Here is a 105,546-nt window from a genome sequence, read left to right as displayed (position 1 = left end):
ATGTTTGTACACCTTAGAATCTTGGTTTAGTTGTTGAGAGATAGCCATCATGCTTGTAACTCATAAACAGAAATGAGATTCATCTGGCATTTATTGTTTTCAGAAAACATGCTGGCTCTTAGTGATTACAGCATCCTTTTCCAAGTGCTCCCCTGTTCAAAGACCTTTCTTTTCTTTTTCTTTTTTTCAAAACCAGAAAAGAAAAAAAAGAGGGGGGGAAACATAATACAAACTTCAATTTCAAAAATACAGACATCAAATTCATTTTCTAACATGAGTCTATTACCTAAATTGCCTACATTGAAATTAAAATATGCATCATTACTCTAAACTTCTCTTTACTATATATAAAAACAAGTTAGAAAATTTATATTCTAAATAATATTAGAAATTCCCACAAACCCCCACACACGCCCGTGTGTGATCTCAGACTTTTATTTCTTCCATCTTGTTGTTACTTCGACTTAGTAATTGTCCAATTAATTCTTTTATTCTTTACTTACTTACCCCTGTGCATTTTACCCATTCTTTATTATTATTTCAATTCCGGAACAATGCTTTTTCATGTATTCCTTCACTCCATCCCATTCTTTGATTATTTTCTGATTTGTATGGCCTCTAATAATTGCCGTCAATTTTGCTATTTCTACAAACTCGCAGAGTTTCTTTTGCCATTCTAACACTAATGGTATTTTCTCCCCCTTCCAGTTCTTTGCAATCAGTATTCTGGCCGCTGCAGTCGTGTAAAGGAATAAATTTCTCTTATCTCTGGGGATGTCATTAGCTATTAATCCTAACAAAAAAGCCTCTGGTTTTCTGGTAAACAAAGTCTTAAATAATTTTTTTCAGCTCCTCGTATACCTCATTCCAGAATAGTTTTATAATTTTGCATCCCCACTATGTTCAAGGACCTTTCCTGGTATCAATGTCAAGCTTGACTGATCGGTAGTTACCTGGGTCTTTCTTCCACTTTTTGCCTGCCTGCAGGGACCTCACCTGCTCTGCAAGAATTCTCAATTACAAAGGCTCTGTGATTATATCTGCAAGCTCTTTTCGCACCCTTGGGTGCAGCTCATCAGGCTCCCTTACCACCTCTTTTCCTTTTTAAGGCTGCAGCTCCCTCCTTTATTTATTCTGTTATTACCAGGTTGGGCACTGCCTTCCTTTTGGGTGAAGACTGAGGCAAAGTAGGTGTTGAGCAGTTCTGCCTTCTGTTATCCAATAGGATTTCTCAGTCTTCTCCATACAGAGGATCCGCGCCAGATGACTTGCTTGTTCTTCCTCTTGCTTCAAACACATCCAAAGAAACATTTTTATCTTATTTTTAACCTCTTTTGTAAGCCAGAGTATTTCATTGCACACTGGCAACATTTCCCCATTAAAGTTCCTAAATCGTACTCCTGTGTGTGTGTGGAGGGTGGTCTTTAGGGACTTATTCTGAAAATATTGTGGCTGGACATGCTGAACCTGCACTCATCACCCCTTTGAGATGCAGCTTTTACGACTAATATCAGCCCATTTTTCAAATTTCCGCAATCACCTTCCCACACTTCTTATTCACTCTCCTACTGCTCAACACTACTCCTCTTTTCAATACAGTAGTACTGCAAAGAACTCAAATGTATAGTGCAGACTGAAGTATGTAGAAGGAACATGCCTATTTGCACAACTTTGTGTTCTACACATTTTCTGCAAACAGCTGTGGCTGTGGACCTCCAATAAGCATTGGTGGAAGAAAGGAGCCGCACACCAAGTTGGAAAGCTCTCTGTATATTAAGTGCTTTTTTGTAGTAAAAAAAAAAAACGTACAAAGTCCTGATACGAAATATACAAAAAAACTCAGCCAAGGAAAACAGTTGCCTTTCTACAAATATCAGTAGCATTGCATAGAGCAGCCTCCATGGGGATAAGGATAAGGGGTCCAACCAGGTATGATGCTTTAGAAACATTGCTAGGAAACTATGCATAAATACATAGTTAAAGGATGGGGTGACATCACATACATGTCCATAGTGCCATGCCGCTGCAAGAAATATTCCCACACCACAGTACCCCCGGAACATTTGGGAAATCCCTGGGCACAAAAGCAGAGTGCTTCAGTCCTCCTCCCAGCCAGCCATTCTTTCCCCTCATACACAACAACCCTAAGCAAAACATTGTGCAACTAGGGAGCTGTTATTGCTTCAGCAAAGCCTCCAGGTGCAAGGCCTGCATCTGAATCACCAGGGACCGTTTTAAACCCATTGAGAATTGGCAGAGTACTAGTGTCAGAAGACTTCCAGACTTCCAAAAATGTTGGGCCTTACTCTTTGGATGGGGAGGAAGCAGGGTAATGACATGTTTCAACTGCAGGAGGCACTAACTGGCCTCTAGAGGGCATTCTATAGCTGAAGTGTTTACAGGATGAGTAGAATCCTCACAGGGAGAAGCAGGGAAGGTGTGAAAGTCAGCAGCTTAGTAATGCCGAATGGAAGAAAGGAACCCTGAGCCGTTTTGAAAAGGCCACGGGGCAGGCTATACCCTGAGTAGCCAACAGGGGACAGGGCAAGTATGCATATAGCCCCCATGCAGGCAGGTAGGAAGAGATGCTAAGCATCAGACAATGGGAATGGGGGAGTGCTGGTGTGTGGCAACATACACACCCCCAGGGCAGGAGGGAAATGCAGTCGCTGCAATAAATAAAGGTACAAAATAACCAATGTGACTGCTCCTGAAACTTCCCACCACCATATCCTGCCATGTCCAAGTGCAATTGGTCAAAGTGCCACTGAGGTCACCATGAGAAAGTCCAACCAGACAGTCTTTCCATAATGATCTAGCCATCGTCTTCTGCCTCAGAATCTTTCCCATCTGGCTCCTCACGGAGAGAGGACCTGGGACCGGTAACACCCTCTTCTTGGCCACTCAGGACCTCTTCCACAACTTCACCTGTATCAGCAAAGTAGGATACATCAAGATACTTCTGATCCTAGCCTACCAACCAGAACTGCCCTTTCCTTCCCGTTTCTGATTTTCCATTGTTCCTCAATCCCATTCCCTGGCTTCTGAGGTAAGCTATTCCCTTCTGGATCAATATCTCCCTCCTCCCTGCCCCGAGCCCTGACTTACCAGGACTATTTTACATTTAGCACGCTTTGATGTCCAGAAGCTGGCACAATTTGTGTGGGGGGGGGGACACATCCCTATTCCACCACTACTTACCTCGCCCACCCTCCTCCTCATCCATGATCTCATGAACATCTGTTGCATCCTCTTCTTCACCATCATCATCTACAATCACCACAAAGTCATCACCATTCTCTGTCTCACTAAACATCAAGGGAAGGAGGGAATGTGTCAGCATTTATCCATCATTTTCAGCTGGCCTCCCAGCCACAAATTACAAATCCCTCTCTTCATATGTCAGCATCCCTGTGACTTCATGCACAGTTTCTGCTGCCACAAAACTTGACAGAGTTCACATCCACACACAACAGCAGCTTTCTATTCTTGCCCACAGTATCTCTCCTACCACAACCCGATAGATCCAATAGCCCAGACTGCATGTCACAGTAAAACATACTGTAGTTAAATGGTTTGTCATTCATGAGCCATGTAACCAACCTCTTCTACCTTACTCCTCTGTACTAGCACAGAAGTGAAACAAACTACAATCCCTGGCTTAGCACTATGTCCAAACATGACATCATGGTTTGTTTCACTCAAACAAAGTATAAGCAGTTTGGAGTAAAATAAACTCATGATACCTGGTTCTGATGTAACACAAGCCAGGGATCATGACTTGTTTCTGTCTTATGCTAGCAAGGAAGAGTAAAGGAGGTAGGACTGGTGCATTCACAGGAAACCCTTATCAGTACTTTATTTTTCTGTGGGGGAAAAATCTGTTTCATATGTTCATTAGTAATTATAAATCGATGCAAAAAAAATTAGGCCACCTTGGCAGTTTCCAAGTTTTCATTTTTGTTTACTAAACAGAATAAACACTACGGTGGTACCTCATGTTGCAAACCGTCCCCCTTATGAATTCTTTGGGTTACGTGCTCCACTAACCCGGAAGTAGATGCCCCTTGTTGAGATGCGAGCGGAAATCACGATCTGGCAGCGCGGCAGCAAAGGGAGGCGCCATTAGCGGAAGCAAGCCTCATGTTATGAGCACTTTATGAATGGACCTCCGGAACAGATTTAAGTTCATAACTGGAGGTACCACTGTAAATTAGATCCTGTGTAGAGTCCTCAATCTACGTGTGCATCTGCATTTTATTCTGATGGTTCAGACAGTGGCTGTTTTTCATATACTGTATATTCCGGCGTATAAGACGACCCCCAACTTTTCCAGTTAAAATGTAGAGTTTGGGATATACTTGCCATATAAGACTACCCCTCTTCCAACGCACAACAAATAAAAATTTGAAAAGCATCAAATTTGATCTCAATATGGTACCGGTAATTTTAATTCAAATGCTTATGACATGCAGGTACAGTGGTACCTCGGTATAAGTACACAATTGGTTCCGGAAATCTGTACTTAACCTGAATCGTACTTAACCTGAAGCAAACTTTCCCATTGAAAGTAATGGAAAGTGGATTAATCCGTTCCAGACGGGTCTGCAGAGTACTTAAACTGAAAGTACTCAAACTGAAGCGTACTTAAACCGAGGTATGACTGTACTTAGCAGGAAAACTGTCACTTATAAACATAAGGCTGTTTGTCATCAAACATGTGCCATGCTGTTTGTTTTCTAAGGGGGAGCAGCGATCACAGTTACAACAGTGAGGAATTTTTAGCCTTTGTATATAGTAGGAGAGAGAGTGCTAGTAAGGGAAGGGAGGAGGGAGGAGGGAGGATTAGATAGAGTGTGGAATGTTGAGGTGGGCAGGGCTTGTTGCCTTCACTTCTTTTTTCAATGGTCATTTGCTTTTAAAACAGTCCTCTCCTGTCAAGTACTGTATCTGTAAACCGGGGAGCCGAGTGACTGGGTGGGGGAGAGAGAGAAAGAGAGACTATGGAAAGGGGAAAAGATTATATAAATACTGTGTGAGTTGGGGTTGTACTGCTTTGCTGAGTGACCCCCTCCCCTCCTTCCTTCCCTCCCTCCCTTTTTTCCCTCCCTGTGCTGAAACTCATACTGTACAGTATTTTCTAGCCCTTTTTTGGCGGGGAAGTGGGGTTGGAAACCTGGCAGGCTCTTGCTGTGCTTATTAAGATGAGGAAGAATGGGGAGCAGGGGGGCTGTTGTTTTAAAGGACAAGGGCGGGCATTTCAACCAGCTACAAGCACTCCGTACTGCGCTAAAGGGAAGCACCTTCGCTTCAGCTCTAGAAAGCATTTTCCAGTTGTTGAGAGAGCAGAGAGAGAGGCGGAGATATCGAGGCAGGCAGAGCCAGCGAAAGGGAACCATAGAGAGGAGAGATCAAGGCAGGCAGAGTCAGCGAAAGGGAACCATGCGGGAGCCGATCATCCCGGCAAGGAGCAGCCCTCTCCTGAGCGCGCTTCTTCGTGTTCATACGGTCGCCGCATATGGCGGGGATGCGGCCGTGGCCATTTTTTAGCTCCCCCCACCGTATGCAGCAACTGCAGATTCTTGTACCCAGCATATAAGACCCAACTTTTGAAAATATTTTCCTGGGTTCAAAAGCCGTCTTATACGCCAGAATATACAGTACGTAGTAATATATTTCTTTTCCTGATACCATAGTGTTTATATGGTTTGTCATGGCCTTTGGCTAGTACAATAAACCTTGCTTACTTACTAAATTAGATCACTCAGGCATCAGACAATTTTAGATGCTAATTATCCTTATTTGCATAGGAATCTTTTCCCAATTCACCCCCCAAAAAAACACACACAATGGGAATAAGGCCAGCAGAACGACCAACCAACTCATCCTCACCTGTCTTCTTCACCATTTTCACCACCTTCCCCCATCAAGTAGTACTGCAGCGGATTAGGCCAGAGGTCCTCTTTAATTATCTATAAGAAAGCAGAAAAGAGTTTAAAGAGTGTGTATATAGAGATGCAAGGAGCAATTTAGGACAGAGTATACCATCCACCTCGGCAATACGGTCCCCTGCTGGGAAGCTGTGGTCACAGAACCAAGTGAAGAAACTGCGGCCAAAATTCTTCCGGCCATGAGCTACTGGATCTTGGCTACGCCACCAACGGATAGGTGTAGAGTGGGACACTAGTCTTCCTGGAAAGGATGGAGACACAAATGGAGAAGACGTGAACAACAGCACATCATATCTGGGGTTCTGTTCCCATAAATATTGTCCCTACTGCATACCAGATGAACCACACTGGAACTCCTTCACAATGACCTCATTCTGGAAGTAGGGGTTGCTGTTGAAGTAGAACTTGATCTTGCAGCCTGATTTTGCATGGGTGAAATCCTCAACCTGGCATATCAAAGAATGTCAGAATCATAAGGCTAGCATGAAACCTTTGACCCACGGCACTGTCCTTCAAACAGAAAGAACCCAGGTTTCCAGGCTGCAATTGGATTCCTTCCCTCCATAACTTGACTATCTATCAATGCCCCCATGCACCAGCTTTGCTGAAGTCACCTGCAGATTCGTCATATAGCTCAGGGTGTCTTCATCCCGGTCATTGATCATGGCTGAAAGTTGGGGATGGTTGAGAAACTGTAAAATTAAAGTTAAGGAAAGAAACCAACATACTGCAGTCCAAGATTCTGGTAGGAAGAGGTATATACAAATATAGTTAGTTAATAAATAGCAGGAAAATCTGAGACACTGCACTTCTCACTTCCATCATATGGAAAACTATGTTTTTTGAGGAACTCTCTTCCTCAAGGGTCTTGCCATATCAAGAAAACAAACTCCACTCAACTACTTTCCTGAGAATTTGCATACAAAAATTGCAGTTCCTAGTAAGTCTGCTAAAGCTTGTCATTTCCTGCCAAGGCAGAAGGACAACAGGAAATCCAGAAAGGCAGGAATACCTTATTCAAGCATCTGGAATGAATTTGCTTCTTGCTAGCCAAGACAAGATCCAGCACTAATAATATCCCAACAAGAGAGAACTGCTTTCCCGAGGCTCTGGGTCAGCGGTACTCCCAAAACCCAGAGCACTCTTCAACCTGCTCCTCATTGCATAGTTCGTCTGCCTAAGACCTCGGAGAAGCCTCGGCAGTCCTCTTTGGGCTGGACAGAGCAGTCACCCTATTAAGCGTAAGGCAGGTTCAAACGCGTCCATATCCCTTTCGGCACAGCCCCGATTTCTCCCGCTCCTCCCCACCCTACCCCGTACTAATAGCACAATCCTCATTTTGCTTTTAATTTTATTCAAATCCCGCTTTCTTCCCGGCGGCAGGATACGGCCGTGACCCAGAAGCCGGGGATATTTCGGATGATGAGGTTTCTCCGCTCCAAGTGCGGGCGGCGCATGTGGCCGAACTTGGCCTTGAGTTGGGCGAAGGCGCGACCGGCCTGCTGGTTCACCGCCTCCAGCTCCAACTGCACGGCTTCCAGCGCTTCCAGGTACTGCTCCGTTTTGCGCGGCGGCGGCCTCCCTCCGGGCTCTCCTTCCTCTTCCTCCTCCTCCTCGTCGTCGTCGTCGTCCTCGCCCACCGAGATGATGGAGCACTCATCCTCCGCCTCGACGGGCCTCCGCCTCTCACGGGCCTCCTTCCTCTTCCTCCTCCTCTCGCGGCCGTCGCCTACGTCGCCCGCCACGGGGCTGGCCTTGGCCTCGTCGCCGGCGGCCCCCGGGGTCCCTTCCGCGCCCGAGTCCCCGTCGGGGGAGCTCGGAAGAAGGGCGGCGGCGGCTGCTGCAGCAGCAGCTTCTAGCGCCCCCTGCTGGCCGGCCGCGTCCTCAGGCGCGGCGATTTCACGCGCCCCCTGCCGGCCGGCGCCGCCAAGGCTCCCGCCGCTCCAGGCCGTCATGTCAGCCAGAGCCTGTGCGGCCTCGGTTTCCTTCTGTGACTGGCGAGCCGGGTCCAGACGCCGCTGCTTAGCGGCCGCGGGCGGCGGGTCCCAGTGCCCGCCGTCCCCGCTCATGGCCGGCTCCGCTCCGCTCCCTTCGCGCCGCCGGATCGAAGGGCGTCGAAGAGGAGAAGCCGCGAGCCCAACCGTCGATGACAAGCGGGAGGGGGGATGCCGATGGGGGAGGGGCGCGAGAGAAACGGGCTTCTCCAACGGCCAGAGCGCGAGAAGCCTGCGCAGCTTCCCCTGGTTGGTCCCTGGCGATCAGGGTCGAGCCAGTGACGACAGAGCTTTCTCCCTCACGTGCCCGGCCCCTGAGTTGAATGGCTGGCTTGGGCACGGCAGTCACCGCCTTCCTGCCCCACGTGGGAGGCAGGCGGACATTGATAGGTCAACGAGCCTCGCCGCCACCGCCTCTGCCCGTCTTTCACTCGCCCAATCCCTGGTGAGGTCTTTTCTACGGGCCGCGTTTCGGCCATGTCCGGCGAATTACGAAACATCTCGGTTCTCCCCTCTGTCGTGGGTAGACTATGGGAGAGGCGCATGCGCACCACGGCTACTCGGGCGCGGTTGTACTCCTTTGGCGCACGTGCCGAGGGACGCGAAGGACTCTTTTGCCTGGTGGCCCGTGAGGCCGCTGGGCGGATTTCCCGCGAGAGAAGCAGCAGGAAACAAAGGGGGAGCGAAAGGCGACCTTCGCCAGCTACGTACAAGCGGAGAGCGGGAAATTCGAGATCCGGCCAGAGAGACCACCGCCTGACCGCCATTTCGTTGGCGTCTCCTATGTCCCTCCGCTTCACAGTATAAAAGCACAGCGCTGTTGGGGGGAAAAGCCCGGGCGGGAGCTCGCGGAGAACGCTGCTCTTCCTCTGCTCCTCTCCGGCAGCCCCGGGGGAGGGAGGCCCGCAAGAAGCGGGCGCGGGAGCTGCGGGGCCTGTTCTCCGCTGGGCTCGCCAAGGATTCCAGAGTGAAGCAGTCGAGTTTGCTGGTGGCAACAGATTGTTTCAGAATGTTTTGTTGTGGACCGCCCTGAGGTCTACGGATGAAGGGCAGTATACAAATTTAATTAATAAAAATATAATAATACGACGCGGGGGGTGTTGCGAAGAGTTCGGAAAGGACCTCCAGAATGCATTAAAAGGGCAAATATAACAACGCAAGCATGTGTAAAGTGATGAACGGGTGAGTATGGAGTCATGTATCCGGGCAGAGGGAAAAGTGATGAACTGCCTTTCCAATGGGGAGTACAGAAGGTAGGCAGTTTCTGGACGTTTCGATGCCTGATGCAGAAAACAAATAGCAGAAAACCTGGCAGAATGCTGCAGTTCCTTCCAGACATGGAAATAACAGGGAGCAAACAAAAGACAGGAGAGGAGGCTTGTATCCAGGAGGGAAACTGACATGAGGAGGCTGCACTGCAACTCAGTAGAGAGTACAGTGGTACCTCGGTTTATGAACACAATTGGTTCCGGAAGTCTGTTCATAAACTGAAGCGTTCATAAACTGAAGCGAACTTTCCCATTGAAAGTAATGGAAAGTGGATTAATCTGTTCCAGACGGTCCGCGGGGTACTTAAACTGAAGCGTTCATAAACTGAAGCGAACTTTCCCATTGAAAGTAATGGAAAGTGGATTAATCCATTCCAGATGGGTCCGCGGAGTACTTAAACTGAAGCGTTCATAAACTGAAGCATGGGTGTAATTGGTTCCGGAAGTCTGTTCATAAACTGAAGCGTTCATAAACTGAAGCGAACTTTCCCATTGAAAGTAATGGAAAATGAATTAATCCGTTCCAGATGGGTCTGCAGTGTTCATAAACCGAAAATTCATAAACCGAGGTGTTCATAAACCGAGGTTCCACTGTAAAAACATTTCTTTCAGGAACAGCCATAGCTCTTTGGTGGAGGACATCCATGGAAAGCACTTCTGCACAGAATCTGGAAGAACCATTGTTAGAATAAACTACAGTGATATTTGTCTGACTCGGTCTAAAGCATGGGTCACAGACAAATGCCCATGTAGTTTGGTGATCATAGATCATAGAGTGATCATAGAATTGTAAAGTTGGAAGGGAACTAGAGGATCATCTAGTCCAGTGTTTCTCAACCTTTTTTGGGCCACGGCACACTTGTTCCGTGAAAAAAATCACGAGGCACACCACTATTTAAAAAGTTAAAAAAATTAACTCTGTGCCGCCCTATATTATAATTATGACTGTAAGAAACACTTGCCAAATATTGCTTTCCGGCGGGTCAGTGCAGTGTATTGGCGGCCGCCAGGCTCGTTTGCACTGAGCTTTGGGAAAGAGGAGGAGAAATAGCACGTGACAATGCAAATCTCCCTTCTCGTCGCTGCACGTCGCGGCACACCAGCCAGCGTCTCGCGGCACACTAGTGTGCCGCGGAACAGCGGTTGAGAAACGCTGATCTAGTCCAACCCTCTGCAATGCAAGAATATGCAGCTGTCCCATATGGGGAATTGAACCTGCAACATTGGCGTTATCAGCACCACAGTCTAAGCAACCCAGGCATCTCACAGTAGTTCTCCCAGATACTGTACTGTATAGAGGTGTTCACCATCTATGCCCTTGCTAGAGGTGACAAGGATTGAATCTAAGACCATATGCATGTGCTCCACCAATGTGCTAAGGCTCTTCCCAAAAGATTTTTTTTTTACACTCAGTTGGATTTAGGACAAGAATTTGTAGAACACTTGGATTGAGTGGGAGTGACTGTAAAATGAGGCCGAAATTTCTTCCTGTTTCCTCACTGCTGTTTACTCTCTGGGTCAGTAGACGGAACACAAAAGCAGTGCATGGCATGCTCTCGGCTGCATCTATATGTACTATAATACACACTAGAATGGGAGCATTATCTCATAATTCTGAACATTCCTGGTGCAAGTGTCATTCTTTTAAGAAACAAATTACAAAATAATACAAAGGAGTGATCCCCTTTTACTCATAACGAAGTACTAATCAATGGGGCTTACTCCCAGGTAAGTAGGGTTAGGGTCATAGCATTAAATCTCCATTGACTCCAGATAAAAGGATCTTAGGCAGCGGTGAGAGTTTTTCCTGAGGAGAGCTCCTGCTGGTAGAAGTAGACAGTACCTGGCAACAGAGACAAGTATCTGTCTCAGTGCAAGAAAAATCTTTCCTGATGAGGCAACTTGCTGACGAGTATCAAGAGGCTTTGCAGGGCAAGTCGTGTTCTGATAGTGAGCATTTTTGGAATAGCCCTTCATTTTTTACCTGGACTTAGAAATAAAAATAAATGTATAATAAGGCACCTGTCGAGGATACTGAAAATATTCTATGTGGCAAAGAGTTTTCCCCTAGGAGTGCATGTACGGTGTAGGTTTACAGTGATGTTTGTATAGAAGGAATGAAGAGAGTTTGGTTGCAGCTGGAGTGCCATAATAGCAAAAGGAAGGCTTCTGTGGGAGCAGATTCCACAAGGTGGCAATGTGAGCACAGGCTATGGAAGCAGGTCTTCATTTTATAGTATGCCTGTTGAGGGTGCTGGACCTGTAGAGAAGAAGATGGAAGCAACTTTCTCTTAGAGATTACTTCTAGTGGTAAGGGAAGTATTATGTTGCAAAGAACAAGGAAAAGAGCAGGAGTGAGTTCACCACATTTAAACTGTCCTTTCTGTCTCCCCCAGAGCCCTTAGATTTTATCATGGTGCCCCCAAGGAGTTACTGAGGTGATTTGCAAAGCACTTGGGACACTCAAAAATGTCATTCTGTACATGCAAATAATATTATGTTAAACAGAGAACCTGATTATGGCCTTTTAAGCTACAACTGCGAATAAGTACTTTTTTTATGTAGATGACATTTTCAACGATTAGGGTTATCTTTGAAATCCAAATATTGATAGTAATTTCACGTGAACATTTTTACACCTTAACACATTTAATAATAATAATAATAATAATAATAATTTATTATTTATACCCCGCCCATCTGGCTGGGTTTCCCCGGCCACTCTGGGCGGCTTTCAATAGAAGTATTAAAATACAATAATTTATTAAACATTAAAAGCTTCTCTAAACAGGGCTGCCTTCAGATGTCCTCTAAAAGTCTGGTAGTTGTTTTTCTCTTTGACATCTGGTGGGAGGGCGTTCCACAGGGCGAGTGCCACTACCGAGAAGGCCCTCTGCCTGGTTCCCTGTAACTTGGCTTCTCGCAGTGAGGGAACCGCCAGAAGGCCCTTGGCACTGGACCTCAGTGTCCGAGCAGAACGATGGAGGTGGAGACGCTCCTTCAGGTATACTGGACCGAGGCCGTTTAGAGCTTTAAAGGTCAGCAGCAACATTTTGAATTGTGCTCAGATATGCACTGGGAGCCAATGCAGGTCTTTCAAGACTGGTGTTATGTGGTCTCGGCGGCCACTCCCAATCACCAGTCTAGCTGCCGCATTCTGGATTAGTTGTAGTTTCCGGGTCACCTTCAAAGGTAGCCCCACATAGAGCGCATTGCAGTAGTCCAAGCGAGAGATAACTAGAGCATGCACCACTCTGGCGAGACAGTCTGCGGGCAGGTAGGGTCTCAGCCTGCGTACCAGATGGAGCTGATAAACAGCTGCCCTGGATACAGAACTGACCTGCACCTCCATGGACAGCTGTGAGTCCAAAATGGCTCCCAGGCTGCGCACCTGGTCCTTCAGGGGCACAGTTACTCCATTCAGGACCAGGGAGTCCTCCACACCTGCCCGCCTCCTGTCCCCCACAAACAGTACTTTTGTCTTGTCAGGGTTCAACCTCAATCTGTTAGCCGCCATCCATCCTCCAACCGCCTCCAGGCACTCACCCAGGACCTTCACCACCTTCACTGGTTCCGATTTGAAAGAGAGGTAAAGCTGGGTATCATTCGCATACTGATGAACACCCAGCCCAAAGCCCCTGATGGTCTCTCCCAGCGGCTTCACGTAGATGTAAAAAAGCATAGGGGAGAGGACAGAACCCTGAGGCACCCCACAAGTGTGAGTCCAGGGGTCTGAACACTCATCCCTCCCCCACTTTCTGAACATGGCCCAGGAGGAAGGAGCGGAACCACTGTGCCCCCAGCTCCCAACCCCTCTAGACGGTCCAGAAGGATGTTATGGTCGATGGTGTCAAAAGCCACTGAGAGATCCAGCAGAACTAGGAAACAGCTCTCACCTTTGTCCCTAGCCCGTCAGAGATCATCAACCAGTGCGACCAAGGCAGTTTCAGTCCCATGATGAGGTAAAAATACTGACTTGAAGGGATCCAAATGGTCCGCTTCTTCCAGATGTGCTTGGAGTTGTTCAGCAACCACTCGCTCAACCACCTTGCCCAAGAATGGAAGATTTGAGACTGGGCAATAGTTTGCCATATTGGCCACATCTAAAGATGGTTTTTTAAGAAGTGGTTTAATAACCGCCTCTTTCAGTGGGTATGAGAAGGCTCCCTCACAGAGAGAAGCATTCACCAACCCGCGAAGCCCATCGCCCAGCTCTTACTGGCTAGCTTTTATAAGCCAGGATGGGCAAGGATCAAGGAGACAGGTGGTTGGTTTCACTCGTCCAAGCAGCCTGCCCACATCCTCGGAGGTAACAGATTGGAATTGATCCCACGCAACTGGACTAGACAGGACTCTATTACTCACTCGCCCCAGCCCTGCTCCCACAGTGGAGTCTACCTCTTCCCGAATCTGAGCGACTTTATCTGCAAAAAAACTTTGCAAAATCATTGCAGGAGATCATGTGGCCCGTGCTGGGCCCCGATGGAGCAGGTGGTTCCGCTAAATTGCAAACCACCTGCTGCTGTTTTCTGCAGATGCAATAGAGGCGGTGAAGAAAGTCTCCTTCACCGCCGCTACCGCCGCTTGGTAGGCTCGACACAGCTTTAACCCGTGTCCGGTCAGCTTCAGAATGAGTTATCCGCCACCGGCGCTCTAGCCGTCTCAGCGATTGTTTCATTGCCCTCAGATCCATGGAAAACCATGGGGCTGTCTGGGCTCCATGCAATCGGAGAGGGCGCCTTGGAGCCAAACAGTCAGTAGCCCTGGTTAACTCCACATTCCAGCGGGCCACCAGGGAATCGGCTGAAAGGCCATCAACATGGGATAAAGTATCCCCTACCACTCTCTGGAAACCATTTGGCTCCATTAAGTGGCGGGGCAGACCATCTGAATCGGCCCCACCTTCCTGCAGAGGGGAAGGGTCGGATTTGCCCACAATTTCTATGTAGAGATTTGTTTTTTCATCTAGCTAAGAAATAAGTACTAGCTACTCCATTATGCTGGATGAAGAACGTTGTCTAACAATACTTAAATATGTTAAACATAATAGACTCCTGTACCTCATTTGCATCTCAGCCCCTCACAGAAACTGGCACAGTACAACCTTGGCCTTTTAAGCTAAATGTTGGAGGAAGACAGAATTGTAGGGCAGTATAAAGAGCTTCCACTAAAAAAAACAGGGACTAGTGATAGTATTTAGTGGCGTCAGTGTTCCTTCTGAATGATAGGTGACCATTTGGTGGGTAGGTGAGTGCCTTGGCAGCTTGAGTTTGTGCCATAGCTGGATAGGAGCAGGACATCAACAGGCTTGGCTTGTGGTCTAGAGACAGGTCTCCATTCCTGCTTCACGTCTTGCAGGGAATTAGCTCACATGTTAGGTTCTTCAGGAAGAACCAGATGCACAAATACAGGATGGGGGACACCTGGCTTACTAGCAGTATATGTGAAAAGGATCTAGGGGTCTTAGTGTACCACAAGCTTAACATGAGTCAACAGGGTGATGCAGTAGCCAAAAAAGCTAATGCATCAACAGAAGCCTAGTGTCCAGGGGATGGGACTTGAACCAATGGATTCAAGTTATAAGAAAAGAGATTCCAACTAAACATTCAGAAAAACTTTCTAACAGAGCTGTTCAGCAGTGGAACAGACTTCCTCGGGAGGTTGTGGACTCTCCTTCCTTGGAGGTTTTTAAGCAGAGGTTGGGTGGCCATCTGCCATGGATGCATTGCAGGGGGTTGGACTAGTATGACCCCTGGGTCCCTTTCAACTCTACAATTCTATGATCCAGCTTTGGGAAGCAAGGATTCTCCTCCCAGGGTTGATATGTGGAAAGCCATAGAAGCAGTTGAATGACAGGCAGGTTGTGCAGCCAAAGCTTTGCCTTGTCAACTGGGACTCCTCGAGGCTGAAGCCCAGGCAGCCCTGAAATAGAAGTGTTCTGTACAGGCTCTAAATTAATTGTCAGCTATCCTGGTGGTTGGTAGTTCTCATTTACATATGCTAATTGCCCTAAAGATAAGTCATTGATATTGATCACTGCCTGAAACAAATGTTCACATTAAAACATTTTTTTGGGGGGGGGGGGTTGCCTAGGGAACACACGAATTGGGTTAAGGCAGTTTAAAACCAAGTGGGTGACTCCCAAGCCAATAGGATACCGTATAGGCCTCAGATTAGCCTTCCCCCCATAGGGACTAGAATTTCATCTCTTGTCACTGCTGTTTGCCTCAAATCCTCAGGCTCCCTTCCTGTGAAAGTGAGTTCCAGGATCCTGCAAGCTTCCACTTCAAAGCCAGATGCAAGGAATTCATTCAGCTCTGCAGTCTCCTTTTCTTCCTTTAGCACACCTTTGTCCATATAGCCTCTCCTGCTGATAATGTATTTTATAAATATTTTTTCTCTTTGCTAAAACGTTCTCAAATCTCTTACTGTCTGTTTGCATTTGCATGTTTTCTCCTTTGATGAACATACCCCCCCCCCTAGTTGCACCTTGACATCAAGCAGGTGCCTTTGCTGTACTGTTTGGGGCACCTTCCCAAAAAAATCTGTTTCAGCAGGCTGATCCAGATATGTAAAGTTGACCTGCATTTTAATATGTAATTTTAAAAAATAATGTTTTAATCTACTGGTTTTATTTATACCTTGAGGGGGTTTTTAGGTTAGAAGAAAAACCAAGTTTCCTGTGCTAAATTACATTTATGTCCTACCTTTCTTCTCAAGAATGGAAAATGACATATCCTTATAACCAATACAGCAGCTCTGAAATGCCACACAGTTAAGAACATTGTAGCTTTTCCCTGGTCACCTCAAAAGGCAGCAGTGGATGGCAGGGTCCCTACAGTTGTGGGGAAACCTGTTACATTTATAGTGCAGCACCAACACATTTTGGTAAACTGCTTGGAGGTTTCCTTACTATCAAGTTGTACAGCATATACAGATTGATTGATTGATTAATAAATAAATATTAAGAATGACTGCAGTCTCTCTAAACTCCGTGTCAACTTTTCTTTGTTTTGTGTCAAGTTTGCCAGCTTCTTATTTCAAGATAGGTGCTGTGGATGGAGCCAGGTTGACCTACAGAGAAAATCTGGTGGAGTGTGAGCAGAGCATGTTAGGATGGAGTCTAGCAGCTCTGGAGGCCAGACAAAAGCAATAGACCTTTTCTGGGACTGGCTTAACTGGCTATCTACCAGAGTATGGGTTTACTGATCGGGTTGGTAAGACAAAGTACAGGAAAGCAACTCTACCTTTCAGAGTTGGGGCTTGAATGCCAGAAGAAACATGGCTGCCTCTGTTTGAGCGAAGATATTAAGGAGATCCACGGGATGTGAGACACCCTTGTTCCCTCAGCTATAGGTTGTAGCTCTTCTGTGTACCTTCTCTTTGTGAGGTGAACATTCATCCCCATTTGTTTGTGGGGCAGTTATTTGACATTGCATCAAGCAAATGTTATTCTGCCCATCCTAGTGCATTTCCCCATCAACTTAACACAAAATGTCCAATCTTTTGGGGAGGTAGGCTTGTTGCATGATTCCCTACTCAACTGTAATTGCACAATTTGAATTTGCTGGCATGTGATCAAAAATAGCAGCAGTATGGAAGTGCCCATATAGAATAGCTTTTCTAGAGAAGACCATATTTGTACACTAGGGATAGGCAATCACAAGTCAAGGGCCAGAAGCCTTTGTAACAGTACCACCCTGATCCTATGGCCATTCTCCCCATCACACACTTAGCCACCTCTTGTGCATTTGGACCAGCAACAGAGGCTTGGCCCTGTCTCTTTATTACACCCTTCCGCCACTTGTTGCCAAGGACGAGGCACAGGGAAATAGTAGTGAGTGGCTGAGGGAAGGGCTCAGCCAAAGCCTCTCTTCCTAGGGTAGAAGGGAGACTAAGCACCCCTAGTGTTGGGCTGTGCTAGTGGTGGAGCCCCTGTTGCTGAGCCTGTTAAGAAATAATTGACAGGCAGGTTTAGATGGCTTCTGCCATGTGATCAAGACCTTTTTATTTAAAAAAAGCTTTTCAAATGTTCATTTTGGGTTTATTATTTTTTATTATTTAAGAGTTGGGGCTCAGGCCTTCCTAGAGGTAATTCTGTGTTGCATCCAGAATCATAAAGGCTAGATTGGAGGTATGGGGAAAGTATGAGAGACAGAGACATCTTCTGCCTCACTGGCCAGTACACCTGTACATGCAAATGCGTTAATATCATTTGCTCCTATATTGGGGCTCTAACACTGAAAGCAGATGCAAGTGGGGTCCCATGTGCAAAGTTGTTTATTGCATTAAATCCCATCTGGGATTACAGCTGAGAATTCCCATCAGGATTGTCAATTTGTCAACATTTCATCCTGGCCAGTTGCCAGAAGAGGAGTATGCAAAGTGACAACAAATTGTGGGGTTGGCGATTCCATTATTTCCCCACAGCTGAAGGGGACACGCTGCTTAAGCTCCCAGGCATTTTGTCTACATTTTTTGAGTGGTTCCCATCATAGAGGAAAGGCACTCTGCACAAAAGAAGACTTTCACTTTGCAGTCTTAAACTTACACTGTTGGAGAAGGCATTCTGCTCTCTCAGAAGCACCAGCTGAACACAATAAAGGTGGCAACTGTAATCCTCATGCTCTTTAACTTTCCACTGGTCAAAATGGAAGTTTCCAAGAACTGTGATCATATTTTCCAGGGGCAACTCACATGACATAATTGGGGCCACAGCACAGGGAGAGAGGAATTAAGCATTCTTCCTGTGCAGGTCCCCTGACGGAAATCACACCCACACCAGTTGTTAGAAGCAGGGGAAGGGAGGGCAAGTACCCACAACATACCTGTCTTTTCTCCCTCCATACCTAATAGTACCTTGGTAAGTGGGGGTGGGGGGCAATTTCTATCAAAGAAGTAGTGAAGTGCAGGGGAAAGTATAACACATGCAGGACTGCTTAAGCCTACAAACAATGCTGGGAAATCTGATCGTGGATCTTCCATGTCATGTTAGCCCTCAGTGGAATGTTTGTATTCACTTTTTTTTCTTTTTGCTTCTGTCTCAAAAAAAATCACCCAGGAAGTTTGCATTTCATTCCATGTTTTTTATATAGTTTTATAAAAAAACAAAAGAAAGGAAAAGGAAATGAGAAAATCCCCAGAAAAAGGAGGGAATGGAAACAAATTTGACACAAAAAGGGGGTGGTGGGGCAGGATAGAACAGAGTCCCCACCCCAAAAATCAATTTCCACCCCTCAATCCAGTCATCCCCTATCCACCCACCCCGAAGCTGCCCCCATCTGAAAGAAGTTCAGAAGCGTACATTGCAGGGGACACACATCCATCCATTTGTCCTGTGCCCCCCACCCAACCCTCCCTCTCCCACTAAAGTTTCAATTTCTTTATTCGACTTCCTTTTTAAAAACAAAAACAAATCTCAACTTCTTTCAAGTCTCTTTCCAGAAAAAGCATTCTGGAAATAATCTGTGTTCATCTCCCATATTTTTTTCAAATACAGATTTCTGCAGGGTGGCCATAATGCTGGCCAGTGATTTAAGGCCATTCAGCGGGGGCAGGGCTGGAGGATAAGATGAACAGTCTTGTCTTCAGAGGCAAAAGTCAGCATCTGGGTCCTTCGAATGGAAACAAGTGGGAGACAGCCCCAACCCCTGCATCCTTTTCTCACCTGGTTCCTGATCTCCCCACCCTCCCATCCCTGCTCCCACCTCCCAAACTGTGCTCTGCTCTTAATTCCCTCCCTGACCTCTCCCTTCACTCATCCTTCATTTTTCTCCAACGTTACTCCCAGCAGTGCTTCTTCTAGGCCTCATTTCTCAACCACCTCTTTCCTCTTGAATCCTCTTCTCCCCTCCCCACCCCATAAGGAGCACCTCAGCATTAACAATAGTCCCATTGAATTAGAATGTCCCATGTGCCCCCCCTCCGCTCCTCAAACAATATGTCTGGTAATTGAGTTTCTTGGATTTGGGGAGTATCTGCCTGAGGGGTAAAGCCAAAATGGAACCGATGGGTATCACAACTAAGGGTGAACCCAGCAATCTCAGGACTCCCAGATCCTCTAAACTTCAGGCCCCATTCATCTGTTCAGATGAAAAAAGAACCAGGAGTTCCAATCCCCACATTTCCCTTTCCCTTTAATAGATAAATAAACAAGCCAACCACTGCAACCCAGAACTGGAGTCCTCTCTCACACTCACACTACCCAGTGTACCCCTCTTCTCTCAGAGATGGTGACATTCTTCCTCCCACGCCCCCTTTTTCGAGGCTTGACTCCCTTCTTAGAGTTGGACACTAGAACAATCAGGCCTCCTTCCGAGCCAAAGGGCTATTTGCCCTCTTTCTGTCAATGACCCAAAGCACAGACAACTTGTCCACTGGAATAAATCCAGAGGTACGAGACAGCAACTCTGGGAAGGGTGAGCTTTCCATACATGATCTGGTATTGTCTCACAAGAACAGTGCAAACAGTTCTGTGATGTGACACGGCAAGGAGGAAGCAATGGGCTGTGTGATCTGAATGTGTGAGAATCAACGGGTGGTGGGAGTATTGTGGCATTATATGCCTTGCAACAGTGGCGTTTTTGCTTTCCATTTTAGCTGGGCATGTGCCATATTGACATCATTGCACATGATTCTCCTGTAGTTACCCTACACTTTCTGCAGCCTCGGGTGCTCTCCACTGTCTGCCTTGCATGTTGATGTCTCTGCCTTTTCCCACTCTTCAGGGAATGCGTTAGGATTTCTTGGTGGCTTCCTCCTCCCCCACACCCTACCCGCATCTTCCTGCTTGCATTGTTCCAGGGTGACATGGTCTGCAGGGCCTTGGATTGGTTGCTGCCATGGCAACTGAGGTGGGGTTTCCAAGGCTCCCTGGTTACAGCTTCTGACTGACAAGGAGCCAAGTCAAGGCTAGCTCCATGGCATTCCCTTAAACAGCTGTGTCTACTGCCTCCTTTCCTCCCCTGCCCCTCTATCCTTCCTGTCCCTGTGGGGCCCCCCTCAACTTAGCCTCAAACTGAGACCGTGTGGAATTGGTTTAATTGATGGAATGAATAACTGAATGGGAGAGTTAATCTTCTACATCATCAGAGCCCTGCCTCCAGCTGCAAAGCCAAATCAACCCTGCTGAGCATGAAGTGGTTTTGCTCCAGTGAGTGGGATGGCTTTGGCTTCACTCTGGAAAATCCAAATACAAAAATCTGATTCTGGCCTCTTTTCAGTGATGCCAGACACACCTTTAGAGCTGCTATATCAAACACTTTGAAATAATGGACGCAAAAGTTTCTGGTGTTGGTTCTATGGAGTTTTGCAGTGTCTGATTTAAGCAACTGGATAGAGTTTGTGGGCTATAAAAAGAGGAAAACTCCATGATGCACAGGATATTTTGTACCCCTTCTAAGACCTTGCTGGAACACTACTGGGGACCAGCTACTGTCATCGTATAGCTCTGGATTTACCCCAGGGGAGCTGAGACCAGAATCCAGCTCTGATCTCATTGTAGTGAATGAGTGGTTTTGGATATTTGCCCTGGGTTAACTGAAGCGATCATAGTCCATTGTGACACCAAGTACTCTGGGGAACCATGGCCAAAATTGCAGGGGAAGCAGAACGACCCATCTTTTGGCATCTTGTGTGATATATAAATAAGAAAGAAATGAAACTCAAATTCAGTTTGGCACAGGCAGATGCCTTCCAGCCAACCCTTGGCACTCCTCACATCACACAATAAGGCTCTCTGGGCAGTTCGGGCTCTGTCCTCCAGCAGGGAATGTGGGTGATCAAGCCCTTCTTGAGGTCCTTGTTGAGTACAAAGCAAACTATGGGGTTGACAGCAGCTTGGGCAAAGCTCATCCAAACAGCTGTGGAGAGGTAGCGGTGGGGGATGCTACAGGCTTTGACAAATACCCTCCAGTAGCAGGCCACAATGTAGGGTGACCACAGAACCAAAAAGAGCAAAGTGATGACGTAGAACATCCTGCCTAGCCTCTTCTCAGCCTTGAATTCTTCCATGCCCAGCAAGCGCCGGTTGGCAGCGTGAGCATTCTGCCGGATGCCCAACAAGGTAGGAGGCATGGGGCCGCGGCCAAAGCCAGCAATCCAGTTGGCTGCAGCTTGCCCAGTGGCTCCCGGCCCATGGAACGTCCAGTTTTGGCTGATAGCTGGGACCATCTGGACAGGCTTCATCTTGCGATGGCGGTACTCAAAGAGAAGGAGCTTGATGTAAACCACGTGGGTGGCAAAGATCAGCACAGCCAGCATGAGCATGAAGCCCAGGGTGTCATTGGCTTTGAAGTAGCGGTGCTCAAAGATGCACTGGTCCTCCTCACGGATGAACTTGTAGGTCCCAACGTCGAAGACGGGTGGGAAGGCCATGGCCACGGACAAAGTCCACACCATGCAGATGACAGCCACACATGTCCAGAAGGTCATGCGTTTAGCATAGAAGCGGTGGTGGGCCACAGCCATGTAGCGTGTGACACTGATGCAGAAGAGGAGGAAGGCAGCATGGAAACAGAAGAGGACAGCCATGAAAGCCACAATCTTGCAGCTCAACACACTGTAAGTCCAAGCAGAGCCGTGGCGGATTGAGACGAGGACAAAGGGGAAGCAGACAGCTGAGCGGATCACGTCAGCCAGGCACAGGTCCAGCAGGAAGTAGTAGGGTGCTTTGTGGAGGCCACGCTCTTTCAAGACCAGCAGCGAGAGGGACAGGTTCCCTGCCAGGCTCACACAGATGATGAGGCCCAAGAGCAGCAACTTGGCATAGGTGGAGGCTGCGTGGGGCGCTGAGCCATGGGCTTCTTCACTCTCGTTGGCACTGGCCATCTTTAGGTGGGGAAAGGAAGGGGGAAAACTGGCTCAGCGGCGACGTGCCCGGTGATGGCCCATGACCCCAGTGCTAAAGGGGGGCATTGTCTGTGGGGAAAAGGTTGGAGGAAAGGGGAGTAAGGAAGCATTAGTTCATGGTAGCAACACAAACTTTTCCCCCTTTCCCTTTTTTTCTTTTTAAATACTATGTTCTATACGAGGTCCCAAACCTGTCCCAAATACTCTGAACTACAGGTGTTTTGAAATTCAAAGGAGAGATTCCCTTGCTCCACCTCCTGCAAGGAAAGGACAAACATCTATTACTGACTCAATTATTTTTGTCGTGCTAAGGGGACAGATGTCTACACAAACTAGAGAGCCAGGTGAACTCTAGAACACCTTGTGATGTTGCAGAGGATTTGAGGGCTCGTGTTGAATTGTTACAGGAAGCGGCTTCCTGGTCTGCCTGCAGGGTTATATATATTATATTCTTGTCCTCCCCTCCTTTTGAGGAGCTTATCATACATGAGCTTCCTCTTTATTGTTACAACACTCCTATGAGGTAGATGAAACTGGGAGATAGTGACTGGTTGAGCTGGATTTTCACAGTATTCATTTCCTAACTAGCTAGTTCCTGACAATGTGGCCAAATCAAAATGCCCTCGCTCAGGCTGGAGAAACGCATCGTCTTAGACAAGAAATAATTCATCCTTTTCCATTCCCTGCTTCACTGAGCCAGCTTTGGACATGTCAGGGATAGCATCCAATTGGATGGTCTTGGGACAAGTCACTGTCTTCTCAGCCTCCATCTATAAGTTGAGAAGAATTGTGTCTTAACTCACAAGGCTCTTTTGTGAATAATTAAGATAAGAACTATGACAACTTTTTGCATAGTAATACAGTGGTACCTCTACTTACGAATAACTCTACTTATGAATGTTTCTACTTACAAATGGAGCTCCGTCCGCCATCTTGGATGCGGTTTAGATAGGATTTTTTCTACTTACGAATTTTTAGATAGGGTTTCTTCTACTTACGATATTTTTTCTCCCAATGCATTCCAATGTGATTCGACTTACAAATTTTTTCGACTTACAATTGTGTGTTCGGAACGCATTAAATTCGTAAGTAGAGGTACCACTGTACTGTTATATCAGCTGAAGTTGTTTGACTTCCCCTCTAGGGAAGTGATGGGGAACCTGTGCCCCTCCATCTGTAGCTAGTCCCAACTCCATAGCTGTCAAGTTCTCCCTTTTTTAAGGGAAATTCCCTTATGCTGAATAGGCTTCCTCGCGAGAAAAGGGAAAACTTGACAGCTATGCCCAACTCCCATCCTCCCTGACCACTGGAGCTGATGGGAGTTGGAGAGTCTCAAGTCCCATCCGCAGTCTAGAGTGAAATGGCCAACTATTCCAAAGAGCCAAACAGTCTTCAAAACACATAGCTGAGGCTCCCTCAGAAGATGGTAACCTCTCCCTCCTTGTAGGTTTTTAAGAGGTTGGATGGTCATCTGTCATGGATACTTTAGTTGAGATACCTGCATTGCAGGGGGTTGGACTAGATGACCCATGGGTCCCTTCCAACTTCACAATTATACAATTCATAAAACACGCCCAGTGTCAATCAGTCAGTCAAATATTTTTTAATATTGACCCAAAGTCATGGTCACTTCAATATTCTCTATGGGCTGGTGGTGATGCAAAATGAAAAGCCTGGGACAAAGGGGGGCGGGAGAGAAATTGCCACCAGTTCTAGCAGGTCCACACACACAGGCCATATCAAAAGGAGACCTGTGTAACTGGGATCTCTAACAGAATTCCCAGGGTTCTTTGGAAGAAGCCATGACAGTTAAACCGATATGAAAAATAACAAGTTTATAATGTTGATACAACCCCAGAATATTTGCCTTTGTGGTTTACAGATTTGGAAAACATGGCTTAATTTTGGCACAGGCAAGGGAGAGATTGTTTCTACAAAGCTGCTTGGTACATTTTGAGTCACATACAACAGTCAGAGAGTCATAGAAGGAAAGTGCTCTAAGAATGATCTAATGTTTATTGCACTTGCCTGGGAGAGAGTAATCTTTCTAAATTTAGCACTGCAAGTTAAATTTTTATATATATAAATTTTTGATGAGTTTACAATTTAGGGATGAGGACAATTTCAGCTCAAAATGACTAAAAGCAATTTTGTTAGTCAATAATAGCTGCATTCTCAGTGTACCTAAGAATTTTGCTACCTTGTTATCCTACCCAATGAGGTCTTTCATCAAAAGAAGCTCATTTTACAAAGCTAGCAATCCTATGTATACTTAGTGAAATCAGTAAGCAGATTGTGTAGATGTTGAATTACACACACACACAACATCTCAGAACTGTAGAGTTGGAAGAGACCATGAGGATCATCTAGTCCAACCCCCTGAAGTGCAGAAATCTTTCACCCAGCCATGGGCTCGAGCCCATGTCTTTGAGATTAAGAGTCTAATAATAATAATAATAATAATAATAATAATAATAATAATAATAATAATAAATTATTTGTACCCCACCCATTTGGCTGGGTGGCTTCCAACAAAATATCAAATCAAATCAAACCTTTACTGCGTTAGCATACAGCCATAGCAAAATAAAAACAATACAAAATGCCAAAGACAAGCAACAAAGCAAAATTCAAGGCGATGTTGCTGGTGTAATAACATTTAAATTACCCTAAGACAATAATGCAAAGATCTAGGTTCCAGCACCAAAAATCTAATATGCAGATATATGTAAAGCATAAAATAGTCCAAAATAGGCTCGGCACATTCAGTTAAAACCAACAAAATATTTAAAATACAATAAAACATCAAACATAATAAACTTCCCTAATCAGGGCTGCCTTCAAATGTCTTCTAAAAGCCAGATAGTTGTTTATTTCCTTGACATCTGGTGGGAAGGCATTCCACAGGGCGTTCCACAGGCCACTACCGAGAAGGCCCTCTGCCTGGTTCCCTGTAACTTGGCTTCTCGCAGCGAGGGAACCGCAGAAGGCCCTCGGTGCTGGACCTCAGTGTCTGGGCTGAACGATGGGGGTAGAGACGCTCCTTCAGGTATACTGGGCCGAGGCCGTTTAGAGCTTTAAAGGTCAGCACCAACACACTGAATTGTGCTCAGAAACAAACTGGGAGCCAATGTAGATCTTTCAAGACCAATGTTAGGTGGTCTTGAAAGGTAGGGTCTTAGCTTGCGTACCAGATGGAGCTGATAAACAGCTGTCCTGGATACAGAATTAACCTGCGCCTCCCAGGCTGCGCACCTGGTCCTTCAGGGGCACAGTTACGCCATTCAGGACCAGGGAGTCCTCCACACCAGCCTGACCCTGTCCCCCAAGAACAGTACTTCTGTCTTGTCAGGATTAACCTCAATCCATTAGCCGCCATCCATCCTCCAACTGCCTCCAGGCACTCGCACAGGGCCTTCACCACCTTCACTGGTTCTGATTTAAGAGAGAGGTAGAGCTGGGTATCATCCGCATGCTCTAGCCCCACACACATTTTCTCCTTAACCACCCTTGCTCTCCACAGCAGGCATCAGGTAAACACGGGTGGCTGTGTACTAAGTAGTGACTTACCAGAGTGTGCCTTTTAACAGTTTGGTAAACCAGTCATGCACTATTTTCCTGCCAAGTGGCCAATATAAATTTAGCATTCCGCTCCTTCCCCAGATGTCTGATCAGCTGTGCTTAAAGCACTCAAACCCAGTCCTCTGGGATTGCCAAGATGAGTAGAGATGTGTAAAGATGCTCTGAGGACTTCCCCTCCACCAACCCAGTTTTTCAGTGGGGAAAAAATGTAATTTGGGGGAACACTGGGGGGAAACTCTTTTAGTTACAGAATGTTTCTGCAACTAGCACAGTTACTTAAACTAAGTGATACAATGAGACATTGAGAAGAATCTCAAATTTGTGAAAGGGTGAAACCCCTTTACTGGCTATTAGTAAATATGTAGCTATACTTTCTTATTTCTTAATTTGCTTATCTTTAACTTTATTTGTATAAATAAATAAATTATACATGCTTTTTTAATGTGAAATATTTGTATGTTCAGTATTCTCTTGATATTGTGCTAAATATATTGTGATATTTAGATTTTTTTTTGAAAAATATGATAAACACTATATTACCTGCCACTTGCTACAGCTCAGCTGCTACCTCAGCTGCTGAACAGGTGGAAATCTGACTCGCTCACACACTCATGCAAAAATACCAGGATACAGTCAACAATCATACTGAGGTACAAATAAGCTATCTCTACACAGCAGGCGTAGACTGGTGTGACTGTTGTTTCCTCTCCTTAGTGAACCAGGGAAACTGTAGTTCTGTGGGAGAATGTTCAAGCACTTTTACTAAACTGCAACGAAGCTCTGATACTTAAAACTGTATTGCAGGATTAGCTCATAGGATTCTGAGGTGCAAAGCCCAGGAGGGGACCTGTGTCTTGAAGGATCCCAGGGAAAGGAGAAGGTGATTTCCCTTATCCCTGTCGTGCTGTGACAGGCGATACAAATAAGGGTACAGAAACCCTGTCAGTGAAATGACCTAGCAAAACTTTAGATGCATGTGTACAACTCACCTGTCACCTTGCCCCAAATCTACTCCCTATACAACATCCCTCCACATGTGCTTGGGCGGATGAGGGGTTTGGGCCTGCTCCAACAGCCATGGCCATCAGAAATTGGATTTAGTGGTGACACGCCCCTGCACAGAGAGGTTTGTCAGTCCCCATCCTACACCTGCTTTAGACAACTACATTCTTAAATGGGCTTGAACATGCTTGCACTTTTCTTAAATTATGACACTTCCATGTTTCATTCATATTCCTATGCTTTCATAGAAATTGAAGGCAACCTTTAGTTTTGTTTTCCTTTATTTTAATCCTACAAATTCTCTTGAGAAAATTCCATTTTTAGAATTGCTCCTGCTTTAAGGGTGTGTACACACAGCAGTATCTCCAAATCTGGGAGAGTTGTCTACAGGATACCTGCCGAAGTCTTCAAAGTGGGCGGAATTGAACTTACACAACAACTTCACAAGCTCATTGAAAAAATCTTGGAGAGAGAGGAGATCCCAGCAGATTTTAGGGATGCCAAAATTATCGATCTCTTTTAAAAAGGTGACAATACAGATTGCGGAAACTATCGTGGCATCTCTTTATTAGCTGCGGCCAGCAAAATTCTTGCAAGGATCTTAGCAAACCATCTAACAATATCCAAGGCTACCCTTCCTGAATCCCAAAATGCTTTTTGACCTTCTAGAGTGATAGTGGACATGATTTTCACCGCTCAACAGCTTCAAGAAAAATGCAGAGAGCAAAACCAACCCCCATATATGGTGTTTATTGACCTGACTAAGGGCTCCGACACAGTAAATTGTAATGCCCTGTCGACTTTCCTTCTGAAAATTGGCTGCCCAGATACCGGTAAATTTGTGAATATCATTCGGCTCCTCCATGATAATATTACAGCAACAATCACAGATAACGATGCCTCTCAAAGTGAACCATTTGCAGTGGAGTCAGGTGTTAAACAGGGTTGTGTTATCATCCCAACTCTATTTCTTATTTTCACTGCCACGATCCTACATTTTGTCAAAGGGAAACTTCCCACCGTAGTAGAAATCATAGACAGTTGTATCTTGGTTTTCGAACAGAATGCGTTCCGGAAGTCCGTTTGACTTCCGAAATGTTCAGAAATCAAGGCACAGCTTCCAATTGGCTGCAGGAATGTGCTGCAGCCAATTGGAAGCCGCGCCGGACATTCAGCTTCCAAGGCAAAGTTCGCAAACAAGAATACCTACTTCCGGGTTTGCGGCTTTCGAGTTCCAAGTTGTTTGTGAACTAAACTGTTTGAAAACCAAGGAAAAAACAGATGGAAAGCTCTTTAATCCGAGTAGGCTTAAAGCAAAGAGTAAGGTTACCCTAACTTCCATCATAGAGCTCCAGTATGCTGATGACAACGTAGCATGTGCACACTCTGAATATGACTTCCAAATATCTTCGCAGAAGCTTACGAAAAGCTCAACATCCAAAAAAAACCACAGTGCTGCACCAGCAAGCACAAAACAACCCCTCTGCAGTGCCACAAATCCAACTCAATGTGTAACGCTGAAAAGTGTTGATCACTTCTCCTACCTAGGCAGTTATCTTTCCACAAGGGCCGACGTTGATGCTGAAATCTAACATCGCCTGAGCTCCGTGAGTGCAGCTTGCTCCTGACTGAAGTGCAGGTGTTTAAGGACTTTCGCAGGGAAACAAAAATGCTTGTTTACAAAGCTATTGTACTACCAACCATACTGTATGCTTGTGAAACATGGACCACTTATAAACGCCATCTCCAACTCCTTAAAAGATTCTATCAACGGTATCTCCGAAAATTTTTACACATCACTTGGGAAGACAAGTGAACTAATGTCAGTGTACTGGAAGAAGCAAAGATCACCAGTGTCACAATGATTCTTCAACATCAACTTCGTTGGACTGGTCATGTTGTGCAGATGCCTGATTATCATCTTCCAAAGAAACTACTCTTCTGAATTTAAAAATTGAAAGCATAATGTTGGTGGTAAACAAAAGGGGTTTAAAGACTCTCTCAAGGCAAATCTAAAAAAAAAAGTAGCATAAAGACTGACAACTGGGAAACACTGGCCTGCGAGCGCTCCAATTGGAGAACAGCCTTTACCAAAGGTGTTGTGGACTTTGAAGACACTCAAACTCAGGGCACAAGGGAGAAACGTGCTAAGAAGAAGGCACATTTGGTAAATCCTCACCATGATCAACTCCCACCCAGAAACCTATGTCCCCACTGTGGAAGGACGTGTGGATCCAGAATTGGTCTCCACAGTCACCTACGGACTCACTGTTAAGACCATATTCATGGAAGACAATCTTACTTGGCTACGAGGGATCACCAAAGAAGAAGGCGACACACAGCAGTTTAAAGTGGATTTGATGAATCCCTGATCTGCATAGCAGTCCACACTAAACCCCAACCCCATTTAATTCTGATTTCCCCATCTGCAGATAATGTGCTAAGGAGAGGAATTCCAACATTATGGGATGGGTTTATAGGTTTGGTGATGTTTTGCTGGTGCCATCTATCACCACAGCCCTCATCACCTGAGCACAAAATAGTCATTTTGTTTTCATCAGCCTAAATGAAAGGATGTGGTGTGCCTAGTTCAACACACTGTTGATGAAGGCAAGGTCACCATAATTTATTTTTATTTAAAAAACAACTGTTTTGTTGCAGAACTGCCTTTGCACAAAACAGCTGTATTAAAAATAAAATGGCCTTTGCATGTACAAAAGGAAGAAGAGGAAAGAAATAGAAAAACACTGTATTTAAATCCTTCTCCCCCAAATCAGTCTTCCCATCCTGACTTGACCATGTGTGGAATGTACTTTTACCATCATCATCACTTTTAATTTGTATGCCGTCTTTCTATCTTACAATACCCAAGGCGGTTTACAAGCTGAAGAAACAAAGAATGTACACCTTATAACAATCTAGTCCAATACAAAAATGTGATAATAAAACATAACTTTAAAATAAACAACTTATATCTAATAAAGTAATATTCAACAATCCATTGGAATAATATAGAATAATATTAAATATCAGCATATAAAAATTAAACAAAAATCCACTCTTAACCATTATAAATATTTTCTAAATAATTATAAATAATTTCTAAACTATAATCAATAAAACAATGGCAATTCACAGCATATAAAATAATACAATACAAATTGAGAAGCAGAGACTGGAGGGTGGGCAAGGCAGGTTTTTCTCTGAGCTGCCCCACAACTTTTTGTGTTTGGAGATCAGAGGCACATGTGCCTCCCACCTGCCTGGCCCCACAGAGGCATTCCTTAGAAGGCTGTTGACTCTGGTTTAAATAGGCTATTTTTCCCACTGTGGAAAATGCTTAAAACTTTGGCGGACTTTTGTTATTGTGCTAATCCATGGACAAAACTACTATTTAAAAAAGGAAATACCTGGGCATGTGCCTATGATGGACCTCAGGTTTCTGGAACTTCTGGAGGTCAGGGAAGTAGTAATTGAGGAGAGGGGTTTATAATGCATAGCATGAATGCAGTGCAGGTGGGAAAATCAAGACAGATCTAAACTGGAAGTGCTCCTGTGTGGATGAAAGTGCCCAAAAGCACACATGGAAAAATCATTTCTGTGCAACCAACCCATGTACACGGCTAACACCCAGCCTACAAAACCCCAGTGCCATACAATGACATGCACCCCATTATATCCTTGAATTACTAACACATCCATGCATACGTGGATGTAAACCCCATTGTACTCAGTAAATGTGTAAAAGATCAAGCTGCAACACAGATTAGAATAGAGCCATGAGACCTCTTCCTCACCTGGGGCAAAGATGGAGGACTTCCTGTTTAGAAAAGAGAAGACTGTCAGGCAGACTAGCACACTGGCATACCCATCTGCTAATATCTAGTACTTTGACTGACAAAACTGTGACTTAGGATCCTAACTAGGCATCCATAAATGGAAGCTACCAACATGAGTTTGACCAAACTGCGGGAGGCAGTGGAAGACAGGAGTGCCTGGCGTGCTCTGGTCCATGGGGTCACGAAGAGTCGGACACGACTAAACGACTAAACAACAAAATGGAAGGGTTCTGCCTAGGGACTGGTGAGATTCAGTGGAGGAACCTGACAGCAGAAGGAGAGTGTGTTTCATCTCATGCTGCTTCAGGAAATCCCTCAATTCCACCCAGCGCAGGTTTTTGAAGGGCACAAGAGGGGAATCTGTGGAAGTCACTTTCCTATCACTATCACTGGTGGGAACAAAACTGCTCTAGCGTCTTGTGAAAACCTAGTTAGGCCCCAAGCCCATGTGTTTTCAAAATGCCATAAATGTGGCTTTTGGGCAATTAAGAGAAACAAACTTTCAGTCCAGTAAAAAGAGAAAGGTCTAGTTTCTACTCACTGAAGTGGAAAACCTATGATAGGGCTCTGCCACTTCAGACTATAAGTGGGGACTGCCATGACTGAATGTTCTTCCATATAACATCTGTCATGGATGCTTTAGTTGAGATTCCTGGATCGCAGGGGCTTGGACTAGAAGACTCTCAGGGTTCCTTCCAACTAGGGCTGACAAATGCCTGGTTTTTATCACCAGTTAAGCATCGCAATAAACTGATACAGTCAAACCTCGGGTCCTGAATGGCTCCGTTTTCAAACGTTTTAGCTCCCGAATGTCGAAAACCCGGAAGTAAATGCTCCGGGTTTTCAAATGTTTTTCAGAAGCTGAACGTCCAATGCAGCTTCTGTTTGAGTGCAGGGAGCTCTTGAAACCAGTTGGAAGCCACGCCTTGGTTGTCAAACGTTTCAGAAGCTGAACAGGCTTCCGGAACGGATTACATTCAACAACCGAGGTTTGACTGTACAGTGGTACCTCACAAGACGAATGCCCCGCAAGACGGATTTTTCGCAAGACGAATGCGTCTTGCGATCTGATGGTGACTCGCAAGACGAATTCATTTTGCGAAAAATTCATCTTGTGAATCGCGGTTTACCATAGGAATGCATTGAAATTTAATTAATGCGTTCCTATGGGCAAAAAAAGAAATTTCAATGCATTCCTATGGGAAACTACGATTCGCCAGATGAATTTTTCGTAAAACGAATCGTGGAACGAATTAAATTCATCTTGCGAGGCACCACTGTGTATCATAACTATATACAGTAGAGGCAAATGGGGGTAATGTTCTGGCAAATGCTACTACTTAACAATCTAGAACTGATACATTTTTACTTACCTTTAATATATTGTTAGGGACGCGGGTGGCGCTGTGGGTTAAACCACAGAGCCTAGGGCTTGTCGATCAGAAGGTCAGCGGTTCGAATCTCTGCAATGGGGCGAGCTCCCGTTGCCCGGTCCCAGCTCCTGCCAACCTAGCAGTTCGAAAGCACTTCAAAGTGCAAGTAGATAAATAGGTACTGCTACAGCGGGAAGGTAAACGGTGTTTCCGTGTGCTGCTCTGGTTCGCCAGAAGCGGCTTTGTCATGCTGGCCACATGACCTGGCAGCTGTAAGCCGGCTCCCTCGACCATAATGCGAGACGAGCGCCGCAACCCCAGAGTCGGTCACGACTGGACCTAATGGTCAGGGGTCCCTTTACCTTAATATATTGTTGCAACTGTTATTTTCTAGTACAGAGGAACAGGGGCAGCAGGAATTATGAGAGAAGTGACAACAGGCTTCATGGTTTTAACCACATCACAATTTTTACATAGCACACACACACATCATGATTTGGAATATATCACCATGTCAAATATTATGAAACCATTACCATGGTGTAGACTTTGAACTGATTTTGGACAATGTCTCGATACGTCGCCCAGCCCTACTTCCAACTCTACATTTCTAAGATTCTATTAAAAGAGTGGAAATGTTGACATAGGAAATGGCCCTCTACCTTGCCTCTTCCCTGACATGCTATTTTTCTATGCATGGAAATTGTTTTTCCTTGGAAGAACATGACATCACATGTTCCCCACCTATAGTCAGAAGTTGCATAATCCAGATACAGGCTTACCATCACCATGAGAACTAGATCAGAACCTGTCCCTTAGCTACAGACAGGCGTGGTGGTGTGAAATTGCCCTCCTACCACCAGCCTTGCTCCAACTGGGCTCGGTGGGTGCACAGGATTGGCTCCCTTGGTGCCCCTGTTGCATCCCAAGCTCAGCAATGGGGGTGCAGGAAGGGGAGCTCCAGGTACAGGACCCATTTAAGTGAAATCATGTATATTGGAAACACCATTGAAAAAGCTTGCAAATACCCCATTCTGCTCCTGCCCCACCTTGCCCCTTTTTTGTAATGTTTTGGGGTCATGTCCGGGTTTGGTGCAATGCACATGAGCATGGTTACACACAGATGAGATACGCCTAAAACAGTCGCTGCCTGTACTGCCTTTAACTGGTCCCCTTCATATATGCCCTAGGGGGCCAAACCACATTTGACACCTTTTAAAAAAAGCAAATAGTATCAACTGAAGGAATGGGAAATGGGATCAGACCAGGTGTAGGTGGGAAAATATAATGCTCCCCACAAACATGTGTTCCTGAGAATAGTCCCTCTTCCAAAGCTTGTATTTGCTTTGTTGGGAATCCCTTGCCACCACCCTAAGCACATATTAACTTTAAAAGATGAATTCTGTTTGAGACCAGCAAAGGAAGAGAAGGGTTTAATTTTTTCCCTTCTCTGGCCCATTAATTATCAGCCCCCCTCCCAGTTGGTGCTATCTGCATATCTATATATATATATATAAATGTAAACCGGGTATGTGTGTTCGTCTCCAATGTTCAAGAAAACCGCTTGACCGATAGCGTTCAAATTTTGACACAAAGAGCAAGCCCATACCATTTTCAAAGACAGATGTCACACCTGTGCAACGTAAAAAAAACCAAAACCACGTGTTTCAGAACTCACAAATCATACGAAAGTGCATGCTGGGAGCACAGAGAGATTGCAAACCAGCGCCCTCTAGTGATGGCTACACTGGTACTGCACCTAGGAAAGCTTCCCTCTCCACAGCATCTCGGCTTGGCTTTGCAGACTAGGCCGCTTTGCAGACTAGGCCGAGTGGAGGTAGGGACTTGCCTGGGTGGGGGATGGGGGGGAGGAGGGGGCAGGATAGGTCATGGGTCGGGACAGGGTGGGAGGAGTCACAGGGATGCGCCTGTGTAAACATAACACGTGTAAAACAGGGACTCTGAAGGTGAGGGGAGTCTGAAGGGGGACTCTGAGGCTCCATTTAACAGACTGAGCCACAGCAATGCATGGCAGGGCCAGCTAGTTTTTAAATAAAACAATCCAGGGACATTAGATACAAAGGACATATTTCATGTCACATGTAGTTTGTGTACCAGGATTGGTTCCTGCACAAAATGCCAGAGCATAAACTTCCTTTCCAAAACAGCCCATTGCCCAGATAGTAAATGTTGCTATGCATTTTGAGTCACAGCTATTATATAAGTAAAATATGAGATATTAAACATTAGCAAACTGTTAATAGCCGATGTAACCCTCCAGCTCAGGAGAGGCCCTGACAGAATAAATTAATACAAAAAAAAACATAGAGCAGCTTTCAGGGATGTGTAATAGTGGGAAGGTAGAAAGGTTCAGGCAGTGATTTTTCCTTGGTGAGAATAGGGGTGTTAGAAGCACGTCCTTATTTCCATTTGAAATCTACTCTGCCCAAGGAGGTGAATAAATACCAGCAATATCTGGAAGGCTGAATAGCAGGTGCTGCTGCCGCCAGCTTCATAACCAGAGTTGGACCACTGGAGAGGGAGTCAAGGTTTGTTGGGAAGAGGAAGAGCAATGGCCTCCCTGTGGATGTTTTCTGGTAGGGCTTCTGACATGCAGAAATATGCTGGCGAAACTTTTCCTGGCTCACAAAAGGGGGAAAGCTTCAGCTGCTACATTTCTGCAGATTTAGGGGCACAAGAGTTCTGCCACGAAAAGTAGTAATACTAAAATAAAGAGGGGTGCTCTGGGGACACCTGACGCTGCAGTGTCGCTGAAGATGGTCAGCTATGGTCTTTTATCAGAAATCTGGTGGGAAACTAGAGGAAGTACAATATACATTGAGGAGAGGCATGGAGTAAGTCTTGTTTTAAAAACAAAAACAAAAATTAGAAACGAGCTTAACAATAAAATATGGTGAGGCACGCACTCGGGACTTGGGGCAGATCTAGTGTGCTTCTGCCTTATCTTCAGTGAAGATAGAAAAGCAGGTCACACACAGAGCCAATGTACCCAAACCAAGCCAGTGAAAGGAGCAGCAGCAACATTGGCTATTTCCTCCATTGTTGGTCTACTGCCTGCGTTTTTTATCAGGGTCACAAACTTGACAGAGAGCAGAGAGAGCCTGTGAGAGAAGAAGGCTGAGGAAGGGGTGCTCCCTGCTTCCTCTTACTACCCTTCCTCTTCTAAGCTCGCCTACTGAGTTCCTGCCTCTCTCCACCTGCCCAGCAAGGACTGAGGTATTTGGGGAGAAGTTTCGTTGGACGTTTTTGGTGTTGTTACTGATATTAACTAATATTACTGATATCAACTTTTTGTCTCTTTATTTTCATGTGGAAATTGTTCACTTTGGTTATGTAGTTTTTAATGTGTTTCATTTATTTTTATGACTGCTTTGCTTTATTTGTAATTATGTAAATCTTTTCATATTGTAAGCCGCCTTGAGAGCATTGTTTTAACTGTGGAAAGGCGGCATACAATCGACCATAACATCCTTCTGGACCGTCTAGAGGGGTTGGGAGCTGGGGGCACAGTGGTTCCGGCTCCTTCCTCCTGGGCTGTGTCCAGAAAGTGGTGGTGGGGGATGAGTGTTCAGACCCCTGGGCTCTCACTTGTGGGGTGCCTCAGGGTTCTGTCCTCTCCCCCATGCTTTTTAACATCTACGTGAAGCCGCTGGGAGAGATCATCAGGGGCTTTGGGCTGGGTGTTCATCAGTATGCGGATGATACCCAGCTCTACCTCTCTTTTAAATCGGAACCAGTGAAGGCGGTGAAGGTCCTGTGTGAGTGCCTGGAGGTGGTTGGAGGATGGATGGCAGCTAACGGATTGAGGCTGAATCCTGACAAGACTGAAGTACTGTTTCTGGGGGACAGGGGCCGGCAGGTGTGGGGTCCTGAATGGGATAAGTGTGCCCCTGAGGGACCAGGTGCGCAGCCTGGGAGTCATTTTGGACTCACAGCTGTCCATGGAGGTACAGATTAATTATGTGTCCAGGGCGGCTGTCTACTAGCTCCATCTGGTACGCAGGCTGAGACCCTACCTGTCCGCGGACTGTCTCGCCAGAGTAGTGCATACTCTGGTTATCTCCCGCTTGGACTACTGCAATGCGCTCTACGTGGGGCTACTCTTGAAGGTGACGCAGAAACTGCAATTAATCCAGAATACGGCAGCCAGACTGGTGACTGGGAGCAGCCGCTGGGACCACATAACACCCGTCCTGAGAGATCTACATTAGCTCCCAGTACGTTTCTGAGCACAATTCAAGTGTTGGTGCTGACCTTTAAAGCCCTAAACGGCCTCGGTCCTATATACCTGAAGGAGCGTCTCCACCCCCATCGTTCTGCCCGGACACTGAGATCCAGCGCCGAGGGCCTTCTGGCGGTTCCCTCACTGCGAGAAGCAAAGCTACAGGGAACCAGGCAGAGGGCTTTCTCGGTAGTGGTTCCTGCCCTGTGGAATGCCCTCCCATCAGATGTCAAAGAGATAAACAACTACCTGACATTTAGAAAACATCTGAAAGCAGCCCTGTTTAGGGAAGTTTTAAAAGTATGACATTTTAATGTATTTTAATCTTTGTTGGAAGCCGCCCAGAGTGGCTGGGGAAACCCAGCCGGATGGGCGGGGTACAAATAATAAATTATTATTATTATTAGTAGTAGTAGTAGTAGTAAAGGTAAAGGGGCCCCTGACCATCAGGTCCAGTCGTGTCCGACTCTGCGGTTGCGGTGCTCATCTCGCTCTATAGGCCAAAGGGAGCTGGCGTTTGTCCACAGACAGCTTCCGGGTCATGTGGCCAGCATGGCAAAGCTGCTTCTGCCGAACCAGAGCAGCGCACAGAAACGCCGTTTACCTTCCCGCCAGAGCGGTCCCTATTTATCTACTTGCACTTTGGTGTGCTTTCGAACTGCTAGGTGGGCAGGAGCTGGGACCGAGCAACGGGAGCTCACCCCGTTGCAGGGATTCGAACCGCCAACCTTCTGATCAGCAAGCCCTAGACTCTGTGGTTTAACCCACAGCGCCACCTGGGTCCCATTATTATTATTATTATTATTATTATTATTATTATTATTATTATTATTATTATACAAAGAAAATGATGGTGATGATAAGCCAAGGGTCTGGTATAGAATCATAGAATTGTAGGGTTGGAAGGGACCACCAGGATCATCCAGTCCAACCCCCTGGAATGCAGGAATCATTTGCCCATCATGAGGCTTGAACCCACAGCCCTAAATCTCATGCTCCACCAACTGAGCTGTCCCAGAGAATATGTATCCACCAGCATTGTGCCCAATAGCTACTTGTACTTCTCCTGGCAGTCAGTCTGCCTCCGGTGGTAGTGGGGGCTAGGCAGAGTAGGGAGAAAGTGCTAGAGGGAGGGGAAGCTGTCAGGAAAGGGGGTTGGAGTAGTGGGGGCTGCACTTCCCTGCTTCTGTAAATTTGTTGTAAGTGTCCTTATCACTTAGAAACATTGGCTTACCCCGACACACAGAAATGCCACATCTGCATACCCTGGAGCATTCAGCCCCATAATCAGATACACCTTTGGGGGAATAGCCATAGCTCAGTTGTAGAGCACATGCGTTGTATGCAAAAGGTTCCAAGCTCAGTCCTTGGCATCTCCAGGCTGGGCTGAGAGAGGCTCTTGCCTGAAACCCTGGAGAGCTGCTGCCAGTCAGTGTAGACAAGAATGGACTAGATAAGTCACGGATCTGACTTGGTATCAGGCAGCAGCTGACCGTGTCCCTATTCTGATGAAGTCTTCTTAAATGGTAAGACACTTGTAAAATGTCTGCCTTTCCAGTGAGAAGAACACACACACCATAACATTCAATTGGTCACCTGAGTCTTTGTGGGGCACATTTTGAACTCTCATCAGAAAAAGTGAACTGGATCCATTTTTCTTGTTGGCATCAGTCTGTATTGAGACACAATGTGGTGCCTCTAGGAGTGAAGTCAAGCCACTATGTTGGCAGCACGAAAGGGACCTCTCCAGGGTGCAAGCCTGGGCAGTGTGGAGGGAGGTCCTGGGCTGCCAAGTGGGCAAGACCTCCCTCTCAGCCTTGCTGATTTGGTCCAAAGGAAAGGAAAGCAAGGCGTTTGGCACCAGCCTGGCTGCAGAAGTTGTTGGAAGGAGGCAGAGGTGCCAAATTGTGCCCAACATGGGGGGGGGCTCATCTCGCGTGTCACACACACACAATGACAACATCACACATGTGACTGATGCATGGAGAAGGCCGATCTCAGAGTCCAGCCATGTGGCATGGCATGCTGATTGGCTCTTGGCTCCTTGGCAACTGGCCCTGCAGAGGAAGTGAGCTTGAGGAACAAGGCGGAGGCAGGACGGGACTCATAGTCCCCACTCACCCCACCCCTGAGGCTGGACCAGGAGGGGCAGCAGAAACGGTGACCCATTGGGAGACCCATTGCAGGGCTGGGAAGGGGAGTCGTCCTTTTGCCACCACTCCAGGAGGCTTTGTGCGCCTCCCATTGCCATGGTGAAAAGCCCCCAGGATGCTCTGGACCATCCTGGCCACTCCATCATGAGAATGGCACCGGGCAAGCAGCAGAGGGTCCGCACAAGGGAAAGCAGCAGCATCGGTTGGGGAATAAGGCTTCCTGTTGCATCGGGAGGAGGCCAAGCATGGAGCACACCTCCATGCTCAGCCTCCTCTGACCCCTTAAGATTGGGTGGGCTCAACCCCATCCGAACAGATATTGGGGGGGGGGAGCCTGAAGACACCTCAGTCCTATAGGGTTGGCGCCTATGGAAGGAGATGTACAAGGCACCATCCAAGCATCTTATCAACTCCAGATTTGTGTAGTTTACTCCTTAGCCTTTTCTTCTCTCAAAGATCTCACAAGGCAGCATGGGTTTAGGACCAGTCTTTCTACTCCTGGTTAGGCTCCTTTCCCGGGTGGACAAGCCCCATCTGCCTCCCCTTCATAGCTGCCAAGTTCCGGCCTGAGAAATAAGGGACTGGACCGGAAGTAGCAGACCGGAGGTAGTGCTGCCGCCATTTTGGAACTGGGCGAAGCATGCTCAGAAGCTACTTATGATGCTGCTCTGCCCTGTTCCAAAATGGCCACTGCACCAGAAGTCATGCTGCAGCCATTTTGGAACTGGGCAAAGCAGCATTAAAATTCGCTTCTGAGCATGCTCCGCCCAGTTCCAAAATGGCCGCCATGCCAGAATAAACCGGGGGGAAACAAAAAAAATCATTTTTTTCGGCTGGGGACAGCTGGAAAAACGGGGGTTTCCTGGGGAATACGGGAGACTTGGCAGCTATGCTCCCCTTCCCTCTACAGAATGTGCAGAAACGATCTACTTGACTATTGGACCCACTCTTGGTCTCATTTGCATGATTCGCCAGAGCTTGTCTTCTCATGCAGGGGGAAGTTCATGACTCACTGAGGGTTTGAGACCATTGGCCACCCTCACCTGGTTTAACCAAAGCCATTTCTGGGGTGTGGTTGCTGCTACATGCTGACAGCTTCACAGAGCCATAGGTGAGAGCTGAGTGCAGAGTGGGGACCAACGGTGTATAAACTACCCCAGAAGGAGCATGACGTAGCCCCCACCAGAGGTACTACCCCTCCCCTAACACCCCTGGCTCCATTCACTTAAAAAGAAAACAAATAGATTGCATTGGGAAAGATAGTGAGGTGATTCACCTTTGCTATCCTGGGCAGTGGGAAAACCTTTCCGCACCTGTCTACAGCGATGCTACTCTGCCTCAACTACAGGCAATATTCAGGAAGTGGTACTGCTTTTGAAGGGGAGAGGGAGGTGGGGAAACTCCAGCTCAGTCTGGTACAAGTCTTTTCTTACTTCCCCAGGAGATTTGGGCTGGTGCCTTCATTATATATCTTTAGCTGTCAGGCAAAAAAGTTCCTCTTTAACCAGGCCTTTGGCTGATTGACATCCAAAACCCTTTTAAAATGGGGGGTGTTTTTATTTTTATGTTGTGGTTTTATGTTGTAACCACCCTGAGACCTGCAGGTATAGGGTGGTATACAAATTTAATAATAATAATAATAATAATAATAATAATAATAATAATAATAAATTATCTCCCTCAGCAACAGCCCTCAGGTAAAGTTACCCCTGCTACTAAGCAAGATAGCTTATAATAATAATAATAATAATTTATTATTTATACCCCGCCCATCTGGCCGGGTTCCCCCAGCCACTCTGGGCGGCTTCCAACAAAGGCTTGGCAAAGGCTTGGCAAAGGCTTTCTAGATCTTAACCGTAGGTCTGGATAGCCCATTGCTCCAACCATCTGCAGAGCCCCCAACCCACCCAGTCTGCATTAAGCCTGTCCATTTTTGTTCACATTGAAAGGCTTCTCTTCTATGTAATGAAGGATACATGCGTACATACCAGCTCTCAATATAATACATTGCAATGGGTAATAATATTGTGTGTGCCCCCACCGCAGGAATAAGCACAACCGGTGAAGCGAACCTGTGGCTCTCCAATACAACTGTGGTCCTCTACAAATCCCACCATCCCATGCCATTTGCCATGCTTGCTGGTGCTGATGGAAGATGTAGTTAAGCAACAGCTGAAAGGGTAAAAGTTCCCCACACCTGACGTACAACGTATTTATGCAATTTAGATACATAAATTTATGAAAATTGTCACTCTGACAATTCATAAATTTACACAAATGTTGCACCACAATTTAAGAAGGATGTCGACAAACTGGAATGTGTGCAGAGGAGAGCAACTAAGATAATCAAGAGTCTGGAAACCAAGTTGTATGAGAAACAGATGAGATTGCTGGGTACGTTTAGCCTGAACAAGAGGAGTCTTAGATATTTTAGCCATCTTCCAATAGCTCAAGGGCTGTCACATGGAAGATGGAACAAGTTGGTTTTCTTATGCTCTGGAGGAGGACTTGAACCAATGGCTTCAAGTTACAAGAAAGGAGATTCCAACTAAACATCAGGAAGGGATAGAGCGGTTCTACGGTGGAACTGACTCCCTTGGAAGGTGATGTACCACCCTTCATTGGAGGTTTTCAAGCAGAGGTTAGAGGGCCATCTGTTATGGATCACAGAATTGTAGAATTGAAAGGGACTCTGAGGGTCATTTAGTCCAACCCCCTGCAATGCAGGAATCTCACCTAAAGCTTCCATGACAGATGGCCATCCCACCTCTGCTTAAAAACTTCCAATGAAGGAGAGTCCATAACCTCCCAAGGGAGTCCAGTAGATTCCTCTATTGCAGGGGGTTGGACTGGATGATCCTTGGGTTCCCTTCCAGCTCTACAATTCCAGATTCTATGATTCACCAGAACATATACAAATTCACACACATGCACTTTCTAGATAAATGTACACAGAGAAAGGTACACAATATCTATGTAATATACACTTGGAAACAAAGCATGTGGGCTACCTTGTGCACATCCACTGTGGGCTTACACACTCCTGCTTGTAATAGTTGTGAGCACACACAATTGCCACATATGCATGCACAAATACATACACATGTCAATGATGCTTCTCTTTCCCTCCCCCTCAAACTCTAGCAGTGAATGTTCATATGAAGAAATTGATTTTACATGCCTTGTGCCCAACTTGTGGCCCAGAGGGATCAAAAAGATATTCTCCACATGTGATAGAGGACTCTTTCTCTGTCTCCACCTGGGTCATTCCAACTAAATTCAAGCTGTTGGGTGGTGGGGACCAACTACATTTCATATGAACACTAAAAAAAAAGCAGACCACTGGCCCATCTTGCCAAGTGCTGCCTGCTCTGACTGGCAGTCTTTCTCAGACCTGCTGCCTTAGATCCTTTAAACTGAAATGTCAAGGATCTGACAGTCTCTGATATGAATTACATGGGGTTTATGTCAGAGAGGATAGATAGTTCTGGCTTGTGGTAAAGGCTTCATTAAACTGCTGCTCAGCAACTCACTTTACATGGGGGCTATTGAGGGATGTTAAGTGGGCCAGGGAGGGACCCTCTTCCTGTAGCCACAGCAACCACTCTGTCTTCACACCTCTCATGCCTGTAGGCTGGCTCTGGGGAGCCAAGCAGTTGAAGGGCCTGGATTTTAGGCCAGTTGCTGATCCTTAGGCAATATGCCTCCCCTTTAGCTTCCAGAGCTCCAGCGGTCTATCTGAGGACTCCCTCTACACAGCTGATGCTATCAGCCTGAGGCCTGTCAAAGAAGGTGGTGCCAGTGTCAAGCCAAGCAATGGCTGCTGGAGGACTGACACCTGCTGCTTATAATGGGAATTGTGAAGGGAGTTCCTCTTTGCCATTGGTAAGTAGCACATCCTGAAACACTCATAATACAATCAATGCAATACATGCACAGATACAGCCACAGCAGATATGCTTGTGGACATACACATACACACTGTCATGGACACACACACATTTTGACAACACACATGATAGCTCACTGAGTCATACACACAATCACACGCCTGTAAAAAGTTACAGATAAGAATAAGGGAAGGGTCTCATGGCCATGTGTTTCTTAGCACAACACACTTATAGATCTTGCCAGACACACAAATTATTTCAGTGATGTTCATTATCTGATTGACCTGTGCATACCACTGTCCAATTTAATTGGCAGATATATCACTTTATTGAGAGAAACACAAAGTCACATTTACAGTCATGGGATGGTGGCAGGGGGGCAAGCAGGAAACAAAGAGTCTTGTGTCATCTAAAGACTAGCATAGTTATTCCATAGGATTTATGAGTAAACAAAGAGAAAATAATAGGAAATTAATTATGAATAAGTATACTTATAGACCTAAGCACACACTATCCACTGAATCACATCCTTTCACAAAAATATCATGATCCTGCTATGGTCATGCAAATCTTTGTGATCTGAAACACACTTTGACACAGATACCTGTACTCAGTCAGGCCCAGACAATGCACAAACACAGACTCAAACTCAAATGTTGGCAGGCAAGCATGCACAAAGACTGAACTCCTAAACCTATTTAGTAGAGGGCAAGTCCCATTGCAGTCAGTGGTATTTCTGAATAAACAGTCTCCACAATACAGCCATTCAACATCACAGATAATTATCGCCAAGCCTGCCTCTGTTATATTAGAACTCTCACACACACATTCATTCGCACACACAGTGACAAACTAGCACTTCCAATGAAACACACTTGCTACACACAATCCAATGAATACTCATTCAGGTATCACATTAAAACACACATGGATGTTCTGTCACCAATTTTCCACACACATATGTACTGACTCATTATTATTAAAATAAAGTCAACAGTGGGATTAGACACCTATTAGTTTCAGAAATGTAAACTGATTTACTTTCACACCAATTGACTCCAGTGACTCCAGCAAGTTACTATAGCCTTACAGTTGATTTACTAAGATTTTACACAAAAGTGTAAAACAAAAATCCTATCATTATTTCAGTTGCTAAACTTTTGATACATACCTGGCTCACTGCTTACTTTCAAAAGGAAGAGTGGCAGGGATAGTAAGCAAACTTGAACGTCAGTGAAATAACATTTCATTTATATCACCTTCAGCCAGGGTAACTTTATTGTCTCAAGTAATGTCCTCCTAGTTTACTAGTAACATATTCTACCTTGCAAAAACACCCATTAAAGTTACTAGATCATGTTTTTTTGAGTCTTTGAGGCCTAAATAAGTAACTTGTATAAAGGTTTGTTGTCTGATTTGTACATGTCATCAGGTGAGTCAAAGTGTCTGTTTATACATTCACACAAGCACAATTACAGGGATTAGTAAATTGGCTCCAACAGAAATTCAAACCATTCACAACATATTTTCACCTGACCAGCACTAGCACAGAGTTGAATGCAAACAAACCATAGCCATAACCTCAAATGCCATCACCTCTGGTTTTATATCTGGTTTCTACTTGGATGAGAGGGAATAAGGTTCTTTTTGTCTAATGGTCAATTCTATTTTACATTAAGTGATAGGGATTTAGAAACAAATGGTTCCAACTGAAATACTTCTGATTTACAATTAGTTTACTACTAATTTACACCAAGGTATCTGCTGTAGGGGGAGGAGAAAGGGAAGTGAGCCCCACATCAAAGTTTTCCTCCAGATTTGGGAATAATGTACTTTTTATTTACAGAACAGTCCACCCAAATGAACTAAGAGTTGCCCCTTAACTGCTTGTCAAATTGAGAGAAGGCCTGGTGAGTTGGAACAAAGAAACCCATAATCTCTGCCCATAATCTGCTCCATATTTTTGTATCTCATTGGATACAAACTGGATGCAAATTTCAATGGTGAATAAGAGTATGAAAAAGCAGGTGCTGGGTTGGAGGCTGGGTTGTTACAAAAGTGGTCTCCGTTTGACAGAAAGGGTCAAACCCTCTCCTATATGAATGCTCCCTGAATAACAAATTTGGGGGAGGGGTGCTTGAGCATTACGTCTGCTAAAGATTTTTTCTCCACCTCTTCGCCTATCTTCAAAGAGCTACATATAAGGAGGGGGGAAGCTACCATGGAATGGAGGGGGTTCAGAAGCAACAGGGCGGAGCAGACAAAAGGAACAAACAGGCAAGGAGAAGGTGGGGTGCCTGTAGCTCTTGCAAAATGGAAATAAGACTCCCACACCCAGCTTGGTCATGAGCACATGGGGTGTTAAAAGCACCCTCCCTCCACCTCCACACACACATACACAGAGGCAGAAATGAAACAGGTGGTGGCTCCATCTGAAAAGCAAGAGTAAAATTAAGAAGCAGCAGAGGTGGGGTGAGAGTGAAGTGGATGAAAGGGAGGAGGGGAGAGGGGCTTGCCATGGTGACTAATAGGCAGCCCGATGAATGAGATAAGCAGGGTATGTGTTTGTATCTGGATGGATGGATGGGGAGTTAAGCAGACAAAGCAATGCCAGGAAAGGGACTGGACTTGGGGGGGGGGGGGAGAGACGGATCACAGCCCTGCATCACCAGTGTGAAGCATGCGGTGTTGCTGGTGGTGGGGCCTGCTCACCTCACCTTCTCTGGTCTGAGAAATCACTGGCAAAGACGACACCTCAAGCAGCTGGCTGGGGGACCATGTCCCAATCCACCCTCCCCTGTCCGGGTTGCTCAGGGCTCACACCCTATCCAGAGAGGCAGGCTGGGGATGCCCGGAGCTGTTGCCTTGGAGACAGGACCAGTCTTGCTTCCTTCTGCCAGGAAGGGATGGGGATGGGGAGGCTGTCATCTCGAAGGGATGGCCCCTTCTTCCCGCTCGGTCTCTTCCGGCAGGCCCTGATCCTGGCCCCGCTATTGTCCTCTATAGCCAGGCTGGGTAGGGACGCATCTGGAAGAGAGATCGGAGCCTCTGCCGCTTCTCGCCGTGGTGATGAATGTTTAGAACGGCGGCAGCAGCTCTCGCTGGGGAGGCGGGTTGGGGGAGACGGGGAGCAGCGCCTGCCGCCCGGCGGAAGGAGGCATCCAGCTGAATGGTTCCCGATTTGCCATGTCTGGACCAAGGTTACTTCATCTCCCCCCGCCGCCCCCCGGAAATCCCAGCCGGTCTCGTTTGCTCTCCAGTCAATCAGGCAGCAGCAAAATCCAGGCTGCTAGCTTTCCCTCCCACCAGGTACCCCCTTGGATCAGTCCATTTCCACCCTGAAAGGCAAGCAGCTGGAACGCCGCGAAGAAGAAGAAGAAGAGGAAGAAGAAGAAGAAGAAGAGGAAGAAGAAGAAGAGGAAGAAGAAGAGGAAGAAGAAGAGGAAGAAGAAGAAGAAATAAAAATAATTATTATTATCCGGACGGGTCCACTCCGACCGCAGAAATCAGAATCTCTCCAGACCTTCTCCTGGACCATGGCATCAGGGCAACCTAAGGCGCTGGATCACACAACCTCCTCGCCGGCTCTGCTCCTCCAGTCCCGGCGGATCCCTGCGATCTGCTTTGACTCCGTCCATTGCGCCGGTGGGATTTCTCCAGCGAGCAGCCCAGCTCCAAACGCTCCGTGACAGCCGTGGAAATCAAGCCATCTTGCGCCCATCCGCCGGAAGGTGCCTTCGAAAGGCGGGGGTGCCTAGGCCTCGGAATCTCCCGGCCCCATGGGGAGACGGTGCGGGGGCGCAGGGGCCGCCCGGGGGAGGCAGGACGGCCGGTGGGACGGCGGAAGCGACGCGGGACGAGCCTGCCGGGAGGACAATGGGCAGCGAGAAGCGCGCGCGCGCCCGGGCGCCGTCGGGGCGGGCTGAGGAGCGCCAAGAGGCGGAGGAGGGGAGCGGGCTCGGGGATTTCCGGACAGATTCGGCCCCGGCAGCGGAGGGAGGGGTTTGGCTGGCGGGAGGGGGGGGCTCTTTCCCCACTTACTACATCAGGACCAGCTGATGGGAGAGACCAAGCGCTCCAAGGGCGGGGGAGACTCGGGGAGGCGCTGACGGGTCCGCGGGGAGCCGGAACTTGGGAAATAGGGTCGGGGTAAGCAAGCGGGCAGCTCCAGCCGGGATAGCGGACTTTTATTCCCAGCCCCTCTATTTCCAGGCTGGAGATCATCGGGGTGGGGTGGGAGGGAGCTGAGTTGCGCTCGCGCGCGCACGTACACTTGAACCCCCTTCTCTAAGGCCACCCCGTGACCCGTGAAACTTGGACTGCGCACCTTCTTGAAAACTTCTGCAATTAAAATCTTAAAATGACACCGCACCGGCACCACGCCAAGCTCACACAAGAGACACGATGGTTGTGCACCGGCGTGCAGCAGGGGGGGGGGGTCGGCCGGTGATGGTAGTAAGGCCGGTGGGTAGCTAAAGAACCACTTGGACAAAGGAGAAAGATGTGAATGAGGCGAGACACACACACACACACACACACCGTCCTTGCCACTATCGAGCCCGTCCATTCACAAGCCTCATTCCCTCTACCGGTAGGAATCGGGGCCAAGCCTACCGTTAGGCAGAGTGAGGCGACTGCCGCTACAGGCAGCAGATTCTGGGTGTCGGGAAAGTGCAGCCAATGGTTAAGTTATTTAATTTGTTAATAAATAATAGGGGATGCGGTGAAAGAGGATCGGTGCTTCACATGTGGTGGGATTGCCCTACAGCTAAAAATTGTTCAAATGTGTTTGTTTGTTTTTAATTTGGCAAAATTGCCAACCAAACCCTCTGTTTAGATCTCATTCTAGCACTCTTCTCCATTGAAAGTGGTAATAGTAATGGAATTCAATACACACAGGTACCACTATCCCAGGGGTGGCCAACTCCCAATAGACTGTGATCTACTCACAGAGTTAAAGCTGGCAGTAGTTCAGGTCAAAGTTATTGAGCTTTTTCTAGGGAGGGGGAAAGCCATGCTTTTTGGGGTGCAGGGCAAAAATGTTAGTCTATTTCTAGGGGAGCCAAACTTGTTGAGCTTCTTTGGGGGGAGCCAGTGATCTACCACAGATGTCCAGTGATCTACCAGTAGATCACGATCTACCTGTTGGCCGTGCCTGCACTAGCCAAACGCTCCTAGTCACTTATCCAAACACAATAATTAGTACTCAAACATCACGATACACACCAGATAGAAATATCCAAACAGCCAGACCTGTGTGTAGTACAGTAAACAAACAAACAGCCTTAACTAAGCCTTTCTTTTTGTGTTTTGCTGGTCTGCAGCAGCTGTTTCGCCAGAAACCATGTGGGAGGGAGGGGGAGATCTCTGACAAATAAGAAAGCATTCCTTCCTTCCTTTTTGTGAATGCTCACCTAACAAACAATTTCCTGAGAATTCAGAGTTTGATAGCAGGAGTACCGTATATATAGAATTATTAGTGATGTTACTGGCTACAGCTGGGCATTGGGAGGGGTTTTGTGTCCACAAAGGAGGGATAGTACAAAACATTTGGGACATGGCGTAATTTGAACCCTTGACCCAACATACACAAGTTATTGAAGGTAAAGCAAAATGGGATAATTTTGATGTTACATGGTTTCCATTCATTAATTATAGTAATAAATCTCTTAGTCCCCCTAGGCCACCAGCATCCCAAGCAGCTATGTGGTTACCTCCAATAATGAGAATTAACAACAGTAGATCTCTTTCCCTTTATTGACAATTTGTTTTATGCAGCCAACATGTTCTTTTCATATTTGTTATGTTTTTTATATGTACATGCACCTCTATTTAAAAAAATCAATAATTATATAGTATTTTGCCTGCTTCAGGTGCCGAAATAATTCAGCTGGCCCTGGGGATTATGCACTTTAGCCATGGGTGTGTAATGGTGGGGAGCCCTTTGCTGACCTGCCTCAGGCAGTGAGATGTCTTTGGCTGGTCCTGCTAGGAATTCTTGATTTAATAAATGTATCTACACCACTGTTCAATATAAAATATTCTCTAGGTTACTAACAAGAATAAGACAAGGTAAAATGCATTACTATTGAAATGGGCAGCATTGAATAAAATAATCTCTCAGATTTTAGTAAGATTAACAGAAATGATCTTTACCTGGTGTCAAAGGACAACAAAGCCTCCATAACATCAGGAATAGTAGAGTTAATAGGAGAATCCAGATACTACCATGTTGAATTGTCAGAAAGAATTATTAGTGTCCAATTTCTGGGGAACAACAGTGAAAGACAGCTATTGCCTTCATAGTGTGGGTTTTCTAGGAGCCTTTAGCTGACTACTGTGGGAAAGCGGAAGCTGGAGAGGCCTATGTTCTGATCCAGAAGGGCTTGCTCTGACTAGATAAGCCAGAGGTACTGGACTTCAGCTGACTGGCCCAGATTTAGTTCATTATCAGAACCAGACATGAGTTCAGCACTTATACTGTGCCGTTGGGAATTGTGGGGGGAGGAAGGTGGCATCAGTCAGGGAGCAGGATTTGGTCTTAAGAGCTGCTGTTTGCTAATGGCCTATTGCAAAGTAAGAAAATATGCTGGGCTGAAAAAAAACCAGGAGACCAGAACAGGTGTCTTCTGTACAATAAAATTGAAGGACCTCCGCTCTGATTATACAGACCTCCACTCTGATTATACACCCTAAAATTCTCCTATACTTGCTGCTTTTTCTTAAAAACAGATCGAGCAAAAAAAAATCTCACTAAAATGCTCGTTTTAAGATTTCTTCTTTAGTCTCAGTTGGAGAGTGGATGAAGCCTCAGAGTGAAATGACAGGTGCAAAAACATAATGCTATTTGACTGGGACTGACTTGGAAGTTCAAGTTCTACATCATAAAAAACTGATTAAAGCACCCTACACATGCTCAAAGGCACTCTTGTCCACATTGTTTCACTTATTCTGTAACTGACTCCTGGTGCTCAGGATTAGAACATGGAGGAAAAAGCTATTGGTGGCTATGCACTACCACCAGTATGAGGCAGAACACTTGTGAATGTCACTTGCTGGGGAACACAAGTTGCCCTGATGTCCTGCTTGTGGGTTTCTCGCTGGCTGACCACTGTGAGAAAGAGGTTTCTAAGCTACTGTATATAGGCAGCTTTTGGTCTGACCCGGCAGGGGCCTTCTTATGTTCTTATGGATGTGCATGGAAATTCTCAGGCAATAGATTGCCATGGCATTGATATCAATGAGGTTCCTTCTCCCTGTTGATAGAATGGTTTTGTCCTCCCAATTTTGGTGACAATAAATACAATTTAAAACAGCACCGTGGTACTTTCAGGCAAAGATGGCTGGGCTGATAGAACATCATTGACTTCAGGAGACATGTTCCTTTATGCTATGCTAGACTCTCAAACCTTGACTGGGCAATCTCCTCCAGTGAACTCTAGCCCTGTGAGGGAGGCTGGAAGTCTTTAGCAACAAAAAAGTCTCATGAGAGACTCATGTTGGTTAAACTGGCATAAATTCAATGCAAATCTATTATCATTCTGGAAGATACTTTCTCCAACTTGCTAATTGGGTCACTGATGCAAGGAAACAGGGCAGTGAGGGAGGCAGCAGCTACAAATCTGGAGAATTTCTCCTCTACCTGAAGAAGAATGTATGCCTTTGAGTTGACACTGAAGCTTGCATAAGGTCACAGTATGGATGGCAGTTCAGCAAACACCCATTCCAACCCAAAAAATTGCCAGAGACACATGCTGTGGTCAGGATGTTTTTATTAGTGCTTTCAATTCAGGCACAGCTCAGTTGATGTACACACACACACACACACACACACACACACCCCTGAACAAACATGGTCCATGCTTTCCTTTGCTCCCATAGCTAGTGACAAAGGGCAACAGGTACTCAACAGAAAAAAACGACTCCCAACCATCCTCCATGTTCTTGGTCTCTACAGAGATCTGCTCCCACAGCAGAAGTTTGTGGTTGAGGAATACCTGAAAGAAATAAGGCTCTGGGATGGAAAGTTGAGGGAATAATGCTGGGGTATTATCAATTAATGCAATTCTGTTTCAAGGCAATACCGTTGCCACTTCTCTTGAGTCTTCTGCAAGCTCAGAGTCAAGACCCATGCACAAGAGTTCATTTCTACCATAAGTCTTAATTCAAACAGTGCAACCATTTTCTCACTGCAGGGATTGAATCTGATTACAACAAATCAGTCCTGTAAGTACCTTTGCTAGCTTGCACACATTGAGTGCAACTCTCCACAATACGTTTTACATATGCAATGGGCAATGTACAACAATGGCAGACTGATGTGTATGACTCATTGCTCCACCATGGGAAGAAGTCAGCACAGACTGACAAATCAACCACAAGGTGACCAGGAAAGTACCCCCTTACCCTATTAGATTCTGTTGGCAGAAAGGTATAACCTGACAACAATTTTAAAACAACCCGGAAGCCACTGGCAAGCCCCATGGAAATAAATGGGTCAAGTTAGTTCAATTTCAATAAGGGCAACTAGTTTTAAATAGATTGGGGCCACAGAAATACCACTTTTTCTGCATGCTCAAAGAACTTCATGTATATAATCTCAGTAATGCTTCCAACAACCCTGTAAAATAAGGCAGTATTGCAGGCAGTGGGGGCAGTAAGAGATGACAATCTAGTGGGGTGGGGTTACTGATTTGTGTGTATTTTGTGTTTTTATCTTATATTTTTATATTGCGAACCACCCTGAGATCTATGGATGAAGGGTGGTATATGAATTTAATAACTAATTATAGTAGCTGAGGTGAGATTTAGACTTCCCAATTCACCATACACTATCATCCACCAGAGTAGCAGCTCTCACAATGCTTAGTGTGAGCCCATCTCAAAATAAGCACAACACCCAGACCCTGACACACTTCCCTGCAATCCTACTGACAGGGGACAATAAATATTATCAGTTTTTCCTAGCTCATCCAATATGGATTGATTATCTTCTTACATTTATACTCCACCTTTCTTCCACCATGGAACCCAAAAGGGCATAGATATAATTCTCAGGTAGTCACTCATCCTGCCACTGACCAGACCTAGATCCACTTAGCTTCAAGAAGGTGGTAGCTTCATGTGCCTTCAGAAACATGTTGTATGTGTGTCCCTTTATCCATCTCTATGTCACCACATTATTCTCCCTAGTGGGATGACAAAACATTCTTCTAGCAAAGGGAGCCAAAGCAACAGTAATAATATTGTCATCCTGGAAAAAAGTAAACAGTGGGGTGCCACAGGGTCCTGTCCTGAGCTGGTTGTTGTTCAACGTCCTTATAAATGACTTGGATGAAGGAATTGAAATCTGCAAATTCAAATTTGCAAATAACACCAAACTGGGAGGGGTAGCTAGTACCGGAGAAGGCAGAATCGGAATTCAAAATGACCTTAACAGATTGGAGAACTGGGCGCAAGCTAACAAAATGAATTTCATTAGGGACAAATGTAAGGTCCTGCACTTAAGCAGGAAGAATCAGATGCACAAATATAGGATGGGCTTACTAGCAGTGCATGCGAAAAGGATCTAGAGGTCTTACTGCACCACAAGCTTAACATGAGGCAACCATCTGATGCAGCAGCAAAAAAAGCTGATGCTGTTCTAGGTTGTATCAACAGAAGTATAGTGTCCAAATAAAGGGAAGTAATAGTACCACTCTATTTGCCTTGGTCAGACCACATATGGAATATTGTGTCCAATTCTGGGCACCATAATTTAAGAAGGATGTTGACAAACTGGAACATGTGCAGAGGAGGACAACCAAGATGATTAAGGGTCTGGAAACACAGCCTTATGAGGAATGGTTGAGGGAGTTGGGTATGTTTAGGCTGGACCAGAGGAAAATGAGAGGAGATATGATAGCCATTTCCCAATATCTTAAGGGCTGTCACATGGAAGAGAGAGCAAACTTGTCTTGTCCTACTCTGGAGGATAGAACTCGAACCAATGGCTTAAAGTTTAAAGAAAGGAGATTGTGACTAAACATTTGGAAAAACTTTATGACAGTAAGAGCTGTTCGACAGTGGAACAGACTCCTACAAGAGGTGGTGGACTCTCCTTCCTTGGAGGGTTTTAAGCAGAGGTTGGATGGCCATCTGTCATGGATGCTTTAGCTGAGATTCCTGCATTGCAGGGGGTTGGACTAGGTGACCCTTGGGTCCCTTTCAACTCTTAAGATTCTATGATTGATGGTTCCACTTCGGAAGCCCAAATTAACCCCTACTCACTGGATGGCCTTGGGCAAGTACTGACCTCTACCTTCAGAGGGTTGTCGTGAGGATGAAATGGGACAACATGTATGATCCCTTGAACACACAGAAGGAACTGCCTCCCTCAATAATTTGAGACTTGCTTTTCTGTGCTTGTTGTCTCTAACCTGTACATTTCAGGATTCAGAAGAGGTCAATGCCAGTTACAGCTTTTACACACATTATAGACAAAGGCACAAGGGTGCCTATTAATAACAAGTTAACCTGTTTTAATATGCACACTTTCCAGGACATTCTTGGATATGCATGGTAAAGGTTATCTGAAACTTTATACAGTTCCTGCTGGGTTGATTATTACAGTATTATTATGCTGTTCAGAGAGCAGAAACCACTGACTCTTATAAAGTGACAACTTAGTTGGTGAGGGGTTATAGGCAGCACATGGCAGAAGCAAAGTGAGGCAGCAGTTCCATGTATGAATGCTGATTCCACCCTTTTTTGCTGTTGTTAACACACTCAGACCCAGGTTCTTACTGAGGTAGTAAACCAGCATCTAAGCTGCACCTACATCAGACTGCAGGTGAGAACTTTTATAACCAAGCATTTCTTCAAACAAAATTTTTAAAAAATCTCTGCACAAGGAAACTGGCATGTAAGGAAAAATGTTATTATGTGCTAGTTTTCTATGTGCAGTTTTAGACAGAGGGGAATTCAATCATGTAAGCCCTACATCTAACTGAAGTCTAAAATGGAACAACCCAGATGCATTTCTGAGTAAGAACCTGGCCTAAAAATGGTTTTAAAAAATGAGGCAGCATAGCATAGCATGCCTTGCATTGTAACATGAGAACTAGCCTTAGTTTTCACCTAGACAGTTGCAAGATGTTTTGGTGCCTAATGCAGAAAAATTCAAAGGTACTTCCTCCCTCAGTATAAATTAACATGGGACACATTCCACTGGGAAGTTCTCCTAAAGTGATACACTTCTGTGGAGATCTCCCTGTTGGATTATATGTTATAAACTCAAATCTGTCTGCCTCCCACTGCCCCAAAACCTTCCACCTGAAGCAGCCACCTCACCTTGTCTCATTGCAAGAATGCCTCTGGCTTTACCTAATGCTTCTGCAGATGTGTTGAATGGAAGTGGCACATGCGTTTCAGCCAAAAGATGGCTCAAAAGACTGTTGTGAGACGGAACTGGTGTCTTCAGACACATTTGCATAAGCAATAGGTCCCCAGGAGGGGAAGCAGACAGGTTGGCTAAGGCAGAAGAGAAACCAGTGGTGGAAGGACCAGTGGTGCACATGCCTGTGCTGCCCAGGACAGGTGTGCTCCTGAGGAGGGTGTGGCGCGGAGGGTGCCCTCCCAGGCGCAGGATAGCTGCTCGGGTGCACCTCACGGTGGTTTACCTTTTCATTGTTTCACCAACATCACCGTGGTTGTCTCTTTGTTGCTGCTACATGGTGGACATTTGGCACGCCGCCCACCCACAACTCCCAAGCCTCCCTCAAGCTGTCAAAAAGAAAGGGGAAGGGGGGAATGCCGTCGGCAAAGCGGCACAGCTCCTCGCCTCACCCCAACGGCTCAGGGCTGGCTTGGGACTTGTGGGCGGGTGGGCAGTGCGCCAAATGCCACCTCCCTCAGTGAGGGCAGCAGGGGTGGGCCGTCCCCACCGCCTCCCCTTCCTACGTCCCTGGGAAGGACACAGACCATAACCTTGGGACAACTCAACAAAGATACACACACACACACACACACACACACACACACACACAGAGCGCACTGTAGCTGTTAGTTACATTCTGAACTTAGCTTCTGTTTGGTGAATACAGATTTTTCCACCGATGACTGTAAAATCAGGACTGGACTCCAATCTCCATTCACGAAGCACAAGCAACATTCCACCTTCAAAAAATACCTACATTCCCTAGATGAGAGTATTTGCCATTGGATGAGAAAGCACAGCCAAGTTTGGATCAGCAGAGGGAAGTGGCCTCAGAACCCACACAAACACCTCCCTCTTCCTCCACAAGGCCTCACAAACTATATCACAGCAGCTGTTGAGAGTACAACATTCAGGAGGAAGTAATGAAGCATGTTAGCAGCATGAAAGTGGGTTGTCTTTTCATGGCAGGTTCAATGCCAATTTAGCCTATTGCACATGAAGACAGTGTTTTCAATCTACTGTTTTGCTGCAGACACATACACGGATATAATAAATTATTTTCATCTTCAACCCCCAGCACTCTGGACTTGCACTGCTAGTGGTTAATAAATAAACTCTCTATCTTAGGGTTAGTTCTATGGTAGAAAAGGTCAGGATTTCCCACCGGGTACAAAAATAAATAGGGGGCCATTTGTTTAGGGCAGCTTTCCTGTAGTCCTCTATACTGGACCCTGCTGGTGGCAGAGAAGCACGGGTAAATCCACGAGCAGAAAGGAGTCCTTAAAGCAGAGATTAAATCAGCACCTGGAGGTGCTCATTAAAAACGGGCGTGGCCCTTGTGGCATGAAGGAAATGGGTCCACACCACCTTTTAGACAGGCCATCTGGAATGGTAGCGGCTGAATTCTGCAGGGGTTTGGTGGACAGAACAACGAAAAGGTTACCATCTTGTTTGGAATGGAAAGCATCTCAATGTTTGCCTTTTTGAAAAAAGGAATGCTAATTTATGGGAACTGAGGGCTCAATCCAGGTTCACCTGCAGAAACGTCAGTGAAATGAAAAAGAAGAATACAGAAGCTTTTTATTAATTTCACTGGCATTTGCACAGGAGAATGTCTTGCTGGACTGTATGCTAAGGTATTTTGAAAAATAATATTTACAATTTTCCTTCCTCCCAAGAATACAAAAATTCTAGGGTTTTTTTGAGGATAAGTTTGGACATTTTCTTGTTATTTTTAAACAGAAGTAATAAAATTGGTATACTGGTTGCCATAATCTGTCAAAAGTCCAAGCATGTATACTTTCTGGAAGAGCCATAAAAACTTTCTCTATGGTTCAGTATTAAGCAGGAGTGGGGTAATTTCAACTCAAATATTTTCTTCATATTATTGTGTTTGTTTTATTTTTAGCCCTTGAAAAAAGCAGTCTTGAAACTGAGGCAGCTAGCTTATTTCTGCTCCATTCACCATTTTCTTTTGTCACATATGGGTGGCCAAGGGCAAGGCTTAAAGGGACATTATTATTATTATTATTATTATTATTATTATTATTATTTTCAACTAAAAGGACTCAGGATGGTTCTTAACCAATGATTCCTCCAAGATCTAGCCTGCCCAGAACTCTAGTTGCCATACTATGCAGTATTATGTTCAGAGTAAGCATACACTGAATTCATTTTTAAAATGATTAAAATAAAACTTACATGGGTAAATTTAAATTAGACTTTAAAAATGTGAATGCTTGTTCCTTTTTCCAAAGAGCCTAGTTTTATCTCTTTTCAATAAGCCCCCCCCCCCAAAAAAACAAGGAACAAGTTGAAACCTGTTCATAGTGCATCTCTTAAGTATAAAGGTGCAATTGTATACTTTCTCCTGTTAAATAACGGGACTTACTCCTGCCAGGTATGTATGCTTAGCATTTCAGTCTTTGAAAGCCAAACACCATAAAGGAGAAGGCTTAAAAATTCAGATTAAAGTCTGCCAACCCCAACAAGGAAATTTATTTCCAGGGAAGAAAAATGCAATGCTCTCCTCCTGCAAATTCGTATCTGACAAAAATTAGAAATATTACACACAGTAATGTTTGACAAGCCTTTGGACAAGACAGCCTTAGTTGGTCCCTTTATCTTTCAAGTGGCAGGGTGGGCAACCCAAGAATTTTCTCACATTACTTTTGCCCTTCTTGGGAGTTTCATGCAAAGGGAAAACAATATGTTCTGGAGATGGTAGGCTCTTTGCTACTCATGGGGTGTCCAACCATACCATCTTTTAGAGCTAGCCCTGGGAATTTTCTCATGGGTGGTTGTAAATAATGCATTTTAAAAATCATCCTCAAATGATTTCACAAAACAAAAAGAAAGAAAAGTGCACTAAACTTTGGAAAATTATAAGCAGCCGCAACTAAGACATGCCATGATTTCTCAGGAGGACTTGACTTGCCCTCTCTTTCTCTCAATCAAACCATGGTTGTTCAGAAGAAAACAGGAATGGAGCCAAGCTGCAGACAATCCTCTTATGGGTCTTCCAACACCTCATAGAGAGAGATGCCAAACTATGAGAACCAGTCCAGGAGGAGGTAAAGCATAATGGCTACGAGGGGCATGCAGCTGCTGAAGACCACAGGCAGGAAGACAAAGAGGCTGAGAAACCGCAGGGAGCGTGTCAAGATCTTTTCAAGTTCACTATGAGAACCAGGATTGGCTTCAGGAGGCTTGTGGACATTAAGCCCCTCACCCAACCAAAGGCTGCCTTGCCCTATCAAGAGGCCCTGACTCTTTTTCTGTCCATGGGCACCAAGAGGGCTGGACAGCAGATCTGTGGGCCGCTGTGGAAGGGGCACTAGTGTCCGGGCTGGGACTACCAGAGGCATCACCATGGCCTCCTGAGTGGCAGGTCGTGAAGTGTTGGGTGACACCACTCTCAAGCTGACAGGAGAGTCAGAGTCCCTAGATAAGCCACGTTGGACACTTCCTTCTTCCAGGTGGTTTAGAAAGCAGCCTTCTAGTAGGACAGGTGGACTATCTCGACCTGGTCCTATCAACTCAGATGATGCCATTGTTGCATACCCTGGCGTGCATCCTTCTTCCTCACTGTCCCTGGAGTCATCGCCACGCTGCTTGGCATAGTGCAGCATAATCTCCTCTGCCAGGGAGCTGTTCAGTGCTCTCTCGGGGCCTGTCCAGTTGACTATCAGGTCACGGTCAGTCAAGACACTCTGCCGCAAGGCAATGAGAGATGGTGCAGGGCTGCTAGGATTGCCTGCACCTTCCTCAGCCCACTTCTCTCTTCCTCCAAGCTCCTCTGCTCGAAGCCGGCTCAAGTGGGACAGGTAAAGCTGCTCCAGCTCCCGGTCTATGGCATCTTCCTCCAAGCGGTAGGGCAACTCTTGGTACCTTCTCAATTGCTCATCCATGCATTCCTCCATGAAAGAGCCCTCCGTAGTGAGGTCACACTTGCTGAACTCAGGCACATCCCACTGCCCTAAGGGAAGGGTTTCGGTTCCCAGTACCAAGCCCCAGGGCACTTTCAGCTCCTCATGAGATGACGGATGGACCTTGAAAGCAAGTGCCTGTGGGGAATCGGTGAAATCTGCAATATTGTCTCTAGAAGGTTCCTTCTTTTCTGGGGAGTTGGTGGTGATTGTGAGTTCTGGAATCTGGGCAAAGTGAGGAAGAAGAAAAGATACATAGAGAAAATGGCAGAATGTGATTTTATATTCAAAGCGATAAACACAACCATTTGTGGAGCTACTGGGAAACCTTGCTAACATCAAGGTTCATCATTATGATTGCCAGGGGCTTCTCTTTTTTGCTCATACTAAATGTTAAGAAATGCCACCAGTTTATTATACTTTGCAGCGTTGATAGAACACTTTATGCAAGCAGTTGCAGACCAGAAAATGAAAAATAGCCACCTTGTCTACCCTCCATTTCAACTCCAGACCAATTGTTCCAACAGATATTAATCAAATCTCAAATAGTTCCAGGGCTAGGGACTCCACGAGTACATTTGCTTGGCAAAATGTTTCATGAACATAGGCACTACCTATGCCACCACAGCTGCTCACTCAGAGGGACACTTGCACCAGACCAGAATCCTCCTGTTCCTGGGCTCAGGTGAGTTGCAGAGTCACCTCATGCCACTCCACACATTCTCTCACATGTGCAGCTCATCACTGAGGCCAGCTACCAGGCCACCCCCATATACACCTTCTGTGGCCTACTTGCTGCTCCCTCTGTTCTGGGTTCCTTACTGCTTCTCCAACCGGGGAGCCTGGACTTTGCCAGCACTTGGGACTTGGTAGCTCCTGGATCTTGCCACATTTTCCTCCCAGTTTGTATCTAATGCAAATGGACAAGTTGTTTTTTAAGGAGGCTATCTTTCTAATTAATTAACTTGTTACTAAATTATCATTTATGTATTATCAATTTCATAAAATTTATACACTGCTTGACTGTAAAAAAAAAGCCCTCTTTGAGTTATTATTGCATTTATTTATTAATTAAATTTGCATCCTAACCTTCTTCCAGAAGGAACCCAGAGTGGCAGTAATTATGTTGTTGTTGTGGCTGTTGTTGTTATTATTAAAATTTGTATACTGCCATTCATCCAAAGATCACAGTGTGGTTCACAACATAAAAATACAAAATTAGAACACAAAATACAACAAAAGCATGAACAAACCAATAAACCCTCTCTCACAATCAAATTTAAAAGGCCATAGAATGTTTAATCAACCAAAAGCCTATATTTATAGAAAAATGTTTTTGCCTGGGACCTAAAGATATGCAGTGAAAGCGCCAGATGAGCCTCCCTGGAGAAAGCATTCTGCAAACAAGAAGCCACCACAGAAAAGGCCCATTTTTGTGTTGCCACCCTCCAGACCTCTCATGGAGGGGGCACACAAAGAAGGGCCTCAGTTGATGGGGGAGAGGCAGTCCTTGAGGTACTGTGATCCAGAGCTGCTGGAAAACCAGCCCTTTGAATTGGGCCCGGAAACTATGGAAATTAACAACCAGTGCACTTGGGCCAGGATCAGTGTAATATGCTCAAACCATCTTGCCCCAGTGAGCTACGTGACCACCAAATTCTGCACGTTTCTGTACAGTCTTCAGAGGCACCCCTACGTATAACATGTTGTAGGAATCTAAACTATCGGGATTTTTAAAGTAGTTCTCTACGTCCCAGGACACGTCATCACCCCCCATCCTTAATCTAAATATACAGAAATGTTCACGATCCGTGCGCAGGGGACAATGTATGAAGATACAGGGGGGACGGGACAACAGAGGACTCAGACAAAAGTAAATACTGGGAAATGCAACCCAGAAACTGACATTTCCTTCGTCAAGGGTGGGGGCCAATGTAGGAAGATACCGGGGGTAGGGGCCAAGACTCCCCAGGGACAACAGAGGCCTCAGACAGAAGTGCATACTGGGAAATAAAACCCAGAACCTAACAGTTCCTTCTCCAAGGGTGGGGGCCAAGGTATGGAGATACATGGGGGAGGGGCCAACACTCCCCAAGGACAACAGATGAAAGGATATCCTACCAAAACACAGGGATGAGCCGAGGTGGAGGGAGGAGGGGCAATATATGTCATGGATCGGGACAGCGTGGGGTGGGGATCACAGGAAAGACCCACAGCAACGCGTGGCCGGGTCAGCTAGTGTGTTATAAGCTGTTTTGTGGGTCATTTGATTGAAAGGTAGGATATGAAACTTTCAAACAAACAAATTATAAGATAAGATAAAATGTGAGGTAAGAAATAGGTATATAAATAAAATATTACATTATGCAAAAGGAAGGTTTGGATTCCAATGAGGACATCAAAAATTCTTAACTGGATATGTTAGCCCTGTCAAAATAGAAAGATAGCATCAACATGGCCTGAGTGGAACAGTAACTGTTACAAGGCAGGTGATAGCTTTAAGAACTAAGCACTGTATCTGGAGAAGCAGGTTCTTAGAAACATTATACAGGTAAGAGCTAGCCAAACTGCACTACTGCTACAAACCTGCTACAAACTAGCCTGTTTCCACCAGGACAAGACCACACGGTGTACTCTTCCAAATTCTTTCATCTGCCTTCAGCCACAACTTCTTTATAACATTGGTTATAAAGAAGCATACTGTATATTGAATTTAGTATTTAAGTTACAGGTAGGTAGCCGTGTTGGTCTGACATAGTAAAAAAAAATTTAAATAAAAAAATTGCTTCCAGTAGCACCTTAGAGACCAACTAAGTTTGTCATAGGTATGAGCTGAAGAAGTGTGCATGCACATGAAAGCTCATACCTATGACAAACTTAGTTGGTCTCTAAGGTGTTACTGGAAGCAATTTTTTTTAATTTTTTGTTAGTATTTAAGTACAGTGGTACCTCAGTTTTTGAATGTCTCCATTGACGAACGTTTCGGAACTCGAATGCCGTAAACCTGTAAGTAAATGCTTCAGCTTTCGAACGTGCCTCGGAAGTTGAACCAGAAATGCGGCTTTCATACTGAGTTTTCCGTATTGAGATTTCCATTTTGAGGCTTCCGGAACAGATTACATTTGAAAACCAAGGTGCCACTGTACTACTGCATTTACTGGTTTCCATTCACAACCCTGTTGCAGTGATGAATAAGTCGTGGAGCTTGTTTCTTATCTTGGCAGGTAAGTTTGGACAGAGCAAACTGTAAATGAATCTGAATAACTGGACACAATATTTAATCAAGCGGAGGGAGCGGAAAGGGGCACTCTTCCCCAGGAAGCGCCTCAAAGGCTCAGCACAATGCTAGAACAGGGAGGGGGAACCTGCAGCCATCAATATGTAGCCTGACCACAAATTCCACAATCTCTGTCCTTTAGCCAGGCTGGCTGGGACTAATGGGAACTGAAGTCCAGCAACAACATCTGGAGGGAGGGCCACAGGTCCCCCCCACCCCTGCACTTGAGCATTGGCTCTCCAAAGTGATTTGTGACTCCTTACCTGTGTCATTGAGAGTGGGGGCTGCAGAACAGGAAGGTTTAGGGATTCACTGGCCAAGCCTCTATCAGTTTTCTTTTCTGCAGAGAGGAGAGGAGAGGAGAGGAGAGGAGAGGAGAGGAGAGGAGAGGAGAGGAGAGGAGAGGAGAGGAGAGGAGAGGAGAGGAAAGGAAACATTTTTCAGTAATGTGTGCAACTCACAGCTCAGAACTGCTGGGCACCATCTGGGTACTTCTACACTTATGGGAGCATAGAATTTGCTCCTGGGCACAGAGTTCAGTTTCTTGACAATCTTATCTTTTATATTTATATATTTTTAAAACCCACAAGATTCTGGCCCTTTTGGTTCCAAAGACATACTTAAAAGTATAACAATTTACAGAGGGGTAGCTATTTTAGGGCTCATCCACACAGGAGTTTAATATGGATCTGAAGCTACGTGTGTGTGTGTGTGTGTGTGTGTGTGTGTGTGTGTGTGTGTGTGTGTGTTCCATGTGATATCTTCCTCATCCAACTGGCAAGCCCCACATTTTCCTCATTAAATTTAGATTTTCCCAACATCAGGCTAATCAGATAAGGGAAGTAAATCCAATATAAAACTGCATGTTACCCAGCTAAAGCGCATTTTGCAACCAGGTGGTGGCTTTTTGTGTGTATGTTTCACAGGGTGCCATATACTGCCACACCTCTTACTCTGATTTTGTTTCCATCAGCCAAAATGAAAGAAGGAAGGGTGGAATTTTAAATTTTTTTAACTGCTCTTATTCTTAGAACTGCTCTAGGGCAGAACAGCTCTATTAAAATGAAAACTGAAAACTGAAAACAAGCAAGAGCAGCAGCAGCTTGGAGGGCAGGGGATGAGCCACCACCCTGGCAATGATTATACAGCTTACAATGTTATGACCTATTTTCAATAATTCAGTCTACAAGCTCCTGAGAGAATGCAGGGCCTGCCCTTTTCAGGTCCCAATATTTGGTGTTTCTTCTCACAGAACTTGCCTTTCTCAAGAGCAGAGTCTTTGGTGTAATCCACCAAGTGCTGCTGCTGTGCGACCATAGCTGTCAAGTTCTCCCTTTTTTAAGGGAAATTCCCTTATGCTGAATAGGCTTCCTCGCGAGAAAAGAGAAAACTTGACAGCTATGTGTACAACCCCCACATCATTCTATGTCATCCTGCTCATACCCCACAGGTCATATTGTGGGTGCAACACACCCCAAAATTTGGTTTAACAAGTACCTGAGGCAGATCTTTTGCTGTGGTAGCAGCAAAACTTTGGACTAAGCTCCCCCTGGAAATGAGGGCAGTGCCAGCCACTTATTCTTTTAAGTCATTTTTATTCAACCTGGTTTTTTTAGAGCAGCATTGTTGGAAATTGGAAAGAAGATTCCACCTAAACATTAGGAAGAACTTCCTGACAGTAAGAGCTGTTCGGCAGTGGAATTTGCTGCCAAGGAGTGTGGTGGAGTCTCCTTCTTTGGAGGCCTTTAAGCGGAGGCTTGACAGCCATATATCTGGAATGATTTTATGGTGTTTCCTGCTTGGCAGGGGGTTGGACTGGATGGCCCTTGTGGTCTCTTCCAACTCTATGAGTCTATGAAATTACTCATGCTGGTTTGAATGTATCCTTATTGTCTGAACTTTGTATTTAATAATTTATTGTACACTGCCATGATATTTTAAAATAGTGAGCAGTTTATAAATTCTTCAAATAGATAAATTGGTTCAATGGGCCTTGCACAGATGCAATTAATGGGCTGGGCAATAATCTGATTAACAGACTGCACTAGAATCTCATTCCTATTTATTTCATGGTGTAGATTTTTTAAATTTGTACCATACCAGAAGGTCTTTGAACACAAATGCATATAAAAAAATGAAATAAAACATTTTTCATAAGTAAAACATTTAAATAGGGGACTGCTGTCCTTTTTAGTCCAATGAGAAAAATGCAATGGGCACTGCTCACAAAATGGCTGCCACAGGGGTGTGGCATAACACAACATGGCTGCCACAAAGGGCATGGCATAACGCAAAATCAGAGGAAGTAGAGTCATTACTTCTCTCCACGCGCGAGCCTAGAGATAGGAAACCTGATGTGTTTCCCAGAGGTTGTCCAGTCAGATACTATATCATAGCTACTAGCCTCCAGGCACTCAATTCAGAGTAGTCCCATCCATGCCCACAGGGCTAGTGTAGTAATAAGATGTTTGAGAGCCACAGCCAACAGTGAATGAAGGATTAAAAATTGTTCTTTAATGAGACAGAATACACAAACCAGAAATTTAAAGGATCACATGGAGTTCAGATAAAAAGCTGCTAATGTCATATATGTCTGTTTGGATGTACAGTACTGTACAATGAATATATCTCATGTATATTAAGCATTTGATTCCTTGGGAATTAGCATAGAGTAGTGGCTCCCACAAAGATCCCAAATTCAGCTCTGAGCTTTTTAAGTAGGCTCAAACTGCTAAGTATCTTAGTCTCAGCACAGGAGACTCTAGACATCTCCAGCAGTACCTCTGCATGAATTTCTCTACATGAAGTAAGAGCTGTTCAGCAGTGGAACAGACTTCCTCAGGAGGTTGTGGACTCTCCTTCCTTTTTAAGCAGAGATTGGATGGTCATCTGTTATAGATGTTTTAGTTGAGATTCCTGCATAGCAGAGGGTTGGACGTGATGACCCTCAGGGTCCCTTCAAACTCCACAATTCTATGATATTATGAATTCTTGTGATAACATCATGTGTTTTCCCACCCCTACTGGGGCAGCCAATGAATTGAAATGATGATGTCAAGACACTATCCTGTGCTTTATGGAGACCACTGACACAGGGTTGCCATTTTTGGCAGCTGCCCCATGCCAAGTATAAAATACAGTTCAGCTCTATGGAACCCTAATACTGGCACACCTTGTGGGATTTTTGTTCCAAGACAGCATATATGAAGTGTTCTATTTTATTTTATTTTATTTTATTTTATTTTGATATCCAATATCAGCAACTCTGACAATGCAAAGTGCTTTAAATATCCCAAAGTGGGTTGATAAATGCATAACCCCCACCACGGAGAAGTCAGGTTGGAGTGAGTAAAGGAGGGCGGGGAACCACACAATAACATTAAAGTAACTGAGGAGAACTGAACGTGTTTGCATGGAAAGGAAATATTTTCATATGACAGGTAATTAAGTAATTAACCTGCAGGACTGACCACTTCAGAATATTTATATGATCCGAAGAGAAACCAGAGTAATATTGGGTGGTATTAAACTCAGAGCAGAACCACTGAGATTAATGAGCATGAGTAAGTTAGGTCCATTAACTTACTCAGTCTACTCAGAGTTAAACGTAGTTGAATTATACTGATTATCCACAGCATTAAAAATAATTACAAGCAGGACAGGCTCACTGGTGGCTACAGGTAATGATGGTCAAAAGAGTAACCTCCATCAAGCCCTGCTTGGGAATGCCCCTGTGGTATCTGAATGGACAATGATTACAAACAGGATAATGAATGAGAGGGATACCTGGGTCTGGCCTGTGTGTCACCTGTGGCTTCAAGAGGATACAATATGAACTGGAGAAGCAGCAAGATAACGGTGCTTCACCTGATCACATCCATCTCCTTCTCTTATGGGCAGGGGCCTTAGCTCACATGCCTTCACTGCATAAGATCCCAGGTCAGGCATCTCCAGTTAAAAAGACATTAGATAGAAGAAAGGGAAAGGACCTGCTTCCAATCAGAGTAGACAGCACTGGGTTAGATGAACTAATAGTGTGACTCAGTACAAGGCAATTTTATATATCCTGTGGTCTAAACCACTGAGCCTCTTGGGATTACTGATCAGCAGTTTGAATCCGTGTGGTGGGGTGAGCTCCTGTTGCTCTGTCCCAGCTCCTGGCAACCTAGCAGTTCGAAAGCACACCAGTGGAAGTAGATAAATAGGTACAGCTGTGGCGGGAAGGTAAACAGTGTTTCTGTGCACTCTGGTTTCTGTCAGTGTGTCCCGTTGCACCAGAAGCAGTTTAGTCATGACCTGGAAAGTTGTCTATGGACAAATGCCAGCTCCCTCGGCCTGAAGCGAGATGAGTGCCGCACCCCACCGCACCCTTTGACTGGACTTAACCGTCCAGAGGTCCTTTACTTTTTACCTTTCCCTTTTATGCTATGGAGTTGCACACCCCATTCCCAGCACCATTTTCTGACCAGCTTTAGATTGCCAGAACAGAAACATCCAGGGAAGACCTACCTTCAGGGCAGATTGTCTGAGCTATGTCCTCTATTCGCAGCTCGTTTTCACTTGACCTGTAACAGAGAAAGAAGACAGACAAGTGAGTGCAGTTCTAAGGTACATCCATTGCTAAGTTGGCCCCAAGAACCAGTGGGAACCAACATGATACAAATAATTGCTTTTACTAGAGACCCAAAATATATTGTGATTTTTAAATGGATTGTGTAATTTATGAGTCACGCCAAAATTCAAGTGAAGTCGGTCTTCCGCTCGTGCACGCTGGGAATGGTGGACAATAACATATGCTCTGCTTCAACAGTGTTTTTTTTTACTTGTTCAATTTTTTGATTTCCCATGTGCCAATTGGATGAATGCCAACTTTTAGAGAATACCAGAATCTTTGATTTGGAATAATTAATTGTTAGATTACTTGGCAGTAATTAGAGAATGCTCTTAGGTATCTTTGCAGCCCAACTCTGGTATAGGAGAGGATAACGGTATCATCCGCATATAAGAGGGTGGGGAGATTGCTTTGGAACCCAACCTAGGGGGGTGGCCATTTACAGCAAGTAGTTGTTGATTCATGTCGTTTAAAAATAATTAAATAAATGCAGGGCAAGGATAAAGCCTTGTTTAACCCCTTTAGTGGTCATGAGACTAGGTGATAAATGGCCCTCAGGTGAGAAGTTCACCTGACACATAGTGTTAGTGTGCAACATTTTAATCAGAAAAAGTAGACGAGGTTCTATCCCAGTAGCTTTCAATTTATCCCATAACAGCCCTCTGGGAATTGAATCAAAGGCACACTTCAGATCGATAAAAGCCACGTAAAGCTTCCCCCTATCAGATTTCATATATTTTTCTGCTAGAGATGCCAATAATAAGCAGTGGTCTATGGTCGATTTCTGTTTTGTAAAGCCAATCTGTTCAGGACCGATAATTCTATTCTTTTTAATCCAGTCTAATAAGGAACGCTCTAGGTGTTTTGAATAAAGTTTGCTTATAGTAGATAGGAGACTAATAGGGCGGTAGTTGCATGGCTGCTCTGGATCGCCTTTTTGTAGATTGGTATTATTATAGAAGTCAGCCATGATTTCGGTAATGTTCCCTTTTGGGTTATAAGCGTAAAGAGAATGGCAAGTGGTGGAGCCCACCAATCAGCATACTTTTTCAGGATCTCAGCAGGGATCCCACTGGGACCAGGGGCCTTACCAGGTTTCAATTATTCAGTCAATTCCATGATTTCATCGGTATCTACAGGAGGCCAATTTGGGATACTTGGGGGGGGGGGTAGGCCATAGCTGCCAAGTTTTCCCTTTTCTCGCGAGGAAGCCTATTCAGCATAAGGGGAAATCCCTTAAAAAAAGGGATAACTTGGCAGCTATGGGTTAGGCTCATCATCATTAAGTGGAGAGGAGGATGAATCAATCCAGGATTGGGGGGAGATTGTAGGTGCAGTAGAAGGGAGGTTATGGTTTAGATGACCAGAGGTTATTTGCCAAAATGTTTTATGGTCATTCATATTTATAGCATTTATTAAGCGTGACCATTTTTCCAGATGAGATGCATTTGAAAGCCTTTTCGTCCTCCGTGTTATCTGGAAGGCTCAGAGGCATCTCTTACCAGAACAGACTCTACACCTGTGGCCAGAATGTACCTGACTCTTTGGATCACATAATTTTGGACTGCCCTCTTTTTAACATCTTCCGTGATGATCCTTCGATGTCCTCTCTGTGGCTTGGGCCCCCCGCCAATAAACAACACGTGGTGCAGTCTCTACTGAGAGATGACTCTCCTGATCTCACTAGTTATGGTACAATTTTTGACCAGGATCTTTGAAGTTAAATCTGGGGTAGTTTGGCCTGTATAATAGTGATTGCCGAGGATTCCCTCTTTATTGTATGTTTTAGAATTATAATACATATGGATGGTCTATATGGTTTTATTGTCTTATATATGCCAATAAAGGTGTTGTATTGAGAAAAATTTAACGATACAGGAGATATATTTATTAGAAGAAGTCACTGGATTGAAGTGTATGAAAAAGGTGAAGTACTTGGGAGTAAATATGACATTTGAATCTTTATAAAGACAATTATGAAAAGCTATGGAATGAAATTAAAAGGAATTTGGATATTTGGTCAAAGCTAAGATTATCTTTGATGGGCCACATATCAGTCATAAAGATGAATGTATTGCCAAAGATGTTATTTTTATTTCAAGCTCTTCCGATTATTGATAATCGGAAGTGTTTTCAAGAGTGTTTTCAAGAGTGGCAAAAGGTATTATCCAAATTTATCTAGCAGGGGGGAAAGCCTAGAATTAAATATAAACTTTTAACATATGTAACAGAATGGGGCGGATTATCTCCAGAGTGGTTTAATAGCCAGACTATGTGTCTGACTATTATCAATCACCATGTAATTATCTACTGCCTACTGCAGCTAACAGAGAGACAACCGAATCACCATTTGTCTCTCCCAGAAGTCCCATGGGTAAACCATTTCCCACAATATGTAGATTTCCATAGGGCAGCATCATCTGAACCATGTTGAATTGTAATTGCCAATCCCAATCCTGAGCAAAGAGGACACCAGGAACACATGATGACCTAATTAATCATGCAACAGCTCTAGATGTAAAACCAGTACATGGAGACACATACACACTCATCATCTACATCGAACTGGGCCCTTCCTTTCAGATAGGCCCTTCTTCTCTATCCTTGGGACACTCCAAACTCTAGAAAAACATAATAGCATCAGACCAAAAGCATGCAAATCAACTGTCTGGATGAGGCCTTGTTCAAAGGCCAATAGAAAAGGGAACCTGTCCTCAGCCCTGTGGATATGATCTATGCAGCACTCAGAACAGCATTGCATAAAATGTCCACACTGGCGATATATTTAAAGTGGGGAGACAGGTTCTTCTCCTCTCACTCTCTGCTCTTTCTTTCGCTACATTTTTATAAACTGTTTTAACTGTCGTATCAACTGCAAATGAAACTCTGAAAACCCAACTGCAGGAACCAAACGAAGTTCTTAGAAAAGTGAAAGCAGAGCCTTAATTCCAACTGGCAGATTTTAATGTCTTCTCCCATATGGTACTCTCCAGTTTCATGCAGGGGCTTGTGGTACAACATGGGAGTGATCTGAGCAAACAATTGGATGAAAAGTTGTGTCTTTAGAAGCCAGTTAAGGCCTTCAGTGTTTGTCTACCTGCAAGGTGTGGGAGGGGAAGGATCTAAGGCCTCAATTAAACAGCTGTGGCAGTTTCTGCTCATTAGATCATAAGAGTAGAAATGTGTAAGCAGCCTATGGCTTCATCTGTCTGGGGAAGCAGCAGAACAGGGCCCCAGTTCCTAGAATGTCTCCATAGACAAAGGCATAAAATTGGGGCATCTCAGGGAACAACTGCAGGTGGCAACATCCTTTCCTAGGGGCACACAGGTATAAGACCCAACTCAGTACAGCAGCAGCCTTAGGGAGAGGAGGAGGAGGAGGAGGGATATGATTTTTATCCCACCTACTGGTATCCTCCAAGGAGCTCAATGTGGCAGTACATAGTTCTCCTCTTCCCCATTTTATCCTTACAACAACCCTGTGAGATAGGCCAGGTTGAGTGGCAGTGGGGATTTGAACCCTGGACTTCCAAAATTTAGTCCAACACTCTAATGGCTACACCACACTGGCTTTCTGTCACCAAATCCCTAGAATATTTAATATCCCTGTAAAGTTTTCCAAGGGACCCAGGTGGCGCTGTGGTTAAACCACTGAGCCTAGGGCTTGCTGATCAGAAGGTTGGCGGTTCGAATCCCTGTGACGGGGTGAGCTCCTGTTGCTTGGTCCCAGCTCCTGCCAACCTAGCAGTTCGAAAGCACATCAAAATGCAAGTAGATAAATAGGAACCGCTACAGCGGGAAGGTAAATGGCGTTTCCATGTGCTGCTCTGGTTTGCCAGAAGCGGCTTTGTCATGCTGGCCACATGACCTGGAAGCTATACGCCGGCTCCCTCGGCCAATAATGCGAGATGAGCGCGCAACCCCAGAGTCGGTCACGACTGGACCTAATGGTTAGGGGTCCCTTTACCTTTAAAGTTTTCCAAACCCATTTTTGTAAAAACTGTTCTTCATCCTCACCTTGCAGAGACCCCCACTCCACCTTACAATGGGCTCTGCCTGCTTAAGCAGTAACTATTAAGGTTTCCAGGCTTCTGGTACCATCTTTTCTGTTGAACCAACAGTGACTGTGGTGTGGTTGTTTTTAATCAGATTATTAAAATAATCTATTGAGCATGATCTCACTAATTGCAAGAGAAGTTCAGTGAGCAATAACCTGCAGCAATAAGTCTTTAAAACCCACACCCACCCCTATCCGTGGAATGTACCAAGATGGCACAGTTGTTGATATCCGTCTGTCTTGAGAGACAATGGAGTGAAGTCAAACCACTGCGTCAGCAGCAACAAAGTGTCATCCCTGAGGCACAAGCCTGGGTAGCGTGTATAGAGACCCAGGGCTGCCCAGACAACAAGACCATGCTGGTGTGGTTCAAAAGAAAGCAGAGCAATACATTTGGAACCAGCTTAGCTGCAGGAGTTGCCGGGAGGAGGCGTACAAGGCATCATCCATGCATCTTAGGGACTCCACTCCAGATTTGTGGAGGCTTTGTTCCTTAGCCATTTCTTCTTCCAAAGATGTCCTGCAAGGCAGCAGAGGTTTAGGATCAGAGTTTTCCTTCTCCTAGATCAGGGGTCACCAAACTAAGGCCCGGGGGCCGTTTGTAGCCCAATAATCTTCTAAATCCGTCCCGCGGACAGTCTGGGAATCAGCATGTTTTGACATGAGTAGAATGTGTCCTTTTATTTAAAATGCATCTCTGGTTTATTTGTGGGGCCTAGGAATTCGTTCATTTTTTTTTTAAAAAAATAGTCCGGTCCCCCACAAGGTCTGAGGGACAGTGGACCGGCCCCCTGCTGAAAAAAATTACTGACCCCTGTCCTAGATGGACTACTTTCCCAGGTTGATGAGCCCCATCTGCCCCTCACTTCCCTCTATGGCACGTGCAGAAACCGCCTTCTTGACCACTGGACCACTATTGCTCTTGTCCGCTCATCACATGCAGGGCAAGTCTTTAACTCATGAGAATTTGAGACCCATTGGCTACCCTCACCTGGTATAGCCGGCCAGTCAAAGCCATTCCTGGGGTGTAGCCGCTGACATGTGCTGGCAGCTTCACCGAGCCACAGGTGAGTGCAGGGTGAGGACAAAAGTGAGCAAACTTCCTCAGGAGCACCACATGTCCCCCACCAGAAGTACTACCCCTCCCCTAACACCCCATACACGGTATGTCCATGGAAATCCTACTTCATCCGAGGGGGGGGGGGGGAGTGGAACTGAATTCATACTCACTGGACTGGCTGGCCTGCTTTCAGGAAAATAGGTCTGGTTGAGTTTTGGTGTCCCCAAACCAGTAGGTACCTATAATACCTGCTGCACCCACAAATTCTTATAAAAACACTGTTTTTCTGGGGTTTGCTAGGGGTTTTTGCATCATAGGATTCTGTGTACATTCCAATATGCCTTCCTTTGAGATCCTTCAGAGGAACAACAGTCTCTCTCTCTCTCTCTCTCCCTCCCTCCAGTGCTTATTTTACAATTGTACCTTGGTTTTCGAACAGCTTAGTTCTCAGACGTTTTGGCTCCCAAACACTGCAAACCTGGAAGTGACTGTTCTGGTTTGTGAACTACTTTTGGAAGCCAAACATCCGACGGAGCTTCCACAGCTTCCAATTGGCTGCAGGAGCTTTCTGCAGCCAATCAGAAGCTGTGCTTTGTTTTCCGAATGTTTTGGAAGTCAAACGGACTTCTGGAATGGATTCCATTCAACTTTCAAGGTACGACTTTATTTACTTGCCCTGTTTTTATACAGCTTTCGCTGCAAGTTCAAAGTGACGAACAGCAGAGCCAGACTAGAGTCTGGTGATGCAGTCCCCTTGAAATTCCACCAGAGGGCTGGAGCCTCTCTCTGATTGGCTACGAAGTCAGCTCGCCACAGAAGGGGGAGGAAAGCACTTTGGGAGGGAGAATAAAAGGGGCAGTTTCTGAGGGAGACAGTTAGATAGGGCTGGATTTGAGATGAGAGTTAGGCAGTGAGATAGGGAGTAGGTTAGGTTTTGACTGAGGGAGAACTGGCTCAGAACAGAGCCTCACAGCTTAGATAGGGAGACCATGTTGAGGGTCTGGGAAAGGTATACAGACAGGCGTGTCCTGGGAGGGCTGAGCCTGAGCCGGGAGAGGTAGAACCTGTGTGAATTCAGGCTCCCTGGGTCTCAGTCTAGCCAGGAGGGAAGAGTCCTCCTAGGTACAGAAGACTCCCAAGCCAGTAACAAGGGGGGAGGTAATCCCCTGGGTCTGTTATACTATTTTGGCATTCCCCAGGAGTGGGATTGTTAAGTGAGGAAAAGTGCCTCTTGGTCATGAAGCACGGTATTAATCTGTGAAGGAAGCTGTGCCGTAATAAAAATATTTCATGGAGCCACCTGTCATAGCTGAGTAACAGAAACTGATTTAAGCATCTTATTACATATTTTAGAAACCTGAACATCTACCTGATTTTTAGTATCTGAAGTTTAAGAAGAGCTGTGCCTATAGTATTACGTTTAAGCCTGTGACATCTTTTTACCTCGTTTCAGTAATAAGTTAAGTTCTACTTGAAAGAACACATTTCCTGACCCATTTTGTTTCACAAACTTCTCTTTGTTTAATAAACTTTTCCTGTTTGATCAACTCCTGCCTGAGACTCTAAATCATTAAGTTTCCCCTCACACAAGTCCCTCTTATGATCGTCTGTGGTAAATTGAAAAACTTCGTGTAATTGGTGTACAGTGAGGTCGGTGCACTCTCTTTAAATTGCGGCCGGTAGCGGGATCTGCTACAGTAATAATTAAAACGATTGATAGAAAAAAATCGAAACTCAGAAATACAAGATCGCTTTAGCAACAGGCATAAAGCAGTATTTCCTGGCAGCCCAAATTTCTTCTGAAGAGGAATGTCTTGACTATGGAGTCAAGCAACCCTCTCTAGGAAGTGAAGACTATGTGAATGGACAGCTAAGGCTCTTCTTCTTGCAGATAACCTTGGATAGAAGAATCTAGAGAAAAGATTTTGTACAGTGTCTTAGGGTAGGAGGAGTTTCATACGAACAAACAAAAAGCTTCACTCACACCAGTGTAGACAAATAACTGTGGCAAATCACCACATGGGGAATCAAAACCTTTCTGGAGATGACAGAGGAGAAAGGTTGAGGTCAGGAACACAGACAAGTTAAAGAACAAATGTGTCACCTGCCTGTCTGTGAGGATTTCTAGACAGCGAGAGCAGACATGTGTGAGTGACAGTGATAAGTTAGTAACTTGCGTCTTATCACCCAATGGAAAAAAATAAGTTTGACACAGATTAAATGTTTACATCCCCTTCTCTTCTCAGTCTTCTTCAAATTGGGGGACAAGATTCACAGATTTTGCAAAATACTTATATTTCAAGTAACAGATCAAACACAATCCACCAACCAAGTATGGCAGATTTCCAGGAGTTCATTAGAATTCCTGGTTTTGCAGATCACTTGGAACAGCCGGGGGGGGGCAGACCCAGCATCGGGCAAGTTACCAACAGTGGCTGATAAACTTGGTAGGTCACAACTTGTGTAGAACTCTCCAGCTGTATCACAGCTCTCTTGTTTTGGAACAGAACCCAGGAATTCAGATGCCCAAACACTGCTTGCTTTAAGCTAAAGACCATACTTTCCTCTAGGGGCTGTTATAAAGCCTGAGATAATTTTAGGTACTGACCTGTACAGATATTATTTCAGGCTGCTTTTTTCCATTCAAGAAAGAAGTATCTTCAACATAAACAATGTAATCTGTATACAGGTACCTGCAACTTTTAGATATTTGCTGCAGCAACTTAGGCCATCTTACATCAGCTTCAGAGTTCATGTAAATTGTCAAAGCAAATCCATGGATTTATGACTTGCACATTACATTCTTCATACACAAGAGGTGACACTCACAAGTAGCTCTTCTTAACATTTAAGTTTATTCCATGGAGTTTATACTATGTTGGTTACACAGAAAGTGAGATGCTAGGTTCCAAGGCAGGTTGCAAAATCAAAACACATTGTTAAAAACAGTATAAAACAACTTATAATCACAGAAGGATAGACCCTAAAAATATGCAACTCAAATGCCAAAAGTCAGGGTAAGAAGAGCATATTAGGCATTCACCCCTTGTGTAATTAAGATGCCAAACACATTTCTGTGGGGAGGGAGGACCAGAATCTAGGGGCTGCCACAGAGAATGCAGTTTCCCAGGTCAGCACCACTCCAAAACTTCTGAGGGCAGAGGAACTACCAAGAGGAGCCCCTTTGCTGATCTTTACACCTGAGAGGGTCTGTAGGGAAGGAGGCAATCTTTCAGCCATTTGGTGTCTGAGTTGTTTAGGACTTTAAAACAGTCACATGCCCACCTTGAATTGGGCTCAGAAACGAACTGGCAATCAGTGTAACTGTTATATGAGATCTAAATGGAACCCCAGCCTGTAACCTGGCTTATGCATGTTAGACCAAGTGAGGTTTCCATAACACTAATACAACCAGTTAGTTGAATCCAGCCTTATATTACCGTATACTGTATTAAAAAACATTGCAAGTTTTTGAATTTGCAGGTTTCTAACTAATTTACGGGACGCAGGTGGCGCTGTGGTCTAAACCACTGAGCCTTGGGCTTACCAATCGGAAGGTCGGCAGTTCGAATCCCCGCAACAGGGTGAGCTCCCATTGCTCAGTCCCAGCTCCTGCCAACCTAGCAGTTCGAAAAAACATCAAGTGCAAGTAGATAAATCAGTACCGCTCCGGCGGGAAGGTAAACGGCGTTTTCGTGTGCTGCTCTGGTTTCGCCAGAAGCAGCTTAGTCATGCTGGCCACATGACCCAGAAAAACTGTCTGTGGACAAATGTCGGCTCCCTCGGCCAGTAAAGCAAGAAGAGCGCCTCAACCCCAGAATCATTCACGACTGGACTTAACTGTCAAGGGTCCTTTACCTTTACCTTTAATTAATTTACAGAGTAGAAATAAATTAGATTTTATATGCCCGGACTAAGAACTCCACCAAAGTGTATCCATAATGGCCCATAATGGAAAAATGCAAAGGAGAATGAAAGTTCTACAGGTTGCCTGTCCCTTCCAACACTACCCTTCCACCCTTACTAGCTGTAGAAAAAAACAGGGCAAGTGGACAGCCCTTTTGCCTAAAGACAGAGGCACTGTAGGTGGAAAGAGGAAGGAGACAACCTCATTCTCTTAGCATGGTAGTCCAGTTTGACCCTACCTTGGGCAGGTAAACAAATTATTGTTACTCAAGGAAGAGAAGCAAGCAATGTTTTCACTGCATTCCGTAGAACCAACAAGATAGCTGGGCTTCTCTTTCTCACTTGGTATGTGGCAGCAGCAGCCTGCTCTGTACATAGAACAGATTCTGCCACTTCAGCCTCATTTACCACATTGTACCCAACTGTCTAAAACTGTGCATGTGTTTTTGGACAATACCTCCCTATCTTGGACAGCCTCTGCAATCCATGAACTCTCCTACCTGTCAAATGCCAATTTCATTAACTCTTCTGAGGAAAAAGGGGGGATAATTATTATTCTTTCTGTTTTCACCATTAACAATTAATTGAGGGGTTCATCATGGGGTGGCGAGGTTGCACTAAATGACTAAAATGACTAAAATGATTTAATTTTTTAGGCGTACTCATAGAAACAGCTTGCATCTCAAGTGAATCACAGACAGATAACGCATTGTGAATATATTTTGAAATGGTATTTAAAGAAGATTTTGTCAATATCCCTTATCCACTCCAGACACAGTCTTCTGAGTGAAGGCTCCTTTGCAGTCTCAGACATCCTGCAAAAAAACCAGATGACCCTAATCCATGCCCAGAAAACATTTAGGAGGGTTCTTAATTTGAGCTAGATCCCACTACAGTTCTATCCCAGAATGTGCTTTCAACACCAGAACTCAGGCTCAGTGCAGGTAAAGAAATAATAAAGGTAGCTGGAGTGCATCTGAACATGTGCACAGTGTTTGAAATTCCCCAGGCACCAGGCATGTGTTGCCACTGGCACTGGTCAAATTGCGACCATGAATGAAAGGTTGGTGACTAACATCTCCATTGGACTGACCTCTCCAGCTTTCTTAAGCAGGGAGGCAGAAGAGCTTAGTTATTGCATTTATATACCACCTTTTTTCTCCAAGGAGTAAATGGTTCACCCCACTCTTAAATTAATCCCTATGACAACAACAAAAGCAACAACAATAAACAGCATTACAAGCATTACAAAAAAATGGCACCTGGACATTCCATTGTGGCAACTGTAACCTAGGTTTAAGGCAGAGGTTTTCAACTTTTTTGAGTCCACGGCTCCCTTAAGCAACTACATTCTTCCTGCGACACCCCTGAGGGGCTCAGGAGCCCAGTTATGTCACCCCTTGCCTGCAGAGCTAGCAGGCCCTCACCCTTTTTTGAACAGCTTCCCCTATGGAGTGTTCCCTCAGCCTCCTCTCCTTGAGAGTCCTCTGGGCAGCTGCTGCTGCCATCCCTGGTCTCTGAGCTAACCCTCCCCACACCCCAGACAGAGGTGCCTTCCAGACAGCTACTGCAATAAACAGCTGTGCAAGGCACTGCAAGCCTTTGGGAGGCAGAGACGTGAGAGGGCATCAGAGGAGGGAGGGGAAGAGGGACAGAGGTCAATGTTGCCCGCAGCACCACCGACCATCATTAAGACACCCCAGGGTGCCATGGCACACTAGTTGAAAACCATTGGTTTAAGGTGTCATTTGGTGATTAGCTTATATATATATATACTAGCTGGCCCTGCCACATGTTGCTGTGGCTTAGCCTGTGAAATGGGTCCTCAGAGTCCCCCTTCAGACTCCCCTGTAGGCCCCACTGGGATGTTTCATTTCAGTGGGGAGATCTCCGTGGAGGGCGGGATCATGGATCAGGCAAGATATGAGCGGAGGGCACGGATTGTGGATCGGGTAGGATGGTGAAGGCCGAGACCTATGGGGGGATCTCTGGGGAGTGGGGGGATCTCTGGGGTAGGTACCTCCGTGGCAGGAGGGGTACCTTGGGGAGTGGGCTACTATTGGGGTGGCCTAGTGCCTGGCAGAGGTCTGTTCTCCGGGGTGGGCTGTGTCCCGGGGTGGTGGGGTGGATGGAGAATGGCCGTTATTTTGCCAGTGGGCAGGATTTTGGGTATATGCTTGATTTTGTTTGGTTTGGTGGATGGGTAGTGGACGGGATTTTGGCAGTATGTTGGATGCTGTTTGTTGGATGTCCACTGGAGCGGGTAATTTTTTGTATACAAATCCAGGTTTCTACCTGTCCTAGGTTTGTTTATGGACAATGTAAGTGGATAGAGACACTCTCACATGCGCTCCCGATGTTGTGGGCAAATTTGAGGATGATCGGGTAAGCGGTTGTGGAGAAAGGTACGTTGGAACAAACATGCACCCTCTACATTTATATATATATATATAGATGGTGATTAGCTTATATATCTGAGTTTCTAACACTGCATTTGCAGCATATATTTCAGTCACAACTCTAAATGTCTAGGAAGGGGGGTGGGTAGACAGGGGTGAGGAGGGTTTACTGATCAGAAAAAAATATGGCTTCCAGGCATGCTTGAGCCTCTTAGAAACTAACTGCCACACTCAGGTTAATGTGGGTCTTTGAAACCTTGAATGCTTTACTGGTGAAACAACCACATGTCTCTTGTCATTTAAGGGCTTTACCTTTCTGAAACAGTAAGACCATGGAAGAGATTCAGATGCTTACAGAGTTTGGAAGAATTCATGGATGTGCGTGCATTTCTCTCTCTGCCTGCCTTTCTGCACTGCTGTTTTGTCCCTGCCCTTTGCTTGCAATTTTAAGGCATAATCCAACAAAACCTTTTTCGATCCAAGCCCCATTGAAATGAATGGGAGCTGATCAAAAGCAGTCCCTGCTCATTTCAATGAGGCATGCACAGGAGCATTTATCATTGGTTTGTCCCCTTCAAAGATAACTGGTACAGTGGTACCTCAGTTCTTGAACATAATCTGTTCTGGAAGACCATTCGAGTTCCAAAACGTTCGAAAACCAAGGCACAAAAGGCTGTTTGCAAATTCAATTGAGAAAATGGAAAAACACACAGCGGAAGACGTTCAACTTCTGAGGCGCATTCAAAAACAGAAGCCTCAAAACGCATGTATATTTTTCCGTCCCGAGACAAACTCTTAAAAATGGTTCTGCAAGTTTTCATTATGCTTTAGTTTGCAACAGGGAGGAAATTATTAGCTGTGTCCATGACCTCACCAATAAAACCTCTTCTCCATCTACAGAGCAAATCTGAAACGTTGTTAGATTATTTGGGAGGCGGGGAGAGGAATAGAATCATAGACTTGTAGAGTTGGAAAGGACCCCAAGGGTCATCTAGTTCAACCCCCTGCAATGTAGGAATCTCAGCTAAAGCATCCATGGCAGATGCCCCTCTAACCACTGCTTAAAAACCTCCAAGAAAGGAGAGTCCATGTGAAAGATGAACACAAAAACATGAAAAGTAGATAGCTGTCTGAAGCACGAGGGGAAGGGAAAATAATCCAGCATTCAATTTAATGGTATATGTGCACTTAAGGTAAGTTACACCCCACTAGTGAAGAGGTTGCTGTGATCATTGTTAAAATGTTATCTGTCTTCAGATTCAGTCTACAACATGAGACACAGAACAGAGCATGGTTCTGTGATCCTTTCCACCCTAGTTATGAAATATCACCTGAGGTGGGGGGAGGTAATGCTTGGAGGGGGGAATCGGAGAAGGGTATCGGGGGGGGGGTGAATTAAGGCAATTCAAAGAAATATCACCTGAGAAAGCAAGTTTCAAATATAATATAATCCTGCAGGTGAAGGGTGGGTGGGGATTTCCGCTGACACCATCTGCTCACTTTATATACTACTGTATCATCAGTAGAGTCAAGAGACCACAAAGAATACATGCTTCCATCTGAGGCTGAAAATAAAACAAGTTTCCAGCTTTTTGTCTTTACTTCTTCCCTTGGCACATGCATCTTTTAATATTCATTTTTAGAATTTTGTTTAGAATATTCATATTTAGAATTTTGTTTTTTACTTTATTAGAAGAAAAATACTTTTGTAATAATAAAAAGAAAACATTATGAACCCTTGCCCTTCATCCGTCCTACTCCCAATAATCTCAACACTCTTTCCCTCCAAGCCAACAACATAAATACAAATGGGATATGCAAAACATCAATCAAGTTGCCAAAGCTTTGAAATGGTTAATAACAGAAGTTAGTCTTTCACATAGTGCTTTTAAAGTAGTCAAAGTGCTTTGCTACAAATTCTTGCAACAACAAAACTCTCCCTTCCTGTCCTGTATGCTTGGACCTGCATCCCAGAAAACCTGTATGATGCCTTTAATGTCTCCTAAATTCATTCTCGAAATCTATCTTTTCCATGAAGCATTTGGCACAACTCCTTAGTTCCCATGACCTCTTAACTCAGTCCGTAACTAAGTCAAAGCATGTAGAACTGAAACAATGGCATGTTATTTGTTTACCCCATGCTTCCACTTCCCTCCATAGCTGCCAAGTTTTCCCTTTTCTTGTGAGGAAGCCTATTCAGCATAATGGAATTTCCCTTTAAAAAAGGGAGAACTTGGCAGCTATGCTTCCCTCCCCTGGTTGTTTCCCCTATGCTGAATTTCAGGTTGTAAACTCCTCAGTGCAGGGACCCTTATGCTTTGTGAAGTGTCACATAGAATGATGGCAGTGAATAAAATGCAGAAATCAATCATTTTCTTCTTCTTCTTAAGCTCCCATGCTTTATGTGGTAACCAAGATCCTGTATTTCTAGATACCACTGTCCTTGGACAGATAATCACTTCTTCTATCCTAAGATACCACAACCTTCTCCATACTATTAGAAGTATTATTTAATTATTACCATCACTTTTTAGAAGACATAGCTCAAGGGAACACAAACATTGTGAACCTATTCCAAGGCAAGAAAAACAACTGTGCTTTCCCAGGTATAACTAGGATTAAAAAAAAATAGGCAAGTCACTTGTCATTATTCAGGGAAGATACAACAGATCAAAATGGTTAGACCTCACACATCACAATAACCCTGAAGATTTCCAAGAAACCTCTGCATTTCTGTACTGTTCCCAAAGTGCTAATAGGACAATGCGAGGGAGCAAGGAGATGGTTGAAGCCTCTTTGGCCTGAGCCAGCAGGAAAGGGGTTCCACCTCTCCCTAGTTGCAGAATTTCTTATTCAGTCTCCCCTTCTTCTCCATGGGTGTAGCCAGGGGGGAAGCTGCCCCACCCAAAATCAATAAAAATACTTAACTAACTGAGGTTCTGCCTCCCTAACAAAAGCCTGCCCCGCAACAAAAAAAAACCTGGCTACTTCCATGTTCTTCTCCCCAGCCAGTCATACCAAGTCCCTGCTACCTTGACTTGCTTGTGAGCAGACCCTTAGTCATGACCCTTAGTCACTCACAGGGAAACCTTGCTTCAAGTCAAGGGAATTGTTTTTGGCTCCTGTAGTGGAAGCATTTTGCTCCCTCTCCAGGCCCACAACTGAGGGAACTGGCTGTCACTTCAATTCTAGAGTTGTTGCTTCCCCCATTCCTTGTGGTTTCCCTATCTACTTAACCAGCCATCTTCCTCCTCCTCCTGTTATAACAGGGCCAAATGAAAAAAAAAGGATAGGACTTCTACATTTTCACATTCCTGTGATTTCAGCAGGTATAGCTTGTCATTCAAGGAACATCTGCTGAAATCTCTATTAAAGGTACAAGAACACTATTTTCTTTCAGCTTGCTACTCTATCCTGCGTCTGAAGGCTTCAGCAAAGTAGAAGTGCCTTCTGAAACACCACAGACCAAATCAATGTTACATAGTAGTAGGAAGGTTTTTTTTTGAGAAACAGAGTGTGTGAGGGGCTGCTTCCAGATTGGAGCCCTTTGGTCCAATTAAAATTTTGATTATTAGCTTTAAAGAGGAATTAAGACAAAGGCTACACATCACATTTAATGCAGTGTTATAATATCCTGCAATGGCCTTTCCCACGGACAATATTCTTGTACCACATTTGCTCACAAATCTGTCCCAGTCAGCAAAGGTTCCGTCTAATGTTAATAAAGTGTCCCATTTGCAAGTCCTGCTTTATTGCTTTCTGTTGATCAACAGGAAGCAATAAAATACAGGAAATGTGTAATTATATGGGCAGTAGCCCTGAAATGCCTCAGTAGTTTTTGCCTGTCTACCACAAACAAAAACCTGAAGTTTTCTGGGTTCTTCATGAAAACTAAGTCAACAAAGGATGGAAATGGAGGGGGAACACATAACTGTTTATCATTCTGTTTATATACTCAGCAGTGGTGGTGATCACAATGTCTGCCACAGTCTACTTTGTTACAGTACTTAACAGAGTGGGGTAGTGCTGGCTCTGGGTTCTTCTTCAAGTAAGCTGGTTTTCACACAAGCCACTAAAGGCTAAACATGAAGTTACAGGCATCTCCCCACCTACACACATTCTACTCATGCACAACTGTGTATACACATGGTGCCAGGAAATAAAATAAATGAAATAAAATAAAATAAAATAAATAGAATCATATGAGGAAATGGTAGGAGACAGCTGGAAAGTCCTTGTGGCTTGCAAGGAGACTCTCCCCAGAGCCCAAAGAGGATGTCAGGGAGGGCGGAGGAAGCCCCAAAGAGACCAGAGCAGCAGCATCAGGGCTTGTTTATGCTGCTCAGCCTCCTCACCTAACAGCTGATGTGAGGGGTAGCACAACAGCAACAGCCATTTTCTCACACATCCTCCAGCCCCTAAATATTTTGGTCTGGATTGGAGAGAATGGAAGAGAGAGCTGGAGAGGAGGAAATCGGCATTTAGAGGCTGCTTCCCACTTTACATGATTTCACTTATGTGGCGGGGGACGACGACGACCTGGAATATAACCTCCAAGTAAGTGGGGTGATACCTGCGCATACACACACCATCATTTCCTACAGTAAAATCCAAGCAATGCTCTTCTGGTATAGTGGTAAAAGTATAACTGAAAAGTCACTATCCTTTAATGCAGGCATCCCCAAACTTCGGCCCTCCAGATGTTTTGGACTACAATTCCCATCATCCCTGACCACTGGTCCTGTTAGTTAGGGATCATGGGAGTTGTAGGCCAAAACATCTGGAGGCCCGCAGTTTGGGGATGCCTGCTTTAATGATACCACAAAATCTGTTATGTGAAGCAATTGGCTTCAGCATACAGTGGTACCTCGCTAGACGAATGCCTCACAAGACAATTTTTTCGCAAGACGAATGCGTTTTGCGATTTCAATGGAGACTCGCAAAACAAAGTTTCCTACGGCGCGCTTCGTAAGACGAATCTTTTTCGTCCCATAGGGTGCCTCGCAATACTTTTTAAAATTCGTCTTGCGAGGCACCCTATGGGAAACCGCACTTCAATGCGTTCCTATGGGAGCCGCTTCGCAAAACTAATTTTTCGCTATACAAAGCGACTCACGGGACGAATTAAATTCATCTTGCGAGGCACCACTGTACTAAATGGCTGATCACCTTAGGTAGCAGATTTTGGGTTATCAGCAAACAATGACATGTGTACAGGGAAGAACAGTTGAGTGGTGATGGTTCATATGAGCCTCCATCTTCAGTCTGAAGTGGTGTAAGTCACACATAGATTTATCATCTAAGCAAGAACAAGGCCTAAAAATCATGGACCAACCAAGATTGATAAATTAGTGTGTACAGATTAAACATCTGTACAGATGACTTTAAACATCTGTATGTTATCTACAAGTGACAAACACCAGTGTGTGCAGTGATCATGCCTGCCACATCTAAGTACTGAATCGCCTTGAAAAGATTTCACTTTTCTGTAATCAGTATGCAAAACCAACTAGAATACATGTTTGCCTTAAAATGGTTCTCTTCCACATTCTACACATTAACATTAAAATATTAAAATATGAACTCAATGGTGTGGTGTAGTGGTTAAGAGTGGTAGACTCGTAATCTGGGGAGCCGGGTTCGCGTCTCCGCTCCTCCACATGCAGCTGCTGGGTGACCTTGGGCTAGTCACACTTCTCTGAAGTCTCTCAGCCCCACCTACCTCACAGGGTGTCTGTTGTGGGGGAGGAAGGGAAAGGAGAATGTTAGCCGCTTTGAGACTCCTTCGGGTAGTGATAAAGCGGGATATCAAATCCAAACTCTTCTTCTTCTTCTTCTTTTAGGGCCATGTGTGAAAATACCCTAAGGCATTATCTGGGAGGGGACAAAACCAAGCTTACACCTCTGACAACTATTTGCACCTCCCCTAGGAATGCCCATATTACACTATAAGAATCTTTGGTACAAGTGAGAGACACAGAGGAAAAGGGGACCCATTAAAAACAGTTCAGAGATAGGAGAGCATTTGAGACAAGCCTACTTAGTGCTTAAATTAATACACCATATATTTTGTTTCCTTTTAGCAAAAAAAAAAACACACAAAACACTATAGCTAGTCCCTCTCTTCAAAAGGAAATTTGTGACCTAAAAGAGCATCTCCAGTTCGCAAATATTAGAGGTTACTGCACATAGGGTCCAAGCAAACTGGAAAACAATACTGCTGGGCAAGATGTTCTATCCTGAAAGTGGCGGGGCTGAGCGATTTCTCACAGGGCTAAGGAAGCAAGAAACTTTGGTTCCAACCCCCTCTTTTGAGCAGAGTAGAATCTAGTGGATTCATTAGGGATGTGAGAGCAGAAGCCTCCAGGCCATGGATTGGGCACAGGTGTCAACAGCTTTTGAAAATGTGTCATGAAAAGGAAGGGGCACATAGAACACTGAGGGGCATTACCTGATTTTGATTGGCCTCATACAGCTCTTGAGTCTTCGTGATTCGCCCTCTTTGCCAGACCTCTTTGGCACACCCTGGGAAGGTGCAGCCCCCTTCAGTATCACACTGTAGTTCCTGCCGTCATTGTTAGCCCAGTAGACGCCCTCCTCGGTCTGGTACCGCACCACAAAGTCAAGCCGGGCCCCTCCTTCCTCTTCCTCTTCGTCATCCTTATCGCCAAATTCCAGGCGGAAAGCAAAGCGGTCAGTCAGGCCCCCATCTGGTGAACCCCCTGGAATATAGAGGGCAGGGTAGTCCCGGTGACTCTGCCACCGGTCTCGGCTGGCCCGCACATGCACAGCCTTGTGATAAGAAACGTTGAGCACACGCACGATGCCACGCAACAGCCGAGGCTCCCCTGGCTCTGGGGGCAGCAACTCTTCCAGCTCCACCTTGGCCTGGCGCAGGCGCCCAAGCTTCTCCTCCTCACCTTGCCCCGCAGGTTGCAACACAAAAGATGGCAGAAAGTAGGGGGAAGGAGAAGAGGGTGGCTGAGAAGAGGCCAAGGGTGGCACCACCTCAGGGGGAGATTCAGGTGATGGTGGTGGCCAAGGCTGATAGCGCCGCCAGTGTGCCAAAGGCAGGCCCAGGGCATCAGCGAACAGCACGTGCCGGCCTGCAGCATTCTGGGAGGGCTCCTCCATGGCAGCGGTGGTGGTGACATGCTGTGGGGGCTGCTGCCCTTGGGCATGCTGGGAGAGTGGACCAGCAAGGCCCGGAGGTTGTGGGCAGAGAGGCCCTGGCAAGCAAGGGGGCTGGCGGTGCTCTTGCAGCCCTTGCTGCTGCTGCTGCTGCTGCAGCTGCAGCTCCTCGTCCTCGTCGCCTGAGGAGCTGCTCCCCCCGCCGGCGGTGGGGTGCTGGGGCCTGGGCACCGGGGAGGAGCGGGGCACCAGGGTCCGAGATGGGGGGTCTTCCTCCTCCTCGTCCTCCTCCTCCTCCTCGTCCTCCTCCGCCGCCGCCTCCCGAGCCAGGGACATGGCGGGCAGCGGGGGCGGCGGCGCGGGGGAGGAGGCGGCCCCCGCGCCGGCCATGGCGAGCGGCTGAGGGAGGCCGGCGGCGCAGGCAGAAGCGGTTGCTATTGCCGAGGCGGCGGCGGGGGCGGGGCGGCCAGGCGGGCTGCTGTCAGGCGGGCAGAGCGGCGCCGGCGCCAATGGAACGGCGAGGAAGGCCTTGCTCTCCTTCCCTCCCTCAGAAGCCGGGGCGCCGGGCGGGCGCAGCAACGAGGCGGAGGCCCGTGGAAGCGGAGGTTCCTCTCGCCGCCCGAGCGATAACGACAGCAGCAATAAGCGAGGATATCGGGGCGCCTGAAGAGAGGAAGCAGGCAGGGGAAGCGACCGAAGGGCAGGCGGCGTGCCTCTTCTTCGTGCCGCGGCTCCACTCCAGAGCGCGCTAAAGCGGGAAGAAAGGGCGCCTTCTTCCTCCGGCGGACGCTGCTCAGCCTCGCGCCCGCCGGCCCAGAGGAAGGGAAGGAAGCCCGAGTGCGCGCGGCGCGGGCGGCGGCAGGTGCGCGGAGTCCGCCCGCGGGTCACCCTTGCCCGTCGGCCGAGCCGCCGCTCCCCGCGGACCGACCGACCGACCGCGAGCTCCTGGGCGCCGCTGTCCCTTCGCTCCGCCACATGCGCCGTGCGCCTTGACGCTGCTAGTGAGCAAATGGCCGCGAAAAGAAGCGGCGACCCTCCAGTAAACGGGGATGGAGAGCAAGGGGCCGGCAGGGCAGGGCGCGGGTTTCCTGGGCCTACTTCAGCCCCTGCACGTAGCGATTTAGAAAGTAAGGGATGGAGATGGAGACGGTGCCTGGCCGCTGGCCCGACCCGAAAATGTCCTCAAACATTAAGCTCCGAAACATAGGTTGAGCTGCATCCAGTTTGGCACCCGGCAAGCAGTTTCGTCAGCGCAAGATCTTATCCCCCCGTAACCGAACGTGACCCCTCTCCTCTCTCTGCGCCCACTGAATCTGTTCCAGGTGTGCCCCAACCCTCTGAAGCAGAATTGGAGGGGCGTGCATGGAGGGGGAGGAAAGGGGGTTAGTTGAACACAACCCGTTGTCCACGAATTAACACATTTTTAAACTCCATATGCTCTCCATACATGCATATACTTTTATGGTCGCACAATACAACGCAGCCAAAATACAGTGGTACCTCGGTTTATGAACACAATTTGTTCTGGAAGTCTGTTCATAAACTGAAGCGTTCATAAACTGAAGCGAACTTTCCCATTGAAAGTAATGGAAAGTGGATTAATCCGTTCCAGATAGGTCTGCGGAGTACTCAACCTGAAGCGTACTTAACCCGAAGCATGGGTGTAATTGGTTCCGGAAGTCTGTTCATAAACTGAAGTGTTCATAAACTGAAGCGAACTTTCCCATTGAAAGTAATGGAAAGTGAATTAATCCGTTCCAGATGGGTCTGCAGCGTTCATAAACCGAAAATTTGTAAACTGAGGTGTTCATAAACCGAGGTTCCACTGTACTGAATTTTCAGAATTTCGAAAATCTGTACATGGTAGCAAAGGTGTCAGATCCAGTTCTCCAGTAAGGCTGACCTGTAATATTCCATCCCAACTGTTCATGTGGCAGGTACATTCTAGGATTAGGCACACATTTCTAAAATGACAGCAACCTTGCTGATAGGAATTAAGTACTATGCAACAAAAGTATTTTCAAGATGAACAATCAAAAATACATTTGTAGTTGTTTATAATAACAACCACTACAACAACAATTTATTTATACACCTCCCATCTGGCTGGGTTTCCCCAGCCACTCTGGGCAGCTCCCAACAGAATATTAAAAACATGATAAAACACCAAACATTAAAAACTTCTCTAAACAGGACTGCCTTCAGATGTCTTCTAAAAGTCAGAAAGTTGTTTATTTCCTTAACATCTGATGGGAGGACGTTCCACAGGGTGGGCGCCACTACCGATAAGGCCCTCTGCCTGTAAGCTCACAGCGAAGGAACTGCCAGAAGGCCCTCGGTACTGGACCTCAGTGTCCGGGCTGAACAATGGGGGTGGAGACGCTCCTTCAGGTATACTAGGCCAAGGCCATTTAGGGCCGTTTATTTGGATTAAGATGGAGGAAAGTACCATAACTTAATTTCAATTCAGTTTTATAATATTTGTTATTGAAGAGGAATTTAAAACCCAATAACCAAAATATTTCATTTATAGGAAATCTTTGGAAATCTTTCTCCTAGCAATAACTAATTAGAGGCCAATTCAAATGTTTGTGTGTTGAAGTATCTTGCAGCCCATATTTTCAACACTATTCTGGGATGGATCTATCTTCTGGGACTAGTACGTCCTAAAAGTATGTAATACTTACAAAAATAACTGGGAGTGGGGAGAGCAAAATCCTTGGAATAACAGAGGTGGAACATTTTAGGGATGCGGCTTCCAGCTTCATCTTCAATGGTGAAGCAAGACCCCCAAATACCAGGACATACACATACCTAGTGATATTTGGGAGCTATTAAATGTTGATAGCTTTACTTAGGAGTATATTTAAAATAGTTACAAGCACAGACTGAAAAAAATTAAAGCATTGAGGGCATGGAAAAAGGACTAGTAACAATTGATCCACCCACCCAAATCACCAAAACAATAACGTGTGATCCCAATTTCCCCCAGTTTATTGTATAACCCAAATTTGTGGGGGTGTGGGTGGTTAATGTCTTGTGGGCTATACAAATTAAATGGGAGTATAAACTATTAAATAGTGGGTAGTCGACACAGCGATTCTTCAAGAAGGTCTTGACGGGCAGCAATTTTGGACGGCTTGGGCGCACAGTGGTTACGCAGCTTCTCTTTGTGTGTGTCCCACGGCGTTGCCTCAACAGCTAGAGGTGTGACCAAGGCCCGGGCTGTCTCAAAGACCTCGGAGCCACAAAGACAGAGGAAAAGGCCCCGCTTCCATTCTGCAGACACCACTGTCAGCTCATTTGCTTTGAGATAGCAGGCAAACTGAGCGAGGTAAGCGTCCCACGATTCAGAGCCTGGTGCAAACGGCGGTAGAGGCACAAATGAAGCCGTGATTCCGATGCCGACGTGGAGGGCGATGGATGGAACACAGTGCTCTAGCCAGAACGGTCAGCTCTGAATTGGTTCTGCTCAGTGATTCAGGTCAGTGATTCCGCTCAGTGAGCGTCCGAATCTGGCTGTGCTCTGATGTCCATCCATCCCATCCTCGTCGCCAGTATTAAATAGTGGGTAGCGACACAGCGATTATTCAAGAAGCTCTTTATTCGGAAGCCAGAACAGAACTGAACTGCATTGCCGAGCTGGCCTGCTTTTATAGAGGCTGGCTCAAACAATGTATCAAACATAATTCAAAGTTCCTCCTAAAGTTCCCTCCTAAAACAACTGTCAAGGACCTGAGGGAAAACGATATACACTAATACATAACATAAACGGCTGCAAACACAAAGTAAATCAGTGTGGATGGGGCAACAACAGAAAGAAAGATTGTGGGGAGTAAATAAATTTAACCAGGGATGAATGTGAATAAATGACATCACATGCTCCCACATAGGCTTGGTTTTATTGGAGGAGAGTGAGAATGAGTCACAGTGCACAGGTGAAGCTGTGAAAGTTTGTACATGGCTATGACTTTAACCTGTATAGATAATCAGAAGATTGATATGAGACTACTGTATATTATTTATTATATTTATTTACTTATTTCATAAAAATTATACACCTCTTGATTGTAAAAATCATCAAAACAGTTAACAAAAGATAAAACAGTAAAATCAATAAAAATTTACAAGCCATGTACCATGCAGTGCTTCTGTTTTATAAATAATACAGACAATGACAAATAATCAGATGCAATCACAGAAACTAACAAGCTAACTTGGGAATTTATTCCTTTTTAAAATATATTTTTATTGGTTTTATAACAAATACAAAAAATACAAAAAAAGGAAAAGGAAAAAGGAAACATTTCTTTAACATTTCACAAATATATTTCTTACACTGTCGACTTCCTCCTTCCCCCCCTTCCACGTTTCTATTAATGACTAATATAGCACTCTCTTCTTCTTAAACCATTTCTTCTTCTAAAATACTTATTATTTTTTAAAAAATGATCCATTTTAAACACACATTCCCAGTATTTCAGAGTATCATTTGGATCTTAAAAATCTTAATATTTCTGTTACATTTAAACATATTCCCTTCTTACTATATCTAGTTGCTTCTACAGCCTCTTTGTACTTCCACTTCCCTTATTGTCCATTTTTAATTTTATATTTCTTCTCCAAATAGATCTTAAATTTCTTCCAATCTTCTTCCACCGTCTCCTCTCCCCGATCTCGGATTCTCCCAGTCAGTTCAGACAGTTCTAACTTGGGAATTTATTCATGCTGCAAGATGGATTAAGCTAGAAGTAGAAAGTAGGGAACATGTTTGCGTGGATTCCATCAACCCCTCAGAATTTATCAAATGCAACTAGCTCAAATTATATCACTGCTGGGCAACACAATAATAAATGTGTTTTCACTGGGCTTTGAGTATGATTCAAACCCAAAGTATGGAAGAACTGCCCTAAAGTCTTGCCTGGTTTGCAAGGCTAGGCTGATACATTGTGCTGCCTTGAGAGAAGGACAAGATGGCACACCATCTCATTCCATGTGCACAACTGAAACAGAAGTTTCAGCAGTATTTGAACAATGGTGATGGGACAGCTCCCTCCTGGCTTAGCAGATCAGGTCATGTGGCACAAACAGTTCTCTCTTCCAACAAGTTCCCACTGCTCACTCATCACTCCATCTGGCACCTGCTTACCCTGCACTCAAACAATGCAATGTACATGACATCAGTATGTGTCATATGAGCTGAATAACACATGTGCATGCACAATGCCTGTTAGGGTGCATGGTCTAGGCTAGTTGCCTCTCTGCTGCTCACTCAATCAATCAGGGGCCTTTCCCAACGTCTTTCTGTGACTTGTGAGAAGAGATGTCTGGCCAAGCAGCCCAGGCCAACAACATGCAAGCATCATTGCTGTTGGATCACTAACTCATGTGCCTGGAAATGACTGGGGGACTAATGAGTAATTACCATGTGGGAACCCCTGCTGCTGTGTCCCCGCTGCTCCCCAATATCCACCAGCAGAGGTATCTGCCTCACTCTGCCTAATCATAGGGCCCCATATGTTCTGGGAAATTTTTTTGTCCTGTCTTAGTGCCTTTTTGTGCTTTGTGGCCCTCCAGATGTCAGTAATGCAGTAACACTGGGGAAGCATCACACAACAACTAATAAAGCAGAACAATGTGTGGATGAGATATTAATACACTATCATTGCACCAATGACAGGCACTTCTAGACAACCTGTTTGAGCATTCGTCCCTTTTTATTTGCAGGGAGATTAGACAACATTGATTATTCAAATAGCATTCATGCATTCTATAAATTATTTAAATAATTAAAAAGGGCATATAAAACTCCCACCCGGAAACCTACGTCTCCACTGTGGAAAGATGTGTGTATCTAGAATTGGCCTCCACAGTCACTTACAGACTCACTGTTAAAACTGTGTTTATGGAAGACAATCTTACTTGGTTACGAGTGATCATCAAAGAAGAAGAAGGGAAGATAAAACCAAACAGAACATTTTTGGCAAAACCTAGGCACTCTCTTCTTTCTGAGATACAGCCATGTTTTTGTGTGTTCTCCCTCCACCCTTCAAACACCAGACCATGCTAGTGTGTTATTACAGTGGAAAACAGTTTAAAAGAACAAGGGCAGAATAGCCAAGCAGAATTGTTTTATCAAAATATATTTAACAGAAAAGCAGGTTGCTGCAGACATCTAGTATGTTTACTGATCACAAGCAAAAACTACACGAGCTAGCTAGCTGTTGGTTGTTACACCCAACACAGGAAGCTTGCTTAGGTGTGTCATAAACAGCATCATTTATACAAAATCAGAAAGTGAAGTTTATTAATCAAAAACCCAAGATGAGAACATTCCCTAAACACTGTACAGTGGAACCTCAGTTTTCGAATGTCTCGGCTGCCAAACGTTTCAAAACACCGAAAACCCAGAAGTGAATGCTTCCGTTTTCAAACACACTTCAGAAGTCAAACAGCTTCTGGGGCGCATTTTTCCGTTCTCACCATTCACTTTGCTGACAACACTTTGATTTTCAGTTTTCGTACATTTTGGAAGTCAAATGGACTTCCGGGTCAGATTACGTTCGAAAACTGAGGTTCCACTGTATTTTTACAACAACATGTAGAGTTTAGGGCAGGCATAGGCAAACTTGGCCCTCCAGTTGTTTGGGGACTACAACTCCCATCATCCCTAGCTAACAGGACCAGTTGTCAGGGATGATGGGAGTTGTAGTCCCAAAACGTCTGGAGGGCCGAGTTTGCCTATGCCTTGTCTAGGGGGTAACTATTGACCTTACAGCCCATATAGCTACCTTGGCCAATCACAGTAATGGTTTTCAGGGTCAGGGATATATGAATACTAACTACACTGAGAGCTAATAATCAATTAGATTTCAGATAAGCACCTTTTTCAAGCTTAATTTTCTTGATTGAAATGCATATCAAAAGGGAGTGAGCAAGACTTAAAAGGTAATAAAAATAAAAGTGGTGTAACTTCCTCATAAATTATCCAACCTAACATAGTCCGAGTGCTTCATAATGTTTGCAATCCAATATATCCTTACTCCCAGAGTGATGGAACCAGTGCTTTTTTTTTAAGGAAAAAAGCAGCCAGTACTCACCATTAAGTTGTTACAGTAAGTGCCACACTTTTATGGTAACATTGGGGGGGGGAAGGTGCCGGTACTACATTCCCTTGAGTACCACCTGGATGGAACACATTCAAAAGCACTCTCTGTGGATCACACCCTGATGCAATGTGTGTTTTCTTGGGAATAGGTTCACTGACTTCCGTGGAATTTGCTTCCAGATAACTGTGCATAGGATTGCTGCTGGGGTTGCCAAAGTCTTAACACCTCTTAGACATTCTGTTGTACTCACAATCAGGGTGATTATAGAGTCCTTAAATTCTTCCCCATCACTACCCTTCAATGCATACTTATCAATGAAGAGGGGATTCTGTTCTATGTTAATTATGTGGAATCCATAGGTTGAAATTATTTTAGATAATAGATAACACAGTTGCATAGTTAACAGTTATGTCATCATAGAATCATGGTAGGAACCTCAAGGATCATCTAGTCCAGGCATCCCCAAACTGCGGCCCTCCAGATGTTTTGGCCTATAACTCCCATGATCCCTAGCTAACAGGACCAGTGGTCAGGGAAGATGGGAATTGAAGTTCAAAACATCTGGAGGGCCGAAGTTTGGGGATGCCTGATCTAGTCCAACCCCCTGCAATGCAGGAATCTCAACTAAAGTATCCATGACAGGTGACCATCCACCAGCTCTTGTAGGAGTCTCTTCCAATGTCAAACAGCTCTTACTGTTATAAAGTTCTTCCTAATGTTTCATCGGAATCTCCTTTCTTGTAACTTGAATCCATTAGTTCAAATCCTACCCTTCAGAGCAGGAGAAAACAAGCTTGCTCTATCCTCCATGTGAGAGTCCTTTCAATATTGAAAGATGGCAATCATATCTCCTCTCAGTTTCCTCTTTTCCAGGCGAAACATACCCAGCTCCCTCAATCTCAAGCCAGATGATGTCCCCCGACCCCCATCTTACATTTGTGCAGTTGGTTTTTTCTGTCAAGTGCAGAACCTTAAATTTGTCCTTATTGAAATTCATTTTGTTAGTTTTGGCCTAGTTCTCCAATCTGTTAAGATCATCTTGAATCCCAAGCCTTCAGTGGTATTAGCTACTTCTCTCTCAGGAGCTGAGGTTAGGGGCAGCAATAAAACACCTGGTGTCAGTGAAGTTAAAACACTTTATTAAAACAAAACAAAACAGTGCAGGCCTAGTAATCACAGCAACTCTTCCCAGTAGGTCTAACCCCAATGAGGCATTTGTGAGGACTGAAGGTCCCCGCCTCCCCACCGTTCACCAAGGCTCCTGTCCCAGTTCCTCCCCCAGCAGCCTAAGGCTCTGATGTCTTGTCTCTCTTTGCTCCACCCCCTTCATACCTCTATGAGTTCTGGGAGACCAGGGGGGAGGGGAGCTGGTTGCAGCAGGAGGGGTAGGCAGTCCCCCTCCTCTCCTGCCTCTGATTCGGGGCTGCTCTTTGCCATAGCCTCTTCCTGCTTATTAAGTGTTCCTCAGCTTCCGAACGTCCTCCCAGGCTGCTCCCTCTTCTCTCTCTGACCACTAATTGTCGTCCCACCACTAATCCCCTGGCTCTGAGCCTTCTTCCCTTGGGGATTCCTCTGCTGGTGCCTTCCACCACTCCTCTGGATCCAGCCAGTCCATGACACTCAGTTTGGTGTAACCTGCAAATTTGATGTGCATCCTCTCAATTCTTTCACCCAAGGAATTGATAAAGATGTTGGACAGCAAAGGGCTCAGGACAGAAGCCTGTGACACCCCACTTGTTACTTTTTACCAGGACAACAAGGAACCATTAGTTACCACTCTTTGAGTTTGGTCAACCAGTTAAAAATCCACCTAACAGTTACTTTCTCCAGTCCACATGTTACCAGCTTCTCAATCTCCACAAGAATATTATGGGGGACTTTGTCAAAAGCCTTACTGAAATCAAGATACACCACAGCATTCCCCTGATCCATCAAGTTGGTAACTCTATAAAAAAAGAGAGAGAGAGAGATTTGTCTGGTCTGGCATGACTTGTTTTTGAGAAACCCATGCTGGGTCTTAGTAATCACAGCATCCTTTGCTCATAGACCAACCATTTAATTATTTGTTCTAGGACCTTTATTGGTAGCTCTTGTGTACATTGCCTTGGATGTGGTAAATTATGAGAGCTCTGCCTCAGTTTTCTTCTCAAATGCTTAATTATGTTTACTGTTTATTGGGATCTGAGTATTGGTACATCTTTATGGTTTATTGTGGGTCTGTGCGCCACCTCTTAGTGAACACAGTAGAGGTTGGAATATTATTTTAGACAGGGCATTTTTTCAGCTGGAACTCGTCGGAACTCAGTTTTGGCACCTCAGGTGGATGCCATTGCCATTCTAAGAGAACAAGGTTTTTTGTTTAAAAAGTGGAGAGGTCCCAGTTTCTTGATGTAATGGTAAATTCCAGAGGGCATGCTCACAGGGACAATGTGGTTTGAGAATATTACACCAATCCTGGACTGACTACACTGGCTGACAATTAGCTTCCGGGCCCAATTCAAAGTGCTGGTTTTGACTTATAAAGTCTTAAATGGCTCAGGACCACAATACCTGTAGGACTGCCTCTCCCCATATAAACCATCCTAGACTCTGTTCATCATCTGAAGCCGTTCTTCGTGTGACTCCTCCATGTGAGGTCTGTAGTGTGGCAATATGAGAACAGGCTTTCTCCGTAACAGCTCCCTGTTTGTGGAATGCTCTCCCAAGGGAGGTTTGCCTGGTGCCTTCATTACATATTTTTAGGCACCAGGCGCAAACATTCCTCCTCAACTAGGCCTTGGGCTGATTAATATTCTATAGCCTTTTATATGTGTATGTGGGAAGGAGGCATTATTGTTTGGCTGTTTTGTTTTACTTATTTACTTGTTTTTATTGTACAGTATATTTTATTCTGTGATCTTATGATGATATATAAATATAAAATAAAATAAAATATTTCAGACTGTCACTATTTTCGGGTGGGATTAAATAACATACCTGGTTGTGCAGTTAAAGCTGATTTGGAGCTATTGCACAACAAATATGCTGTCCCAAAAGGTCAGACTCCTTGTGATAAGAAAAGGGGTGGGGAAATAACAATAACAATAATAAAGCTTTAACCTGTATCCGAGAAAGTTGTCTCAAGCCTACAAATGCTTAAGCTATGATAACATACTTAGTCTTTAAAACTACCACAGAACTTTTTGCTTGTTTTTAAAATGGTGGTTATTCACCACTCCTTTCCCTATTCATCCAAAATCCTCCCTCCCTTACCTTATGTAGTAATCTACCTGGAGCCCCCATAGGTATCAAGGAAGGATAGTAATTTCCTTACTAAAATGCTGAAAGGATTAACAGGGCCTGCCAACCCAGCTGCCACACCAGTTTCTCATATACTCTCTTGCAGTGCAAGTAGCAGGACGATGACACTTTCTCAGGCGGGACTGTTAGTAGGAAAAAGAAAAAGAAAACAAGCCCTGGTGAAAGTATGTCACAGCAAGGGCTGCTTACCTCAGGTGTTTATATTTGTGTGTCTTCAGTGTCAAGAAAGTTTATGAGAAATTGACCCATAAAGAAAGAAAAGCTGAAGAATCAGCTCCCCCCCCCCAAAGGATCCCCACCTTTTTCTTAGAGGGGCTGCACCATACAGCAAGGGAGGAACTTGAAGAATGACGTAAGAGGCCACACCAATAAAACGAGGTGGGCTCAGGTGTGGTAGCTCAGAATGCTTCTTCTGTCTGCAAATACCTCCCAAGTAAGCACACCACCTTCAGGACGTGTCAAGAGGATGAGACCACCAAAATACCCTAAGGTGAGGTGTTGAAAAGACTGGAGTGTCTCACACTCAACCATTAATTTGGTGTTGAGGAATGGTGGTAGTGGGGAAACTATTATTTGCTTATTTCTTGGCTGTCCCAGGTGTGATTATGTTGCAAGGGTTGCTCATCCTAAGACTGGACCTAAAAAGCAACACACACACAATTTGTTGAGACATGATCATATACGCTTGTGAATAGCTAAGATTTTTTTTAATTACATTTATTAGTTGCCTAATAATCCAGTCATCTAGGCAACAATTAATCAGTGCTCTTGAGCATGTTCTCTGTATTCACATAGTGGACCTGTAGCTATGTAGAATAAGTCTGTAGCCCCTGGGTGTTTCAGATCAGAGGGTGATGGTGCTGTCTCTCACATACGCACACATAGTTTGTTAATGCATTGCACACATCCAGATGTGCATTGTTGTGTAAATTTAATAACTCCTGGAGAAAGCCACATAGGTAATTGTAGGCAGTGTTTGTGCTTGCCACAATTAATATGACTTATATACCAGGTACATACAGTATTTAATCCTAGTAGACATATATCTGCATTTATAATTTGTTCCTGTTTGCACTATCCTCACAGACCTAGAAAGAAAAAGTTAATTGCAAATAGAAAAAGGGGAGAAGTAGTGAATACTGTATTTTTAAAATTGTCTCCCTTGTACCTTACCACATAACTTCAGTCACAGATTAGAAAAATATTGCCCTGTAACAGTATTTCAAATGTAGGTTAGGGAGTCAAGGGGGGTGCCATAGATGTAGAATCATTAGCAGTGTTGTCTGTGTGAAATCAACACAAAGATTTGTGGTACCTTAAATACTATGTAGGTTGTTGGCTCCAAGTGGCTGTTTACTGTCGGATTGATGCTCCTCATGCATGCAACTTTTTTGGAATGTCCATAAGACATTATCAAAATGCCAGCCTGTATTTCTTTACATTTTAATCTAGATTTACGCTTTCTGAGGGAAAACTGATAAGTTCCTTTTAAAGAAAACCTGCTGTCAATAACTATTTTGCGATATCTCAGTGACCCTTTTACAGTATTAAACTCCTGACTGGAAACACCCTTACAAAATATTCATTATGGCATAACCTCTAGCGGACCAGTCTACTACATCAGATGCATAAAGGACAATCCAGAACTGAGAGGCACATTTCCATTGGTGGTGGGGAGGAGGAGGAGGAATCCAGTTTCCAGTGCCGTCAAGTCAACAGCTCGCTCACAAATGTTAGTGGAAAGAAAACTTATGAACTGAGTGACCACTTTAGAAAATGGATAATTGAGTCCATTGTTAAGGCAGAAGTGAAATGGGTTATTAAATTGGCACCCATTCAAACTAGTACTGAATGGGATTCCATGTCTTCCAGAATCCGCAATAGATATGGGGCAACCTTTACTCCATCAGTTACCTAGTTAGTTTGTTTTAGTGAAATCAGCATTAGGAAGCTTCTGTTCTGAGCAGAGGAATACAATAGATGGAGAGGGTAATTAACCATGTCCCACTGTGGATTTTTTTTTAATGCTCAGAGCATTTACATCCCCTTCGCTTCCCTTGCTGCAGCGCTCCAGATGTATAACTACTCTTTTACAAACTCATTTGGAACTCCATTGTGAGGGGGAGGACAGCTGGGACAGGGGGAAAACAGCCAGAGAAGAAAGAGTTAAGCATCTTTCTCTGTCTGTTCCATATTACTTTGTTGAAAAATGCAGCCTTCCAGGGCTGATTTTCATTTTAAAAAAATCGTTGGGGTTGCTTGTAATGCAAAGCTTTCAAAGAGTGAATTGGAATTATACTGACTCCAGAAAATGGTCTGGTTCTCAGTGTGTGAATGTGGTTGGTGATGAGGAGGGATGGGAAACTATTGCAAAAATGTATAGTCAAAATGCATGTAAAATTGTGTTTATTGGGAGAAATCCACACTAAAATGCTAATGAAATTTAATGAGGACTTTTTTTAAAAAAAGTAAAATGTAATGTGGAGAACTGAATTTAACATGGGGGAAAATATAAATGGAGAGAACAAAAACGGACAGATTATTCAATCCTTAATGAGGAGAAAGTTAAAACACAAGCATGAGTTCAGGCAACACACCAAGCCAAATCTTGGCTTAATTTAGTGCAACACTGTTGTGCAAAAAGGACCAGGGAGGCGCAAAGTGGCAGTGAGCTCCTCTCCAGCAGCCTGCATTATCACTTTGGCTTAGCAAAATGTGCCACTTTGGTGTTTAAATGCAAGCTTGCATATGGATGCTAGATTCCTGCGTTTACATTGAGTAAAAACACACACAAACTTTTATGGTTATATAGATGTATGCAGTGTTAAAAAATGCTTAGGGGTACTCTCATTTCATACTCATGTTGAAATACTGCCCCCAATGAGGCTAAACATAGATTCACAAAATGTTTAGGGGTATGCTTACCCCTGTGCCCCCCCCCCAGAAAAAAAGCACTGGATTTATGTATATGATGGTATGGAACTGAACGGTTCTGCTAGTGCAAGGAGTTTTAGTCGCACCGTGGAAATCCCCCTCCCTCTACTTGCTTTGCACCCCCCATGCAGGGGGAAGAAGGTGGGGAAGTTCCATTGCACAGCTAAAACTCCTTTCGCTAGCAGAACTGTTTAGTTGGATAATGCCCAGTATGTTTTTCTATCTGCAATATTACAGTTTTTGTATTACAGTTTTTGTAATACAGTTATTATATGGCTTTGTTTCCTTTCTGCTGTCACGATAGGACTGTAGTCTGCACTGAGTTCAGCTTTCTCCCTTCTAGTTATATATTTTGTGTGGTCAACATCAGACCCTCCAGGTGTCCTGATTTTCCAGGGACACTCCTGCAATTAGAGAAGCCACCCCAGTTTCTGATTTGATCCCGAAATGTCCTGGTTTCCTGTCACTGGAGAAATCTTGGAGGGGATTGAATAGGACACCCCTATTTTCATTGGATAAATGTTGGAGGGGATGGAATAGTGCAGGTGACTGTACACTAATAATGTTTTGAAAAGGCATTCCCAACATCTGCCTAAAAAGCAGCCAGAGAAAGCTAACAGGAAACAGGGGTCATTCCCAAGAAACAAGGATAAATGGAGCATATGCACTAATGCCAAAGCATAGCCATTTCTCATTACATGTACTAGTGGATCTAGTTTATGCACCGTAGAAACTATCTGTCCAGATAGAAAAAGAAAGGGCTGTGCACATTGGAATAATGACGCAAAATATTGGGTAGCAGCTGCATCATACATTGATAGCACTCTCAATGGTGTAGCATCAGTTGCCAGTGCCCAGGGCAAGGTGCAAAAGGGGTGGGGTACTGCAGCTCACCTGTAGTGCGCTCCCAGGAAGCTCCGCTGGTCAGGCCCAGGTGGCATGCCGCTTGCCAAGGCTCACATGGCTGCCTCTGCATCTGTGCCGGGTGCTCCAATGGCACTCCACTGTGTCTGCAGCTCCCTCCTCTCATACGTGTACAGAGCCACCTTGGCTGGTGGCTCTGTAGTAGCCCCGGGAAAGGAGGGGGCCAAGGGGGCTGCCCGATGCAGCAGTGACCCGGTGTGCATGGCAGCGGCAGCCATGGCGCAAGAAGCATGTGGCACACCACCCTGAGGCACCGAAGGGGGCGGGCATCGAGAGGGGGGGTCTGCCCCAGTAGGGGGGGGCCTGGCTGGCTGTCCACTTTCCATTCACAGCCCATTTGGCTGCCCAGGAGGTGTGTGCACTGGACACACCATGCATTACCAGGCTAGAAAAGGGGCCCACCTCCCTCCCTCTTAGCACCTTTGGACCCACTGCGGCCCAGTTGCACCCTTCAGAATGTGTGCTCAGGGCGATGGCCACTGCTCCCCCCCCCCCCGCTACACTTCTGAGTACTCTTATTCCGCTTTAAGAGTAAATGACTTCCTGCAAATAATATTGAAAGGTGTAGTTTGTTAAGTGTCTCCTAACATCTCTTAGTTCCCCTATACTACATTTCTTGAGATTATTTGAGGGAAGCTGTGACTGTTAAAATGGTATAAGAGTGCTTTAGATATACAGTGTGAATGTGGCCTTACCCACAAGAAGGCAACACATCTAAACTTAGTGCACAAACCCCACATCCTTTCTGAAAGCTATTCTGTAACACAGATCATCCTCTCCAGTAAGAACTAAGAGATGGCAGACAAATACACATTGCTTCTCTTGAGTTACCTCATGGCCTACTTTATGTATAGGGTTGTCACCTGAGGGGAGGGGGCAGGAAAGAACAGTGTGGCCTATTCTTGCGGTCCTCAAAGCAGCACCTTAATTATAGGTGAACTGCTTCACAGCATATAGATGTTCTGCTAAAATTTGAATGCCAAAATGGTTTTAAAAGCCACTTCAAAATCTGGCAATTCTGTTAGTGCACCTTAGCTAGCAACTGCTAGCTAATTAGGGGAGGTTATAGCTCTTTCTTCTTTAAAATGAAGGGTCAAACTGCATGCGGCACTAAATGTATACAGTACAGTACTTACAAACCACATATGGTATGTTTTTGTTTTAAATAACAGGCATGGGAACCAGATTTTTATCAGGAGCTCGGCACACCCTTTCCTCTCCTCTCCTGTTGTGGTCTCCAGAATAACCCCCTAGGCTATTAGCTTGGGGGGACAACCCCGATTGTAAATGTTGTTCCCTAGTAAGAGATTGGGGGTGGATTTTCATTAGGAACACTGAAGGGACAAAAGATTTAAACCTAATCTCCTCATATACCCTCCCCTTGTGTGTGTTTGCTTTTTAAAAAACACACACATTCAGACATAGACTGCACACACACTATACTGTACGTACATTTAAAGCACATTCGACGTACATTTCCCTTCTTCAAGGAATCCAAGGTACTGTAGTTCACCCTTCAGTTACAATTCCCAGCAACCCGTAACAAACTTCAGTGCTCAGAATTCTTGGAGGGAGGAAATGTGTTTCAAATGTGCTCTGGAGGTATATTGTGTATACAAGAGTTTGTAATGAAGCATTGCGCATCACATCTAGTCTGGCCCTTGAAATAGGAAGCGCCTCAGGAAGGGGACTTTTGAGCAACAGCTATTATTTTCTCAGGACATTTTGAGTACCAGGTGTGTTTCAGATGAGTTTTCTGTCTTCCAGCAATGGCCAAAAACCAGCTTCTTTTGAATAATCAAATACTGTTTGTGTTTGGACATGTCTCTAACTACAGTAACTTGTCCCTCGGCCATCTTAACTCCACTAGGAAGCAAATGGCTCTGTACTCACCCAAAGTACAGTTGTGCGTATTCATTACCACACCTGGGTGAGGAATGCAAACTAGCACTACTAACTTTCAGAATGAAAATATTTATCTATGTGGAAAGTGAGCTACACTCTAGTCAAAACTTTTTCCAAAGAGGGCCAGATTTGATGAAGTGAAGGGCCGCGGGGGCCGACCAAAGTTGTTGAGCTTTTTTTTAGGATTGAAGTTGCTAAGGTTTTTTTTTTATTTTACCCCAGGACATGCCTGCTCTAGACCATGGGTAGGCAACCTAAGGCCCGGGGGACAGATCCGGCCCAATCACCTTCTAAATCCGGCCCGCGGACAGTCCTGGAATCAGCGTGTTTTTATATGAGCAGAATGTGTCCTTATTTAAAATGCATCTCTGGGTTATTTGTGGGGCCTGCCTGGTGTTTCTACATGAGTAGAATGTGTGCTTTTGTTTAAAATGTATCTCTGGGGGCATAGGAATTAGTTCATCCCCCAATATAGTCCAGTTCCCCACAAGGTCTGAGGGACAGTGGACCAGCCTCCTGCTGAAAAAGTTTGCTGACCCCTGTTCTAGACCTGAACGAGTCCAGAGGAAAAGCCAGCAGTTTTTGATTGTTCCAGCTGTTTTGGGGTCCATCTGAGCATAAAATATGTCTGTTCACCTGAGCTTTTTTTATGTTAAGGTTAGGACATTGCTTTTCTGCCTGTAGCTGAAAGCAAAATATGGCAGTTAAACCACACAATATACGTAATTGAATCTACAGTACATACCGGTAATTACGTACACATCTACCATTTTTAATATATTTCATGTACTGTAATACACAAACAGGTGTATGCGCTTTACAGAGGCAGGCGCCTCTTTTAGGCCAGACTGGAGCCGCGAGGCGGCTTCGGGCAGAGCCTTCGGGGCTGAGGCGGCGGCGGCAGCTCCTCCTCGGAGCCGGTGACGGGCCGCCCCGCGCCCGCCCTGGGCACCCCAAGAGGGAAGGAGGGGGGAAGCGCGCTGTCGCGGCCGCCCGTGCCTTGAACCCAGCGCTCCTTTCTGCCTCCTCTCCCCACCCCCTGCCACGCAAATCGCCTTCCCGTTAGCTGGATTCTCGAGGGGGGGGATGAAGAGGCTCCCGCAATTCCTGCCGGGGGGTGTAGTTTCAGTGAGAAGGAGAACCAGGAAACCGTGTATTTCCCCCCCCTTTTACGAGAGTAGGCCTTTAAAAGCAGGCCAGTTTAATTCCCACTCGTTCCCTGAAGAAACCGGCGCTTCTGGTTTGCTGTGGTTTTGGCAACCATGGTTACACCAGGGCCGCTCTAAATGCCTTGGAGGACTGTACTCTATGACCACCAAAGCGCCGGAAACTGAAGGTGGCTGCAGGACGGCCGAGGCTCTTCGGCGCTTGGCCTCAGGCGGACTTTTAGACAGTGGCAGAACGAAATTAGAGGTTGCGCGCAACCTTTCCCACTACGGAGGTGCAATTGGGGGAACTCTTCACCTGTGGTATTTCTGTCTGCCATGAGGCTGTTGGCGGTGTTTTAGGGGGGAAGGGGCAGGTGTGGCGGCTGCCTCCACGGCCCCCTGCTGAGGGAGAGCCTGAGCCCCCCGGAGACAGGGAGGGAAGCTTCGCCTTCCTTTGGGATTCTCCCCGCGCCCCCCTCGGAATCCTCGCTCGAGGGCCGCGGAGTTTTCCCTCTCTAGTAATAAAAGATGCACAGCAGGGCTGCAATCTCTTTATTTTAAAACAAACGGGGCTGCAGTTCCTTCCCTGTTTACCTGGGAGTAAGCTCCATTGAACTCGATGTAGAGGATGATGCCGAAAAGGAACTGAGGTTGTTGGTTTTTTTTGCGGGTGGGGTGGGGTAGTCATGATTGCAGCTAAACCTGATTTGAAGGGTGGTGGCTGAGGGCTATTTATTTTTGTGCTAGATTTTGTTGTGCAAGTTTTTAGACATTTCTCCCCCCCCCCCAAAAAAAACACCACATAACAACACACAAATTATCCCAGATATTTCATCAGGAGTTGAAAGCTACTACCTCCTCATTGGTAAATTGGGATTCTTACAGGAAATAAAGGAAACAAACAGTAACACATGCTTTGTATACAAGATATAGCATTTCAGAAACCTTAATCTTCCTTCCTGCAGTGTATATGTATGTTCCTGTGTTAATTGGGACTTCCTAGTAACTAATTATTATTAATTATATTTTTATGTTATGTTTTCTCCAAAGAAGTTCAAGCTGGTGCACATGGTTCTCCTCCCCATTTTATCCTCACAACAAGTCTGTGAAGTAGGTTAGGCTGAGAGATGGTGAGTGGTCCAAGATCACCCAGTGAGATTCATGGCGGCGGCGGGGGCTGTCCAACACTCTAGCCTAGGGGTCAGCAAACTTTTTTAGCAGGGGGCTGGTCCACTGTCCCTCAGACCTTGTGGGGGTGGGACCGGACTATATTTTGAAGAAAGAAAATGAACAAATTCCTATACCCCACAAATAACCCAGAGATGCATCTATATACAGTATATAAAAAGGTAAACTAGGCATGTGGGTGTGTTTCCACTTTTCACCAAAACCGTTTGACCAATTGAGGTGAAATTTTGACACAACATCACATCCAAATGTCTGAAGGCTATAGGAAAGTTTGCTAAGACAGATGTGTCACCTACGCCAGGTAAAACCCCCAAAACCCCATGTTTCAGAACTCACAAATCATACGAAAGTGCATGCTGGGAGCACAGGCGAGGTAGCAAACCAGCGCCCTCTAGTGACGGCTACACTGGTACTGCACCTAGGAAAGCTTCCCTCTCCACAGCATATCGGCTCAGCTTTGCAGACTAGGCCGCTTTCCAGACTAGACCAATTGGAGGTGGGGGCTTGCTTGGGTGGGGGATGGGGATAGGAGGGGGCGGGATAGGTCATGGGGCGGGACAGGGTGGGGGGGAGTAATAGGGATGCGCCTGTGTAAACATAACACGTGTAAAACGGGGACTCTGAAGGTCAGGGGAGTCTGAAGGGGGACTCTGAGGCTCCATTTAACAGACTGAGCCACAGCAATGCGTGGCAGGGCCAGCTAGTTTTAAATAAAAGCACACATTCTACTCGTGTAAAAACACACTAATTCCTGGACCATCCCCGGGCCGGATTTAGAAGGAGATTGTGCCGGATTTGGCCCCCGGGCCTTAGTTTGCCTACCCATGCTCTAGCGACTATACCACACTGGCTCTCAATATAGTGAAATAAAATTGCCAGCACATTTGTAAAGCTAAGCAGGGTCTGGTATGGTTTCAAATTGGATGGGAGGCTGTGTGTTGAGAATTCCTGCATAGCAGGGGGTGGACTAGATGACCCTAGGGATCCCTTCCAACTCCACAATTCTATGATTCTAAGTTTTGTGGGGTCTTTAAAAGACTGGCCAATGCATAAAGTACATTAGGCTAGTGTTGTAAATAAGTGTGTTAAGCTTTTTAATTAACCCCTTTTGAGGCTGCAAATAAATTTTTGTGTTAGGCAACTGCTCCGTTCAACCTCCACACGAGCTGCCCAGTCCACCGGTGGGTGGGTGGGTGTACAACACTTGCCCTCCCCCGGGAACCAGCAACCCAAGCTATGCCACTGTCAACACAGACATTGAGTCCCTGTCAGGATAAAAAGACAGAGAATACTACTACTACTGCTAATGAAGAAGACTTCTAGTTTCAGCCTAACAAGGTTGTGGGGAATTAAACAAGGATGTAGGGGGTAGAAGTATGTACACTAGCTTGAGCTCCTGGGAGGAAAAGTGGGGTATAAATGCAATTAATAAATAACAAATAAAAATAATAAAAAATAGAGTACACATACAAGTCTGAAATGGCAGCAGTGCATTCCTCCTCCAAGGACCAATCCTAACATATTCCAAAGGCACCTTAACACCTTAACTTAGCTACAAGGCACACTGGGAACTGTAGTTCTTTCTCCCTGATGAGATCCCTGCAGGGCTGATGATAGCCACCAAGGCAAATGTCCTTTATCCCCCCCCAAATCATATCAACAGGTGGCAGCTTCGTGCTGTGCGCCAAACATATGCAGGACTCGGCTCTATCACTGCCAGCATTGCCATGGCACCTGACACCAGTGAGGGGGGAAACAAAGAAAAGTGCCAAAGCTTCCCTCACCAAGGAGTGTGGTGGAGTCTCCTTCTTTGGAGGTCTTTAAGCAGAGGCTTGACAGGCATACGTCAAGAATGCTTTGATGGTGTTTCCTGCTTGGCAGGGGGTTGGACTGGATGGCCCTTGTGGTCTCTTCCAACTCTATGATTCTATGTGAATTCGAGCTCTTGCTGGGAGTTTGCCCCTGGGCCTCAAACTGGCCAATGCTTTCCTTAGGCAATCACAGCTTTCCTTTGCCCATATGGGGGCCATTGGTTGCCACTGTGGCACAAATCAATTGAGAGGCATGGTTTCCTCCATGGCACCACTGCCACATAGCCAGTGTTATGCCTTTCACTTAGATTTGGAGTAGGAACTTAGAGATAAAATGGAAGAGAATGGCAGTTGCCGCTAGCAACACTTTTTTGGTACTTAGTAAAGGCCACCTAAAAAGGCCTTGAGGTTTGCATGTGGCCAGCAAGGGGAGGGGAGGTGTTGGACCATCCTGTTTTAGACTGTAGTTGCCAAATCTGTCAACTCGGGTTGCCTCAAGACATTTTGCTGCCTGAGGCACCAAAGTCAAGGTGCATATTAGTACCCACAACTGGTCAAATTATTTGGCACCCAAAACAGAACATCCCACAACAACCTCTCTTTGGGAGTACACTACATATAAAAGAATAATAGATTACATAACAACTATCTGCTGACCTTTCTTGACACACCCAGAATTATATGCCCGAGGCAGCCACCTCACTTTGCCTAATTGTAGAGCTGGCTCTGCAATCTCTGCAATCAACAATACCTGAAATATTTTGGGATTACATGGATTTGATGTTCAGGACAATCCAGCATAAGGTAGAAAGGAGTAGGGTGGCCATGTGTCTTCCTTAAAAGACAACAGTCCTCTGTTTGAAGAGGTCCTCTATCAAAAGAGCTGTCTGGTCAAAGGGCAATTATAAGATAAATAACTATGGAAAGGGAAGTCGGGGGCCTATCAGCAATTAGCACCTGGACAGCTACTGTGGGGTATATTATATTTCTGATTAAAAATTAAATTATATCAATTATTTCTAAATTTGAATCTTTGTCCTTTTGATGGGGATACCTTCCCTCTTCTTTGGTTAAGTATATATGGCCACCTTGCAGACAAACTACAGTGGAACCTCGGTTTATGAACACCTCGGTTTATGAATTTTCGGTTTATGAACGCCGTGGACCCATCTGGAACGGATTAATTCATTTTCCATTACTTTCAATGGGAAAGTTTGCTTCAGTTTATGAACGCTTCAGTTTATGAACAGACTTCCGGAACCAATTACACCCATGCTTCAGTTTATGAACGCTTCA

At 45.3% G+C, this 105,546-nt stretch overlaps 3 protein-coding genes across 5 annotated transcripts; all 3 read right to left on the bottom strand.

Moving 5' to 3' along the window:
* Nucleotides 1-1,754: 1,754 nt before the first annotated feature.
* On the bottom strand, nt 1,755-8,252 carry LOC118097676 (putative testis-specific Y-encoded-like protein 3). Its single transcript, XM_035140809.2, has 7 exons — nt 7,340-8,252; nt 6,566-6,643; nt 6,286-6,397; nt 6,053-6,192; nt 5,893-5,972; nt 3,202-3,308; nt 1,755-2,928 (listed from the first exon to the last, which is right to left on the bottom strand). Exons 1-7 carry the CDS (start codon nt 8,018-8,020, stop codon nt 2,816-2,818), a joined length of 1,311 nt encoding a protein of 436 aa, XP_034996700.1. The 5' UTR covers nt 8,021-8,252; the 3' UTR covers nt 1,755-2,815.
* Nucleotides 8,253-16,768: 8,516 nt separating this feature from the next.
* GPR173 (G protein-coupled receptor 173) lies at nt 16,769-46,109 on the bottom strand. 3 transcript variants are annotated; one of them, XM_035097020.2, is made up of 2 exons: nt 44,857-46,109; nt 16,769-22,131 (listed from the first exon to the last, which is right to left on the bottom strand). In XM_035097020.2, the coding sequence occupies exon 2, from the start codon at nt 22,039-22,041 to the stop codon at nt 20,929-20,931; it is 1,113 nt and encodes a 370-aa protein (XP_034952911.2). In that variant the 5' UTR covers nt 22,042-22,131; nt 44,857-46,109; the 3' UTR covers nt 16,769-20,928. The 3 variants fall into 3 exon arrangements, with proteins under 3 accessions (XP_034952911.2, XP_034952910.2, XP_060124960.1); XM_035097019.2 differs by having other exon boundaries at nt 44,862-46,109; XM_060268977.1 differs by having other exon boundaries at nt 45,668-46,109.
* Nucleotides 46,110-50,655: 4,546 nt separating this feature from the next.
* On the bottom strand, nt 50,656-84,898 carry PPP1R3F (protein phosphatase 1 regulatory subunit 3F). The gene is made up of 4 exons (XM_035141043.2): nt 83,252-84,898; nt 65,276-65,331; nt 61,030-61,106; nt 50,656-57,714 (listed from the first exon to the last, which is right to left on the bottom strand). Exons 1-4 carry the CDS (start codon nt 84,319-84,321, stop codon nt 56,611-56,613), a joined length of 2,307 nt encoding a protein of 768 aa, XP_034996934.2. The 5' UTR covers nt 84,322-84,898; the 3' UTR covers nt 50,656-56,610.
* Between the last annotated feature and the right edge of the window lie 20,648 nt (nt 84,899-105,546).

Source organism: Zootoca vivipara, chromosome 16 (assembly GCF_963506605.1).
Source record: "Zootoca vivipara chromosome 16, rZooViv1.1, whole genome shotgun sequence".
NCBI lineage: Eukaryota > Metazoa > Chordata > Lepidosauria > Squamata > Lacertidae > Zootoca > Zootoca vivipara.
The sequence above is the reverse complement of the archived record's forward strand: the minus strand, read 5'-3'. Positions and strand labels throughout refer to the sequence as shown.

Bases quoted from the DNA above. Each gene is read 5' to 3' on its own strand.
- LOC118097676 (XM_035140809.2), bottom strand. From the start codon at position 8,020: ATGAGCGGGGACGGCGGGCACTGGGACCCGCCGCCCGCGGCCGCTAAG. The intron at 6,398-6,565 runs GTGACTTCAGCA...TTGATATGCCAG, and splicing joins GCTATATGACGAATCTGCAG to GTTGAGGATTTCACCCATGC. The intron at 2,929-3,201 runs GTAAGTAGTGGT...TTGCTGATACAG, and splicing joins TGAGGAGGAGGGTGGGCGAG to GTGAAGTTGTGGAAGAGGTC.
- GPR173 (XM_035097020.2), bottom strand. From the start codon at position 22,041: ATGGCCAGTGCCAACGAGAGTGAAGAAGCCCATGGCTCAGCGCCCCAC.
- PPP1R3F (XM_035141043.2), bottom strand. From the start codon at position 84,321: ATGGCCGGCGCGGGGGCCGCCTCCTCCCCCGCGCCGCCGCCCCCGCTG. The intron at 61,107-65,275 runs GTAGGTCTTCCC...TCCTCTCTGCAG, and splicing joins TCAGACAATCTGCCCTGAAG to AAAAGAAAACTGATAGAGGC. The intron at 57,715-61,029 runs GTAAGGAGTCAC...CACTTTGCCCAG, and splicing joins CCCCACTCTCAATGACACAG to ATTCCAGAACTCACAATCAC.